At 31.9% G+C, this 125,453-nt stretch overlaps 9 protein-coding genes and 3 pseudogenes across 15 annotated transcripts; 4 read left to right on the top strand and 8 right to left on the bottom strand.

Moving 5' to 3' along the window:
* Window positions 1-7,731: 7,731 nt before the first annotated feature.
* Window positions 7,732-11,402, top strand: LOC114386725 (vicianin hydrolase-like). Its single transcript, XM_028346763.1, has 13 exons — window positions 7,732-7,933; window positions 8,294-8,363; window positions 8,851-8,909; window positions 8,998-9,073; window positions 9,159-9,230; window positions 9,317-9,404; window positions 9,498-9,750; window positions 9,883-9,998; window positions 10,112-10,326; window positions 10,419-10,450; window positions 10,618-10,720; window positions 10,846-10,954; window positions 11,054-11,402. Exons 1-13 carry the CDS (start codon window positions 7,763-7,765, stop codon window positions 11,220-11,222), a joined length of 1,533 nt encoding a protein of 510 aa, XP_028202564.1. The 5' UTR covers window positions 7,732-7,762; the 3' UTR covers window positions 11,223-11,402.
* An 8,417-nt stretch (window positions 11,403-19,819) lies between these two features.
* LOC114387751 lies at window positions 19,820-21,595 on the bottom strand (annotated as a pseudogene).
* A 92-nt stretch (window positions 21,596-21,687) lies between these two features.
* LOC114386278 lies at window positions 21,688-22,610 on the bottom strand (annotated as a pseudogene).
* A 1,324-nt stretch (window positions 22,611-23,934) lies between these two features.
* Window positions 23,935-25,105, bottom strand: LOC114386279 (serine/threonine/tyrosine-protein kinase HT1-like). The gene has a single exon (XM_028346238.1). The coding sequence runs from the start codon at window positions 25,103-25,105 to the stop codon at window positions 24,119-24,121; it is 987 nt and encodes a 328-aa protein (XP_028202039.1). The 3' UTR covers window positions 23,935-24,118.
* Window positions 25,106-28,164: 3,059 nt separating this feature from the next.
* Window positions 28,165-32,678, bottom strand: LOC114388575 (30S ribosomal protein 2, chloroplastic-like). The gene is made up of 4 exons (XM_028349125.1): window positions 32,259-32,678; window positions 30,386-30,487; window positions 29,974-30,273; window positions 28,165-28,528 (listed from the first exon to the last, which is right to left on the bottom strand). The coding sequence occupies exons 1-4, from the start codon at window positions 32,556-32,558 to the stop codon at window positions 28,490-28,492; spliced, it is 741 nt and encodes a 246-aa protein (XP_028204926.1). The 5' UTR covers window positions 32,559-32,678; the 3' UTR covers window positions 28,165-28,489.
* A 4,544-nt stretch (window positions 32,679-37,222) lies between these two features.
* LOC114388363 (60S ribosomal protein L6-like) lies at window positions 37,223-39,561 on the top strand. Its single transcript, XM_028348799.1, has 4 exons — window positions 37,223-37,539; window positions 38,328-38,434; window positions 38,912-39,093; window positions 39,186-39,561. Exons 1-4 carry the CDS (start codon window positions 37,286-37,288, stop codon window positions 39,339-39,341), a joined length of 699 nt encoding a protein of 232 aa, XP_028204600.1. The 5' UTR covers window positions 37,223-37,285; the 3' UTR covers window positions 39,342-39,561.
* Window positions 39,562-41,169: 1,608 nt separating this feature from the next.
* Window positions 41,170-45,089, bottom strand: LOC114387394 (FT-interacting protein 1-like). The gene has a single exon (XM_028347576.1). It carries the CDS (start codon window positions 43,876-43,878, stop codon window positions 41,446-41,448), a length of 2,433 nt encoding a protein of 810 aa, XP_028203377.1. The 5' UTR covers window positions 43,879-45,089; the 3' UTR covers window positions 41,170-41,445.
* A 5,676-nt stretch (window positions 45,090-50,765) lies between these two features.
* On the top strand, window positions 50,766-57,625 carry LOC114385793 (chaperone protein dnaJ GFA2, mitochondrial-like). Its single transcript, XM_028345859.1, has 18 exons — window positions 50,766-50,984; window positions 51,148-51,238; window positions 51,466-51,552; window positions 51,826-51,908; window positions 52,320-52,403; window positions 52,521-52,559; window positions 52,888-52,980; window positions 53,468-53,518; window positions 53,601-53,688; window positions 53,815-53,879; window positions 53,965-54,039; window positions 54,215-54,287; window positions 54,691-54,782; window positions 54,891-54,962; window positions 56,456-56,512; window positions 56,592-56,640; window positions 56,801-56,867; window positions 57,153-57,625. Exons 1-18 carry the CDS (start codon window positions 50,913-50,915, stop codon window positions 57,247-57,249), a joined length of 1,335 nt encoding a protein of 444 aa, XP_028201660.1. The 5' UTR covers window positions 50,766-50,912; the 3' UTR covers window positions 57,250-57,625.
* A 10,407-nt stretch (window positions 57,626-68,032) lies between these two features.
* Window positions 68,033-69,631, bottom strand: LOC114388664 (thioredoxin-like protein Clot). The gene is made up of 2 exons (XM_028349274.1): window positions 69,384-69,631; window positions 68,033-68,642 (listed from the first exon to the last, which is right to left on the bottom strand). Exons 1-2 carry the CDS (start codon window positions 69,526-69,528, stop codon window positions 68,389-68,391), a joined length of 399 nt encoding a protein of 132 aa, XP_028205075.1. The 5' UTR covers window positions 69,529-69,631; the 3' UTR covers window positions 68,033-68,388.
* Window positions 69,632-70,973: 1,342 nt separating this feature from the next.
* On the top strand, window positions 70,974-89,433 carry LOC114388579 (clustered mitochondria protein-like). Of its 3 annotated transcripts, none has more exons than XM_028349130.1 (29): window positions 70,974-71,142; window positions 71,740-71,971; window positions 73,765-73,826; window positions 74,065-74,254; window positions 74,462-74,602; window positions 74,715-74,871; window positions 74,962-75,155; window positions 75,250-75,351; window positions 78,785-78,923; window positions 79,052-79,180; window positions 79,493-79,880; window positions 80,532-80,636; window positions 80,905-81,023; window positions 81,389-81,497; window positions 81,578-81,715; window positions 82,320-82,454; window positions 82,579-82,749; window positions 82,905-82,991; window positions 83,852-83,986; window positions 84,190-84,345; window positions 84,805-84,873; window positions 85,297-85,455; window positions 85,891-85,947; window positions 86,024-86,064; window positions 86,250-86,369; window positions 87,145-87,454; window positions 87,529-87,636; window positions 88,203-88,274; window positions 88,556-89,433. In XM_028349130.1, the coding sequence occupies exons 2-29, from the start codon at window positions 71,749-71,751 to the stop codon at window positions 89,042-89,044; spliced, it is 4,305 nt and encodes a 1,434-aa protein (XP_028204931.1). In that variant the 5' UTR covers window positions 70,974-71,142; window positions 71,740-71,748; the 3' UTR covers window positions 89,045-89,433. The 3 variants fall into 3 exon arrangements, with proteins under 3 accessions (XP_028204931.1, XP_028204932.1, XP_028204933.1); XM_028349131.1 differs by having other exon boundaries at window positions 78,788-78,923; window positions 88,556-89,044; XM_028349132.1 differs by having other exon boundaries at window positions 74,462-74,587; window positions 88,556-89,044.
* A 2,425-nt stretch (window positions 89,434-91,858) lies between these two features.
* On the bottom strand, window positions 91,859-94,943 carry LOC114385765 (annotated as a pseudogene).
* A 12,483-nt stretch (window positions 94,944-107,426) lies between these two features.
* On the bottom strand, window positions 107,427-114,315 carry LOC114386413 (SURP and G-patch domain-containing protein 1-like protein). Of its 5 annotated transcripts, XM_028346423.1 has the most exons (10): window positions 114,181-114,315; window positions 112,817-112,979; window positions 112,537-112,729; window positions 110,886-111,024; window positions 110,692-110,798; window positions 109,491-109,646; window positions 109,099-109,233; window positions 108,797-108,970; window positions 107,930-108,108; window positions 107,427-107,821 (listed from the first exon to the last, which is right to left on the bottom strand). In XM_028346423.1, the coding sequence occupies exons 2-10, from the start codon at window positions 112,940-112,942 to the stop codon at window positions 107,795-107,797; spliced, it is 1,236 nt and encodes a 411-aa protein (XP_028202224.1). In that variant the 5' UTR covers window positions 112,943-112,979; window positions 114,181-114,315; the 3' UTR covers window positions 107,427-107,794. The 5 variants fall into 5 exon arrangements, with proteins under 5 accessions (XP_028202224.1, XP_028202223.1, XP_028202222.1 ...); XM_028346422.1 differs by having other exon boundaries at window positions 110,886-111,012; window positions 112,537-112,979; XM_028346421.1 differs by having other exon boundaries at window positions 109,099-109,230; window positions 112,537-112,979.
* Window positions 114,316-125,453: the final 11,138 nt, after the last annotated feature.

Raw genomic sequence — 125,453 nt, forward strand, 5'->3', positions numbered from 1 at the left:
TGTCTTTCTACGACCTCTCTTCCTCTTGCACACAATGAGATATAATTTCATTAATGGACCATTTGTCCTTTTGAGTGTTATAGTTCACTTTGAATTGCCAAAAATATCCAGGAAGTGAGATCAAAACTAAATGCACGAACAGATCTTCATCAAGCTCTCGCTTAAGACAGTTTTGATGCCAAGTTAGAAATTTTCATTATGTACTCTCCTATATAACTTTTTCCCTTTTTTAACCAAACAAATAAATAAAATAAAACAAAAAACTGCACACCCAAAAAACTTCCTTATATATATTATGAACAGTAGCCATGAAGAGAAGTCGTTCACAAAACCAAATAATGATGCCCAAAAATAAAATACACCTGAATTTAAATCAAATATCAAATTTACCAACAATTAATATGTGTTGTTCCAAAAAAAATTGGGTTCATATAACCAAAGAAATCTAGGTATAATTGGAATCAAATAACTTTAAATCCCAATAGTCTAACAGTAATGGCGGCTGTGATATCACTTGTTGGAATTTTAAGGGATCCTTATAAAATACCATTAACCACCAAAAACACATTACGTTAGATTATCAGGAAGAGTTTTAGGAATACCTGAATCCATAATGATTAATCAAACAAACACAATGGAAACTGAATCCATATGTGATTTCTGATCTATGTAGTCTTCTTAGAATTTGTTACAGAACGCATAACCGGCTAACATCGTAATCAGTGGCTTCATGATTCTTCCTCAACCAGAATCTCTTTATTCCTTAACAAGACATTCGTAACTCTTCATATGGGGAGAAGAGAAACTATATGTGGCAGCTCGGTATATTGGGAACCATAGTCTTCTTATAGCGTATTAACTTAATAGAGTTTTCATTATTCCCTAATGGGTCAACATTGACATCTGCTCATTTAATTTCATATCATCTAATTTGGTTGTCTAACGGGCTTACCTAATTTGATCACATAAAATAAAACTCACTAATGATAAATAACTAATATAAGTGTTTTATAATATTAGCCCATATTAATTATTGGAATAGAAAATTCCAACACACCATTCATGATGTAGCACATAATTTTTTATATATGTTAAAAAAAACATTATTGCCATACTCTACTAAAATTAATGAAGCAAAATCTTTTGGTTGTGCATACTCCTTTGATTATTAATTATATAATAATTATCTTGAAAATTATATCTAACATTTTTGGTTATCATATTATTAGTACAGAATATCCATTGATTTTACAGAAGACTAATCTCCATCACAAAATTTGGCTAATCACCTTTGGTGGAGTTCACCTCTCAACCACATTTTTTTCATGCGCAATTAATGGATTATCATTTTGAAAATATTAGGTTCATAATATGTCAAAATAAAATTCATTTACTTTATCTCAAGAAAAATACTATAAACATAATATAGATACAAAATTATTTTTAGAATCTATTTAATAAGAACATAGACCTTTCTCATGGCATGTGTCTTGAGCAAACATTGCATTGTCTAGGTACCATGATTGAACTATCCTTGGTGTTGGCAAACATGTCTCCAACAATGTGACTCTTAGGTATCTAAATGGACTTAGTTCTACTTTTGTTAGAGCAAGAGGTACTAGACGCTCCTCTTTTAGGCAAGTGTGTGCATTTAGACTTACATGTCCAAGTTTTCCACAGAAGTAACAAACATCTACACACTCATCATAAACAGATTTTTTTCCTTTGCATGTATGACAAATTTCTTTCCTTTGCATGTATGACCAGATTTGTCATTAGGACTTATGTGATATCTTAGAAGTTTATCCAAGTTCTCATATCCTCCAACAAATTTGAATAGATTCCTCTTTAAAATATCAATTTCTTTATGAAGTTTTTCAACATTATGTGCTTCCAATTTCAACAACTTATCATTCAAGCTCTCAGCTTGCTTTTTATGTGTCTCATTCTCCCAGCAAAGTCTATTTTCTTGTCCTTTCAAGGCTATAATAGTAATTTTGGTGATTTAATTTGATTGTTATGTAACTAAATATAAACTAATTATGCAAAAGGAAATTTTATTTTTAATTGGACAAAAATATTTAGTAAAAAAATTTATCCTTGTGAATTCAATGTAAATCTTCCTACTTATTTTTATATATAAAAAAAAAGTTCATCCGTGTGTTATAGTTTATAAATCTAACATGATAAGTCAAAAGTATAATTTTCTCATCATATTTTCATGAAAAATATTCACCCCTGTAGTTTTTTTATACTTTTTAAGTTTGTAAAATGAAACATTCAATAATTTATTTAAGTTAAGAAATAGAAAACCATAAAAAGTAAATTTCAATGAAAATTATTATAGTAAAAAAATATGATTTCACCACTATAATTTAGATAATATATTTTTGAGTAAATCATTCATTGTAACACCCAAAAAGATATTATATTTTGTCGGCTCATATTATACTAAATTTTGAAAACTTAAAATATAACAATATCAAAGATAACTATGTAGAAATTAAAACTTAATGATAAATAACATGAATAAAACTTTAACAATTCTTTTTGACACTTATGTTCCTTCCATGAACCTAAATTAACTCTCATACATTGGGAGTTACAAAATTATATCAATCCTCTTCCAAGCAAGTAAATCCATGCTCAAGCTCTTTCTATGAGGCTTCCCCCGGCTTATCTTGGAAAAATAAAACGAAACCAAGAGGAATCATGCATGATGTCTCAGTAAGTGCTCTAATGATTATAAGTAATTAACTCTTTATTTTAGAGATCCTTTTTTTAACTCTCGTGTCTTCTCCTTTTCTTTTCTTAAGCACTTTATCTCATAATTATTATCCCATCTCATTATCATTTCTATCTCCTTGGACCACACCTTAATTTTGACTTAGACACCTAGAGTTGACCACCTTGACCATCTCTAGGTGACTAGTCATCTTTAATAAGGTCTCTTCTTTTAACCATATTTTTTCATCCACAACATAAGACCATGCTTAAGGAGACTGAACCCAGTACAATGATGAGCCTTTGTTTGATCTTATTTTATTTTATTTGAGGTTTGGTTACTTTGGAATTCATTTAAGTTTATCATACATAAAATATTTTACACACATTATAAGTATTAAATATTCTAATAGACCACTAAGTGTGTGGATCAACTGTTGTGAGAGTATGTAATTGCGTTAAATACTTGAAGGGAGATTCAAGCTAGGGAAATGGTTGAATTTGTCAGTGGTGTGAAAGGAATAGCATTGAATCTTGAGAATGAGAATGTCAAAATTATTGTCTTTGATAGTAATACACTGCTATTAAAGAAGGAGATCTTGTCAAACAAACTAGTGGTCGATCGATCTTAGACCCAATCCATGAAGGACGACCCAACCCAACCCTAATGGCTAAGATTCAATTCTATTTTATTTTATCTATAATCATAAGGAATCTAATCATAACTACATATCAATTATATCTAATCATATCATAACGTTATATCTAATCACATCTTATATCATCTATAATGTATAATTGTTTAAATAGATTGCTTATCTTTTAAATTTGTGAACCCTATAATATCACATAGATTTAAGAACTTTATACAAAATTTAAATTAAATGCTAAAGTTGCTAGAGTGAATACTTAACGTGAGTCATATTAAATTTTGGATTAAAAAAATTGTTTTTTTTTTCTGTAGTAATCAATTAAGCAACAGTTGTCTATATAAAACAACTCACTTAAGTAACACACTATCAAATTATTAACTCCAATGAAAAATTTGTTAAGAAATATTACTTAACTTTAAGCAACTCATTTACCGAAATATATTTTATCTCCCTACATTAAGGAGATAAGATATGTCTGAATCTTATCATAATTAGAAAACTCTAAGGCAATGAATTATTATGAGTCAGGATTACATGTTGTCTAATTAAGTATTACATAACATATAGTTAAGTATTATTTTTTCTGATAAATTAAAAATATATATATATACTCCCTTAGGACTTTATTACAAGGAGAAAAAAGGTTTGGTTGACTTAAACGTGGATAGGTTAAATTACATTGGTGTAACTTTGACCAACAATTACATTATTCAATAACCTTCAATTAGATAATGTTTTCTTTAAATCGACCGTTAGATTGAAAGTTCCTTTCACACAAATCATATATACAATATTTCATATTCATCCAAAATTATTTACTACCTCATTCATAAAAATTATAATCAACATAAAATAAACTTTTCAAAATATACTAAAATATGAATAATTTGATTACATTCTTATTGTTATTCAATTTTGATAAAATTTGACACATACTATCTTGATAATATATAGATATAATTCAATGGTTAGATCAATAAAATCTCATTTTATATAAAATTTATTAAATGGTGTAATAAATATTTAAGTTACATCGGTATAATTTGATCCATCTTCGACTTAAATATATATAAAAAAAACTAGCCTAGTGCTCGGTGCTTTGCACGGGCATTAAATTCATATTTTATATCTTATAAGATTAGTTTTTCTAATATTTAAAATTTTAATATATTATTAATTATTTAGTTTCAATTTTAATCAATATATATTAGTAAATATGCCAATATATTTTTATATACACATGTTCCAAAAATATTATTATTGAAAGTGTTGTCCTAGGTTAGATGTTTTCACTCAGGTGATGTTAATTTGGATGTTCATTTTTTACTCTTTTTTTAAAAATAGTTAATTTATTTATTTTTTAAATATTTTTGTGTGATTTTCATACTTCATTTGGGATTAAAAAAAGATTGAAATTGTTTAATTACAATACAACTTCTTTTTATTTAATTTATATTTTTAAGCTTTAAATGTCAAATAAAAATGTTTTAACCGTAAAAGAAATGTTATTATGAAGGAAATAAATATAAGACTGTGAGGTAACATCATCTCATATTACAAAATCTACTTTATGTCTATATATATATATATATATATATTAGATAGTAGATTAATTACAGCCTATTTAATGAAATTATTCTAAAATTATCTTTTCATCAATTGAAAATAAATAGCTTTTAATTTACATAAAAATTATTTGATTGTGTTTATATATTAATTTGAAGGAAGTTTCATGTAAATCTTAATTTTGTTGATGACCCATCTGACTTGATGTATGCAGTGTTAAGAATCCAAACCAGGAATTAATGTGGGGCATCAACATTCAACATCTTTGCACAAAACAAATAAAAAGGTATGATAACTGTACAATTGGAAAATCTTGTCAATAATGAAATTTGGATCATTGTCTTTTGGCATTGATTACTGCATGAGCGGGTCTGACAAGTCTTTTCCCTCGCTCAATTATAATAGGAAAAGCTTACAGCCACGTTAACTTGTCTATGTTGTGGAATGGATAATCATGTCTATTTTGAGAAAAGCAAATCCAGTTTCTTATAATTGTTTTTTCCCTTATTACATCTGTCAAGTGCAATTTAGGAAAGTTTCTATATATACCAAGTGTGCTATAAAGATATTTTAGTAACTATTATATATATTCCTAGAAAAAATGTCAAACAAACACATATCTTAATTATTTTTAGGCGTATGAAAAATATTTTTGGCCATTTTTAATAGTTAATCAAACACATTTGTATAATGATATTTTCATATTTTATTCCCAAAAATAATATTCTTGGGAACTAAAAACATTTTCTGTGAAATAAACTCTTCCTTAAAATTGTTAATTTTATAAAAATTATTTTAAAAATTAAATTTAATATTTTTTATTATCATCTTATTAGTATGAGTATTTTCGAACTTTATTAACAATTAATTTTCATTAAAAAAACTTGACTTATTATCTTTGGTAAAATTCTCCTCCATCCACGATAAATAAATTATCATTTTAAAAACCATAATATAGATATAAAATTAATCATGATTTTTCTATCCACAATAAATAGATTATCGTTTTAAAAATATTACATCAATATGTCAAAATTAAATTGATTTACTTTATCCCAAGAAAAGTGCTATAAACATAATATAGACATAAAATTCTTTGTTAATAACAACATAGATCTTCATGCCATGTGTCGATCTTGAGAAAACACTCTCTAGATACCATGATTGAAGTATCCTTCATGTTGTCAAACATGTCTGCAACAGGAACAATGTGACCTTTTCCACATTTGTTAGAGCAAGAGGTATTGGACAATCCTCTTTTAGGTAAGTGTGTGCATTTAGACTTACATGTCCAAGTTTTCCTCAAAATTAACAAACATCTACACACTCATCATTGTCATTAGGATTTATATGATATCTTAGAAGTTTATCTAAGTTCTCATATCCTCCAACAAATTTGAACATATGCTTCTTTAAAATGTCAATTTCTTCATGAGGTTTTTCAACATTATGTGATTGACCATTTAAAGAAGAAGGATCTGCTTCCAATTTCAACAACTTATCATTCAACCCCCCCCGCAGTGTTATTTTTTTTTATACTTTTTTCCGTTGATATGTATTGATTATTCAAAAAATCTTACATATAATTGTTGTGATTTGAAACGGAGTGCAAGAGTGTAGGACCCATGTTGTTGCTGTTTTAGAAGACTGAGACAAAGATGATAAGATATGTATTGATTATATACAGGAGTCAATTATTAAAATTAGAAAAAAGCCAGAATAACAACTTATCATTCACCCCGTGTTATTTTTTTTTTTATACTTTTTATGTTTGTGAAATAAAACATTCAATACATTATTTAAGTCAGGAAAAAGAAAACCATAAAAAGTAAATTTCAATGAAACTTATTATAATAAAAAAATTGATTTTACGATAATAATTTAGATATTAACATATTTTTTAGTAAATCATTAATTGTAACACCCTGAAAAATATTACATTTTATCGGCTTATATTACTAAATTTTGAAAAGTTAAAATATAAGAATATCATATATAACTATGTAGAAATTAAAACTTAATGATGCATAACTTGAATAAAACTTAAACAAATTTTTTTGATACTTCTGTGCCTTCCATGAACATAAACTAACTCTCATACATTGGGAGTACAAAATTATACTAATCCTCTTCCAAGCAAGCAAATCTATGCCAAAAAAAACATGAAACCAAAAGGAATGATACATGATCTCAATAAGGATTCTAGGTAATTGACTATCTATTTTAGAGATGCTTTTATTTTTAACTCTCATGTCTTCTCCTTTTCTTATCTTAAGCACTTTATCTCGCCACTCCAATTGCTTTTGGAACCTCGAAGCATTAATATTTGGTAACATTTATTGTGCTTAGACGAATTAAGTTGAATTCCCAAGAGAGTCATGTTGTTCTCTATCTGTTCAATATTAGATATCCCTTAATTTATATTAAGGAAAAGAAGGTACTTTGTGGTCTCTTTATATATTTTAAATAAAAATAAATAATAGAATAAAAGAAAAGAAAAGGTTTAAAAGATAAAAATTAAATATATAAGACTAGAAGAAAAGAAGAAAAGAAAACTCACAGAACTGAGGGATAGTTATTAAAAGAAAATAATGAAAGTTCAAAAACTGACGTAATAATAAATTGTTTAAAAATTCTGTACACCAAAAATGGATATTTACTTTATCATTAATAAAGATGAATATAGGTTATTAGTAAAGATATCACAAAAATAGAACGTGTGAAATGCAGGATAGGGAAATTGGGTGTGGCAGTAGTACTCCTCTTTGGTGTATAAATAGATCGCATTGGCCTGAGATTTTTGGATACCAAAAGCAGCAATGAAAGCAATAAGTCCCTCCTTCCTCTGCCTTATAATTCTTGTGACCCTTTTGGCTGGTAGCATTGAAAGTGCACCAGCAAACGTGAAGCCAAGCCATTATGCTGCACCCTTCAATAGGAGTGTTTTTCCTTCTGGTTTTCTATTTGGAATAGGCTCTGCAGCTTACCAGGTTCTAGTCACCACACAACAATGCATTCTGTTAATAAATATAATATACATTTCGGTGTGTGACAAAGTTTGTTGTTTTGGTCCCTTAAAATGATCATTATAAAGTTTGGTATGAAAGTTTCAACTTGGTCAACTTGTAATAACTTCATCTTTCAAGTTTCAAAGGTGTAATTCTAAAGTTATGGTTAGTTGTACTTCTAATGATCAATCAAATTGTATATTAATTTTTTTGTGGTTTCTTTGGTTAGTACATATCAGGGGTTTAACTTATAAATTAATTTTTTTACAAACTGTGGAGATCTCTTCTCTTAACTCACTGATCTGTAAGAAGCAATCGTGATTTCCTTTTGTTAATTCTCAGATAGAAGGAGCAGCAGCTATAGATGGCAGAGGACCAAGTATATGGGACACCTATACTAAACAGCAACCAGGTTAACCCTATGACTAAACAAAAGAGTTGGTTGGTTTTTTTGTCCAAAATTCTTGTTATCCCTAATATATTTAATTTTGTTTTTACTATCTAAATTTAACTCTTTTTTTTAGTACTTGAATTTTTTTTATATTTTATTCTAGTATCTACTGTCAGTCTGACGTAATCCAATTTTAATCTAATACATCATTACTTAATCAATAATTGGACACTATACTAGCCTAAATCTACCTTCTTTTTTATTTTTTGTTCCAAGAAATGGATTGAATGGTGCCAAAGCACTGTCTGAATTAAAAAATATACTATGGCTAAGTGTTATATTGTTGTTGCCAAGTGTGATGGTTTTCAACTTATATTTTTTTAACTCTACTTTATACTAAAAATATATTATAATAATATTTTTTTAGTGGGTAGGATCTCATCCATGAAAAATGTCACTGGATAGCTACCATACCCTTCTAACAAGGTTTTTCATCTGTATTGAGCAGGGAAGATTTGGGATCATAGTGATGGAAGTCTAGCAATTGATTTTTATCACCGGTACAAGGTAAACTTACTGGCAAGATTAATTAATTATTAGTCCTCTATATATGTCGAATTAGAGAATTAAACTGCATGCCCGTACAATTTCACAGAGCGACATAAAGATGGTGAAAGAAGTTGGGTTGGATTCATACAGATTTTCCATCTCATGGTCCAGAATATTCCCCAGTAAGATAATTCTATGTTTAATTACCCAAAGCAAATATTAAGTCATGTTAAAAACGATATTTAAGCATTCAATTATTTGGTGCAGAGGGCAAGGGAGCAGTTAACACCTTGGGGGTCAAGTTCTACAACGATCTCATTAATGAGATTATAGCAAATGGTAAACATGAATTGATATTTACCCATGCATTCATTTATTTTCAACCTTTTCGTTGATAACTTTGTTTTGGATTTTATTTGGGGCAGGCTTAAAGCCATTTGTCACGCTGTTTCATTGGGACCTCCCACAAGCTCTTGAAGATGAATATGGGGGATTTCTCAAACCTGAAATAGTGTAAATAAATACTCAATTATATATGATTCACTATAGTATTTTTAAATAATGAAAAAGAAAATATAGTAATTGTTTATGGAAAAATAAAAATAGGGAGGACTTCCGTAACTATGCTGACTTTTGCTTCAAGACATTTGGTGATCGGGTGAAGCACTGGGTAACCCTAAATGAACCATATGGCTACAGCGTGAATGGCTACAGTGGTGGAAATTTTGCACCAGGTAGATGTTCTAACTACGTTGGAAAATGCCCTGCTGGTGATTCTTCCACCGAGCCCTACATTGTTAACCACCACTTAATACTTGCTCATGGAGCAGCAGTCAATTGCTACAAGAACAAATACCAGGTCATGCATATACTAATTAACCAATTAAATTTCTTATTCATTACTAAACATTATTATTTTAACATCACACAAGTTTTGTAAAATATTTGCTTTATTTGTTGTATATTAAATGTACCATATATATATATATAGGCTCATCAGAAAGGACAAATTGGAGTCACCATAGTGACTTTCTTCTTTGAACCAAAATCTAATAGTGATGCTGATCGCAAGGCAGCAAGGCGAGCTCTGGACTTTATGTTTGGCTGGTATGTATTTCTCCTATTAATTAAAGATACAACTTTGATCTATTGGATTATCCAATAAATTTTAATTCATAAGCAATTGATGGTTGAACTTAATTATATATTTATTTTTTCAGGTTTGCTAATCCCATTACATATGGTGACTATCCTGAGAGTATGAGATCTTTAGTTGGTTCTAGACTCCCCACATTCACCAAAGCTCAATCTGAAAGTCTCAAAGGTTCATATGATTTTCTTGGTATAAATTATTACACCTCAAATTTCGTGGAATATGCTCCACCAACCACCACTAACAAGACCTATTTCACTGATATGCTAGCCAAACTTTCTTGTAAGTTCATATGGAAACACTCAATTAAAATCTTCTGTGATTAATATATTGGATTTTAACATTATGAATCATCAATTTTCTCTTCATTGCAGCGACCAGGAATGGTGTACCCATTGGCACACCGGTATAATTCTTTCTCCATGCTTCCTATCGTGCTTTATTTTTTTAATTTTTAGTCTAGCCATTGTACACCATTGATCATGTAGCACATAATTTTTTTATCTATGTTAAAAAAAACATTTTTGCAATATTCTACTCAAATTAATGAAGCAAAATCTTTTTGTTGTGCAGACTCCTCTGAGCTGGCTCTTTATCTATCCGGAGGGAATTTATAAGCTCATGACATACATAAGGGACAACTACAATAATCCACCAGTGTACATTACCGAAAATGGTATATACTATTTTTTTTATGTTAATAGAGAGGGAAAAATTATATTAAAACAATCCTTACATATATGAAACATTTTACTATATTTTCTACTTAACATAACATTATTATTATTATTTTGTTCTCAGGCGTTGCGGAATCAAAGAATGACTCACTTGCAATCAATGAAGCCCAAAAGGATGGTATTCGAATTAGATACCATGATGGCCATCTCAAATCCCTGCTTCATGCGATCAAGTAAAAGGGTTTCTCTCTGGTTTAATAGAAAATTAATTTAAGCATAATTAAATATATAATATGTTGATGATTTTTGGTTATTCCTTCTTTATCTTGCAGAGATAGAGTTAATGTGAAGGGCTACTATATATGGTCATTTTCAGATAGCTTTGAATGGGATGCTGGTTACACAGCTCGATTTGGCATCATATATGTGGATTACAAGAACAATTTGAGTAGATACCCTAAGTCCTCTGCGTTTTGGCTGAAAAAATTCCTTCTCAAGTGATCTAAATCTATTGTTCCTTTGGCATGCATGCCCAGTTTTTCTTCTTGTTTGTTTCCTGGATATCACAGACATGCAGTGTGTATCACTTGCTCTTCGATTCGGATCAATGTAATCAAGTCATCGTTGATATCAAATAAATAATGGCATGCCAGAGAATGGAATAAATTATCTTTTCAACAATGTGTTCGAGTTGTTGCATCAATGCTATTATATATTTAATAATTAAAAAAATTATCACTATATTTTTTCTATACCAATGTGCATAAAGAATATTAGATTAATGTGTTATTTAGAATATTCGATGGGATTAAATTCGTTCTTTTTAATATTGAATGGATTGTTAGCAACGACCAACCGGAATACTAAAGATAAAATCACACACATGCAAACAATGATTTATCGACCTTCGACAAGTGTATGTTGGAATTACATTCCTGCTTTTTAATATTGATATTTTTATAAGTAAGTCTTTAAAAATAATAGGCACTATTATTAAAAGAATCATTATCATCAATATGATTATTTGAATGAGATCGTTAGCAACGGCAATCGAAATATTAAAGATAAAATCACACACACATAAATATCAATTTAATGAGTTTTGGTAAGTGTACTCACGTCCTCAAGAATAGAGCTATGATTTCATTTTTTCTAATCCATAATAAGATTATTTCGTTTGTATAATAATAAATCTTTGATACATTATTACCAAATCACCCTTGTATCGTATTGTAAGGCTTTACCCTCACACCCTCAACACAGATTGTAACCCAATAACATGTGACCTAAGTCCAAAGGGCATATGCTCTATTGTGTTCGGCTCCCCTGCACTCCATCATTTGTCCACCCATAGAATACGAGTCATGCACAATAATTGTTGGAATATAAGTGTGAAGGTGAAATTTCACATTGGATAAAAATAGTAAAGTTGAATAACATATATTTAGAAAAATCCATAAACCTGATGTCTTAAAGTTTTAAATTAAAGTGTGGTGTTAAGTTCATTTATGTGGTTTGCTCGAGATTTATTAGTGAAAATCTCTTTGGTGTATCCTTCTTGGATTTTCCAATAATTGATATTAATTTAAAGTTTAATGGTTTAACCATGATTGAATCGATAATAATAAAATAATTTTTTTTAGTATAGTATAGAAAATAATTCCAATTTTAAAAATTAAATAATATTCACCAGTTTCATACTAATTAAAATTAAACTTCTTTTAAAAATATGATAAGTCATCATAAAGCCAAATCAAATATGACACCAAATTCAAGTTTAACATACTAAATAAAATTCATAGGAACTTGAACTAAATAATTTAGTAATCCATTATAGAGTTGTGAATCACAAACAAAACAAAAATTAGTACAACATTAAAATTTAAAATAGTAAAATAAGATTTGAAAAAGAAAAGAAATAATTGAATAAGACAAGCAAACGGCTAACTTCGCCTTTGCAAATGGATTATTGCAACTTTTACTTAATATATTAAGAATGTCCTTGCGCAAACACAAGAAGTGGGAAGAAGGGTCAAGAAATTGCATACCATATAGCATACCTAATAGTATCATTATAGTCACAACTTGTTCTTTGCATGTAAAGTATGCATGACTTATATTAACGATGAGTTCTTTTGCTTTATGAGATATCATAATTGTTGGGTTTTCTTTTTTAAGTACAAATCACAAGTTATGAATGCTTTTTTTATTCAATCATTTCTACTCATTAATAAAGAAATTACTTTTAACAATGCTAGTTTGACGTGGGTTCTCCTAAAATTGTTGTTGCTTTTAAAGTGGTGACATTTTTGTAAATACAAGTAACATTTCAATGACGACTTTTGCGAAAACGTCATTAAAACTGTAAAACGACGACGGTTTTTAGGAAAATTTTCATAGAAATTCAGTATTCAAAGACGTTTTTCCAAAATCATCTTTGAATGAGACTAATTTTTGTTTTTGATTTGGACTTGCACCATAGCCCTCCTCACTCCATCTAGCTCACTCCGCCTTGATCTCTTTGCGCCTCTCAGTGTCACCGCCGTAGTGTTTCCTGCACTGTCACTCTCTTACCATTGAAGTTGTCATCGTCGTCATGGGGGTCGTGATGGCATAATGGTGTTGCTGCATCTAGTACGTGTCTCATTCAATTGAATTTGTTTTATCTTTTTTATTCTACTATAATTCATGTGAGCTGATATATAGGATTAGATTTTTTAACGCCTTTTCTTTGAGCCCTTAAGACTTATTATTAGCTGTTGTAGCACTCTAGAGAACCAATTAAGATGGTTGTAGTTGATGAATTTGGTGTTTCTTTATTGGCATGCCTTGTACGTGTGGTATCAAGTGGCACATTCTTGAGATTATCGAAGAAAAGGATGAAAAAACTTCAATCCGTGTTGTGACATATAACTCAAGCTTTTATAATAGTTTTGTTTATCATATACATTATATTGATTTTTCAATAATAAAAAAGTTTTCATAGACTATATCGTTTTAATTATTGCATTGATTAAATGTAAACTAAATGGTAGGATTGGGAGTAATTTTTTTGATTGATGAATTTGTTTCTTGCTTTCCAAATACACCAGTACCACAACATAAGGGACATTATAGAATGTACTTTATTAATCTTTGACACAAAATAAAAATAGCATTTTATTTGTGTCCTAAATCAAACTAGTTAAGTTTAGGGATAGACTAATAGAGTATGTTGATTTGTCTCTTGCACCAGATGGGACAACATACATAGTACATAGGCGCAGCCATGCTTCATAGCAAAAATGTTTGTTATGATCGAAAAAGCATTATGGAAGACCTTCCCTAGGAAATGTCTAATCTTATATGGGGTCCCTTAATTATGAAGAGGAGCTCATTGATCTTCTCACTTCACATGATATTTGTTTAGCAACATGATAGTGTCTCTTAACTAAACAATCCGAACTTAGAATGGAGTAAAGTGGTTGTTATTCATCTACTATAATTTAATATTTACCTTATTCTCGTTTATTATGGTCCAATGATCCTACTTAGCAAACTCCTTGCCTTGAAGAATACTCTATCAAACCCGTAAAAAAAAAAATGAAGTTGAGTCTCTATTAGCCTGCCAATTATTGCAATACAAGTGTCAATGTGAAGTCTAATATTTGATAGAAATAGGCAAGTTGAATAAATATATGTGGAAAGACCAATAAACCTAATGCTTAAGGTCTTGAGTTAAAGTGTGGTGTCAAATTTACTTGTCAAGTTGGCCAGTCTTAACCCATTTGACCTTGGCCCATGTGGATTAGGGCAAATATGGTCCAAAAGGACAAATGAGCCACATATATAAATGGCCCATAAGGCCAAAAAGGCCACGAAGTCTTGTAGGCTAGGGTCCGTCTATGGGCTAAAAAAGTTAGACCTTTTTTTAATTCTCATCTTTCAAATAAATATTTTATTATAATATTTTTTATTTTGTATAAAAGAGTGTGTAAAAAATTGTATAAAAGAGGTTGACCAAAATTGGAAAAAATTAATCCTGGTCAAGGTTGACCAAAAATAATCCCAGCCAAAATTAATCCTAGTTAAGGTTGGCTGAAAATAACTTTGGCCAGAATCAGCAAAAGATAACTCTAATCGAGGTTAACCAAAATTAACTGCAGACGAGGTTGGCTAAAAATAGCCTTGGGCAAGATCAACCAAAATTAATGCTAGTCAAGGTTGGTAGAAAATAGTCTTAGCTAAGGTCGACAAAAAATAATCCTAGCCAATGTTGGTCGCAAATAACCTTAGTTCGGTCAACCAAAAAGAACCTTGTCAAAGTCGATAAAAAACAACCTTGAATGAGGTCAGGCGAAAAAAGCCCTACTGAGGTCAACCAAAAACAACCTCGACTAAGGTCAACCAAAAATAGACTTGGACAAGGTTGATATAGAACATAACCCTGTTCGAGGTTGAAAGAAAACAACTTTAGCCGAAATTGGTAAAAAAATAAACCTGGGTAATAATGGTCAAACATAAACCTTATCAAGGTCATCCAAAAACTATCCCGACCGAGGTAGGTTGAAAATAGTCATGGCCGAGATTGGCCGAAAATAGATCTGAATAAGTTTAGCCAAAAACAGCCTTGGTTGAAGTCGAAAGAAAACAAGCTTGGTCGAAGTTGGTAAAAGAATAACCTAGCTAATGTTGGCCAAACATAACCCTAGTCGAGGTCAGCCAAAAACTACCATCACCGTGGTAGGCTGAAAATAGTCATGGCCAAGGTTGGCTGAAAACAACCTTGACAAAGGTCAGTGAAAAACATCCTTGGTCAAGGTTGACCTAAAATAGTCCTAAAAGAGGTTGACCAAAAATAGTCCCAATCGAGGTTGACCAAAAATAGTCCAAGCAAGGTCAACCAAAAACTATGTTGACAAAGGTCGATCAGAAATGCTCTGGCTAAGGTTAACAAAAAACAATCTAGTAGATGTAGGGAAAAAACTCTCCATTGAGATCGTCCAAAAGTTATACATAAGTCTTTAAAAATAGTAGGCGCTATTATTAAAAGAAAGATTATCAACATGACTATTTGAATGAGATTGTTAACAACGACAACCGAAATATTAAAGATAAAATCACACGTGCGCGCGTACACACACACGTAAATAACAATTTAATGAGGTTCGATAAGTGTGCTCACATCCTCAAGAGCATAGCAATAGTTTCTTTTCTTTTTAATCCATAATAGGATTACTTCATTTGTATGATAATAAATCTATGATTCGTTATTACCAAATCACCCTTGTACCGTATCATGAGGCTTTACCCCCGCACCTTCAACCCAAATTGTAACCCAACAACAAGTGACCCAAGTCCAAAGGGCATATGCTCTATTGTGTTCAACTCCATTACACTCCATCATCTGTCCACCCATAGAATATGAGCCATGCACAATAATTGTTGGAATACAAGTGTGAATGTGAAATCTCTCATTGCACAATAATTGTTGGAATACAAGTGTGAATGTGAAATCTCTCATTGGATAGAAATAGACAAGTTGAGAACCCATGAAAGCATTGGTTCGAGGTTTAATGGTCTAACCATGATTGAATCAATAATAATAAAATAATGTTTTTATTATAGTATACAAAATAATACCAAATTTTAAAATTACATAATATTTACAACTTTCATAATATTTAAAATTAAACTTCTTTTAAAAATATCACAAGTCATAGCAAAGCCAAATCAAATATGACATCAAATTTAAGTTTAACATTATTCCTATGCGGTCCTCCTCGGGACACTTCGGCTTCTTTCCTAAGGCAAAAACCCTAATTTGCAAGGAGTTTGAACAAGATCAAAGCATGCATAGAAATAAATAGCTAACAGAGAGGAATTAGAAAGAGAAAGTGAATGAGGAGGAACGCAGGAGACGAATTGAAAGAGAAGCAGCATACCCGTGAAACGTCGATCAAAACCTAATTGGTGGATGGATTCCGATAGAGGTTGAAAAGAGGGGTTGAAGAGAGAAGGTTGGTCTGTTAGGGATTGGTTGAGGGACTGCTTCGGTAGGAGGATGAAGTGGCTAGAGGAGGCGATAGAGAGAGAGAGGCAGGGGAGGAGTTTGGTTCTCTTGGTGTGTTCACGAGAGAGAGAGAGGTTTTTGAGATTTTGAAGGGAGGTGAGAAGCCAAACCAAGGAATGAGAGTGCAATGAAGCAAAAACACCCAAAAAAACAACTAAGAAATTATCTAGTGTGGTCGGGAGTATCTATGCTTTTTTTTTTTAATACCTACTTCCTCTTGATAAACTAGTAATGTGTGAAGTTTTTCTTTAAGGATTAAAAAAAATTACTATAATATTTAAAAAAATATAAATGCATTATTTATACATTGTAATTATTAAGTGATTAATGATCGTGCTTAAAAATTTGTATAAATTATTTGGAGTAATTTTGGGGAAAAAAAGTTTTAATATCTCATTGAAAACTAAAGCAATAGGTAATATTAAAAAATACAAGTAGTAGGTATTTCATCAAAGATTAACCACAAAATTAGGTGAAATTTGATTTGAGTGTTTTCTATTTTTATTTTTAAAGAAAACAGAACATAAGATTAAAAATACGTTTATTTAAAATTTGAAAAATATTTTCAGAAAGACAGACCAAAAATTTAAAAAAAAATCAATGTTTTCAGTATTTTTTGAATGAGTAAAAACACAATGACACCTTAAATTAATTTTTTTCCTGAGACATGTTTTCTAAATCTTAAAATTTTAAAAATAAAATTATTTTCAAAAAATAGAAAATAAACACTTAAACCAAGCAATGTAATTTTTCTCAAAATACAATCTAACATTAAAAATATAAGCATCTTTCAATAAGCATTTGAACCAATTTATCATGTCATGAGAAACTAACTTCAACTAAATTCAATTTCCATTTGTGAACAAATGCATGTTTTTTCTTGGAGTGTATAAGGTTTTATTTTATTAATTAGTTAAAAAAAATTAGTATGATTTTTAATATAATTATTATAAAAATTTAAAATTTATTATATAGTGATTTGTTATTAAACAACCGTGTATAAAATATTTACATGATCAAATAGATATATTGTCAAACACTATCAAATGTTTTTTCTTTTTAGTGTCCGTCCTCTTTATTATTTCTTTAGATAAAATCCTTCAAAATCAATTAATTATGTCATGCAAATAATTATCAACCGCATGCACAGGTGGTTTCGTTCGGAAGAATAATAGAAGAGATACAACTTAGATATGCTCAAACACTTGCGTAAAAATTTGACACTCTTGTTAGACTACTATGCACAACAAGATTTGCTCTTTTTTTTTTTTGTCTCATATTACAGAAAAAATAATTGTTCACATTAAATATCATGAAAATTGTGTCTTTGTTTATACAATATCCTTAAATTATTTTGCTTTAAAAGATTATGCTTATTTAAAATTTTGAAATAAAGAATTTATCTTTAAATGCGGTCATTTGTTGATGCCATTTTTAATGAATGATAACGCTGTAAACATAATCATAAAAAAGAAAAAGTAAATCATGTGATTATTAAATTTTAAAATGAGTTTTTATTTTATCTTATACATACATATATTTAAATAATTAAATATATTTGAATTGATATTTTCACATTAAAATAATTTGACCAAATTTTTTATAAATAGTTTGGTCAGATACATCAATTGAAACTATTACTTAAATTATATTTTAAATATTAGTCTATTAAATAAAACTAAAATCATATTTAATGTTAAACATTAAAAATCCATGCAACGTAGGGTCACCTAATTAGTTAGTTAGAAGGCAGAGTTTGTCAACAAAATATGCCGGACCCATTTTTCTGCATCACATATTTTGGTGACTCGAGAAAAGGAAATGCACTTGGTTGGTGCATGTTTCTTGGTTCTGCACTTATTTCTTGTAAAAGCAAAATACAAGCCCGGGTCTCTAAGTCTTCCACTGAGTCTGAATATCGGGCTATGTTTCTAGTCTGTTTTGAAATTATTTGGTGCGTTCATGAAAGACTGGATTGGCAACAATCTGAATGGCGCTAATATTGTCTGCATAGAGAGGTGTAGCCTCGATTCCACATTCACCTAGCTGTTGTCCGACATATCATTCGTTACTTGAAAGGTATTTCTCATAGGGGGCTATTCTTTCCTATTGGGACGTCTCTTTATTTGGTGGGTTATAGTGATGCTGATTAGGCAGGTTGTCCAGATACTCAAAGATCTGTCACAGGTTGGTGCATGTTTCTTGGTTCTACACTTATTTCTTGGAAAAACAAAAAGCAAGCTCGAGTCTCTAAGTCTTCCACTGAGTCTGAATATCGGGTTATGTCTCTAGTCTATTCTGAAATTATTTGGCTTCATGGTCTTTTAGCTGAGCTTGGTTTCCCTCAAACCGAGGCTACACCTCTCTATGCTGACAATACTAGCGCCATTCAAATTGTTGCCAATTCAGTCTTCCATGAACGCACCAAACATATTGAAGTGGATTGTCATTCCATTCGTGAGGCTCTTGATAATCGTATTGTCTCTCTTCCCCACATTACCTTGCAACTTCAGCTTGCACATATATTTACCAAGGTTGTTCCTCGTCTTCGGCATGAGTTTCTCAATAACAAATTGATGCTCCTTGACCACCCGCATCAATTTGAGGGGTAATGTTAGAAAAGGAATTCGCTGGACCATTATTATCTTCCTAAAAATCAGCTGCTCTGTTATATGTATATTTATTTCCTATTATAAATTAGGAATAGTATTCAGCCTATTAATTAGATATATTTAGGATTCCTAATTTAGGTTGTACAAATCAGGAATTAGGATCAATTGTCATTAAAGTAGTTATAAATGCTATGTATTATATATAGAGATGAATGGAGAGAAGAGGCAGAAAAGCCAAATTTCTAACAGAAACATTCCTTTTGGGCCTGGTAGGTGCTGCTGGTATTGCTATCATTACCCACCTTTGGAAAATCAACCATGTCCTCAAGGTTGTAAAGGATTGCAAGTGTGTCTGCTATGAAGCGATACAGCTCCTCATTACATACCTTATTTGTTTAGGCAGCAACCCAACGAAAATTACCATTCAAATGATACTTTTTCATGAGCTTATGCATCTTCTCAATTTCTACAATTTCTGCTCTATCACTGGACTTCTTTACATTAATATAACCAGCTACTACAACAAGGTTGACCAGTTCCCTCAATATGTTGTTCTTACCAAAGCATTCTACCAATCCAGTTATGCTTTTCACTGTCTAACCTTGCCATGGAGAAAATTATGGGCTTTGACTTGTCTTTCAATGAACCAATGTATTCATTGGTCTGCTCAAGATCAAATAACAGCTTTTCAATTGAACTATGCAGGGATGTAAGCCTAGTATGCTTTTCATAGTAGGGGAAATATGTTGACATATCAGCTCCAGGAGAGACAATATTGAACTTGGGATTAAAAACATCAATGCCATAGACAACCCTATAGAGCCCGGGAAGAGTAAAACCAGTGTGGCTCTCATACTAGCCGACAGTATTTTTTGTTCCTGTAATCTCCTAGTATGTACTGGTGATGATAAAATCAACATTATATCTGGCTATTAGGTTAGCAGAAAATTGGCATGAAAAGTGGGATATATCCTCAAATTTCTTCCAATATAAATCTGAATCTGGATATTTTGTCTTCTCAAGTGCATACATGATTGTGCATTGGGTAACTCCCATTTTATAAGCCGATAAAGATGCAACAAGATTCCCATCACTGTAATTTCCAATGATGGAAGCAGGATGCCCTTGTAACTCAACAACAACTTCACTTGCAACAGCTTCTACATAAGTCTAAGTCCACACATCAAACCTTGAGATCCATTTACTGAGAGTTCCTAACTCTGATCTGAATGGAACTTGCAAAATATGAGTATGGTCAGTACCATTGACTCTTTCTAACCGCTGGTTACATGTTGTCCCCTTTGCATCAGCTATTAACCTGGTAACAATTAGAATTCTAGGAGTGAAATCAAGTCCTTGTTTCTTGATCTGAAGGAGCATCTCATTTTCAAGGGCACGCACTTGACCTAGTATATAAACAACTTGCCCACCAATGTCAGGCAAACCCAAGACATTGGCTTGTCCAAAGTAGCCATGAGGAGATAATATATCAACATTGAATACCATTGGCTCTCTCCCAAGAAAAGTCTCTAGTGTATTATGATCAGGAGCCTGAAGAATATTTAGGGACTAGGAGCATATGCATCATTTCCAATACCCGCTCAGCTATATCACCCCAACCTCTCTCAAAATCCATTCCTTGTAATACATATTCAAACTCTGAATAGAGTGTATCACTAGCAAGCTTAGAAAGATAATCCTCGGCCATGGCTAATGCAGACTAAAGATTGGAAAAGGTTTGTACTCTATCATTTGTCATCAGAGTATGGCCCTTGTATTTGTGAGCTCGGAGGAAATCAAGCAAGGGCCGCAAGGAATCTTTGTTGCGAAACATAATTGGTGAAAGGTGGCGATTAAGAAATTGGACACCATTGCCAATGTATGCGAAGTGGAATGGGCGAGGAAATGTGGCATTAAATGGCTCAAAGTCAAGCTCCAATACAAATTGTCATTAATCTTTCCATCTACAAGTTCTTCCTTGAAGCAAAGATATTCAGAAACGCTTAATTGCTCCACGCTGAGGTCAGAGACATTATTATGGACATATTCCCAAACACCAGGTCTTGGACGAACTGGTATTGCCACAAAAGGAGGCAAAAATATGACATCCTTCAAACAAAACAACAAGTCCCTGGAGTTGAATTCTAAAGAAGTGTCCTCAGGTTTCATTGAGAGTAAAGGAAGAAGATGAATCTCTAGATTCGGTTGAAAACCATCCTGGTTCCATGTGTGGTCGAGGTGAAAGGCCAGTGTAGGAAATGCAGAATCATGAAATGATACAGGATGATGTTGGGGCATTTTGTCAAATACCAATCTAGCAGTGTTGGCATCCCCACATTTCACATACAGAGTTATCAAAACATTAACCACATCGACATCTAACTTCAAGGTGCGCACAAATATGGTGCTATCATCTACCCAACTCCATCCTGCGGGTTCTGTTATTCTCCTTTGTTGCATAAGCCTTCTGACTTCAGCAACTTCATTCCATAAAGCTTTTCTTGCATAGATATGTGCTAGTGTTAAATATGGTGCTGCGTTACTGGGTTCCATCTTAATAAGTTGATCAGCAGCCTCCCTCCCGAGTTCTACATCTCCATAAATCTTACAAGAACTCAAGAAAGAACTCCAAATTACATAATTTGGATCATAAGGCATTTCTTCCATCAAATCCCTTGCCTTACTTAAATTTCCGTTTCTTGCATAAAGATCAAGCAAGCATGTTGATCTATATCAGGAGACAGGCCATAATTTGTTGTCATTTTGTTGAAGTATTCCACCCCTTTGTCAAGAAATCCTGCATGATTACAAGCTGTTAAGACAGCAGTAAAGCAGATATTATGATCAGGAATAAACTCTTGCTTGGTCAATAGACAATCAAAAAGTTCCACAGCCTCTGAACTTCCCCCACATTGAGCATAACCCATGATCATGGATGTCCACAACACATTATTCTTCTTAGAAGTCTGATCTAACACACATTGAGCCTCGTCAATATCACCACCCTTTGAATACATATCAATCAAAGCACTGGCCACAAACACATTCCTTTCTGAACCCATTTTAATAACAACAGACTGCACTTGTCTTCCTTGAAGGAGAACTGCAAGGCTGCTGCAAGCATTTAAAATGGTGCATAAAGTATGATCAGTAGGACTCAATTTTTTTCCCCTCATTTCTACAAATAGTTTCAATGCATCTTCACTGTACAGATTTTGAGAATATCCAGAGATCATAGAATTGTATAACAGTATCCTTCTCACTAGTTTCATCAAATAACAATACAGCATCATCAATTTGTCCCCAATTTACGTAACAATCAATTAATGAGCTGACTACAAAATTGTTAGTATCATAGCCCCACTTGATGACATGAGCATGAAGAGTTGAACAATGTTGAAGTGCCCCATTTTTCCCCACACAGGCACTAATGACACTAGCAAAGGCAAAACAATTGGGCTTAATTTGGGTGCATAACATCTCTTTGAACAAGAAGAAGGAATCTCTTCCTTGTCCATTGATTGAGAATCCAGTAATGAGTGAAGTCCATTAATCCTGGAAATATACAGCAGCAAGCAACTGTCTTGTTTAGATTGTTTGTGGGTTGTGCCACCATATATCTAATTCTGATATTGATTTCAGTATGGTAGAAAAGTATACTAGTGCTGTTGGCTTCTTCTCATGTTATTAAACATTGTTACTCTTACTGTAAGGTTCAACATCACAAACAGAATGAGTGCAAAGGATCTCATAAGGTGAAAACAATGAATTAGAATTCAAACAGCACCAAGGCCAGCTGTATACGAAATTAAAACCAACTGCAATTCAGAATATGTCATAAATCATAATACCAAATTCTCACCATGGGAAGGCTATAAAAAGGGACAATATGTTCATACACGACTATAAAGAGGGATAAAAGGAAACGTGTATAACTAGCAATTTTCTAGCATAGTTAGTATTAACCACATCTTTCAAATTATAATCCAATCATGATTCATGACACATACACAACGTGACACAACAACAGAAGAAGAAGAAATCCTACAAAATGATATGTTCCACCAGCTGGAGGGCAAGAATGGGATCAACAAATCTTTGATCAAATGAATGGATATCAAAATGAACAACTACAAAGCTTGCAATAGAAAATGTTGAACGAGAGTAACTGAGTATATAAGTAATAAATTATCAGTTTTCTACTTCCACTCAATCAGCATTTGCTTAAGCAAGCAAACATTTGAAAAGAGAGTATAGTGAATGATAAACAAAGATGAAAGAATATAAATAGAGAAAGAAATAAAGATTGAAATTAACTGAATAAAAGTGAGCAAAATAAAGTGCTCACTCACACCATCCATTAGCTTTTGATTTTGTACTGTATTATATATATAAACCTTTTGTACATAGACGATCAATTCATGTCTTCTTTTCTAATGAACAATTGACTCCAGAATTCAAACAAAATGAAATAGTTGACATGGTGATAAATATCTAAAACAACTAACTCTTCCTTTCAAAAAACAAAGGAATGGTTGTACTACCAAGTTATAAAAATCAGGCCACTACTTAATGCACATGACCAATTTTATGAATACAAAGAGGAAACTCATTCTAAAGATGATAATGATCCCGGCTACTACACCTTTGCACCATGTTTTGGGTTCCTTCAATGTCAACGACCCCCTTTCATTACCGAAAGGGTAATTCAGAATGTAAAACTACACTCTTGATTACCATTTTCGTAATGAAAGAGGGTGTTGCTTGAGTTTCTTGGGGGGCAAGAAGCTGCAGCCTTGATCTAATTGCTCCAAAACTCGAACAATCTGGCAGAACTCAGGCCTCTTCTCTGGTTTCAATTCCCAACACTGCTTTATCAAACCACTCAAAACATGTGGGCAATGTGAAGGAATAATTGGCCTTGAATTCCTATCTGCAACAGCAACAGCAACCTGGATTGGACTCAAGCCCTCAAATGGTACTGTTCCACTCACCAACTCCCACAAGATAAGCCCAAAACTGTACACATCAACCTTTCTCCCATAGCGTTTGCCTTTGATCATCTCTGGCGCCATCCAACGGTACGTACCCCTCAAGGAGTCACACTTCGAAGCCTCACAAGCAATGCCAAAATCAGCAATTTTGAGGCGAATTTCCCCATCAACAAGTACATTCTCCGGTTTAAGGTCTCTATGAATGATCCCTTGTGCATGTATATACTCCATTCCACGAGCAATATCCAAAGCAAAATCTATCACCCTCTTCAGAGAAATTGGCTTGGACTCTAAGTTGTTCAAATACACCCTTAAAGATCCCTTTTGCTGATACTCCGTGAGAATGCAATAAAAATCAGTGTCTTTGTGTGCGCCTATGAACTTCACAACATTTTGATGGTGGAGACGAGGTAGATGTGTGACTTCTCTTAAAAATTGAGCCTCTAAAAGGGATTTTGGGATTCCCTTTTGATCATTATATCGAACCTTGACGAATTTAACAGCAGCATGTTCCTTTTTGTATATACCATGGTAAATTTGACTATGAGCACCTTGAGAAAACTTGTGCCCAATGAAGAGATTAGAAAAGTCAATACCCCATTCTTGTGTAATTCCAATTGCATCATCTCTTCCACTACCATGCTGAAAACACTTTGTTAATGGCCATGATGATGATTCCTTGCGGTTCTTGCACTTATCGTGCAATTTGATTGATAACTTCCCCATAATAAATTAATAACTCTCTTATGAGAAGAATGGTGTCTGGTTATGATTTCGCTGAAACTAAAAACTCTTGATCGAAACCTGAATGAGTAGTGTTTAGTTCCTAGTTAGTCGGATCTAATCAAAAAGTTTGTTTATATCCTATATCAACTTCCCGCCATAATAATTAACAAATGTCCATTTTCTTAAAGTGTTATGCTAATTCAAATTTTAAAACTAATTAGGCATTTTTTTCTTAACTATCCTATCATTCTGGTTAAAAAAAAAAATCCTATCATTATCATTATATATTATGAAAATAAGGAGCATTTGGGTAAGCTTTGAAAAAACAAATTATAGTAAAATTTAAAAAAAAAATTGAAACTACAATTTTGATTTTTGAAAAAACATTAAATTATTTTTTAAGTTTAAAAAAACATTTTAAACATAAATTTAATCGATTGCTCTTACAAAAAAAAAAATCCATTGCTTTTATTACTAAATCAAATTGGTATATTTTAAAATTAAAAAAAATGGGCAGTTTTAAATCTCAGTAAATGGAAACACAATAAGTATAAAATTTGTTACGCTTCTTTAGTTTTTTTTAAAACAGAGAAAAAATGTTTAAAAACAGTTGTTTGAAAAAACTACTTTTTCAATAAGTTGAAAACAAATTTACTGGATGATAGGAAATTCGTTGTAACAAACTACAAACAGGTGATGATAAGAAAAATAACTTTTAAAACAAAAATTTTAAAAAATTTCTGAAATGAAAACAAATTTTAAAAAATGAGAAACAAATATATCCTTGATTTCAAGGTTACCAATCTCTAGAGTTTACCCAAAAACTCTGAGAATTCTATAAATAATAACAAAATATAATAATAACAAAATATCCATAGACTGGATCCGTATGAGTCTACTTCTTGTGAAAATAATAACAAAAAATATATAAATAACATATTAATTAAACATTTCAACAATATAATAAAACAAAACAATAAATCATAAAGTTCAAAATATCTAAATAAACAAGTCTAGTAATAATACATCAGACAATCAATTATCAATTAACTTGTAGATGTTATAGTAGTTTTCATCGAGAGTTTGATGTTATTAGAGAAAAGGGTTTAATGTTATTAAGATGAAAATGACTTACATTTTTATTTAATTTTTTTAACTTGCTAACTGGTTGACTCGATAGTAAACTTGAGAGTTTGTTGATTTGATTTTCTTTTTTTTTTCAAAAACAAAAAAATCACTCCAGCAACACAAACATAAGGATCAGAAGATGGAAGAAAAAAATAATGAAAGAAAATTTAAAAAAGAAGTGATGATAAGAGAAATAGTTTTTTAAAACCTTTAAAACAAACTATTTTTTAAGAATTTCTAAAAGGAAAACAAACTCAGTGCACAACGGATTCCAATTCACATATATACGAAACCTTAGTGCATACCTAATTCCAATTTACAGACGCGCCAATCTACAAATGCACGTATTATGAATTTTCCACGTCTGGTCTGTAAAGTATAATAACTTCAGTGTAATGATTTTCTCCTAATGACCTTATTGACTGTACACTTTCCCTCGTGGAATTTCTGGAAGGAAAGGATGCTTGGGTTCCTTCTTATGATATATATAAACCGTAACATTTGAATTACATCACATCTTAAATATATAGATACTCATAAGTGAGTGAATATTAATTGAACAACTGGGGGGTTTGATTTCATTAATGGGGATCTATGGATAAAATTATGAGTGAAGAATTTGAAACCTAGACAACTAAAGCAACGCTAGGAGTAAGATCCAATGATGTAGATGTATTCAAAATGTATATCTACCCTGCAAACCAAGTCACCAAAAACATAAAATAACTGCTCCAAATTCACGGGAGAGAGCGCATAATCTAGAGTTTTATAAGTAAAAAGATAAGGTTCATTTAATGTATAGTAAGAATTGAATTTTTATCAGTAAAGTTTAAATGATTTAAATGCAAAATTGAAGATTACATTTTACTAGATAAAACCTATTTGAATGGATGCATCAATACTTGTTTTTGTTTCAATTTCCAACATAACTTATTTATTATAATTAGTTGCAATCTTCACTATAAATAGAGAAGAAAATTAGTGGAGAAGATTCACATGAAAAGAGAATGTGTGAGAAGAGAGATTGTGAAACAAAGTCACTTTGTTGAGAGAAAAGTGTCTTTGTGTGAGAGTGTTATCATTTCTTATAACCATTGAGTGGGGTACTCAGGTTTGTAGAGTGATACACAATTTAGGGAGAGTTACAATCTTGTAATCATTTTTATGATAGTGAAATACTTTTGAGACTGTTTCGTGGACGTAGGCAAGAAGTGCCGAACTACACTAAATTCTTGTGTTCATTATTATTTTTCCTATGGTGCAATCATTTTTGTTGTGTTCTCACGATCCTATGTGAGTGTGGTTAATTTTGTTTGAGGAAGCATTGATTACCCAACAATAGTATCAGAGCTATGGCCGAGAGCATACAAAGGTTTGAGATGTTGTTTGATGGAAGAATAAATTTTATGACCAATTTAAAATCATACTCTCATCCTAGACTAACTGGTCAACTAAAATTGAAAATGTTGAGAATATAGAAAGTTAACAAAAATTATCTTCCCTCTTTAACCTCATTTGGGCATAGAAGGTTGATAAAGTCAAAAAAATTCTTTCCATATTCCATTATAGGCATTGCCAAAAAAACATGTGAATTATGAATATGGTAGATTGATATACTATTTAAAAAAGGTAAGATTTGGTTAAAATTTGTTGGAAAATCAAGGAAGTAAATCTTATGGAGATTTACCCTAATGGGTCATGAACAACCATAAACCTGACACTATACTTTAATCCAAAACCTTAAGACTTAAGTTTATGAGTCTTACATTCTCTTATATAGTGCTCAAACTTTTTATTTTTACACGATGAGACTTTACCTCATACTTGTATTCCAACAAAATTAGTAGTAACATGCTTGATGCAATGACAAACATTTGCATAATGACTCCAAGATTTGCACGTGTACGTTTATTTTAAGTTTGTAACTCAAATTCAGAAAGAAAAAAATGGAATTGAATACATGCATATATCAACAATGGTTGCAACATTGGAGCAAAGTAAAAAGGTGCAACAACATAATCATGAAGAAAAAGTGAGGTCCCAATATCCTGGACTAAAGGTGCAAGAACAACGTCTGCAACAGAAAGCATGAACCACTCCACTATTTTTTGGTAGAACCTTATCAACTGAAAATGATTAGGTTTATGCTATACAAGAGACAAGGAAATTTGTTAGTGGCTTCAACCTCACACAAAGTATACATTGTTCCGGCTAGACTACACGTGGTCAAACATGCTCTGCAAAATTGCTAATTCTCTATGCCTTGTTCACACGGATTGTTTGGCCTTCTAACAACTGCAGTCAATAGGTCATCAGACAAATAACATACCACTTTCAGCATAACATTTAAAACTAAACTAATTACTCGTTAAAAGTCTCATTATTTTCTGTCTACAAAATTCAGTCCTATTAGAAAACCAGATCAAAAACATTAATCAAAGTCACAACTTGCTAAGCATCACCAAAATGGGAGATGGATGAGATTAGATCAGCTATTTGGCCATTTGGATGTGCACTTCTATTTTTTTTTATTTTTTTTTTTATAATGGGGAGGATGTGCACTTCTATGTTTATGAGGGAACTAGATAATGGAAATTAAGTAGACCTTATATTTTTTGTAACTATTGCAATTAGGGCTTTTGACTTTCCAGTGAATCGCAAGGTATCCTCACAATATGGGACTAATCCTTTGTCCGGAACTTGTCACACTTGTTCCTTGCCTCTCCCCAATGATATATTTTGCAGGAATCGTACCCAAGTCTATCTTGACAAACTCAGTCTGTGTTGTCAACATTGGATGATTGAGTAGACTATTGTGGTTGTGCCAACAAACATTAATTCCATTCATTACTTGTATTTAAGAAAAAAAGTTTATGCAAATTGACAGTCATCCTGTGATAAACTTAAGATATGTAATGAACTAAAATATGAAATTAAGTTAGATGCACTCGCTAGATTGTATGCAATATTGCAATATCTATAACATTGCTGACCACAAACTACCCTAGCAAGTATATCAAACCTGAACCACTATTATCCGTGAGCATGATTCGAAAAGGATGGTAAGAACTAGTTCAGATTATGAAAAGAGAACAAAATTGGAATGGAATAAAGGAATTTTTACTGAACTAGATTCTTTCTTCAATCAAAGTTTACCAGAACTCAAATACAAAGAAGATGAACCAGCAAAATGCAATAGGTCTCTCTTTCCCAGGAATATCAAGAGTCCTAGCTCTCCCTCCCCTAAGAGTATTTTTAGGATTTGAAATTTAGGAGGAAAAGGAAGGAAGGACAGATTTTGTATTTTTAAATTAAGAGACATATATTTGTAAAAATAAAGAAGATATTAGGACATTAATTTTATGCTAATCTATCATTTTTTTATTTTAAAAAGTTATCAACATAACAAATATTTATTAAAACAATTACCTACCCTTCCATTTCTCTCCAAAGACCCATTCCCAAACATAACTTTCTGAATACGTTCAATCTGTTTACACCTTACTCTCTCTCTTCCCTTTTTATGCAAGTCTTGCAACTGTCAAATTCTCGACTAATGGGTCCCAAGATGGGCACAAGTGGCCCAATGCTCTCCATATTCTTTCTTCTGATGCATTTTTTTCTAATTGGGGGTCTAACATGGAAATTCATCCTCTAGGTGTTTTATTTAAGGTGCCTTCTATTTGAGGTATATTAGGATGCCTCAATTTGCAAATAAACAAGAGAAGTAAACAACTTACAGAATTGTTGAATGATGAGATTGCAGCTTCTACATCCTCTTCTGATGGAAAAGTAACAAAACCATATCCACTGGATTTTGAGGTACCAGGGACCCGTGAAACCTTGGCACTAAGAACTTTTCCCTTCTCAGAAAAAAAGTTTTTAAGAGTATCAGTTGTTACTGTCTTGGCCAGATTTCCCACATACACCTTGTGGGGACTGTCAATAAATTCAGATTCCTCGGCTTGGAGTAAAGGCAAATCTAGTGTTGATAAAGGTTTTTCAGTTACATTTACTTTGATCTCACGCCCTCCAAGTTCCTATCAGAAAAACATAAGTTCACAAGTCCTTAAAGAAATCTAAAGTCTAAACTGCTAAATGAACATCAGCGATCTTTCTATGGGTTCCTGTAAATTCTGTAATGAAACTTACAGTGCCGTTAAGTTTCTCAATCACAGCAGTTGCGTCCTCAACAGTTTTCATGGTAACGAATGCAAAGCGACGGCTCCTTCCAGAGTATTTGTCATACATTACCTATGATTATGAATCATGCATAAAGAAATGTTAAATAGTATTCATTACTAATACAATATTATGTGGTACGCAGATAAAGGATTCCATATATTATGATAACCATACAAATGAAGTTGTTACATATTTATGACTAATAGAGTAGACAATGAATGCACTTTTCAGTATACTATTTTAGTCATTCCATGCTTATCGATACAAACTATAATCATTCCATTGAGCAGTTTAGCATAAAAAAAGAAATAAGTTTGAGTGAGGTTTCAACATTTTAATTCAAAGTTAGTCACTAGTAGTACTTAAAACACTTGAAAAATTAAGGACCTTACTCATGATTATATAATTAATGCCCATGTAATCAAAATTCTGCTATCTTCGTATTAATGCAATTAACAATGAGAGAAAACAGGACATGCACAATCTTGGCTACATTTAAAAAATTTCCTTATGCAACTTGCCTTACAAACCAGAGAGATAATCAACATTAAACTTAAAACAGCCAAGCTTCATGTATTTTCTACCAAAGCAGGGTTGTTGACAAAAATAGCAGCACAGTACATAGAGTGCTCATACATCTCAATGTTTAAATAAGCAAACACTCAACAAGCCCCATGAAGAATCAACTCGAAAAGCCCCCATTTTCACATTTATTTAAATAAGCAAACACTTGAATTTCCTCAACTTTTTCTTAAAGGTTACCAGCACCAAAATTGGATGTATAGGGGGAAATTTCAAAACTTTGACAGGAATTAGCGCATGTTTGGTATTGTTGTTTTAGAAAAACAAGTTTTTTTTTATCTTTCAAAAACTTTTATTTAGATTTTTCCATAGCACTTTTAAATTAAGAGTTATATATTTTTATAAAAATAAACAAAAATTAGAAGTTAAGTTTATATTAGTCTATCACTTTATTTCTTTTATTTTAAAAAATAGAAAATCTATAACAATATATAAAGGTCATACCAATTTTTCGTGTACAGATTTCCAACTTCTTAGTTCATTTTACTCTTCAACTGCTACTGCACACTCTAATTTCAGTTTCCTTTTCAAAAGCATGCTACTTTATAAAATACTAGCTCTTATTTTCATCATCTTGCCGGGAAAACAAAACACAGATAGATAGGGACGATGTCTTTCCACTAGTCCTTATTAAGAGAGAAGTTTGCTCTCCCCTCCCTTGACTTCCAAAACCCAACACTCAATCTTGGAATCAAATCCATATTCACAAGCTTTTTGATAGATTCTATAAGCTTATGCAAATCCCTTAGTAAAGCACATCATATCCTCAAATTCCAAACAATAATAACAATTTTGAAAGATTCTATAAGCTTTATCCAAATCCCTTAGTAAAACACCCCATTCCTTCAATTCCAAATAATAACAACAACAATAACAAAACACCCCATTTTCAAATTCATTTAATAAACAAAAACCCAAATGCACTTCTTCAATAAATTTTTCTTGACCACCATAATTGGGGCCTTCGGCTCCTTGCTGACACTCCGAGGTATACCATAAGTTTCAGTATTTTGACCGACTATGAAACTAATCTTCGGTTCAAGACTACAACACACTTAAAGCTCTTCACCTCGCCAGCTACCGCTACCCAAAGATGTGCTTAAAATTCAATAAAATTTTAATCAATTGGTTTCTTCCCACAAGCCACACCCATTGGATTCTCCAATAAAATTCAATCCAACACAAGAAAAAACTTCACAACAGCGAATTAGGAAAACAAAAAGCTAAAAAGCTACGAAAGGGTGAAAATATGAAATACCTCAGCTTTCTCAACAGCGCCATGCTCCTGAACAATCTTGGCAAGCTCGTCATTGGTGACAGTGCGGGGAATGTTGCCAACGTAGAGCCTCCTCGCGGCCGCCTCGGTCGCGGTGGCGGCCTGTTCCGCCACCGCGGCAAAGGGTCGTCTCCCGGAACGGCGTCGTGTGGTGAGAAGAAGGGGTCGCAGGTGGGTCGCGGAGGGTCTCGCGGTAAAGAGAATTTGAGTGGAAGAGCTTGATGGGGTTGTGAGGGAAAGGAGATTATATGGTAGAAGGAAAGAAGAGTGAACAGAAGCCATTGTTGTTGTGTGTGATGTGTGAGAGTGACGAGGATATTACAAAGGAACAATGAAGTGAGGTTTTCGTTTTGCAGGAACAGAGTCGGAGGTTTATCTTGTTATCTAAATCGTGTTGGTTGGAGAGTATCCATTTTGGTTTTGGATACGTGGCTTTTATTGGGTCGGGTTGGCCTCTTAATCGGATTCAGACTCGGATAACATTCTTTTTTTTAGAGGGACTTGGATAACATTAGAAAGTAGAAACTAAGGTTAATTTATTTAGGACAAAAATAAAACTTAGAATAAAGTGGAAGGGTGAAAATATAGAGTTTCAATATTTTTTTTTCTGTGGTGGAATTGTTGTTAGTCCAATAAAATTTTACAATTTTACATAGAGAGAATTGAATAAGGATTTACCCACTAAACAAATCATTCTTCACATTAAACACAATAAAATCTTATATCAATGTATCGACCAATTGTATGGGTTATATAAAGTTTAAATATAATGAAGCCTTGATGACCAATCCATTTTACATTAGATTAACAATACATACATATATTAATTTAAATATAAAAATATTATAAAAAAAACTAAATATAAGTGTAATAAAATGTTTAAAATTATAAGATAAGTGTACAAGTAAAATGTGCAAGTAAAATGTGTCACCGTATGAATAACAAAAATGCTTATTTACACTTGTTGAGATTATAGGATGAGCTTAATAGTTATGGATCGATAGTATAAAATATTTTTATACTATCAATTAATTTTAAATCATCATTGATATGATTTTGAAGATGATTATTATAAAAATCAATTATAAAGGAATGGACCTAAACTTAGATAAGAGGGGAGTCAAAATATAAACAATTAAAGTTCATCCATAAATATATATACATCAAATTCATACAAAAATTTGTACTTTTATATTATAAAATGTTAATTGCATCAATAATCTATAAAAAGATCTCGCTTGCATGTCACGAAAATTATCTCATATCTACGTAAACCTTTTTAGCCAAATTCTTTTCTAAAATAAATATTTGTCTTAACAAAAATTAGTATTAATTTTTTTCTACATCACAAGTATCTTCCATCGGAGACAATAATCATGTTTGATCCTTGTAGAACCTTTAACAAAAATGAGTGTAACAAACATTATTGTGATATTTTTTAAAATATTAATAAAATATGAAAACTACCCATACTTCGTATCAAGAAAAACTTGGAATACTACTTGTTTTTACCAAGTTCTAGTATGCCTGAGCTGTTTGCTCTGGTCTTCAATGTCTACTCTGATGTCCTCTACATCTCCTAGTCCAAGCGAGGTGTGGAGTACATGAAAAGATACTTTGATGTCTAAGTCAATAGGTGTTTCAGATGTGTGTATTGTGAACGAATTGATACTTCTCTTCATCTTCTTATATTCCCATGTTTATAAAGCATAGTAGTTACTGACTTGATAATTGTCAAACTCTATCTACTATGGACGTGTAGGAGTAGTGGAGTACTTGATTGAAGATAACTGAGTAGTTAGTGGGTCCTTTACGGTACACTACTCTTTAAGAACTTAAATGACAAAATGATACATTAAGAAAGTCTAGCTCAATTGACTGAGCAGAGTATATGAGTTGTTAAAATGATACAACTAATTTCAAAAGTCCAATAACTCCCTCATTGATAATTAACAAAATTTAGCTTACATATGTTTTTAATTTCTTAAATTAAGGCAAGTTTGTTTTTAGTCCTCTAAATCAAAACTAATCAAGTATGTTTTGTTATCTTTTTGACACATTAAAAAAAATCCGCATAAAGCTAGCTATTAATTAAACAAAAATAAAAAAATAAAACCAATGATTACACATATCCACTCATATTATAACAATTTAATAAAATTAAGTACGTATTTATTGAAACGCACCGTTTAAATAAAAAAAGGAAAGAGAAAGAAATAATAATATAATAATACAAACTCTCCCCCCTCAGCTAAAACTCCCGAGACCCTTCTCCCCCTTCCCGAAACTTCCATTTTCTTTTTGTGCAGCAGCCCATCCCCTCTCAAAGCTAACACTTTTGCCCCGAAATTTAATCTTTCGGTCCTTCACCTATCTCCTCCCATGGTTCCGAAATTTGCAAGCTTTTTACATCTTTGGGTTTTTCCAAGCACGAGGAGGTGACGGGAAAAAGGGGAAAACACTACGCATTTCCTAGGTTTTTCTATTTGATCTCTTTAAGGTAAATGTTTACGACCCATTATGTTAGATGAGTATGTTATAGCACTAATTAGTCATGGGCTGTGAGAAAAAGAGTTAGAAACTATGTATTAGAGATTATTGTGATTTTCTCAAAACTCTAGGTTTGCTAAAATTGGGGGATTTTGTCTAATCCCTTGTTCTATTATTTAAATGCTTAGGTTCTGTGAAAAATACAGTGATTGACCTTTCTAACAGCGGTAGAAGTCAATGATTGCGTTATTTAGGTGAGTAGCTAATATACTTAGCGATTTTCTTAAAGTTCATTTATGGAGAAGCAAGTATACTTTCGAACATATATGTTTTTGGTAAGCTTTGAAATTTATTTTGAGATATTGATAATGTATAAGGATGAATGTTGAACTGTTTGTTTAATTATATTTATGTTGAGTTCATGAATGATATATGTCGTTTTCTACAACGAAGAGATAATGTAGCCTATGAGATAATTTCTCATAGTATAATGATATATGTCGTTTGCTAAAACGAAGAGATAATGTAGCATATGAGTTGAATTCTCATAGTATAATGATATATGTTGTTTGCTACAACGAAGAGATAATATAACCTATGAGTTGAATTCTCCTAGTATAATGATATATGTCGTTTGCTACAACGAAAAGATAATGTAGCCTATGAGTTGAATTCTCATAGTATATTTATATGTTCTGTTCACTGCAACGAAGAGATAATGCAGCCTACGAGCTAAATGTCGTAGTTATATAATTACCGTTCACCACAATGAAGAGATAATGTGGTCTATGTGCACATAGTAGAATAAATGCTTGATTTTTAAAGTAATTATTTTGAATACCAGATTATGAGAAATTCTGAAATGTATATTCTTTGCGTACATGGATTTCTAAAAGCAACTGTATCTTTCGTTCATTATTTATTGAAATGTCATTTTAATATCTTTTGAAATGGAAGGATTCATGTTAAATGGTGCTCTCTTTCATGTCTGCTTAGTATATTATGCTCTCACTAAGTCTTTGTGACTTAACCCTTTATGTTACTTCTTTTCTCAAATACCCAGTAGTGGAGTAATCAATTTCCTGGGATTTGCTGACACACCCAGGAACTTGATTATCTTTTTGGTAGGTCCCCATTGTGTCTGATGGATTTTTTGATTGTAACTCCAGTATAATGCAGCTATAGGGGCCAAGGTAGTAAGAGATTTAGAGAGAATTCTTGTATTTTGGGATGTAAATGCTTCTCTCTTGTAGCTATGATGATGATGAACTTATGATGTTTTGAGACACTTGGTGATTAGTAATTATAATCCACTTTGTTATTAAATGGATGAGATGAGATACCAACATATGGATTTATCTAGATATATATATATATATATATATATATATATATGGTGTGCTTTTACCGGTTATGTTGTATAGGTTAGGCTGGTCAGACTAAGGAAGTCATAGTCTGTGTGCCAGTCATGTCCCAAGAGTGGGTTGTGACATTTATTGTCAAATAATAATATGATAAAGATCATGTTACGTTGTTGCTAACCATAATCTTACACCAAGTGATTGGACACAAATATTAATGTGTTGAAGTTAAGGTTAAATCATTTGCATAATACCGAGTTCGATCATTGACGAAAATAATTATTAATCAAGTTTTTAAGGTTATGATTTGTAAAAAACACTCACCTCCTTTGAAATACTTTTTTTTTAAGGTTATGATTTTTTAAATGATCATTCTCTTAAACATTTTCATTGTATAATTTCAATTGAAATACACACAAAAAGAAAACCAATCTGTATCAGGAGTATTTTTTATTTTTATTAAAATGAAAAGTGAGTAATAAAAATAGGAAAAAAACAGGACTGTAATTCGCATGGGCCTCTTAGGTCCTTCCCCTGCGAGAAAGAAGGGTGTTGTTAGGTGCACCCAGCATTATTGCTAGTGCACCCAACACTTAATGGTAAAAGTAAAAAATGTTCCTATATAAAAGGTTTACGAATCAAGTTGATCCGTATGCTTAAAATATCAACATACGGATCAACTTGATCTATATGCTTAAAATAGCAACATATGAATCAATTTGATCCATAAAAGGCTTACAGATCAACTTGATCCGTAAGCCTTTTACGGATCAACTTGATCCGTATGCTTAAAATATCAACATACGGATCAACTTGATCGGTAAAAGGCTTATGGATCAAGTTGATCCGTAAGGATTTTACGGATCAAGTTGATCCGTATATTTAAAATATCAACATATGGATCAACTTGATCCATAAGTCTTTTACGAACCACCCTCTCACGCACACCCAGCACAAATGAGGGGCAGTTTTGGCATTTTGAAAAAAATGCTGGGTTCACCTAGCAAACCCGAGAACGAACGAGTATTTTCACAAAGCCCGGCCCAACAGAAACAACAACACGGTGCGTTTTCAGGCGCATATATAAACCATTGTTAGGGTTTTGTGTCACCAGCCTCAGCAGAAGCAGAACGAGGAGAAGCAGAAGGAGCAAAAGCAATGGCGCCGAAGAAGCCGAGAACCACGACAAGGAATCCTGATTTGGTTAGGGGGATTGGCAAGTATTCCAGGTCGCAGATGTACCACAAGAGGGGCATCTGGGCCATCAAGGCCAAAAACGGTGGCGTTTTGCCCCGCCACGATCCCAAGCCCAAGCCCGAGGCCCCGGCCCAGAAGCCGCCCAAGTTCTACCCCGCGGACGATGTTAAGAAGCCCCTCGTCAACAAGCACAAGCCCAAACCCGCGAAACTCAGGTGCTTGGTTCGATAGTGTTAGTTGCATTCGTTGTTTTTAAGACTCGTGTGTGTTTGTGTGTTTAAGGATTTGATTTGCTAGCTTTGGTAGGTTTTTTAGTGATCTTATTGAGGGTAGAAAATGTGGAAAAATGATTTTTTTTTTGGAACTTGTTTTTGAGTTGGGGAAGTGGGATGAGGTGCAGATTGAACAAACGTGATTTCAATGTGAAATGTTAACTGGTAAAGTGAGCATTGTGTGTTTTAATATTATGATTTGTTGGCTATGATGGGTTTTTGAACATTCCATTGTAGGAGAATGTTGTAAGAGATTTTATTTGTGACTATTTATTTAAAACCTTGTGGGTGGAGGAAGGAGTTGCAAATTAAAGTTAATATGCCAACGCTAGATATTAACTAGTAAAGTAACACATTTTGTGTGTTTTAATAAATTTGTTATATTTGATTTGTTAGATGTAATGGGTACTGTTTCTGTTTTAGTGGTTTTATAATTAGAATATGTGAAAACTGTTACTTATTTATCGTTTCAAGCTTAGGAGGTGGAATGAGATGCTGATTGGGGTATAGTCAATAAGTCATGTTAATGTCAGTTTTTAGTTGATAAAATTTGAAGTGTGTTTTCTTAATTTGTTTGCTTTTTTCATTTGCTTTATGGGATGTTCCAATGTTTTCGATATTGAATGATAAAATTGACTGTTTTCCAACGAAAATTCCTAATATTTTGAACTGTAATTTGTATGTGTTGTTCCAATAAGTGGGGTTTATATTTGGTTTGCTTTGATATTCAGGGCTAGCATTACTCCAGGGACTGTGTTGATCCTGCTTGCTGGGAGGTTCAAGGGAAAGAGGGTTGTTTTCCTGAAGCAGCTCCCATCTGGATTGCTTCTTGTAACTGGTGTGTGATGTTTGTGATGAGATTAACTTCAATTCATTTAGTTTTTGCCTGATGAGCTTTGTTGGTGGCAAGTTATTTATTTTTTGCGTTTATAATAGTTCATCAAGTTAATCTGATTGCTCTAGTATATGTTCTTATTTTAATCTGGTTGCCAAAAGCTCCCTCTTATGTTTGTTGGCTGTTCTTCAAAATGCTTAGTTCTGTTTTGTAGAACATAATAATGTCTAGGAAACAATTCTTCCTTCTGCTCCCACCAAACTGATACTTGATATTGCCAAGATAGTTTTTCTTTGTGAAAATTCTAGTGATTATGTCTTTGAGTGTGCTTTAGAATGTATTTCTATGGAGTTTTAGATGTGCATTGATGAAGGTAGTTACTAATTTCGAAATGTTACTCATGTGCTATGATGTGATTTGGATTTGTACCTTAACCGAAATGTGGTATTTCTTCCAGTATTGATGTCTTTGTCGTTTTAGGTCCCTTTAAGATCAATGGGGTTCCTCTCAGAAGGGTGAACCAATCGTATGTCATTGGTACATCCACAAAGGTGGACATCTCTGGTGTTAATGTTGATAAATTTGATGACAAGTACTTTGCCAAGGAAGCCAAGAAAAAGAAAACAAAGGGCGAAGGCGAGTTCTTCGAGGCAGAGAAGGAGGTTGGTTTGACAGTTTTGTTTTAATGCTTCCCTTGTTATTTTGAGTTGCTTCTATGATGCTGATTTCTATTATCATTTTTATCCATTTGTAGGAGAAAAATGTGCTTCCCCAAGAAAAGAAAGATGACCAAAAAACCGTGGACACTACTCTGTTAAAGGCCATTGAGAGTGTTCCAGACCTCAAGTCTTACTTGGGTGCTAGGTTTTCTTTGAAGGCCGGAGTGAAGCCCCATGAGCTAGTCTTCTAGAGTGCTAAATTTATTTTCTTCATTCTGTTTTTGTCGAAGCTTGGTCCCAATAGTTGTACTGTTTTTTCATCATGATAATGAACATTGTTCAAGAGTTTTTTATTCCAGTTTTGGTTCTAGTAATTTTATACTTCTATAATTCTACTAAAAATGAAGTAACATTGATATGCCAGTTCCTTATACATTATTGATAATCGAATGTGACGTTATCTGAGTGTTAATATGCGTATCTTTTACATTTGGTGCAGTAGTGCATGTATGTACTTCAAAATGCATTGACACAACAAAAAGAAGGAACGATTTTTCCCTTCGTCTTTAAGTCGCTTCAAACATAAGCTGAAGCCTGAAGGAACTAAATCACTCGGTAACAATCGCTCCATTAAGAACTTCAAATTTTATGTACCTTTTCACTTGTGTATTGATCCAACAAAAATCAAAATTCAGTGATTAAACCATTTAATCCCTTTCTTAAATTTACAGCAAGACTTTTTAATACTTAAATATACAAAATTACTCTTGTTGAAATGGTTGATCCATAACATGTCATTCCATCTCCAATTTCGCTGATAACAATTGCTTTCACTTACTAGTGCACAATGTGTGTATGGATTCTTTTTGAAGTTGATGTTATGGCAGCAATCGAACAAGAAGGAAAGAAATGTAAAATGTAAATGGACTTCACCAATGTTATAAGAAAAATGTTTTTTTAATGTAATTAAGATATTAAATTATTCTTATTTTTACATATTTTTTATTAGATATTTATGTCATTGTATATTTATACATTTTCTTTCCGTCTGCTTTTAGTAATAAAAAAGAGTTTTTTTTTATCTTTCTTTTCTAAACTTAACAAAGCATGAAATCTACTATCAATCAATGTGTTATAAATTTGTGAGTAAAACATGAAAAACTATTATTTATCTCATTCTGTGCAATTCATTTCTTTGTATTTAGTCGTGAATGTTTGGAAAGAGAACATTGATGTAGAGGTAAATCAAATCTTGTTTAGTAGAATTTTATATGTTTCATTAATCAACCTTATCGTGCATCACACTTAAGTTAAGAATTAGAATCAGGTATACATTAATTTTTTTTTCTTTTTTTATTTCCTTCTTCTTCTGCAACTTTTTTCTCTTGTTTCTTTTTCTTCTTATTTTGTTTTACAAATTTCTAATTAAAAGTTTAAAAAATCATATTTCTTTAATTTGATTTTTCTTTATTTGATTTCTACTATTTAAAAATCCAACATTTACAATCTTCAACGTGTGTCTTCCCGTTTTATTCCACAACTCTATATAGTAACTGTCATTTCTTTCAAATTCAACCATACACAAGCCATAACTCAATACACAAACCAAATCTATCTATTGTTTCACTTTCAAATATCACTCACTTCATGTAATTAAAATTACATTTCTACTATGTAATTGATGATCCTAACCTTATTCCGTGTCTTAGTAATATATTTTTTGGATAAGAAGATTACTCGAAAAATTATTAGGTAGTACTAGATTATATGGTTTCTGTTAATCTCTACGTGACACATATTCAAACATTTTTTTTAAATTATAAAAACATAAACACATGTTACCTAAAGATTAGTTAAGACTATAGATATGTGGCGATCTTGAACCCCTAACTAGTTTTCTGATAACTCCGGAGTCTTATCTTTTGTTCTATTGAGATTCACCAGTGAGATGACTACACACCAAAACTATGTTGAGCTTACTACTACCATAGATTGACCTCATGATGTACTACTATCATAGTCCATTTAAAACAAATGATGTTGGACCACGAAAGTGATGGTATGGTTTTCATTAGTATCCTTTAACCGTATGTCAAACTTACAACGAGCAATTTGCATAATTAGATCTGAGTTATCATTGATATTGCCTAGATAAATTTACAGAACTGACAAACTATGATGCATACAACCATTTCAGTTTTGTGCAAAGGATAAACTCTGATGCACAATCTTAATCTGGGGTCTAACATTTATGTCAAGTAACATTGATGAGAAATGCCATTAAGTTACAAGTTTTTTTTAAAGAAAGAACTACACGAACTGAATAAAATCCACACTGAAGCCTTACACTATGCATCACAACATGCTATCTGTTCTAGCTGGAAGCCTCTTGAAGAAGTTGCTGGGCACAGAAGGCAGCTTGCTACGAAACTTGGGATGCCGCAGATAGTACAAGCCTGTTACCATAGCCACCACTTTTGGTGGTGTTGCATAGAGAACCACAGCAGAACAAAGGCTGAACACTACAAAGAAGCTGGTTGCCCTGGGGTCTCTCCAACTCAGTAGAGACTGAAACCTCTCTCCCTGTGTTGCTATGTCCCCAACAACTGTTTGAATCCTTCCCGCAACACTTCGAAGCCTGTCATACCTCATTTTCACCACATCATGTGGTCTAGAAGTTGGGAATGTGTCGAACTCTTCGTCGAGTTCATCGGGGTGAACCACTTCTGCCCATGAGAGTTTTGTGTCCATGTGGGGTGGGTGTCTAGGCCTAAACCTATAGTTCCACAGGCCAATCAAGAACATGTAGAGGAACAAGGTTGGAAGTATCAATTCAGGGTAGCAAATGAGTATGAGGAAGAGAATGTGAACTAGGATTGATGTGATGGGGTTCTTCCAATGGCAAACTTGGCTAAACCATTGCCCCATTGTGATGATGCCAGAGAAAAGTGACATGATGCGGAAGAAGTTGGCTTTGCTTCTTCTCATGCTCCACATATGGGAATCAACATCCAACATGTACTCTACTACCTCCTTCCTGAGGGGAGGTTCAGCTCTTCCAAGCCTCACAGCCACAATGTTCATGGCTTGGTACCTCAAATTCTCTACTTGGTTAACGATGAAAGGGCGCAAGTAATGCTGCTTTGGAAGCAAGGGTTGGCCATAAATGTAAACCATGTTAGCCAGTGAGAGGCTAGTGAACCTCACTGCTAGCTGAAGCTCACCCATTTTCTTGACACCATGTGGGTGCAAAACAAGAAGGGGATGGCTATGAGTGTATATCCTATGAGCTTCAAGTGTTGAGAGCCTAATTCTTACCTTTCCAATTCTTGAATCCCTGGCTGCAGTGCCAGCAGTGGCTTTTTCCCCTCCTCCTAAATGGCAGTTGTCAAAAACACCAAGTGTTATTACAGTGCAAGGATCATAAATCTCCCATGTGTATTGCTCATTCCATTTTGGACTAAAATTGTCAAGAATTGTTCTGGTTCTGACCCATTTTTGGCCATACTTGGCAACACAATATGCATCCGTGGTGCCGCGGCCATCCCTCATCTTCATTGGGAGGAGTCCTTGTGCTCCTAAGATCCCTACTTCAAGCACCCCAATAGGCTGCTTCCATAGCTGTCTAGCTGTTGGTCTTTGGTCACTTGAGTACAAAGTGGACTCATCAAGGACATGGTATCCACCTTCAAGGGAAATTCTTAGGTGAATCCTGCTTGAAAACTTAAGCTCATTTCTCCTATCAGCTTCCATCATTCCAAAACCAAACTTCTCAAGATTGAACCAGCGTGAATGAACTGGCCTGTGGTCTAGCCGCTTCTCAAAGAGGGTCAGTGGCAAGATTATCTTCCCAAGTACTTCATCTCTTGAAGGGTGCACGCGATCCTCCACAGTGATAGTCAACTGCTCCTCAAATGGTTCAGCTGCCACAAATACCAAATCTTCATTCCAAAGTGGTGTGGTTGTCCTAGTTGGACATATCTTGGTCCTCAACACTTGGCTCCCCATCTGAGCCTTGACAAAAACCTCTGGCAGCCGGTTTCTGTCACTCGGTATCACATCTTGTGCTTCAATGGCATTCACCCTGAGATACCACAGTTTTGGTGACACATAAACCTTTGATCTGACATTGAAAACACCCTCTCCAGACACAGTGGCAGCATCAGAATGCCATGCCTCTGAGAAGGCTTCATCAGCTTGAGTTCCCATCCACACTGCAAGCATGATATCACCCCTCACCTTCCCTTCTCCTCGCCGGTCCTCGAGCCTGTACCATTGAGGAGCCAATGGACTGTCTGGGGGAACTCTGGTTGGAACCTCATTGAGATCAAAGGCCACCCTTCCAATATAATCATCTCTTCCAAGCATTTCTTTGTCTTTGACAATGACTTCCAGAACAGAAGATTGAATTCTGTCTTTGGAGAAAGCATACACTTGGTTCCATTCTGGGTTGGTTTTCTTCTCTATGTGCTTTGTTCTTCCTTTGTAGTTCCCCAGCTTCACTTCCACATAAGGATCACAGCTTGAGGTGAGAGTGCTGGGGGAAAGATCTTTGGCTTTCACCACCCTAACATACAGATAGAACATCTGCTCAACAAGGTCATATGTGCTTGAGAATCTTTCACCACCAATCCACCCTCTTCTGGCATTAGGCCACCGGTCACCACCGAGTTGTGGATCAGTCTCCCTCAGATTGTAGTCTTCATCTTGGCTACTAGGATGGACTTCAGGGCCAACCGAGTGCATTGTGACTGGAGCACCTCTTTGTCTTCTCTTTATTGAAATCATTGGCTGCTGGTGAACTTGGTTTTTGTGTAGTTGCTGTGTTATATCTCTTGGATAGGCTTTATGGTTTTGTCTTTTGGATCTTGATCTGTATCATTGGCACTAGACTGAGCTGTTGCAGAGTGGAAATTTGTCACTGCAGCTGAGTTTACTTTCTCAGCTTCTTCTGTGATTGATTTTGGGGTCAGCTTCTGATGTTATGTCAGTAATGTCTATAGTTTCTGTGGTTGGGGTGGACAATGAGGAAGACTAGTATAATTGGATTTGGATTCCGGTACTTTTTGGTGAAGTTGGGGATGAAAGTTTTTCTGATTCTGAAGTAATAATGAAACAACGAGCTTTGGTTTTGGACTGCGATGATGCAATATAAATTTTCAGGCCACTCTCACCCTTGACAGAAAAGAAAAACCACTTCTTCTCTAAAGGGTAAGTGTGATAAATTTCCTCACTTCCTTAACAAGATTAGAGCAAGGAATTCTTACCCTTCGAAGGAAGTTTTGGCCCGGAATAGGTCTCCTCTAGTGGTAGACTGAGACTTCAATAATTTGGTGATGTTAACGTTTGATTGCATCCAAATGGAATAACAGTTTGTGATTCCTAGTGGGGTTGAGGTTCTTTGGAACAATTCTGGTTCTGCTAAGTTGGTTTTCAAAGTCTACTTCAACAAATGCACTTGTTGATCATGAGCATCAATGATCTCCACTACCACCTTTCATATCCTTTTCTTCTTGGTGTTCTATGCCCCGGGAAGCTAAAGCTTATGTGGCTATCCACAAGTAACCCAATATTCGATTCTGAAGCAACCAAATTTTACTTAAGAAGGCAAAAGATGGAAGAAAACGCAGTAATGGTTGTCTCACTTTCCCACACAATAGAAGTGCTCACTACTTCTTTGGTTTAAGAAAGGAATAATTTGATGAAGAAGCTGCATGAACTTTAGTAATCTCAATATGTGAAATTAAAAAAGGAAGGAGGGAAAAAGCTTGAGATTGATCTAACACAAGGATGAGTTATCTTAATGGTTACAAAATATGAGACTAGTTACTTGGTATGAAACATGGAATGCTAAATGGTAAATAATTTAATAATGCAGTTTCAATTTGTTTTTACCAAGGTTTGTGTTAAGGTAATGTAGTTGCTTAATGAGTAGGGTTATTTGCTTAAAGGGAACTAGTTGAAAGGATCAGTTCTTTCTTCTATGTGCAGCAATGCCAAAGTAGAGAAAAAAGTGAGTGAAATAGACGTGAAAGGCAGATTTGAAACAGCAAGAAAGCAAAGGTGGCTTAGCTCCAAGGGCTTGTGTTGTGCGACATTGCCCAAAGATGCTTTCCCTTGTGCTTTATTTTCCTTCTCCTTTTAAGAGTTATGTTATAATTATAATTATAATTTCTCTCTTCTATCTTCAGATTGCTTACATTTTTTATTTTAATTTTTTACCTTGCCAACTCAATAATCCCTGCCAAAAGTTGTCATAAGTGCTTTGGAGTCAATTTTTTAGCTGGGTCAGGTCATTGCTGCAACCCACAAAGGATGGGCAAAGAACAAAAGGTGATGCAGTGACATAATTTTTTTAACTAAAAGTCGGTTCTGGCTAAGATACATAGTGATGCTTTTTGAAGTTGTTCATTACTTCCATGGATGAATATTTGCCTCGAGATTAGAAAGTTTTCCTAGTTACGGAATTTATCACGTGTACAAATGTAATTAGATTGAACTCATTTTTGGAAATGACTTAAAAAATTTAAAATGAATTTTATTGAGACACACCGATAAAGGTTTTAATATTTCCATTTAATAATAAATGATCATATTTCATATTATAATTGAAAATTAATAAATTTTGAATATCATACTATTTTAATATTTTGTTTGGGATCACATATATTATTCATTAGAGACAATTTTATTCCAATAGGTTGAATCATTATATGCAACAATTTTTTTTTCAAATATTTAACACAATTGTGGAACCTTGAACTCGAGATCATTACTTAAGTTAGAATAATCAAGCATTAATTGATTCGCACGCTCAATGATATTTTTGTTTGGATTAACAGAGATGAAAGAAATAAAAAGGATGAAATTCATAAAACAAAAGAATGAAAAATTGTGTTTTTTGGATGGGTAGAAAAAGAAAGTGAAAAATTTCCTCTCCATTTATTTAGATGAGTAGAAAAGAGAATGGATAAATTGTGACGCCCTAAAATCTATTATCAATAAACATGCACTTTTCCTTTAAAGTAAACTCATTACTAATGTAATTGTGTTCATTAATCCAATTGTAGAAATGTTTTACCTTAAGAAAACGTTAGAAATTCTTATTCTTTTTAGTCCTTTATGCATACAAGTCGTGACGGAAATATAAATTGTTCTTTGATACAAGCAAAAGTGTTTTGAATGTAAATCATACATTTTTTTTAATGAAGAGAAGGAGAATTATTATAAACTGAAGTTGTTGAATTATATAATAAAGGACGATTCATTGCGATAAATACTAAATTTGAAGCCGAGGATACATTAGAGTGTGGATATGTCCCAAAATACATAAAATAAAAGTTGATGACCGCAAGTACATACAAAATATTTGGACCTAAGTCTACTCATACATATGCAAAAGAAAGGAGGACACTCAGTCCCAAAGCAATCACCACTGACCCAATCCTAGGAGAGAAATTTTATGCAAAAAGGGGTGAGTCAAGAGTCAACAATTAAGATGTCCTTAACAGTGGGACTCTCTAGATGAGACATCCTACTTATCCTCATCGGGATCCTCCTGACTGCTTTCCTCCACAAGCCAGCCTACTCTTGGGGGAAGCTCCCCACCAACTGTTGTTGCGCCATTCCTCCTCTAACATCTCTAGATCCTCCTTGATCTCATTGTCCTCCTCGGTTGTAACAACTTAAATTCTTTTTCCGAAATTTTTGCTCCAAACACTATTTAAATAATAAATTATGGAATACACATCATTAACTTTTAATTTCTATTTCTAAGTTGGCAAGATATCTCATCAATTTTTTTTTTTGTTTTTTATAAATAAGATAAAATAAAATAAAGTAAAATAAGTGTGTTGCTTGGAAAGCATTAAGTTTTCATGTCGCAATTAAATTCGTAAATAAATGAACAGAGATTTATGATACAAAACCTTGTACATAAATAAAGCAATTAAATAGTGTCACGATAGAAGAAATTTGGATATAACCCAAAGTGTAAAAGTAGTGAAACGATCGATATACATATGTTACATAAAAAAATACATTTACAATGAAGATCCCATCCCTCCAAATGCATCAAATTATCAAAAAGGATCTAGGATTAGAGCATATCACTACCCGACTATAAGTACTGAACTAACGCCTAAGGTATAGACACAGGAAGGTAATCAATCCTTCTCTTCCTCAAACTAAGGCTCTAAGTCTCGTAAAAGCTCATGATACTCTTCCTCCTCATCGCACGTCATATCGATGTGATCTCTTGATCCTCAATGGTGGGACGTATTAACTCGAATCTCCAACTTAGGATATTACCTCTCACATCAAACCTCACTGGGTTACTATGAATTCTTGAGCATAGTAAGGCACCTCCATGCCCAGATAAAAACTGATGTCTTCAAACCACTCAGTTGCTGGCGAGACCTAAATCCCCAAGGAATGAAGCAGTATCGAAAGTGATCGATGGTGATGGGTATGACATCTGGTCTATCTATTGACACCATATGCACTAGAGTGTGACACGTGTTGGTTGTAGGGGTGAGTCCTCCGCTCCTCAAACGCCACAAACAACAAATAAAACCATAGTATACAATTTACGTAACCACTGCATGTGGTTGTCTAAGCAAACAACATTATCGCGTCCTTAGTGCATAACTATTCCACTTGTTTCACAATAGGGCCCAACCACTGCCACCAAGCCTCCTAGGTCATGATGGTCTTATACTTTTATGTGGATGATAGTCGAGAGTGATCGTCATATAAAGATACAATGTACATCGATCCCCAGCTCCCAACTCAAAAGGCATAGTCTTAAAGCCAGCCAAAAATAACAAAGTGAGGCCTGTGAGCTCCGAATACCAAATGAGTGCATCAAATGTCGGGTAGTCACACTCACTAATTCAGTTAGGTCTCGTGAACCTCTTTGTCCACTAAATCTTAATGTATCTCTGACCATCATTCATTTTCTCAACACAACCTCATCATTCACAGATGGCATAGAACCTTTCAGTTCTTTACTCTTCCTTTGGGATAATTTTTTTATTAACACAACTTCAGTATATAATTTATTATTATTAAGCATAATTTTTAAATATTATTAAAAATACTATTTTTTATATGTTAAAATACACAATTTTATTATTATAGTAATTACAACTAACATATATTGTGATATGAATTAGGAAAATTAATTATGATCAATATATATTTTAATTAAAATAATGAAAATTATTTTAAATATATGTAATATGATTATTTTCTATTTCATAATGAATGAAATCTAGTAGAAAATGCTATAACATTGTTTTTATAATATTTTAAACAAAGATGATATGATTACTTTCATTGTTATAACATTGTTTTTTATAATACTTTGGATTTATTGAAATATTATTTTATCATATTATTTAAATTACTTCCTTATCTACCACATAAATAATTTTTTAATACTCTGTTATATTGTATCTTAAAGATTATAGTCTACTAGATATATAATAAACTAATATCTATAATAGATATAAATAATCAATAACTAAAAATTTCATAAAATTATTTAAATTACTATCTTACCTAACAAATAAATTATTTTTTATTACTGTGTTTTATTGTATCTTAAAGATTATAATCTACTAGATATATAATGAACTAATATTTATAATGAATAGAAATAAACAATAATTAAAAATATTATACTTTACAATATATGATCAAAATAAAAAAATAATTGTATATGATTCCTAATATAAATAAAATATTTATATATTTAAAATATTTTATAAAAAATTCATGAATAGCTTTTACCCGTGCATGACATGAGTCATACACTCTAATATCTAATATTGAAATTTAATTCTAAAGTAATACTTTAGGTAATTTAATAATTTATTTAATTTTAATTAGCTTAACCTTTTTATGTATTAGGCATATTTCTTTGATTTTTTTTATAAAGAAAATGGCTATTCTTAGTTGAGGGTTAAATAACTTACTTTAAATTTATTAAAATTCTTTTTGAAAATTTAAACTTTTAGAAAATATTATATGTTTTTTTAAATTGAAAATAGATGGGTTAAATAATTGTTTTTTCAAGATTACTTCAACAAAAATTCAAAGGTTAACATTGTTTCAAGATTAATTCAAGATCAAGCTTTTGTCTCAAAATAAGGTGTTTTCAAGAGATCAAGGCTCTGGTAATCGATTACCAGAAGACAATATTAAAAAATAAATTTTAAAAATGATTTTGAATTTGAATTTTAAATCATGTAATCGAGATTACTAGAAGACAATCTTGAAAAATAACTTTTAAAAATGGTTTTGAATTTGAATTTTGAATCATGTAATCGATTACGAGCAACGACACTTCAGAAAACACTTTAAAAAGTCATGACCGTTCAAAATATAACAGTGTAATCGATTACCAGAAACTTGTTATCGATTACTAGTGAAGAATTTAAAAAAAAAAATTGAAAAGACACATCTTTTCAAACCATTGTGAAAAAGCACGATGGATATATATATATATATATATATATATATATATATATATATATATATGTTTCGGACTTCAAAAAGCAAGAGAGATATTATAAGAGAACTTAATTGTCAAATGCTCCATCAATAACTCTTGGACAAACACTTACAAATCTGTTAAGAATTCATCTAAGAACTTCAAATTATATTATCATTTCTAAAGGAGAGAAATTCCTATAAGATCTTCAATTTGTATCATCCACTTTAAAGGGAGAGGGATCTTTTTGTTCATCTCAGAAAGTCAGTTGTAATTAAGAAACTGATTGTTTCTTGGGTTATGAGAATTGTAATTAAGAGACGGGATGTCTCTTAGAGAATCTTGAACATAAGGGCGAGGATCTCAAGGTGTGTTCAAAGTCTGTAAATTTAGAGAGATAGTGAAAAATCTAAGTGGGTTGCTTGAGGACTAGAAGTAGGCACGGGAAGAGGCCGAACAAGTATAAATCGAGTTTGTAATTCTCATACTTTATCTTATTTATTTTATTGCAATCAATTTTGTTTTGCACTTTTAAAGAACATTATTAAATTGACTATTGATTCTTCTTTTGCACTTTGAGTCTATCATTTAAAAGGGGGTTAAAGTTTGTTAGTGAAAAAATTTTGAAATTTAATTCATCCCTATCTAAGGTCACTTGTCTAACATAATTGAGGTTAAATTAGTAATTATAAATACTTATTATTAATGATTAATTTCTTAAAACAAGATTCATATACTAAATATTTTTAAATCCTATATATAAATTTGTTTTTATATTATTACATGTAAATTAATTTTTTTATTACACCTTACACCAAAATATTTACCCCATGCACTAGTTATTAAATATTCAAATATAGTATTGTAAAGATAAAAGTTATATTTTTAATTGTAATATTTTTTATTTAATTAATTTTAATTTTTTCCGTATAAGTATTTATATTGTCAAATAATTAAAAATTACCTTTGATAGTAATTTTGAAATAGCAGTTAATTTTTTTATTGAGAAGAAAATAGTAGTTATTACGAAGCTATTGATGACAATTTTTTTATAAAATACATTTACAATGTCATTACATTTAAGTTAGATTTTATTTGACTATTTATTCTTATTAATTGATACACAGCATACAATTTATTAGATTTTTAATTATATATATCAAAATAAACACAACATTTCTCTGTCTCTTTCACCGCAACGCAACTAGAACCTTCCAATTGCTATTAGGGTTTTTGGAAGGGGTTTTAGGGTATTTTTTGGCAACCAGAAAACCCCCAATTTTCCTTCCAAAGTTTCCTCATTTCTCTTCTAAAGAGCTCCCAAATGATTCGCTCCAATGGCGTCAGGCTCCTTCGATCGCTGCCCGAAAAACTCCTCCGCCACGCCAACGAACGCGTACTCAACCCTCTTTCTCTATCTTGCGGCTTGATTGATTTGTCATTAATTATTCAACTTCGATTTTTAAGACAATTTCTGTGTCAACCTAGATTGAACACTTTTTTCGGATTTTTGTTTTGTTTTGTTTTGTTTCATTGATTTATTTTGGGGTGAATCTTAGATATACGAAGGAATGTGCCAATGGGGTTATAGGACATTGAGTTCAGGTCTTTGTAATCCATCCAGAGTTATTGGGAACTTATCTCCAAATGGTATGTGTTAAAGTTATTTAGTCAAGTTTCGATTTTTTTTTTCTTTTTTGATTTGGTTATACAATCATATAGAGGAATGAGAACGTATTGAACGGGATAGTTTGACAATTATTGGTCCTATTGTTGTTTTTGTTGTGATGTTATATTGAGTTTTTTATTAAAAAAATGAAGGCTATATTTTTTTGGTGTTGTTTTTGTTGATCTTTTGCCGCCCTATCCAATTGCAGTTGGAAATGGTGGTAATTTGAAGAACTATTTGCTTTTTGGAGCCGCAAATACATATTGGGGGACATCTAGATCCATTCATGGGTCAGGTATAAAATATTGAATTATGCTTCGCGTGGTTGCCTTACCTTTCATTCTTTATGGAGTTATATGGAAATGCATTTGGAAAGCTGCTTTGGTTATTCATGGCTTGCATTTTGTCTACTATTTTGCTTTGGTGAAGAAGTAGAAGTTGCCTGAAGTTAATGCTACTTTTGTTGAATTAGCTATGCATTTTCTATTTTGGTCTTTCCCCTGGATAGATTCTTGTTTATTGCCCCTTGCAGGTGAATGATTACTTTTCTCCCTTAACTCCTTTTCAGCATCATTGGCAAGGGACTATTACGAAGTGCTTGGTGTGAGTAAGAATGCGAGTTCTTCTGAAATAAAGAAAGCATACTATGGGGTAGGTTTTGTTTAACTAGTATCAATATGCATACATTTTTTTTATCAAGAAACAATTTGTTTTTAAATTTTTTTAGGTAAACATCTGACTTATTTCCTGGTAAACATTTTCAATTTCTTATATCTTTTCTGGTTAAAAGGGATCAAATATTCACATTCCCGCATTGTTTTAAATTTCAAGTCTTTCCCATATGCTTAGCAAACTTCCCTTTTTCCTTCTTGTATGAGGATATTGTAATCATTTCCCAAGTGGGGGGAGATTAAAAATAATTGTTTGAATTGGATGAGGAAGAGTTTATTTTATATAATGTTGCTCTTACATATGCAATCACTTATTCCTAAGTGAGTTATTTGTCTGAAATAATTCTTTCTATTTTCCTTTTGTACTGTCTTTTTTCTCCATGTTCTCCAGCTTGCAAAGAAGCTCCATCCAGACACAAACAAAGATGATCCTGAGGCCGAAAAGAAGTTTCAAGAAGTTTCAATGGCATATGAGGTGTACTGTTGTTGTTGTGCTTGTTAATACCTATGGCTCTACTTGAAATTGTTATTTGATGACTGAACTGGCTTCTAGTTTCTTGACTTTTCCCTCATTTGAATAACTGCACTGTAGGTTTTGAAGGATGAGGAAAAACGCCAACAGTATGATCAGGTCTTATGTCTTTCCATATACGTTTTTTGGCTCCTTTGTTGAACATTTTGTTGTTATACTGTATTGGGTTAAATGTATAGAATAGGTAACCGACTCTATGCACTAGAGACCTAAACTATATAGATAATAAGAGCATAACAAAGAAACAATAGTAGGACTTAACCAGAGAACCTCTGTTTTATGGAGATTGAAGAAGAGAAATTGAGAGGAAAGAAAAAGTGGAGGGTAGGGGTTGGAGAACAATGGCACTTTTTTTTGAGTTCATTATTATTTTATCATATTTACCATCAATCTCTTTTATTTGATTTAGTTTAAAATGGGTATGCAGGTTGGCCATGATGCATATGTAAACCAAGAAAGCACCAATGGTTTTGGAGGCAACAGTGGCTTTAATCCATTTGAGCAGATGTTCCGTGATCATGTAACAACTTACTGGTTTCTATATTCTTTTTTATTGGTCGTGCCTAATTGTATATTAGTTGATCCTATTTCGTTTTTTTAATAGTATAGTCTGCATTAGAAATTATATTAGGAATTGCTTAATAATCAACTCTATATATAGTTTTGATGTTAAATGTGTGCAGTTCAAACACTAATCATGCAACTTCATCAATTACTATAGTTCAATCCAAAGGCAGAATGATCTATTTAGTTTTTAATAGTGTACAAATGTGCTTGCTTTCAACAATCATGCAATCAATCAAGCATCTTAATTTGTATATGGTATGTTTGGTTGTGCATTTGTTCTGCTTTTAAATTTTTATTGTAGCAGAAATTATAAATTTTATAAATTATTTGCTCTATTATTTAACATAAATTTGTATGAAATTTGCTTGAGTTGTATGTCCTGTATTAGAAGACTAATATGATTTTTTTTTTTTAATTTTCTGGTATTGGCCTATGATCAGGATTTTGTCAAGAGCTTTTTTCATCAGAATATTGGTGGAGAAGATGTCAAGGTTCTTTCTTTCTTCATATCTTCTGGTCATCTTTAAGTATGCAAGGACTTGTTTGAGGAAATGCATCTTCTGTTTTTCACAGACTTTTATTGAACTATCTTTTATGGAAGCTGTCCGGGGATGCAATAAAACTATTACATTTCAAACAGAAGTGCTTTGTAACACCTGTGGTATGCTCATGACTTAACCATCATTGATATGCTGAATTGTTAGCTGTCTCTACTATATGTAGCTTAGTTTGTAAGGCCTGTGCACCTGAAAGGTGATAAATTCCTTCTCTTGCTTGACTATTGCAGGTGGAAGTGGTGTGCCTCCTGGTACAAGACCTGAAACCTGTAAGCGCTGTAAAGGGTCAGGAGTGGTCAGTATTGTCTTAAATTTATCCTTTACTAATGTATTATTATGATGATGTTGATGTTAAGCTGATTGATTTGTTATATGCCCAGACATATGTACAAACTGGCATATTTAGGATGGAGAGTACTTGTGGTACATGTAAGGGAACTGGCAAAATTGTATCGGTATGATGCAAACAATCAATTTTTTCATATTAATTCTATCATTTTTAGTTTTTTGTACGAGTTTGGATATGTTGGATTTGATGGTGATTCATAACGTAGGTTCATATATGCATGCAGTTATGCATGTTTTTCATACCAATCACTAGTAATTTTGTTCTTTTCTTGTTGGTGCCAGAATTTCTGCAAGTCATGTAAAGGTACAAAGGTTACCAAAGGAACAAAATCGGTCAAATTGGATATTATGGCTGGTAACCATTATTTTTGAAATTTTGTGATCCATTGTTATGTTAATATGGTTTACAAAGAAAAAAAATCAAATGAATGAGCAATTTCCCTGTTGATTTTCCTTATCCTGCTTTTCAGATTAAAATTTGTTTTGGTAGGAACTAGGAAGAGACCAAACACTAAATCTGATTTTTGCCGTTATATATTAGTATTAATATGACAACAAACACAAACAGAAAGAAGCTAAAAATGTTTAGCATCTTAAAAATATTAAAATGATGCTTTTGGTCATTGAATTTTTAATAATTTGGAGCGATGCTGGGTCTTGACTATCTTTCTATTGATAAATTTGATTTAATCAATTATGGGAGAAAAAAATACAAATAGGGTTGACTGATTCTCATTTACATGTATGTACATTTGCAGGGATTGACAACAATGAAACTATAAAGGTTTATAGAAGTGGTGGTGCAGATCCTGATGGAGATAATCCTGGTGATCTTTATGTTACTATCAAGGTAACTCCTCAATAATTTCAATCTCTTCATAGCTTGGTGATCATTCCATTTTTATTGTATATCTTCTCATAAGCCCAATCATTTTTTTTATCATTTTCCTTTGTGCAGGTCAGGGACGATCCTGTCTTCCGTAGAGAAGGATCTAATATTCATGTAGATGCTATCTTAAGTATCACTCAGGTATTGTTCCTTAATGAAAAAGTTTTGAGCCTATGTCTGGTTGGTTATTTTCAGGTATCGATTAACTTTTGCCTGCATTTTGTTAGTAGTATTAGTTTATAATTCTGGGGATGCAAATTGGTGGCCTGCCCTATATAGAGAAAATTTTGTGACCATGTGGGGCATGTGTTTTTCTATATTTGCTGTCAATTTGAAATCATGTGAAATGCTCCATTTAGTCTAACCCTATATGGAGTTGAGACATTCATTGGGGTTGGGAGGGATGACCTTTTCTTTCTACTAAAGTAGTGATACCTTTTGCGTAAATCACCTTCTCCTAGCATTACATATGTGTTTAGTAAGATGGTTACCTCTAGACGCGGATCAGTCAGAAGGAACTCACAGTTACTTTTGTGTCATTTCCTTATTTTTGATGCTCTGAAGAGTAATGTAGATCAGAAACACAAATACAAACATGCTCTAACAGCAGATTTGAATGATACACTGCCAAAGCATAATTTTTTTCCCCGTCAAACAAGATCCCAAACTTTTGTGTGTTCCCCACCATAGCTCTGATAATACTGTTGGGGAAAACACACCAACAGAATTACCCACACAGCCAAAAGATGGAACACACTATAATTAATGTATTAAACTGTCTCAAAAGAGTTTGACTATCTCAAATATGATCACATGAATTGTAACCCATTCCAAATTATGTATCACTCTACAATAAGTACTCCTATTCAAGAGTTTTAAGAAATGATAACATGCTCATTACAAGAGACTCGCGCACTTGCTTTCTTCTCTTGCTTTGGTTGGGATGCTTCATCTTTTTCTCATGACCCCCTTATAGGGACAGATTCATGACTCCATTCATGAATGAGACTCAATGGACAATAATTGTCCTATCTTTCCACCTATCTTTTCATTATAGTAGTGGAGGACTCCAGGTGTCAAAATACATTGCACTACCTCTTTGCTTTTCACCCACTGAATTTATTTAGAAAATTGAATTGTTCTTCCATTATGATGCTAGCTCATTCAAATGACTTTACATTCTAACTCATTCACCCTTTTTCCCTCTTTCAATTACACTAAATATCATTTGGCAAACTAAATGTGCTCATGTGGACTTCAGTTTTTAAATCTAGGGACAAAATCAAGTAGCTCTGCCAATTATAAATCTTAAAGGATTAGGAAAAAAAATATAAAGTGGGTTTGGGAGCATGGTAGTATGTTCCTGATTGACTTAAAGGCTTCGGAGTTCAGATATTTAATTGGATTTGTGGTTGGGGACATAGCAATCATCAACCTTTCTGATTCTGGTATATTTATGGTCTACTTTCTAGATTGGCAGTGGCGGTTGTGGTTTGTGCTATAAATTTTGTTTTTGTGCTATAAATTTTGTTTTTGTGCATGTTTAGGATCTTAAACATCTTGCTAGTTATTTGTGTTGCATTATGGGGGTGCTAAATGTTTCTTGAAAATTATTTAAACGCTTGCTTTTTCAGGCAATTTTGGGTGGAACCATTCAGGTCCCAACTCTTACTGGAGATGTTGTTCTAAAGGTTTGTATTGCAACATAATTTCTCATGGCATTTTGGTTTTAGTAACTGATTAAGTTTGATGATGGGTTCTGTTTGGCAGATTCGTCCTGGCACCCAACCTGGTCAGAAGGTGGTTCTGAAAAAGAAAGGTAAGCTATAGTATTGCTTATGGATAATTTGAGAGTATTTTCCAGAATGCGTTGTTTGAAAATATATTTGAAATTCCATGAACCTGTTGGATGGATTTTTGAAAGTGTTCAGTTTAAGGTGATCTTTTCACCTTTATTAACTTGTTTGTTCTCTTCACAGGGATCAAGACAAAAAATTCTTACACATTTGGGGATCAATACGTTCATTTTAACGTCAGCATTCCAAAGTGAGTGTTACATTTGATATTTGAATATAGTTTATGGGCTACCCAGTGCATGTTTGGATTTCCATTTGGAAAGATCTCCAAACCTTGGTTTGAGTAAAAGTTTGTCTTGTAACTTATGTCCAAAGCATGAACTGGTGACTTCAAATGGGAATTAACTCCTATTTCTCACCCCACAAATAAAAATAGTGTAGGCTTAGGTTTTTAAGGGAACGATACTTCTTTGTGATGATGGTATGATGGATGCTTAGAGTATAAGTGACCTCTTTTTTGTGTGATATTCTGCAGCAATCTGACAGAGAGACAGCGTGAATTGATTGAAGAGTTTGCCAAGGAAGAGCAAGGAGATTTTGATAAACAGAGAGTTGCATCTGCTTCTGGTTGAAAATATTGCAGAGTTATTATCAAATCATATGCTCAACTAGGCAGGTGTTGAAGTTTTGTAGGATTGGTAAAAAAATTTATTCCTTCCACTTTTTCGAGTGTATTTAATATTTATTTCTCATCGCAAGGGATGATCACAATTCAAAATTTTATTGTTAGAACTTAAAGGCAATCCCCTCATGCTTCTCTAGGCTAGTATTCTAGTCAGTGCTGTATATAGTTTCCTTATAACATAAGAAAGGGCGCAAGTCACTAAATGTGATTCTTTTTCCTACTATCACATCACATAAAGAGGAGCCTTTATCACTGGACCATGGGTAAAACTAGAACATAATTTCTGCATAGTATCAACATGAAACAATATATAGTCATCTGTCTGTGGATCTGTGCTATTTGTTCTCTTATTATGCCAGTGATGACTAAAAAAATTATTGGGTCTACAAGGGCAATTTATGGTAAGTTATCGAATTTAACATTATCTTTCTTTAAATCTGTTGTACATTTCTGTACAGGTTGGTTTATTTTTTTATAATAATATGTGAACTAGTTTACTACTTTGGTTTGGAATTCAACTTCACTTTAACATACAATTGATGATTATACTAAATCAAATTTGACCTTAAACCGAAATATGCTGTTTGGTCTCAGTTTTAAATCCTGTTTTTTACTATTTCAAAGTATGCTGATATTTATACTGAAATTTTAAGGTGTTTTATTTTTCAAATGTCTGTTATTTTTGGTCTTGGCAGAAATTGTAAAAGGCATGTGTTTAGTTTTTGAATCTTGATAAAGGGTTAAAGACAAACAACACATTTTTTGGGTTAGATATATGGACTTGGGATATTTGTTTGAAGGTGTAAAATTGTATTGTTGAGAATAACATTTTCAGAAATTTATAATTTTAATACATGAAATGTGTTTAATTAAAAATAAAAAGTAAAAAAAGAAGTGTGAAACAGTGATGTGGAAATAAGTAATTATTGTAGCAAACAACTTTCATTTCCATGGAAAAATGTAGGATACTCTCTTTTCGAAAGCAAGAAAAGTATAAATTTTATATTTTTGGTATCATCTATTCTTGAAAATGTTTTTGTAAAACTTGTATCACATGAAAGTGTGATATTCTTAAGTCGACTTTCTTCGGAAAATCTTGTTGATACCTTGAAAATTGAAACAAATGTTTGCTAAGTAGATATAATATAGTGGAGGACTGCTCCTATGAGATGTTGCCACTTCATTAAAATATTATAAATAATAAATAACAATTAAATTAAACTAAAAAGTAATTGATTCAAATTATTCAATTAATAACAAAAGTCAAGACATTAACAATGTCAAAGATGTTGGAATCTTGCTCCTGAAAAAAATGATATTTTAATTTTACTAGAACGAAAAATGTATTAAAAATTTTATAGGAATTAAAAATGTACATTTCAAATTTTATGAACACAAAACATTTAAGCCACTTTTTTACTCTATAAATCTAGGGAATGGCAAGGACAGTTTAGCTACCTAGCAAAGTACTATAGTTTAAAATAGTTAATTAGAATAGTAATATTTCCAGTTTAGTGACATAAATAGTTATACTCTATTTAAAAGGACAACATAATATTTTTTTAAGTTACTATTTATGTTTTTTTAAGAGAAATGCTTTTTCCTTCCACTAGTAGTAAGCGAGTTATCTTCGGACCCACTTAAAATAGACACCTGTCAATTGATTTGGTTTTAAAATATTTATTTAATTTAACTTTTTTTTTTAAAAAAAATCCTCTTTTCCATACCTACCGTTTTCTCAGACTCTCACAACCCAAAAGAACAAACTCTCACCATCGAACACTCTCATCAGATTTTGTTATGAGCAATGAAACTCACCCACACACAAATTTATTTTTGTGCACACATTTATTTTTGAAGGAATAACTAAATTTGTTCAAAACTTATGTTTTTATTAATATAATTAATAAAAACTAAGCAACATAAATAGTTATTCCTTGAAAAGAAAAAACATACATAGTTATACCTATACCCTATTCAAAAGAACAATGTTTGATAACCATTAAAGTCTTAATTGACGGGAAGCATATATAAAAATTAGTATGGTATCCGCGTGATTGTATGCATAACATTCTAGAAGATATTATCTTTTATCTCCTTATGTAACTAAATATAAAACTTAGCATATAAGAATGCCAAAGCTAACCAGACAGAAGCTACAACTCAAAATATATATTACATGAATAAATCTAGTAGAAATGTCTTGACACTTATGTGTCATAAAAACATAAGAAAGACGCATAAACATAAACTAAATCCAGTACATTGGGATATGCTAAGCTTCCTCCAAGCAGCTCCATGTTCATAGCACATGTTTGAGCACTTACACCTTCATCTGCTTAACATGTAAAAACATAAAATTAAAAGGGATGAGACATTGTTACATTTATGTATGTTAGAAAAGTTTTATTGTATCTAGTAGTATTAGTTCACAGTAGTCTAGGTAGGGACTCTCTTATTCTTTTTTCTATAAACTTGTTTTATATATTAATGCGCCACTTTTTTGTGAGGTTCAGCAAGCCGCGTGTAACCAACGCGTGGCCCTTTGGTGGTTGGAGTTACACCACAGCTCTTCCATTTGTTTGCTTTCTGCAGTTATGTTTGGTCTCTGCTTTAAATCCTGTTGTGTTAGTATTTCCAAGTATGCTGATATTTAATACAGAAGTTTTAAGGCATCTTTGATTTTTTTTTAAATTTATTTATAAAATTTTATTAATTTTTAGTCTTATAAAATTGTAAAAGTCTTGTGTTTCTAGTTTTTGAATCTTGGTAACTGTTGAATGATCAAAACTATTTTTTTGGTTAAATGTATGGACTAAGTGAATAAATATAAATGAAGACTAAAATTATAAGTGTGTTTTTTTCACATATTAAAAGTGTATGTTTAAAAATGCACCCATGAAAAATGTTTGTTACAAGTTTTTAAAAAGTATTCTTAGATATTATTAATTTTTAGGAATATTAGAATTTTTTTAAACACGTTTTTCTTCATTTCTATTCCCATGAAAAGGAATGGATAAGTGATATTTCCGTAAAAATATGAAAAAGTTACTGTCTAATATACAAGTTATTTCCCTTTTTATTTTTTTTATTTAGATTGTTTTTAAATTTTAAAAAACTATTCTTAGGAATACTAAAAAATAACCTAACATTAAAATATCCAAAAATAATATTTTCATGTTATATTCCTAAGAATAACATTCTCGAAAATAAAATAAAAAATGGTGAGACAAACATCTCTTATTAATTTTTAAAACCTAAAAGTATGTTATGTTTTAATGAATATCTTATGATAGTCCAATAATACAATGCCAAAATTAAATATGTATAGTAAATGTTTCTATGCCGATAGGATTTTTTCGTAAATGTTTTGTTGATCTTCTATCAAGTATTTGAAAGCAAAAGAGTAAATAATTAATTTAGTTCTTAAATTCGTATCTCGTTAATTTAGTTTTTGAAACTGATGAAAAATTAGATAAGTTTGAAACTTTTAGGGTTTCATAAGCTTTTTTGAAAGCGGCCTTCTCCTCCTTTATTTCGGTCTCTAGTTTGGAGATTTATGTAATAATAATAACATAAATTTAGAGATGAAAATGAGAAAAATATTAATATTTCAGGGACTTGAACAAAATTCTAGGGATTTGTTTATGTTTTCTTTAATTTCAGACAATAAAATATAAAATGATAACTAGATACAAATTTAGGACTAAATTGGCATTTACTCATAACAAAATTAACCTTTTCCAAATCTATTTATTTATTTTTTTGAACTTTTTAAATCATGCGCAAAATCTTACGATACTAAACACAGTATTTTAATAAACTTGTTAGAATGGTAAAAAAACAACAGATTAAGCTAATAGATCATCTAACACTTATATGAGACACATCATCATTTATATAATGTCTATACAAGAACTAGAACTACGAATATAGGGTGAATAAGTTAAGAAATGAGTGCTAGGAGTATCGAAGTATTTCTTTTTCTTTTGGTGGTCAGGAATACCTAAGTAATTGTGTCAAGAGCAAATTCGTTGCACTCACAAAGGAATCCTATCCGGCATACACTATTAGAAAAATACGTTTTTATGACTCACATTAGAAATCATCTTAAAATAATAATAAACGACATTTTTGTAATTATGATGTATGTAAATGATAAAGGTGAAACAAAATTCGTCTTTAAATAAATTGCTACTATTTAAAGACGGTCCTTAACAGAAAATCGTTTTACAATAGTCGCATTCAAAGATAATTTTTTAAAATCATCTTTGAATACAACCATTTTAAGATGGTTTTGTCTTAAAGACCATCTTAGGATTGCTGCTATTCACAATCGGTTACAAGGAGACTGTTATGAAAAGTCGACACTTTTTACGACGTTACTTTCAAAGACGTCACGACTGTCGTAGAAGGCTTCATATGACCGCCGTATAAGCCTATTTCTGCACTAGTGATAATAATGATCATCATTTGGTGAGATGGAAGCCCCCAGAGGAAGGGAAGATTAAATGCAATTTTGATGCATCTGTGCAAAAAGGTTAAGGCACTGGTTTCGGAGTTATATTCCAGGACCATCAAGGACAGGTTCTTGCTGCTGCTACTTACCTGGACAACCAATGTTATCAGCCTCAAATAGCAGAGAGCTTAGCTTTTAAATGGAGCATTGAAGTGGCACACACCATCTTTTGTTGCAGAATGTTGTGTAAGAAACTGATTGTCAAGATCTTACAAACGCATGGAACAAGTCAAAGAACCAGAACTGCACATACATTGCTGCTGTTTTGCAGGAATGTCGTGATATGTTAGTGAATTCACAGAATTTTTTTGCTAGTTTATACAAAGAGAAAAGCAAATTCTGTTGCACATAGGCTTTCTAGATTAGCTTTTACCAGAGGTGAGAAAGATACTGGGTAGAGAACATGCCATCCCAGTTATTTTTTTATGTTCAGCATGATATTGATCTGTTCTTGGATCCCAGTAGTTGAATGATATGCTATCTTTCACTTCAAAAAAAAAAAAAAGAAAAAAAGAAAACCTAAGTAAGGTGTGAGTATATGATAATGTTATAAGAAATCATATAAATTAAATAAAATGTTAGTAACATTATATTCATGCAAGAATTATTAAATGTTGAGTCTTATTCTTTATTAAATAACAATAAATAACATGATCTAATTGAATACTTTAATATAATTAGAGAATCAAATTAAATATTACACCTATAAAAATTGATATATAGACTACTCTTTTATTTCTCTTATCTTTACAAAAGAAAATGGCTATATTCAATTTAAGGGTATGTTTACATAAAAGGAATTAGAAAAATAAGGGACTAATCATCCGTTACAAAAGAAAATAAAGGACTAAAAAAAGAAAATACAGATAGCAATATTTTTTTTTATTTAATTGAGAATAAAGTAAAAAGAAATAAAGAGAGAAAATTTGTCTTTTAAAAATGAAAATTCATTTTCTTTTCTTTCCCATTCAAGTTTTTTTTCTTCCACTTTTGTTACCCTGTACCAAACATAAGACGTACTACTAGAAAAAAAAAATTCACATCGTTGGATCAATGATAATTTTACCAGAATCGTCTTAAAAAGATGCGTACTAATGTCTTTCTCCTAAAGAATTTTAAATTTCATGCAAAGAAAATACAATTGGATAAATTTCAGGCCAAATAATATGGACCATGTTTTATTACTTTAGCAACTGACTATTGTAACTGAGAACAAACAATCAGAGAGTACAACAGAGATTAAAACTTAATCCCACCGATTACATAGTCTGATCTCATATAACATTATTATGAGAAGCACTACACAAATTACTCCTTAAAAAACATTTATTCCTAATAGCATTCCAGCTTCATGCTGCTCCAACTTCACTTTATCACATGATTTCACCTGCATAAATAAAGAGATAAAGAAGATTAATCCTTTCACTTGCTAAACATAACAAGGCCAAACGACAAGGGAGAGTCACTTCAAGGAGTGTGGAAAATTTTGATTCACACGACTCCTTCCCTTTCCCTTAAACATTATTAATTATACGCATTATTTAATTAACATGCTGATTAATACTAGCTATTAGCTAAACTTCACGAGACTAATCAGATGATAGAGTCTCACTACTTTTTAAAAAGTCATTCATGATATTTTCTTGACAATTGTAATGCTTTATTAGTATTTGACTAAATGATAGACTTTGTACAATGTTAACATTTAAATGAACCATTCGAATTCTAATATATAGCGAGTGAGCGGGGAGAAGGGAGACTATGTTAGATGAGAGATCAGAGTGTAAGAAAAGTGAATCTAAACTTTACAACTAAAATAGATTACTAATTAAAATTAAAATAATCTTAACCATTTGTGTGTATATATTATACGGTCAGGATTTACTCCTTTCACTTTTTGGCAAGAGATGAGTGTAAGAAGAATGAATCTATATCATTAAAATGGATGATTAAAATCAAAATTAATTAAAACCATCTTAATCATATGTGTGCATGCACGATCAAGATTTATTCTTGCTCTCTTCCTATGCAAGAGATGAGTGTAAGAAGAATTTTGTTTGTGTGTGTGTGTTTTCATTGAGAGAGAGAGATCACATGGTTCAAAGTTAGCTGTGCACTTGTCCGGGAGCTGAGAGGCCATATTACGGTCTACCCCAGAAATTGGAGGGCCATTAACAAGGACACACAAACATGGCTGCCCTAGTGCCTTAAGGGCATTACAACAAGAATCACTTGGAGGAATAGGGCTAAAAGGAGCAACTGCTGCCCTACAAGGAATGAGTTGCACAAGTGCAGAGAAGAATGTGCTTGTGCAAGGACTGCTTTGAACTTGTGCCACTAACCCTGCCATGATCAACAAAAACCACAACAATGACACTGCCTTGTAACTAGAAAACTTCATCATTGAATTGCTTCTCATTTTCACTCCCTAATTAATTAAGTGAAACTATTTTTTTTTCTCTTTTGATGTATACTATGTTGGGAACATCACTAAGGTTTTGGGTGTATTTATACATATGATATGATGATATGCTCATGTCATGCATTATACCTGCTCTAACTAAGGGTCGTTCTAGTCATGCTTATTATGTTTTCACTCTCAAAAGAGATAATTGTCAATGCGATTGTGCTGAATGGCTACAGTTAGAAGATTCGAATGACGTGATTTCTCCCATGAAAATTTGTAAAATTGCTTATGTGTACCTTATTTCACGACATTGTGGTGTAAGTGAGATAAATATTTTTCCCAATAGCAGGGGTCAGCAATTAAGATGTTTCATTAATCAGCCTAATCCTTACACGGTTTTACAGGGCATTTATAAAGATACCATTTTCGTGGTGTTTAAGAAAGAGTCACTTGTTTAAGTGATGGACTATTAGCAATTAAAACCATTTTCTTCATGTTGTATTTTTTCCCAGAAGTTAAAATGTGCTAATTCATACTGTGTATAAGTTTCCTTTATGTCCTTTTGCTTCTTCACAGTACTTTTTGCTTATTCATTGTAGTTCTATAGTGTCTGAACATTGCCAGTATTGTTCAAAGTTCACATATGTAATTCCAGGCATGCAGCTGAATATGTGAAAAGACTTTCTCCAATCAGCTTGAATAGCATCTTGGAAGGGAAAACAAGAGAAATTGCTGCTCGCATGTTCTTTGATGTATTGGTGGGTTCATAGTTTCTGAAATATTTCCATATCCATGTATTAGAATCTTAATAATGTCCAGAGAATCTCTTTTTATGTGAGAATGAGAGGAAAAAAATTAACATCAGACCTAACCACAACTGAACAAGATTAAAATTTAAAAGTCAAGTGATATTTTAAACTAATCACATTTGACTATTCATGTATGGTTGTATAGTTAAGATTTAGTCCTCTTGCTCTTGTACAAAAATTGCTTTCTCACTTGATGCAATCCTTATATCTATATCTCTGTCTATCTACCTATTAAGTTTGCATGATTCCGTTTCTTGTGATCAACGTAATTATAGCTTTGAATCCTGCTTACAGATTTAGTTCTGCTAATATTTGGTTGAAAATTTTGTAGTAAATTCGATTTTAAAATTTATTTATTTATTATCATATTTCAATTCAAGTCCTACAAATAATTTTTTCTTCAAAAGCAAGCATCCTTTTAAACAGTTATAGTCCCCCTTCCCCCAACATTTCTTTTTCTGTGACTGATGTGGAAGTTCAATTACAGGTTTTGAAGACTAACAAACTTGTTTGTGTACATCAAGAACAACCTTATGGTGACATCAGCTTGGAGTTGGTCACTACGCTTTCAAATGCTCAAAGTTGATATTTTCATTAAGATCCTTGTAATCGTCTGCTGGTCCTTATGTATATAGGTAAGAGTTCCATACTTTTTATAACTTGAGGCTAATAATAGAAAGTTTTTTTTTTTTTTTTGACTGCGATAATATAAACTAATTGAGTGAGAAAACTCTGAATTTGTGATTAATTTTAATGGTAACTTCTTGATAAATATTTAATTATTCAAGACACCCATAACAAATTTTCTTTATATAAAATGGTATAGCATAAAATAAATTGGTTCTTTGGCATGGCTATCTGAATAAAAGTACCTCTGAAGCATGGGTACTTCATTGCAAGTTGTACCTAGCATGAAAATTATTTGAAGAGGGTATGCTTGGGTGTAACTCTAACTGAGACTAAGTGCAATTTGAGGTATGGCTAGGTATGTCTTGGGTGCTAGTTAGATTTTTCCCCCCCATAAAAGTGATAGTTTTTTTGGTTAAAACTAGGGACTTCCCCCTCCCTCTTTCCCATTTTCATCCTACTTGTTGTTAGATATGAAAACTTTTTTATTGAATGAAATGAAAACTATAAATTTGAATCATACAAGTACAACTATATATATACTCGATATTGGTATTGTACTCATATCCATGCTACATCCACCACAAAGACTTGTGTAATGATTTGGAGCTTGTGTTCTTAATAATATCATGGGTGACTTCTAAATTCTATCAATACAATATTTAAATGAGAAAGTTTAATTTAATCGGTTATAATATCATCATGCACTTGATGAGCCTTGCCCTGCTCCTCCCCAAATCATGTGTTTGTAGATTTTGTGCATGTTGAATTTGCTATGGTGAATATCCATGTTTTCATACAGATTCACGTCAAATTGGCCAAAATAACGTGAAAGCAAGTATTACTTGCTTCAACTTGACGCACTCAATGACAGAGAGAAGTGGTACCAAACACGCAGTTAGCTTTGTTCAAATCTTAGCTTAGGTTTAAAGTCACTTTATTCAATATTCCTGATATTTTTGTGCCTTGTATTGCTTTTCAATTTTGATACTCCATTATCATATTCCTTCTCTGGAGAATTCCGGGGATGAGAGGAAAATGAAAGGATGTAAATAAAAGTTCTCTGTGAAGAATGTGTTTAACTTGAAGCTTCTTTGCTTAGAGGATACACTTACTGTACAACCCAAAATATCGTTTGAAATGTCTCTGTTTGCTGATCCACATGTTAAAAGGTAGTTCTCACAAATTTTCTTTTCTGATTTTGCAGTTGTGTATAGCAGACACAAGGCAAATTATGAGCAGCTTGAAGACATGCTTTTGTCACTTTGTTTTGCATGTATATTAAACTATAATGATTTGACTTTTTTTTATTTAATCCACATATAGTTGGCAAAAAAAGAACATAATTTAGGATTAAGTTTAATTTTTCACCTTTGTAGTTTGGTCTGATTCTTTTATCCAATTAATAAGCAAGTGCGACATATAATTAAGTTGTTTTCAAGCATTTTCCGTAAATGAGGATTTATTTATACTTGTCTTAGACGCATAATTTATGTTAAATATGAATAAAGATCATGTAACAGACACAGTTATACCCTCTAGTAGGGTTGTACACAATACAAAAATTGGAAGATAAAGATGATGCTCCAACAGCCAAGTGCCCTGCCTTTGCTTCTCAATGGGTCTGTGATAGTGTTTTCTTAGGCTCTCGAGGATTTCCATGCAATTCAAAACCATGAATAGTTAGTATAATGTAACTCAAGCTCATCATATGTTGAACATAGCACAAGCATCTTCAATAATCAATCTGATAATATTTTGTTATCTCTAACTCATCAGTTTGTTTGAATTTAACATTTTTTTAGGTTTAAATATATGTCTATTCCTAATAAATATCTTATTTTTTTTAATTTTTTTCTTAATAATTATTTTTTTTTTGAGTCCCTGATAAAACAATAATTTTATTTTTAATCTTTAGCAACTATTTTTAATCTTTGGCAAATTAGTGACCTGATAAAATTTTCCATTTGTTAATAATTTGAACGAAAAAAAAAATTCATTAATTTATTAGAAAACAAATATAAAATTCAGTGATTTATCAAGACTAGAACAAAATATCAAAGACAACAAATAAAAGGTGTTTGTTTTATTAAGAATTCAACGTAAAGTAAAATTTTATTAAGAACAAACACAAAAATCAAGTATTTATTAGGGATCAAAATCATATTTATACTTTTTTTTACCATTGACCCAACTTTCTCTGTCTTGACTCTGGGAGGGTGAAAGGAGTGACTGTACAGTAAAAATGCAGTAGCATGTTTGGCAAAAACATTTTCTGAACAAACAGCCGAAATGTTAAAATTTTACTATCGCACACAGGCTATAAATATGGTTTTTGCTCTCAACTAGGCAGTATCAACTATGAAGGTATAAATTCTGAATCAAAATTCAGTGAAACTATTTTTCAGTCTGCAGAAACACCACAACCACATTGGTATCTGTTGCAAAATTCAAGTTGACTTCGGTTACATACACAGCAAGCTGAACATTATCTAGGATTAGAGAGTAAATATGATGTCCAAAACCACAAACAAACAAAAAAGCACAATGTAAGACCAACCATTGATTTATAGACTTCCCTTGTCACCATTGGTACTCATCATTTATTTTATGTTTCAGCAGCAAAATTATAAGCATGAGAGGGACAAATTGCTGATAAGAGTACAGCATACATTATTTAAACTATATGTATACCAACTATGACATTGCACTGGCAATCATTTGTCACTTGTCAGCAACAAGAGCTTCGATTTTGTTTTCAAGGTGAGCTTCATGATCCTCCAAGCGACCTTTGACTGTGTTGTTCTCCCAACGGATCAACGTTGGCACCCCAGTGAGCTTGAACCTAGGATCCACCCTCCATGGATGCTGGGGATTCCTCCATGTTGGTCTATCTCCAACATAAGCTCTCAATAGTGCAATGTCATCAGGTGAAGCCTCCAGCTTCTTGTATATCACAGGTTCTGCTCTCACACAATCTAAGAAGAAAAATGAAAATATTAAAAAAGAAGGGAAAAAAACATATCATATTCATGGATTCTGATAAACTAGTCATGCTTCTCTAACTGTAACCAAATTCTAACAACTTAATACAAAAAATAAAATGTAATCAATATCAATCTCACCTTTTTGTTTGTACACCAAAAGAAAATAATGCACCCAAAAAATAATCTCACCTTTTTTTTTTTGTCTAATATAATACTTTCATTGGTAATTTACATTCACCACCATAGAATGAAAGAAATATATTAAAATTGTTTTCCCCAATATTGGCATAGAAAAAAAAAAACCTTCCTTTCCCCAAATTTTTGTGCTATGTCAGCAAAGAATTTCAATCGATATTGCCAAATGCTTCATGAAATCTTAAGCATTGCAGTTTTTCCCCTCATAAATTCCAAAATAAAAGAAGAAAAACTGAAAATTCCTTGAAAGATTGAAAATGGATTTGGTGCCGTCACCAAATTCGCGCTCTCACACAGTTATTAAATCAGAACAGTTAGATGAAGAAGAAAAGACTCAGATTTCAATACATGTTTTTAAGTTTCATTTGTCAAGATAAAAATTCCGAGTCGTCTGATTTTTTATCAAATGATTGTCATTTATTTGCTAACTGGGTGAATGCAACAGCAACAAAAAAGTGAAGAGAAATTGATGTGGGTAAGAGCAAAAAGAGGAAAGAGAACAAGAACATAGTTAAAGGGGAAAGAAGAAAAAGAGACCAGGGCACCAGCTGAGAGAGGTAGCCGGGTCATTGTCCGCCAAGAAGAGGATGAGATTGGCCTTGTTTTGTGGAGCCTCTGATCGGAACTTCTCAAAAACCACATCGAAACTCGACACTGTCGCCTCTAACACCTTCAACGGCATCTTTTCTTCTCTCCAACCTAAATATCACACCGCAAAATTGGCAGATTCTTTTCCAAATGAAATTTTAATAGGTTTTCTGGAGTCTATGACCGACCACACCCCCTTACCTTATATATGCTTACTTATAAAAGACTTAAATAATGCAAAAAAAAACATGGATATATATTCATTTTTAACATTTGGTCCTTAATAAAAAATTTCTTTGAATTGAGTTCCTAATATTTTAAAATTTTTTTTGAGGTCCTTGATGTTAGTCGAGATCCGTTATCTACTTACGTGGACGTTAATCGGACACATAAACATGCGATGTGTGGTGCCACGTGTACTCGTTGCCTAAGTGGAATTACACTTAGGGTTTAAAAAAAATTAAATGTCGTGTGTCATTTTTAGAGTTGGAAGTAGGAGGCTTCAAAGGCAGAGACTGCAACAAAGACCGAAGAGATTAGGGCGTGTGTCGTTTCTCTGATCTGAAGTAAGAGTCATGGAAATTCCAAACTCAGGCAACTAAAATCAAAGTAGTCACCTTCTTAGGCGGACTTCGTCCCTTCTTCTTCGGTCGCAAATACAAACCCATAACATCCTTAACCTCCTTAGAACTCCACCCTCCTTCTCTCAGAACCAAACATCATCCCTACATATCCCTCCACCCACTTCGATTTTCAGTGACAGTCGATGGCGACGTCGAGGCTATGTCGAGAGAAGCTGGGGGCGAAGCACTTGTTGGCAGCAGAGGAGTGGTTCTTGGCGATAGATCTTTGCTTCCTAAAAATGGGATCCAAGTCAGAGCGAGCGAACTCAGAAGTGTGACTCAGGTGGAACTGTATTTCTGAGTTGTAGAGGTGGGTTATGAATTTTTTCAAGAGTGCCGAGAATGAGTGACAAAATTGGTAAGAGAAGATGGGTTATGACTCACAAATTATTTCATCTTTATAGTATAATTTAAATGACAAAATTGGTAAGAGAAGATGAAAATATGAGAGACAAAGAATGAAAGTAAGAGAGTATGCTAATGTGTATGCTAATAATTTATATGCATCACAAAGCTTAATTAAAAGTTTGAAAGTATTTTCAGGGACCAAAATGTCAACAAGTAGTTCAATTCAGGACCAAAATGATAACAAATTATTAAGTTTAGAGATCAATTGAAAAATTCACTTTCTAACACGTGACAACCATTAGTTGTCACATCATTACAAGAAATGTCACATAAACATAAACCTTAAAGTTAATGGAGTTGAGTTAACAATAATACTAATATGTCATATTTTTTATACATTTGTTGACAAATTTAAATTTTTTATTTTTGTAAAGATTAATTTATCAATCAATCTCACTCATACACTTTTAAGAAATAAAATAGATATTTTTTCTGTTTTTTTAACGAAGAAAATGAAAAAAAAGTGTAAAGGGCCCAAGCCCATTAGTTCCAAATTATTACATTCGCTCCATTTGCTTGTTCCTCTCGCGCAAGGGAGAAGCCGCCTCAGCCAGCCACTGCTTCTCGCTCTGTGAAACCTCAAAACCTTCTAAAACCCCTTTTCCTATTTCTATGCATCTTCTCCTTCTTATCTAATCCGTACTTCACCTTTAATTGCTTAAGTCCTATTCTCGCTGGTAACAAACCTTCTATTATAATATTTTTCTTTACCCCCTCACAAAAAAAAAAAAAAATGGAACCTTGAAGTGTCTAATTTTCGGAACTGAGTTTTATGTTTGATGATTTTTTCCATGTGGGTTTTGTGGGAATTAAGGAGATAATGAATGTTGTCGTCGTCGTGGTGGTTGTTATTATTTTGAATTCATATTTTTTTTTTGTTTTTTTACGTGGGTTTTGTGGGAATCAGCTATCGGAAGTGGAAGTAACATGATGTATGGTTTTGTTTGTGGTATAAGTTGAGACCTTTCAATTGGTTTCTCTGATTACGCGTTTTTTTTTCCTCTTTTGTTGGGGATATAAGCTTATTTTGGAAATTCTGTTTTGAATTGTTTGAGTGATGGTTGCTTTAGTTGCATGTGTTATTATGTTTCATTGTCTATGGCGTCATTGAGTTTACATTTATGGTGCTTTGCATACTTTTGAATTAGGTTAATGGTGGTTTTGTGAGATGGGTTATGATTGTTTGCATGTTGGATATGTAAAACGTACCATTTGTGTGCGCTTTATATTATTGTTCCTTTTGTCATATGTTGACATGGTTGTTTGGATTTTAGAAGGAGGAAATGGCTGGAAAATCGGGCAAGGGGAGGAACAGAAAAGGGTCCCATAATGCGTCCAGTGCTTCAGAACCTGCAGTCCATTCCAATGTTCCTGTGAAGGATAATGTGGAAGTCACTTTGGAATCAGCAAAAACTGATGCAGCTGATGCTGCAGGCAACTCTACTGTTGCCAATCCCGAGGTGAAGGAGAATGAAACAACAACTGAAGGGAGCCAACAAAAGCAGGGTAATGGGTTTGAGAAGTACTTGTACTGCTTTTATACATTTGCATTGTCATGTTTAGTAGTTAAGGTAGTTGAAGGTGAAACTGTCTATTGAGGTGCTACATGGTTTTAACCTCTTGATGCAAGAGGTGTTAGTTGCCAAAAAGTGGGTGCCTTACCAATGAGATGCTTGAAAATCAGAAAGTGAAATCAGTAAAACATTGACTATTTTTGCATGAAATCAGTAAAATATTGACTATTTTTGCATGAAATTTACACATAAGAAGTACAAAGAAGTAAAGAACATAACGACAAAATTGCATTAAAGAAAAACAAAAATGTCAGAACATAAAATAAATTATAAACGAATTAAAATAACCACAGATGGTTGTGAAACATATGTAGTTAGAGAAATTACAAAATTCAAATCAACCAAACTCAAATTGATGTGCTGAATGCTTCAAATTGCATGTTGTTGTCACTAGTTGGGTTGCTGTCCCAGCTCACTGCCACTGCTGTGTGCCTTTGTGAATACTACTTGTGAAAACCCTAATCTTGAAAGAAATACAGTGCCATTTATTTGGGGTGGGGGGGGGGGGGGGTAGATGCCCAGCCAACTGGTATGCAGCTGTTTCTAAGCCGCACACTCATTTTTGAAGTGAAAGAAGCCTTTATGTGTATCTTTGAAGAAAAAGCAATCCTATTTTAGTGCATCTTTGATAATGATTTTTAATTGTTTAATCATGGCCAACCTCATTTAAGTTTGCATTGGTGCCTTTGTGTGATATTTTGGGTTGCCTTATTAAAGTTGAAATTGCAACCACAATTATAATTTAAAACCATAGTTTGAGTGTTTTTTTGGGGAAGTCCCAAAATTGAATTCTGATGCCCATTCCGCAATTTAAAGTTGAAATTACAACCACAATTACTACTCCTTGTCCTTGCTTGGTGTTTGTTGATTTACTGCCGTAGAAGCTGCCATGTCATTTGACTAGACTAAATAAAAAAATTAATGGCATGAATCTCCCCTCATAAGTTTTGTGGAAGTAACTGAATATGTCCTATGGTTACTAAAATTCTGTCACGTTTTCATGTTCCAATTGAACACTTTCCTTTTTTATTATTCTCAAAGAAGAATATTTTTCTTTCTTTTTACCAAACATATGTGGATCCAATCATGATCTTCTAATTACATGGTATTATTTTCATATCATTTTCTAAATGACTGCAGAGAATAATTTATGCATTTTTTGTAACAGCAATTTCACCTGTGGATAATACTCCCAACTGTTTATTCCAAATTCAAAAGTCAAAGTAAAAAATTCTTGCAAAATTGAGTCTCTTTGAAACTAATTTAGGGTTCGGAATAACTTTGACAGACCATTGCTTACAGGTGCTGTCTGTGAACTAGTCCTATGTTTTCTAGTATATCTATTATTGTTTATGTTTCGTTGTGTTGTTTGTTCTTTTCGTTGACTCTTGTTACTAAATATTTTTTATCCTATGTTTTAAAATTTAAAATTACTAAGTTCATCTATAATGTAATTTTTGCAATTTCTGTTTTTTTTTTTACATGAGAATGTATGCTTTGCCATATATCCTTTGATTTACTAATCATTATGTTTGATAATTTATTGGATTGTGCAAGTTTTCTCATGTTTTGTGCTATGCATTATGTTTGATAATTTATGTTGTTCAAATTTAGTCATGGCGAAAATTGCCAATTTAGTTAAACTGGTTTCATTCTTTTTGGTTATGGATATGCCAGAACTTCACCTACATTTAATGACCAACATTTCCAAACTTGATCATGCAGGTGATCTTCAACTTTACCCTGTTTCTGTTAAAACCCAAACTGGGGAGAAGCTTGAGCTTCAGGTGAGTTAACTTCATTTGTGAAACTTTTGACTGTTATTATTTCACATTGAGAGAAACTGAGGAATCAAGTGGTTACAAGATGATCTTGTCAGAGATCTAACTATTTCCATCATTTATTATTGATGTAAAATTGTTTGAACATTTAACTAATTATCATATCAGTTTATATCTTTTACTATTTCACATGAAGAAAAATTGAGAAATCAAGCTTCTTCTAACTTGTATAATTGATTCACAGTTGAATCCTGGAGACTCTGTCATGGATGTTAGACAGTTCCTCCTTGATGCTCCTGAGACATGTTTTATTACATGCTATGATTTACTTTTGCATACGAAGGATGGATCCACTCATCACCTGGAAGATTATAATGAAATTTCTGAAGTAGCTGATATTACTACTGGTGGCTGCTCCTTGGAAATGGTTCCTGGTATGTTAATGAACTTGCAGTAATATGATGATTAAACATTGGTAGATTATATAATATCATAAATCCTCTTTGGCTACATTAAGTCTGATAATTGGAACCAACTGTTTGGCCTATCCTAACTTTGTACCTCTGGTACTCAGAATTATATATATATTTATCTTTGCTGATAAAAATAAAATAAAATAAATAAATAAATCCTCTTTGCAGCATTTTATGATGATCGATCTATAAGGGCCCATGTTCATCGTACAAGGGAGTTGCTTTCCCTTTCTAACCTCCATGCTTCACTATCGACATCACTTGCCCTACAGAATGAGATAGCACAAAATAAAGGTGCAAATTCAGGAGGTATGGGATAGTTCTCTTTCCCTTTATTGAATTTTGCTGTAATTTGTTGATTTGTTATAATTCAGGAGGTATGGGATAGTTACTAGTTTGCTGCATTTCCTGGATTTATCAGATACCTTGAAACCTGAAGTTCCTGAGCTTGATGGGCTTGGTTATATGGAGGACATCTCTGGTTCATTGGGTAATTTATTATCGTCCCCATTGAAGGATATTAAATGTGTTGAGAGCATAGTGTTTTCATCCTTTAATCCTCCTCCGAGCTATAGAAGGTAACACAATAAGCAATCCCTTTAGTTAATGTAATTTCATTGCCCTGTTTAGTGTATATGCTTCTAACAAGGCCATTTTGCGGTCTGTAGGCTTGTTGGAGATTTAATTTATTTGGATGTGGTCACTCTTGAGGGAAACAAATTTTGCATTACGGGGAGTACAAAAATGTTTTATGTCAACTCAAGCTCAGCAAACAATCTTGACCCAAGGCCAAGTAAAGCTACTTTTGAAGCAACAACTCTTGTTGCTCTCTTACAGAAGATTAGCCCCAAGTTCAAAAAAGGTAATAAAGTGTGATAACTCATTGTTTAGGACTTAAATTTTTCAAAAAATTGCTTCAACATCAAAATTTTATTACCATTTGTTCAATTTTGAAGCTTTCCGTGAAGTATTGGAGGGTAGAGCAGCTGCCCATCCTTTTGAAAATGTGCAATCTTTGTTGCCACCTAATTCTTGGCTTGGATTATACCCTGTTCCTGGTGAGCTTAGCCTCTGTCATTTTGTTTTATCAGCATTTCTTTTCAATTTTTTATGTTGTAATTTCTTTATCTGGACTTGATGATAGTTTTGCCTTTACTTTAGTGATAAATATATATTTTTCATATTTATTTTCTGTAGGAGTACATTAATTAAACATCTACGGTTTCGTCTAGTTAGCTTGGTAGTCTTCATGCATTGTTGTTATCATTTACTTCATCAGAAGCAAGGAAGTTATTCAGCCATTTTTGGCACAGGGTGCTACTGTCATATTTGCTTGATGAATAAATTTCAAGAACTATTTTGTTATAACAATGAGTCAAAACAGAATAACAGATGAAATAAACTTTGAAGTTTTCATTTGTGTAAATGGTCCTACATTGTAACTTGTTATGGATCTGAAAATTTATTGTTGATTAAGGATGATCGGGAAACTAAGATTGCTTTGTGTTAGTGTGTGATTATTAATGCTAACAACAGCTTAAGCTGAGTGTTGCTGAGATGAGAATTTCATGAATGATTTTCATACAAGCATAGATAATCTGAAATGAATTTGTTAAAGAAAAAGTTGGAGTAGTAACTGTTGACGAAAGCAATGTAGAACTGTTTCTAAGATGATTTGATCATGTAAGAACAAGACCAAAAAGGCGGCAAAAAAGTATTCAGCAGATGAGGAATAACTCAACAGTGAAGGTTTGAAGGAGTTCAAGAAAAAGTTAAATTATTATCAAGGATAAGTAGAACCTTTGGAGACTTGCTTTTTGATAGAACATTTTTTTTTTGATTGGCGAAAGTAGATATATTATATAAATTAATGAAAGCAGTACAAGCGGTACTGATTTACAAACAGCCTAGCATCAACGAGAGCAGACCTATGGTTAGCTAATACAATATACAAAATAAGTATTAGAGAACCAAAGATCTGGCTATTAGCTAGGTAACCACCCACCCTCAAAACTGTACATTTTATATACTATTCCCCCCCCCCCCCCTCCGAGTACAAAAAACATCCCTAATACTGCTAGACCACGAGTGAAATGGGATATCAAATCCTCTTTCCAGGTTTTTAAACCAGGTCCAGCAGAAGAATAATGCATCCTCCATCAATTTATGACCATTAGAGCTTTCCAATTAGGAATACAATCCTATTCCTATGATGCCAAGTACACCAAGTGAGTGCGATCCACCAACTCTGCCATTGTTGACCCCCAAAACCATCAGAATTACAATTAGAAAATTGAAGGAAATGGTTTTTCGGAGTTTCTGAAAATTTTCGGACTCCCACCACAACGACAAGACTTTATCACAACTGAAAAATAAATGAGATGCATCCTCCTCATGACTTCTGCAAAAAGGGCAGCTAGCATCATTGATTTCCATGCCTCATCTTAAATTATCCCTTGTAGGCAATCTATCTCGAATTAATCTCCAAGCAAAGATTGAGGCTTTACTTAGGATTTTTAATTTCCATATTGCTTTAAACACTTCATCCTGAGTCATAGATGAGAAGGTTCTATTGAGAAGTATATAAGCATTTCCCACTGAATACTTCCCACTTGAATCCCCTCCCCAAGTCCAAGTGTCTTGTTGCTGCGTTTGTACTACTGAACCCTGTATATCATCCATAAAATTTGCAGCTGAAACTATTTCTCCCTCCGGAAAAACCTCCTCCACTACAGTTGCCATTCCCAACCCGTATTTGTTGTTATCCCCATTTGCTGAACATGTTGTTGTAAAGGTCAGCAGGTGGAAGTGTTGGTGGCTAGCGTTGACATGGTCTATTTGGCAGCAGCGGAACAACATTATCTTTTCTAACAACATATTCAATGCTAACAAAATCATGGATGATGCATTATTTTTATTATGGACTTGGCTTCGTAACTTAGAGAAGGATTTTGAGACAAGCTTTACCCATTGGTCGACCAATATTCGGTTAGCTTTTAGGAGTTAGAGTAGGAGTATCATGTTACAGTTGTGTTCAAATTATGTAATTCTGATTTCAGGCTTGGGTTCCTATCAAGACTGCAGCAAGTCTGATCTGGAACCTAGTGCTTGATATCAATATTTGTAAGCTTAGTACCTCTGGTACTCATTTAATACTACTTATACTTTTGCTGAGCAAAAAAAAAAAAAATGTTGTTGTTGAGAAATCTGGTACAGTCTTGGATACTTCACCTTCAGCGACACTCCCTCCTCCTTCCAAGCATCTTTCCAAAACAACACTTTTGAACCAGAACCTATTTTCCATTTTATGTCGCTATTAAACCAGCTCCCTTCCTCCGCTTGATTGCAAATGAAGCTCAGGTCCCTCCACCATATAGATTCTTTGTTAGATCTTCTTGTCTCATCCAAATTTTGCCAACCTTCGTATTTTGAATTCAAAACTTGTGCCCACAACTCACCTTGATGGTGAAACAAGTTCCAACTCCATTTCCCAAGTAAAGCATAGTTGAACTTCCTCAAATCCTGCCAACCTTCATATTTGGCATGCATATTGTTCCCCAGCTCACCCTGGTGATCTGCTGATCTGGGTTTCCTCCCCACAAGAACCACCTCTGTAGCTTTACCAACCTGTCTGCCACCTTCTTCGACACCCTGAAAAAAAAAAGACTAGAAAATTGGGATTGAGTTCAAGACTGACTTTATCAAAGTCAATCTTTCCCCGTTTGACAATTTTCTCTCACATTTTTTAACTACTGCATCCAATGTCTCACTATGCCCTGGGTTTGCCCCAATAGGGATACCCAAATAAGAAAAGGGTGCTTGCAACCTTCTGCAATTCAAGTAGCTGGCAGCATTGTTAATCCACTTTTCTGTCGTCCCAAACGCCCCAAAACTACTTTTAGCAAACTTGATCTTCAATCCCAACACTAATTCAAAACATCTCAGCATCACCTTGATTGCTTTGACATTCTCCATCGATGTTGTCCCAAAGAACACTGTGTCATCTGCATATTATAATATACTGATGTCTACATTATTACTCCCAACTTTAAAGCCTTCAAATATATTCCTTTATTGTGCTTTCCTCATCAAACCAGTTAGTCCCTCAGCAACAATGTTGAACAGAAAAGGGGCTAGTGGGTCCCCTTGCCTGAGACCTTACTGAAGAGTGAACTCAGCTGTTGGGCTCCCATTGACCAGAATAGAAATAGAAGCTGATTTCAGGCATTTTTCGATCCATGTAATCCACTTAGGACAGAAACCCATCCTCATCATATACAAGAGAAACTCCCAGCATACTGAGTCATTTGACCCATGTAGCTATTACCTTGAAGGAAAAAAAAGACTTTGTTTTGTTTGTTTGTTGTTGTTTTATGATTTAGAAGCTACCTTTATAATGACATGGACTTATAGGGGAACCTTGTAATCAGGTTTCTAACATGTGAATTTCAGACTGACTTGATGTATTCTTAATTTGGTTTCATGTGTTAGCAGACCACAGACGTGATGCAGCCAGGGCTGAGAATGCTTTGACTCTTCTTTATGGCAATGAGCCAATTGGCATGCAAAGAGACTGGAATGAAGAGCTGCAGTCTTGTAGAGAATTTCCTCATACATCTCCTCAGGAGAGGTGCCTTTATTTTCTCTCATTCGTATAAATGGATTTGGAACTAGGTCTGTTCTGTAGTTTGGTTCGTCGGCAATAACTTATTATCATTGATTATCTTTGTTTCTTGTGTGATTTATTCATTGCTGTAGGATTTTGCGGGATAGGGCACTTTATAAAGTGACATCAGACTTTGTTGATGCAGCTATTAATGGTGCTATTGGAGTGATCAGTGGTTGCATTCCTCCGATAAACCCAACTGACCCTGAATGCTTTCACATGTTAGTAGGTCTTTTAAATCCTGAAACTTTATTTTCTTGAAATTCTAAATAGTTATTCCTGCATTTTACTAGTATATTATTTTAAAATGTTGAAAAGTAATGTCTAGAGGAAGTTGCATGTTAAATTTTTCTTTGGGGTAGGGGGTAGGGAAATAGGGAACTGAAGATAATTATTCCTTGGCGCAGAAATATTACTAGTGAAAAGCATGTTCATATACTTTGTTTGTATCTTTGATATTGCCTCTTTACCCACATGAGTTTTCCTTTGTAGTTGGAATGCCTTTTGGCTCATTGCTGTAATTTATGTGATAGGTATGTGCACAACAATATATTCTTTAGTTTTGCTATTGATGCTGACCTTGAGAAGCTGCCAAAGAAACGTTTGGATGCTAATTCAAAATCTTGGAGCTCCAGCACTTTGCAAAGTTCTTCTGATAAAGATTCCATTCCACTTCATGGAGAAAGTCAGGTTCCTAATGGGGGTAAAGATGACAGTTCAAGTTCAGAAGATCTTAATGGCACAGAAATTACTCAAGATGTTTCTCCAGAAGCTCAGCTGGCTGAGAATGAGCAAGCCACATATGCTTCTGCAAACAATGATTTGAAGGGCACAAAGGCTTACCAAGAAGCTGATGTTCCTGGACTTTATAATCTTGCTATGGCTATAATTGACTACAGGGGTCATAGAGTGGTAGCTCAGGTGTGTAGTGAAGCACAAATTTACCTATTGCTGACTTCATCTTTTTTTTAATGAAAGTTTGGTTATAGTTCATAACATCAATTTGTCTAAGAAGCATAGACATGGCTTTTTGGTGTTTTAACTAATCCTTTATCCTTTTGAAGTTATTTGCTCCAAAATTATTTTGAATTGCAACTGAATGGATTAGAACTTGTCAAAACAGCTTCACAATGGTGAGAAAAAAGAATTAGGACATTCTGAAATGTATTAAGTTGGTTTTAAAACATGGAAAATCATTTGAATTTCTTATTTCTATTAGCTTATAGGATGAACATATGTTGTAGATTATTTTTCTTCAGTTATTTTCTTTATTATTATATGAACTGATTTTATATTCATTTTGGTACATAAATATATTTTCAATATCTTTTATAAGTGCTCCTTTATATTGTCTGATTATTGTTAACTGTGCAGGATAAATGTTTGTGATGTACCAAATTGCTTTCTATTAATAATTCTAGATTGGTTATGAAGTCTATAGAAGTTTATGTTGTTTCGCTTTAGTTATGTGCTGGATTTGTACTTAAAATTCCTTAGTTTTGTAATTTGAAATCTCGTGAAATTCTCAATTTAAATTGTTGTTTTGATTTCAAATTGTATATTCTACTGTAGAGTGTCTTACCAGGCATTCTTCAAGGGGACAAGTCAGACTCTCTCTTGTATGGCTCTGTTGACAATGGAAAGAAAATTTGCTGGAATGAAGATTTTCATTCTAAGGTAAGGAAGAAGGGTGTGGCAGTTTAACATTGTCTGATTTGAGTTTTAAGCATTTTACTGAATACTTACTGTGGGTTAATTTGAATTGTAAGAAAATTTGTTGCTAGGGTAAAGAAAATAAGTATGTTTTAAATTGCATTATCTGTAAAGTGTAACTACGTTTTTTTTTTTGCCGTGTTCTTTATCAATTGGTATTTTTTCTGTATCTCATGCGTTCCATATCAGATGGATTTTATTTTATGTCTGCTAAGCTTGTTTGTGTTATTAGGTGTCAGAGGCTGCCAAATGCCTTCATTTGAAGGAACATTTAGTCCTTGATGGATCTGGAAATTTTTTCAAATTAGCTGCACCAGTGGAATGCAAGGGCATTGTTGGTGGTGATGACCGGTAATTATTTTTGAGTTAGTTGGTTATTTACAGTTTGTGTTTTGTTGGTGACATGCTACATGCTCTCTGCCGATTTCCTAATGCATCATTTGAAAGGCATAATTTCCAATTACAGGAAGATTTTGATTTTAACATCTCTAATCTATTTGTTTCTTTTATGTATTAACTCCATTCTGGCTATTTTTTTGCATGTTATTTATTGTTGAATATGTGCTGTTCAATGCTAGTACATTTGAAGTTAATTCAAGTTGTTATCTGTTGCAATGTTCTTAGTTTAGTTTATAATATCTATTTTTTCCGGTAGCCTATTGCCTGTTGTGCTACTTTTATGCTCTGATGCTTTGCCCTTTTTGTAACCAAATCAGACATTATCTTCTTGATTTGTTGAGAGTAACTCCTCGTGATGCCAACTATACTGGACCTGGTTCCCGATTTTGTATCTTGAGACCAGAATTAATTACTGCCTATTGCCAGGTAAGTACACTATGATGTTAAGAGTATTTGGGTTTTCTTTGTATTTTCAATTTTCAACAGCTGGCTCTTTGTGGGAACAGGCCCAAGCAGCAGAGGCATTGAAATCTAAGGAGAAGAATTTTCAAGAGGCAAACAGTTTGGCCACTGAATCCCAAAATGCTGCTGAAGCTGACCAGCTGGTAAATGATTCCCAAAATGCTACTGATGCTGACAAGCTGGTAAGTGTTATAGCAGTGTTAACATATGTTTGTCCTTTTCTAATTTATGTTTATCTGAAACTAATGTTTTTATCCAGCTCTTCCTGCATTTATCTGATACCAAGTTGAAAACAAATTTGTTGAATTGCTTAATTGAAAATGCTTGTACATTTGTTTGAATGTTACTGCATGATACCATACTGCATACACTTTATCTATCCAGGTTCTGTGGGATCAAAAGTATGTAAAAGATATTTAGTAACTTGGGTGTTCAGTTGATGTATTCACATGAAGAATTACTGCTGGAATGGAAAAGCAGAAGCATTTATTTGAGTATTCTTGTTTGCTTGCCTTTTATGTTTATTTTTTCTTTATATTTTTCTATTTTTTTAAAATGGCTATCTTAACTGTATGATCCAACCTTTGGCTCTGATTAAAGATGGTTGTGCTTTTATGCTTGACTAGTTGTCTGGTTGAACAACCAAAAGTAATGCTGGTAAGGGTATTGTGTTTTCTGTATTTGACTGATTATTACTTTATGTCTGGTAGGAATATTGTCTTTGTGATTAAGTTCCTACAATTGCATGTGTAGACTGTAACTAAGTCTTTTACTTGCTTTTTGCAGGATTCAACAAAGGAAGAAAAAGCTGAGGATGTTAAAGAGCTTGCTTCTGTGATTGCCAAAGCCTCTGATGGTTGTGAGGATATTGTTTTTAATCCTAATGTCTTCACTGAATTCAAACTTGCTGGGAGTCCAGAGGTTTTTCTCCCCCTTCTTTTGCCTTTTTTTTACATCTAACTATAACTTTACTTTTTCTCTCTATGTAAACATTTGCCTCTTAGCACAATATTCTTACATTACTGCTTTTGATCACATTCACCAGGAAATAGCAGCTGATGAAGATAATGTTAGAAAAGTTAGTCAATATCTTACAGATGTGGTACTTCCAAAGTTTATACAAGACCTATGTACACTTGAAGTTTCGCCAATGGATGGCCAGACATTAACTGAAGCATTGCATGCTCATGGAATTAATGTTCGTTATATTGGCAGAGTAAGCACTGTGTATTTTGGTCAATTAAAGTACTGTTGTAATTATTCTTTTCGATGCTGATCAAGTGAATTACACTCCGTTTAATATATGTTGGTTTGCTTGCATACTTTTGATAATTCTTATATTACTTCTGATATGCCCACTTTTCTGTAAAGGTGGCTGGGGGGACTAAACATCTACCTCATCTGTGGGATCTTTGTAATAGTGAGATTGTTGTCAGATCTGCTAAGCATATTATCAAGGTGAGAAAAGCTCTTGTACATTAAGCACTACATTTACTCTTGATCTGCTGAACATAATATGAATCTTGATTTAATTCATGCAATTCAGTCCAATTCAGCAAGCTTTCTGATAAAATCACAGAGCAAAAGCCCGACACTCAAAACTAGTATTTTCTTTTATTTAAAAAAAGCAATGTTCTTCTGAATGTTTTTAAATATGCAAGGAAATAGTGATGTGGTATCTTTATGTTTTTTGGAGGGGCTGAACCATACAGTCACTATCATGCCCTGAAATTTAATTTTGCCTTTTTGACTTCAATATTGTTTGAAGAAGGTTTATATTTGTTATGTAATGCGTTGTTTGACTTAAAAATGCTATCATCTAAATGTTTGTAATGTCCTATTATGTGAAAAATACATTTTATGCTATTTCTAATTATTGATCATGAATCTTATGATTAATGATCAATGATTACGAAATAGGCTTCCAATTCATGATTTGACTCCGGATTTGATAACCATGTTTTGTATAACTTGTGAGTGCTTGAGACTTAGTTTGCTAGTTGCCTAGTTCTATATTTTTTGGCCATTTGACTCATTATTTGATAACCATGTTTTGTATTGTGAGTGCTTGAGACTTTAGTTTGCTAGTTCTATATTTTTTGTCCTTATCGACTATGCATATATCTTATTCATGTTTTAGCTGATAAATGATAATTTTGTTTAACTGCTATAAGGTACTACTTGAGCATGAGAAACATGATATATTTTGATGTTGACATGATGAATCATTCAGAGTAGACAACATACTCTGAAAATAACTTTCTTAATCCACTTGCATCGAGAACATGATTGATATTTAAGATTGTGTTTCTGATCAGGATTTATTGAGAGAGACAGAGGACCATGATCTTGCACCAGCAGTATCTCATTTCTTAAATTGCCTATTTGGAAGTTGTCAAGCTCCCAGTGGAAAAGTTCCTGCTAATAGCACGCAGTCCAACACTCCTAAAAAGGCATGTCCTTTATGGCTGTCTATGAAGATAGCTGCAACTTAATTTGCTTGTTCTTTTGTGCTATGATTACTTCAATCAATCTGTGAACTTTTCCTTCTCCTTTTATTTGGGCTAGTACGGAACACATTCTGTTTTCTTGTCTAATTTTATAAGCGTTTAAGTTCCAGTTAATCAATCTATGGTCCTGTCTTTTTTATTTACAGGAACATGCAGGGCAACGGTCTCCAGGGAAACATTCCAAAGGGCTAGCTCGGTGGAAAGGCAGGGCATCTTTAAGAAAGACTCAACCTTTGTATGCAAGTATCAGCTCGGAAGCTCTTTGGTTAGACATTCAAGAATTTGCAATGGTTAAATATAAGGTATCAGCTATTACCTAACCTGAATATATAATATTAACCGGGACATTGAGGTTGGGTTTTTCTCATCCATTTAAAATAAGTCTGAAAGTATGTAAATTTTGTTATTTTAACTGTTTTTGGTTGAATGAGGGCTTACCTTGGCACAATAGTAAGGATGTAGGATTATATGTTGTGACCTAGAGGTCCTGTGCTCAAATCCTGGAAACAACCTCTGTGCATGCAGGTGTAAGGCAGTGCACATCTACCCTTCTCAGACCCCACTAGCAGGGGCATAGCTATGTGTTCTTTGAAGTCCCCAATTTCTTTATTCTCTTACATTTCACATGTAATTTCTTTTAGAAAATATGTATTTTTTTAACTAGAATATTTACAGCAATGTCTTTTTTATGCTTTGTATTTCTATCTTTTACACCCTAACTCTTTTGCTATACATTTGAACTTCAAATCAATTTGTTTCAGTTTGAATTGCCAGCAGATGCTAGGTCGCGTGTCAAGAAAATTTCTCTTATACGTAATCTCTGTCTGAAGGTAAGCACAAGACTGTTTACAATTTAGTCAGTGCACATTTGAATGTTTGTGATGTAAATAATTTTTATGGATTTTTCGTGTTCAGACTTTTCTAATCTTTAAAGAGTTCCAATAGCATGAAGCTCTTGAAAAATACCAACTTGGTGATCTTTTATATCATGTAAAATGTTATGGTTATCATGCAAACACAGTGATATTGTCTAAATTTATAATACATTCGGTATTTTAATCTCTCCAACTTTGCTCATCTGTTCAATGCATGCTTGCACTTGCTGTTGGCAAATATTTTTAAAATTTATTGGTCATGGTATGAATTATTGGAACTCTTATGTTGAATATAGTGCTTTTACCATGTTTCCATTAACCCATTCAATTTTGTAGCTGCTAAACTTGTGAGTGGGTTTTGCCATACTTGGTTTTCAGGTTGGTATAACTGTTGCAGCTCGTAAATATGATCTTAGTTCTGCAACTCCCTTCCAAACATCAGATGTCTTAGATCTCCGTCCGGTTGTCAAGCATTCAGTTCCTGCCTGTTCAGAAGCCAAGGAACTTGTGGAAACTGGAAAACTTCAATTGGCTGAGGTATTTACCATGCCTTGTGGTTTGGGTATTTTGTAGCAGCAGATCATAGGCACTAACCTCTATGTTGCCATTGTAACAAACAACAAAAAAGGATTGAATACAATACACATTTATGTACCTATTTTAGGCTACGATGTTATTGGTACCTGTGGTATTCTTTTTTGGGTGTTAAATGTGATTCTACTTTTTGGGTGAAGTAGTGTAACTTTAACAGAAATCAAGATTTTGTTACTAGTGGGCTATCTTCTTGAAGTTGCACAAGAGTTGGTATAACTTCACTAGAGTTGAAGTAATTATGCTTCATAAGACAGAACTCTTAAATGTGTTCAATACTGTGATGTGATATAAATTTATAAATTATGGAGGCTTGATTTTATTTATTTATTTCATTTTTCTGACTGAATGTGTTAATGTGTAATTTATTGTTTGTTGCAGGGCATGCTCAGTGAAGCCTACACTTTATTCTCCGAGGCATTCTCGATTCTACAACAGGCATGAAATTCTGATCTTGTTTTGTTTTTTTTTGGATGACTTGTGCATAAAATAATTATTGTTACATGGGCTGCAGGTGACTGGTCCCATGCATCGGGAGGTTGCTAATTGCTGTCGGTATGTCAATATACCTGGATAATGAATGTGAATTGAATCTCATCGTTTTCAGTTGCCATTCCTTGTAAAATTGAAGATTTATTGCCAACATCTGTGTTCTTTGTTATAAAGTCTTGCTTGTCAAGTTTCAGTTGACATATTTGTATGTGGTATATTTAATCCCTATTGAAAATATTGTATTTCAGGTATCTTGCCATGGTTTTGTATCATGCTGGAGATATGGCTGGGGCTATTATGCAACAACACAAGGAGCTAATTATAAATGAACGTTGTCTTGGTCTAGATCATCCTGACACTGCTCACAGGCATTCCCTGTTCTATTGATCTTCTTGGTTCTTTCCCATAATATCTAGGGGTTGTATTGGAATCTTACGAATTAAAATGGGCCAAAAATATAAATTGGATAATCAAGTTACAGAAAAATTGGGATGTATGCATGGTTTTAAAAACTAGACTAGATTGGGAACATAACTGCCTGTTCAGATTTCTATAACCGAGATTAAAAGCCAGTGTCAAATCTATTTTTGAACCATTTGATCATTGTTTAACAAGTTCATTTTTTTTAATGTTTTGAACCTATTTTGAATTCATTTGGTTTTTTGGTCTTTTCCTTTTCCTGGTTGATTAAAGTTGTTAATTTCATTCTTAACTCAAAGTTTTTGAATTGCTGCTTTTCATGATTTTATGCTTGGTATTGTGTACATCTTTAAAGTTTTGGCTTACTAGGTGTGTCATGAAGCAATTTGATCATGTATGAGATAAATTTCAGTTTTTGTGAATGATTTACTTATTTACTCACTCTTGCCATATATATATATATAGTTATATTATTTTTTTGAATGGTTTACTTATTTACTCACTCTTGCCATATATATATTTATATTATTTTTGTGAATGATTTACTTATATTCTCACTCTTACCATGTATATTCACAAACCTAGTTCTACCCTTGGTTGACCACAATCTTGAATCTCTCCTGTAATCAGTTCAAGGACCGGTCCGGTCTTCAAAACATTAAGTGTATGTTATAAAAAAGTATGGTCTAGAACAGTTTGTGATATTTAATACTGTTGTTGCAGTTATGGAAATATGGCTCTGTTCTACCATGGCCTTAACCAGACAGAACTTGCACTTCGCCATATGTCCCGTGCTTTTCTATTATTAAGTTTGTCATCGGGGCCAGATCATCCTGATGTTGCAGCAACATTTATCAATGTTGCAATGATGTATCAGGATATAGGAAAGATGAACACAGCTCTTCGTTATCTGCAAGAAGCTTTAAAGAAGAATGAAAGGCTTCTTGGCGAGGAACATATTCAAACTGCTGTTTGTTATCATGCTCTGGCTATTGCATTTAATTGTATGGGTGCTTTCAAGCTCTCTCACCAGGTAAACGTGGTGGTAAAGTTGATTCCTGATAGTAGCAATACGTGGTTAATTGATTTTGGCATTTGGTTTGACAGCATGAGAAGAAAACATATGATATACTTGTCAAACAACTTGGTGAAGATGATTCAAGGACACGGGATTCGCAGAATTGGATGAACACATTTAAGATGCGTGAGCTGCAGGTATGTGTACACTCCCATAACTCACAGAATTATACATTCTTATATGGCATCAATTTACTGGCAGTACTTAAAATGTATTTCTCGAGAGACTTGGAAATTTTAAGAGATTAATATTGTAATAAGGGGAATTAGGCAATTATCACATCAAATCAGGTAACTAACACTGGAGGGAAGAGGAAGATAGTGTTTTGGGTGTAAGTGAGATAGAGATATTTTACGAAATGACAATGAAGATATGGCAGGAGGCTCAGTGTCCAAGAGGGAGAAGAGTGGGCTTCTAGGTTAGCTGGTTAGGTGGGTTTGGGCGTTATACTTTTATGAAGGCTATCAAACATATCAATATGTATTCCTCAGCATTCCTATATTTTGTGAGCATTTGCAGACAGGTTGAATTACCTGACATTGTCTTAGGTAATTTTCATGTTAGTAAAATGCGGATGTTTTGGATTACAGACTTTTTTTTATATTTTTTATTTTCTGTGAATTATAAATGACATTGAAAATGAACGTCTTTCATTGTAGTCATGTAGTATTGACTATTGACATTTCACAACTTGTTTTGGCAGATGAATGCTCAAAAGCAAAAGGGTCAAACTCTGAATGCAGCTTCAGCTCAGAAGGCTATTGATATCTTGAAGGTACCCTATATTTTTTTGGTCTAGTTTATTTTTTGGTCAAAACTTCTCTACTATCTCATTGGTTCCATTTTTTTTTCTAACATTTCATAGGTTTGCAACACTCTCAGTGTATTTTCTTTTTCTTAGAATTTTATTTCCTCGAAAAAAAAAACAAAAAACAAAACATATGACTATAGAAGCTTCCTAACATGCTAGAGATTATTACATTTTGTTCCAATTCTATATTTTGTCATTTCTTTGGTATTTTAATTCCTACTGAAAAAATTCATTTTATATTACAGGCTCATCCCGATTTGATGCATGCATTCCAAGCTGCCGCAATTGCTGGAGGATCTGGAAGTTCAGGTGCATCTGCTAACAAATCCCTCAATGCTGCAGTAATGGGTGAGGCACTTTCCAGAGGAAGGGGAATTGATGAAAGAGCTGCACGTGCAGCTGCCGAAGTCAGGAAAAAGGCTGCAGCAAGGGGCCTGTCGGTTCGTCCCCACAGTGTACCAGTCCAATCCTTGCCACCCCTTACCCAACTTCTGAATATTATAAATTCAGGTGTGACTCCAGATGCGGTGGACAATGGGAATGCAGACGGAGCAAAGAAGGAAGCAAATGACATTCCTCCAAGTGATTCAATTGATGCCAAGAAAGGCCAAACAATGCCTGTGCAAGAACAGGAACATGCTCCAGTTGGATCACATTCTCCGGTTGGACTAGGCAAGGGCTTGTCATCATTGGATGCTAAGAAACAAAAATCGAAACCAAAGGCTGGGGCTTGAAATTTTGAACTGTAAGCTCTGGTAGTTGGCAATGGTAGATTTATTTGAGATCAAATATTCTTTGTGAGATGGTTGGATTGACCAGTACTTTGCTCAGTTTTTTTTTTTGAAGAGTGTTGTAGCGATCAGAAATAATTTTGGCGCCTTTTTTTGTCCTTTCTCTGTAGATTTGGTAGATTTAAATATCCACATGGAATGCAAGTGACAGTGATCAAGTGCATTTTTTGTCTGGTCAATTACTGATAATCTTTCAGTAAATTATATATTTGGGGATGTAGGGTAACGACGATCATTTTGATAACGAACCCTTGCATCTGTAACAAATTTAATTGATGCTGAATTGAGGCAAATTCAATGCATAATCTATCCTGTAGAATTTTTTGCTGCAATTTTTGTATGACATTATTATCATTAATAAAATGTTGGTATTGTCTGTGAATTGTTTGATCTTGAATATATAAGCTTTTCAGCACGGGTTTGGTGCCTATATTTATCTAGTTCTAGTGTTAAATTACTTAAAAATATTTCACAAGTGACTTGTTTGAGTTTTGTTGGGGTAAACATGTTTTGAAATGAGCTTGATTTGTGTGTATGATGACGTTGTATCAACAATATACTGATTATTTATTCCTGTATAGTAAGATTTGAAGTTATTTGAGAATGAGATTATCCTATTCAAATTGATAGATATTGTATCGAATTGTATGAATTGAATAGGGAATTTTAAGATTCTAACAAGTCATTTGTCAGCTTTTTGTGTTTTTGTTCGTGGCGATATGTTTCCCATGGTTATTGTATATGAGAAAGTGGTTGAATAATTGAATAGATTGTTAATTTGGTCCCTAATTGATAATCGTTTGTTAAGTTGCTTTAAATGGCTAAACATATAATTTAGTCTCTCTATATGTTTTAGATTTTCAATTTGTTTCTTATATGTAAAAGTTTATTAAATTTGTCCTTGTATGCATAACCGTTATCGGTTTGGTACCAACTTCCATCAACATCCTCATGCCTTGTTAATTTGGTCCTTATAAATGTGACATTCTTAATTTAGTCTCTGGATATAATAGCACATTCTTAATTTGGTTCCTAATTGAAAATTTGCTATTAAAAATGTTTTATACGTATATTTAAGGGAATTAACGGTTAATGTATGATGACAAAGACCAAATTGATAACATTTACTTGTTGGGACTAATTTAATATGTTAGTTTTACATATAGGAACCAAATATATAGATTAAATTACATGTTTAACCTAATAAAATTAATTATGTTTACGTGATTGATATTGTTCGACTTAAAATGTATGGGTTTTTATCGTTTGCTGTTAGATATTGAGACTAGTTTGAAATTTTATATGATAACCTTAATCTGGTGCATATTTTTGTTTCCAATCAAATACTTACACATCAGATTCGTCACTTTTTGCACTTACATTTTAATTTCGTACTAAATATCTTTTCTCAATCTTAAATCATGTAAAGCAGAAACCTAACTAAATGGTCTGTCATTTTTCCTATCATTTGATGCCTGTGAAGAGACATGAGAAAACTGTTTAATATTTGTTCTTCATGTCTTATTTTGTTGCCTGAAAAATAAGATAATGATGGAAAAAACAAGACACAAGTTCACAATGTTACAAGCATCATGCATGTCCCAATTCACATGATGTTGGTCTTAGTTATTGTAATGTTTCTTTACTATCTCTATTTGGATCTTTCTTCTTTCTTTTCTGCTATAAGTTTAATTAACAAATCAATTTTTGTAGTTAGTTTCTGACTATCAGAATTCATTTTGCGTTGGTCATTCCGTGATAAAAAAATTCAAGAAATTTAATTAGAATAAATTAACAGTATAAATATTTCTTTATATTATGTTTAGTCATGAATTGTCATGTAGGATAAAATTGATAATTTTTATAATAATTAGTTTAAAAATTTATTTATATATATATATATTTAATTTGTTGACAGTGTAGAATTTTTACACTGACAGTCTTGTTATAATGATACAAATAGTAAAAATACTTTTAACATTAAGCCATATATTAGTCCAAAATTTGAATTCTTGAAAATAATTTCAGATTTAATTCTGTTTTTTAAGGGACTAGTTTCAACTTATACAAAACTATGTTTCTTTAAGGTGGCTCTTTCCAATGACAATTATGTTTGAAATGAAGAATTTAATTTTAATATTTTTTATATTTACGATCAATTACATATTATTATGTATGATAAGATCGATGATTTCTATAATAATTATTTGAAAAGTATATTTATGATTATTTCTAATTAGTTGATAAAATATATATTTTTTATATTGGGTAAAGTTAAACCCTTGTAATGAATTAGTGGTTTTTCAAGCTTGATAGAAAAATTGAAATACTTATGATTCCTTTAACAAGAGATCATATAAGATTGTATTCTAACCGGTTATAAACATTATTTTAAGTCATTTGGATATTTTTTATCCATAAGAATCAAAATAGATTCTAAGAATTTACAACGATTCACACATTGAATCAATTGAACTAGATTTTCTTACTAACAATTTTTCCAGGTATTGATAACATAATTAACTAGTTGTTATTAAGTTCAAAAATCAAAGAAAGTAAAAGTTGAAATAATAATTAAAAGGTGAATGAATCACGGTCCAAACTGCGTACGTTTCAGTTAAAAACGTGAAAGTTACATATACTTACTTTATGCCTAGTGAAAAATCACATCGTATATCTCCACGTGGGACAGAACATGCTAGAATTTGTGAAAATTGTGTATAGATGTGAACGTCAAAGCTGACTGAAAGATCATAATTTTTAGTTTCAAAAGCAATCTCTATAAATTTCAGTATTGAACATTGTATTGAAGTTTGTTTCAGATAATTCTTTAACCCAACAAAACTTCTCATATGAAAAAAAATGAAAAGCTACATGACTCCTGCTAAACATGCTAGGACTTTATGGTCCTTAGATCAAACTATGAAGAAAGAAAAAGGGAAATAAATGAAAAAAAAAAATCACCTCTTCCTAAACTCACATCAGACAAGTGTCAGCATTATTTTATATAATTACAATTGCTTACTTTGGCACACTAAAAAATCTTCCATCCTTTTGCTATCTACATGTAAATAAATCAGGCACAAGTTCTAGTGTAATGCTTCTCATTCCTGGTACATTTGCACTTTGCCTTACGATCGGAGAGTATCTGCATGAGGTGAAAGAAATTTAGTTAGACTATATGACTTTGGTGGAGTTTAATGCGTTTATTCTCTTCAGAAATTATGGGAAGATTTATACTTCTCTTGTACCTGAACTTGTTGTTGCAGGTCCTTAATGTGCTCAACTGCCAAATCTAACATATCTGCTGTGCTTGTTGGCTGCCAAGGGAGGAATTATCAAGTTATCATCAAATTTCAAAGTGCAAGTGGAATTTCAATGAAAATCAAATTTCAATCAATGTTCAATTACCTTTTCTGATCTTGGAAAAAGGTCTTGCAGTTTCTTGATTCTTCCACTAATTCTTGTTCTTCTCTCCTGGTGATCATAAATAAAAAAAACAGTTGAGTTGCATGGTCTTGTTAGAATGGAATTTGACTAACTGGCTACTATAGATTTATAATTGCTAAATGTGATAGAACTTTACCCTCTCTGCAATGCTTCTTGGGTGAGTGGCAAAGCCTCTTTTGGCTCGAATTTATAAGGAACAGAACCTTGAGTTTGAAGAAACATCTCTATGGATGACATCTTAGTAGAAGAGCTAGGTAGACTCAAATGGTGAGTCAAACCATGATTTTGATAGCTGAAATCTGTTTCCTGATGATGATAACAACAACAATTTTCAGTGATCAACAGTGAAAAAAGTTCAATTGGTCAATTGGTTGAATGTGCATTCATAAAATTTGTTACGTACCTGAGATTCCAAACCATTTGAAGTGGAAAACATGATTTCATCTTCATTTTCTGTTTTGGGGGCATTGAATGCAGAACTTTCCCAGAATTCATTGGTGAAGCTAGGTATGTAACATTTTGAGCTACCGTTGTCATTTACTAGGTTTCTACTTTGATCATAATTTTCTTCTAGGCTTTCATTTCCATTTTCAGCTATTTGTGGTGGCATCTGTTTCAAGCATGAAGATGATCTCGATGAGAAAGTAAGAGAACTATGCAACCCACTAGTTGATGCGGTGGCTTGTCCATTTGAAACATCATTGTCTTTAAAGCTTCCTACTTCTCTCAATGCCGCAAGATCTATAATAAATAGAAAAGTTTTCATTAGTCATAACATCAAAACTAATGTCTTTTTTATTATTATGTGCAATTGGGTATGCATACACATGTATAGAGCCATATAGTGAACATATTTAATGAGAGATAAGAGAAGTCAATTTTGATAATACAACCCTCACAATGATCTACTCAAATCTGATTTTGACTATTTAATTTGATTCTTTAATTAAGATTAACAACTCTCATACTCTTGCCGTTTTACCTCTCACCTAAATATGCTTCCCATTCTCTGCAAGAATAATATGAAAAACTAACTCCCAATTACTGTACTCTAATTGCATCACAACAGAAAATAGGGATGTGATTTGATTTAACAATAAGTATCTTGCAAGGTGTAGTTAATTCTGAATATTTCAACAATATATGGTGTTGATTTTGAGACTGATTAGATAGAGCATACATGTTTCATTTTTCACAAGACTGTGAAAGGAAAACCATAGGAAAGAAGACTAAAAAAAATAGCTAGCAAGCAAGACAAAAAGCATACCATTTTCAATGGAGAAAAATCCAGCAGGGGAGCTCTTTTGCCTAAAGAGATTGGAGCAATTCCTGACACCCATTTTAGATTGAATGGAGTCCTCTGAAGCCATGGAGTTCACCGCACCAAAAGAGCCATCAAAAGCACTGATAGAAGCAATGGAAGAACCATTTGGCAAGCCTTGAATTTGCTGAGATTGGTAAATTAACTGAGAGCCACCATAAGAATAACCATTCTGCTTTGGTGGTCCTTGTGGAACAAATTGCCCTATTTCCTGCTTCACAGGCTTGCCTCCAAATTCTTGCAAAGGTTCTGAGTTACTCCATCCAATGTTGGATGGTGGCATTTTGGACAACATGGTCTCCATTTCTGAACTCGTGGATGGAAGATAATGCTGCTGCTGCTGCTGATTCTCACTTGTGAATGGTTCCTCATTGACACAGCCATGAATGGTGTTGTCAATAAGGCTTGCCAGCATTGAGCTTGGAGCAGAACAGTACCTCAATAGTCCAGAATTGGATTGGTGACAGTGTTGTTGTGGATGTCCAATACTTGAATCCATGTCTTGGTTTTTCCATAGCTGATACTCCACATCTGAGTAATTGAGAACAGGACTATACATAACACTCATCTTTGCAATTACCTGAAAAAATCATCATTGTAATTGTAAATTATAATTCCTCTATATAATAGCTAGCTAAGTAAATGGTAGTATATTAGTATTGCCTTGGTGAGGTTACTATGCATGATATATCTCAAAAAATTATGCTTCCAAAGGAAAATTCAAACTATATGCTCAACCTTTTTTTTCCGAGTGCAAACATCTTTCAAGTGTTAAAAAAAAAAACATGTTATTTCATTGATGACAAAACAACATTTCAGATGAGAATTTTTCTTGAATTCTGTGCCTACTGCAATTAAACTAGTTTTGGGGACTAGAAAGCTCAGAAAACCTTGAAAGGCACAAAGGGCATACGTGTAACTCAAATCTTGGCTGATTCAAATCCAAGTTTCTTCTTGTCTTTCAGCTCCTTGAGTCTGTCCCTGAACTCAAAAGCATACACACGAACACAGTTGAGATAGAGGAAGAAAATAAAGAGTTGTGAGAGTAGAAAGCAGAGATTATTATTTTGTCTTGCACCTTTGACATATTTATGCAGTTTCATGTTCAGTAACAACCCTTGTGATTCCACAAAAATAACGATTATACCTTGACGACACAAGGGGGGTCCATTTGCCGTTGACCACTAAAGTCATTGAATTAGAAATAATCAAAATCTTAGTCTTGGGATCAAATTTGGCTTTGCATATGGAATGGTGAAAGTGGATAACAACATATTTTTTTTTTTATTATTAGACTTTCTAATTTCATAAGATTAAAGTATAAAATAACGACATAGATGTACTAATTTAGAAAAGCAGGCAGTGTCACGTCATTTTTATGTAAGTTAATAACTTGTTGAAACTATATAAAAATATTTATATAATAGTTAAAATAAATATACACACATTGAGATACTAATAAGTACTTGCTAGCTTTTTTATTCTTTTGGCCAAGAGTATTAACTTAGAATCAATATTAATTCTTTCCAGATAATTAAAATAACTTTTTGCTTTTCTAACCAAGTTTCTTCAATATACACGATTAAGATTTAAATCCCTTTTATGTTCAAGAGACTCAATTATATGAAAATTGCATTTCACTTTGCTGGTACATAACTTGCTAATAGTAGGAACAATGACTTTGCTTATGGATCAAGCGACCTTTGTCTATGCATTAGGGATGATTGTGGTGTAGGGAAATTGTATGGTTGGTGTTCTTTGGTTGCAGCAAAGGACACCAACTTTTACTTTTCTTGATTGTTATGTTCATGCATTATCCCTAACGAGCGATTCTATTATTTTATTTAACATTGTCCTTTTCTTCAAGAAGGGATTTGTAGGTTACCACAGAAAGGTACTTTTCGAAGAGGTTGGTTATCCTTAAAAGGATATTATTCTATGAATTGGGAAAATAATTATTTGGGCGATATTTGGAACTGTATGGTTGATTTGGATAAGAAAAAAAATGTTCATTGAACTTACTAGTCAAAGGTGGAAAAAAGAGTACAATTCTTAGGATGAGTTACAAAAAACTGGCAGGTTTTTTGTTTTCTAAGAAACTATGGATGGTTATGGTATAGTAGCTTGTATTGGTATTCAGATTGCGGATATTGTTATTATTATATTTTTGTAAATATGGACAAAGAAACAAGAGCTGTCTATTACATCCCAGAACGTGGAAGCAAAGGAAACAAGAGCTGTCTATTACTTTTTGCCTCATTAGAGTTTAATATTAGTGTATAATTTTACACATACCATATTATATTAAATTTAAGATGCGGTAAAATAGTCCAATTTTATTAGATAATTGTATAAAAATTATGAGCAAAATATCTTTAAAGTCTTTTAGTTTTTGTATTTGTGAATTTCATTTCTGTTTATAGTACTAGGACGAGGGACAAAATTCACCTATTATAAGAAAAATACATGACTAAAATCATCATTTTTGAATATAGAGATTAAGACTAATTTTGTTCGAAATTTGAGAAATCCAAAACATATTTTAGTTACAAATATTTTTACATTGAGAATGTATATCAATTAATTTTCCTCGTTATTTCAGTTAAAACATTTAACTTGTACACTGTAACCAGGGTGGCTGGTATTTATTTAAATGTCAACAAGGACATTTTAAATTAAAATAAAGTCTGATGTCAGAATGCCCCAATTAAGTTAGGACCACAGAGTTTCACCAGCCATTAATGCTCAATGAAGACAAATAAGTCTCGGTCAAGGTGTTCTTAAGCATGCATCCAAGTTCCAGCTGAGTTACCCCTTTCACAATAAACTATTCTACAAAACTCAGAGAACTAATCCCTTGGTGGCAGTAAGATATATTTGTGGTCATAAATAAGAGAACATAAGTAAAATTAGTACCAAAGTATTAACATATATACTTTAATAAAGAAATATACTCAATTTTCCTGCAAATCTAATAATTATATATATATATATATATATATATATATATATATATATATATATATAATATTTTGTTCAGAGGAATGTCAGATGATAGTTTCATATTCAATTCTTTTAAAATAATAAATATAATTAATACCATTTTATTTTTTATTCATTAACAATAGCTATCTTTTAAATAGTTACTTTAATTATAATATATTTATTTCTGTCAAATTAATAAAAAATACTTTGTAACTAAATTTTTACACTAACTATTATGCAAATTTAATTTTTATTTTATTTTCTTATATAAGTTTTATCTGCTGTATATTTTAGTTCCAAAATAATATGACAATATTACTATTTATTTAATAATATTTTTTACTATTAATAAAAATTATACAAGATTTTATTATTGATGAAAATATATTCCTCTGTGAATATTTGACTGAAATTTAATCACAGGAAAAATATTTATTTATTTATTTTATTAAATTTTCATTTCATATGATATTATTCATGAAAAATATTTAATGAATTATTTTAAAATAATTATACAAAATTATTCAATTAATAACATTTTTTACCATACTAAAATTTAGACATTGCAAATGAAAATTATACATTTTATCATTGATGCAAATATATTCCTCCGTAAATATTTGATTGAAATTTAATGATAAAATAAATATTTATTTATTTTAATAAAATTGCATTTCTTATGACATTTATTCAAAAAAATATTTAATGAACAAATTATTCTTAGAACTAATTTATTTAAAATAGAAGTAACCATAATAAAACTAAAGTAAATGACTTAATAAAACTAATTTAAGTTAAAAATAAATATATCATAATGTAAATATATTTGAAATTACTTTAGGTGTGACTTTTCCTATAATTATTATAAAAAATAATAAAATTATTAAATATCATAATTTATGATTGGATTAAAATATTGAACCCTTTCTTAAAAAAAATAATATTAAACCCCTTTAAATTGTTATTTAAATTAAATTTTAAAACAGTTGAAGTTTTAAAATATAAGTTATCGTCAATTTTACATAAAATATTAAATATATTAATTATTTTTTACAATTGTATAAATTATTTTGTATAACTCGACTAATGTTTTCTCTTAATTTATCAAGATGTTGTGTGATATGATTAATAAATAATCTTGTTTTTTAAGTATTTAATTTCGATCAACAATTGATCTGTGTATATGGAAAAATATTAGAAAATATTAATCCTTAGATGGATATGAAAATATTAGTCACTTTCTACCTAATAATGCCCCAGATTAAATAAATTGTTTTCTCTTGATTTAAAATACTTTTTTTTAATAATAGAATCCCTCGTCCTCTAACCAGTTACTTAAAACCAAGGGATATGTAATTAATTAGTTGTCTTAGTTTGACTGAACCTATCTCCCTATTTTTTCTGAAGAGGATTGAACCTAACTCATTCTCGATTGATATTAATTGCACGCATTTCTCGTGTTGCAAGGCACTATAAAAAACTCAAGATATTATAATTAGTGAAGTACGATTCAATGTGAACTCCTTGATAAAAAAAAGACAAAATAAATGGATATATAAGAGCATACACCTTTCCTTGTGAAAGGTTCAAATTAAGACACAGAAGTCTTCAAAAACTTCAATTCGTTGCCCCTGCAGAAAGCAATGCAGTGGCATGGATAAGAACGAAGTTTAAGGAGCAACTTGGGTCTCCAAACAAAAATACAAAACACCAACATCAAAAAACTAATTTGTAGTAGCTAGCAGTGTTTTATCCTTTTTTTTAAAATATTTTATAGAAATATTTGAAAAGGGTATAATCTAATATCTTAAAATATAGTCTTATTTAATGAATAAAAAATTAATACAAATGTTGTAGAAAAAAAAGATAAAATTACTCTTTTAATTAATATTTTGTATAACTAAAGTGTGATTGACCCATTAGTTCCTCTTGAACATCTGATACATTGGCAACTATTAAAAATTTATATATATGCCCATCCCCGTAAGCTAACCTACGTTACTAAAGTTAATAAAAACGAGTAAAAATCTTTTCTTTTTTTCTCTTGTAAAATCTTTCCGTATGATAAGTAAGTTTAAAAATATATTATTTTAAAAAATAATTAATTAAAAAAATCTCTCAAAATTGTGATAAATATAAATAACTAATTCTTTAAAATAAACTAAATAACTCACTAGGATTGACTTAGTGAGGGAGTTTGGGTAATATGCATTAGAAATTTTAATATTTTTATTATTATTACTAGTGAAAACACAGACATGATAACACTTGTATGTATATTTACATTTCTATTGTGCTATTGTATTTTTTATATTAAAATTATTGTATTTTTTTTCATTATCGTATTTGTGTGTATTATTGTAGTAGTTGTTATATAAGCTATGATCATTATAGAGTAAGTAAACCATCAATTTCATCTATAACGTATTACACTTTCTCTTAAGTGGTCCCTAAAGTAAAATAAAAACACTTAGTCTTATAAGTATTAGTAAAAATCATACTAAATAGTTATCCAAATATTAAAAAACAACACTCAAACTGTTCTATGAACTTTACTAATATTCAATACTTTCAAAAGTTAATTACTTAATAAATAGTCTTATTGTTTTATGGAATATTTAGGAGAGAGGGAAATATTTGGGGACAAAGTTGGTGGTTTAATATTCGCAAATCATTCCTCTGAAATCTTCAATGCACGAATTATGACAGTAATATTATACACTACACTACATGACATATATTGAAAAGGAACCAATGAGATGGAAGAAGAGTAAATAGTATTACCTATGATTATAAGGGAGCAAAAGGCAACCAGGTAGAAGAGAATGGAGGAAGTTCTTGCCATTGTTTGAGCTCAACGAATTGAATAGCAACACAGTTCAAGAGGTTTTGCTACTACCTATATAGGCATAAGTGACTATGTGTGTGTGTTGCTTCCAAGTTCCAAATATTTCACCCTCAAGTATAGGTCGTGCCAAGTGCTATCTTTTTAATATACAAAACAAAATGGTTTTGTAACTTCCCACTGTCACCCTTCATATTAAGCTTTTGCCTTTATTTTTCTCTGCTCATTTGCTAGTTGTTCATATTATATGTATGTAATATTTAATATTCTTAAGGGTAAAACGGTCTTAAAAAGTGGCGAAAAAAGCAGTTAATACAAATTATATTTCCTTTATTTATTATTATAAATTATTATATATTTTAACATTTTTTAGTAAATCAAAGAATAATATCTATGTTACACTCAATTTGTTCAACCTCCACATCCTCTAATTATGATAAGTTTATGTTGACAAATTATAAAACTACCATTAAAATAACGTACATATAAAATGTAGAGAAAGTGCAAATAACATTATGTATGCCCTGCTACAAAACCCTAGGAGCCGTCAGAGTTCTTGTGAATGTCATTGATCTTTGCACCCAGTTTTTTCATAAACATTATCTCAAGGATCTTCCTTGGATTTATCAATATGCATGTCCTTTCTGGATAACGATATACAATCTGCCATTGGGTATGCGAACAAAAGGAGTAAATCATTACATGTGAAAGTCAATTTGAATGTGAAGAAACCTCTCAGACAATTTATGAAAGTGAGGAATGGAGAGAAAGAACCCATTAGGGTTACGTTTAAATATGAAAGACTGTGCAACTTTTGTTATATTTGGTCCTGGTCGAAGGGCATCTCCAAATAAAAGAATGTTACCACACAACTTATCCCAAGTGCTCAGCTTCACTAAAAAAAAGCTTTGAATTTGTTGATAATTGCTGGATAGAGGAGGTTCTCTTTCAGGTGCACCAAATCCTTCTCAACAATGTAATTTCTTTGAACATTGTTGATCAATAAAATCCAATAATTTTGTCATAAAAAAACATTATGTATGATGATGTACTTTCTTTTTAAAATGGAAAAGTATAATACTATTAAAATATTTCCTTTAAAAATAAATGAAAATATATTAATTTAATCAATTATTTATAGTTTTAATATATGTATTTTACCAAATTACAACTTAAATATTTAATAAAAAATGTTCCAATAATGAAATTATTTATAACAAAATTGTAAAAAAAAAAATGAAAACACACTAGCTAACAACCTCTCAACCGTTAATTTGATAATAAAAAAAAGTCCAGTGTTTCTTTCATACCAAAAAATGCGCCCAGGTCAATTTTTTTTCCAAATTTGTTGGGATACTCAATAAGTAAACAGTTTATTTTCCCTATTCATATTAGTCATATCAAACTAGCCATTGTACAGAACTTGCAGTTCCCATGGCCGACATTATCTGCAATTTCTCTTTAAGGATTTGAAAAACTTAGACCCAAATATTACGTATATTTGTTTGTTGCCATTCATACTTTCTACCCCAACTTGGGTCCCTTTTGAAGACTTGGACTTTGGCCTTTGTCTTTTTAAATCCTCAATTTTGTCCCAAAAAATAGGTGATTTTTCACATGAGAAGGGGATAAAAACATCCTATAGTGTCTTATATTTATATAACTTCTGTTCTTGCATTATGAGTGTTTCATCCAAATTAAAATATGGTAATCTCAGCGTTACATAAATATTTATATAACTTCTGTTCTTGCATTATGAGTGTTTCAACCTAGTCGTATTATTTCGTAATCTATATTGCACAAATTTTCTTTTCTTTTTTTCAAGTAAAACATATCATATTTAAGTGAAGGGTCGTTAGAAGTATTTATGTTGAGCACATTAAAATGTATTGGTGCAGCATTTTTTAACCTTATTTTAATATGTTTTTGTTAGCTTTTATTTTAAGTGAAGGGCTGTTGTTTTGTTTCGGAGAGACATCCTTATTAATCTTTCTTATTTTTATATTATATTTTTGTTTAATTAGTTTAACTTGACATAGAATGAAATTTTAGAGTCGAATAAGTAGAAAAAACTTAAGACATACATATAATAATACTAGCCTATTCTAATAAGAGAGATACTTTGTGTATGGCATGTGTATAAAAGAATAAGCCAAATTTAGTTTATTCTATTTAATATTTTTATAAAAAAAAATAATTAATCTAATCACTAATCAATAGATTATGTCTATAAAATTTCATATGATTTAAAAAATGTTTTATGTTATATCAATAAGCTTTATTTTAATGTATATTAATTTCTAAGATATAAATAAATGTTGATTATAAAACTACATATATTTATAAATTTTTAATTTATTTAAAATTGAAAACTTATGATTATTAACATGACATCACATAATTCAATGATTAGATTTATGAAATTTTTATTTTAGAAAAACTTATTCTTCTCGCACAAAACTCAGAAGAAAAGATAGAAACTCATATATAAGTGTGAAAATACTCATTTTTTCTTTCTCAGAATCTTGCTCCAAAACACAACCATGAATTTATTAAAGTAGATTTTTGTCTTTAAAGATGCCCCACAAATTAATATAACATTTGGGACAATACAAACCGTTGAGATTCAGATACTCTTGATGGCCTTCAATTAGTCAAAGCGTGTGAACTGCAACCAAATTTAAAGATTCAAGTTTGATTCACTTGGAAATTGGAAGGGTCGTGTATGAAGGCTTAATAAGCAAAATCTGCAAATAAATAAATAAATAAATAAAAACAAAACAAGAATATAATATATTTGACATTCTGCAACTTGTCGACATAAGACCGAAAACAATAATTAACTCAAAAAGGCTATGAAAGGGACAACAAAACTGGAGAAGGAAAATGAAAACCACGAAGGTTTTAGTTTTAAGATCGCTGGTTCAATAAGCAGTTTTCTTAGATGTCCCTTGTTATAAGTAAGGGCCACAACTTCAACTATAAAAACTTATCTTTTTTTCTTATTATTATATCATCTAAGCGTTACGGATATAATAAAATTAAAATATAAAACGTGTTCACTTATTTTCAAGTTATAATTTACAAATATTACTCCTCTCTGTCTTTCTTGTAAAAAATAAGTTACAGTGTTGATGAGATGGGGTAAAATTGGTCAATGACAACGACTATTTTAGCTTACAAAGGAGATAGGGGTAAAATTGGCAAAATCAATTGGGCAATACTCATTATTTGGAGCATGTAACAGCCTAAGGTACGTGGGAGGTAACGTATAAAATGGATAGGTGGTTGAAAACATGTAAACCATCATCTCCTAAATTTTATGGTAGTGGTTAGGAGTTGAATATGATATGTAATCGTTTTTATCCCTATAAATCAAATTCACTTTTCTTGCTATGTTTTACGATTCCCTTTAGTGTTCTTATTGCATATAAATCACATTTCTCTACTTTTAAGCACTTTACTTTAGATGTTTATAACATTCCTTTATTGTCAAATTCACTTACGAGTAATTTAACATAGAAAACTTAGAAATATAATTAATATACACTCTGATGTCATGGAAAATCTCAGGTTATTTTTAATGACTTCACCTGATCCTATTTTAGGTACAGAATCATAGTATCATTTAGGATACACCAAAACGACAAATCTTGTTGTTGCCTTTTTGTTTCTTTCCTCACTTCAACTAATAAATTGCATTTTACACCAATCACCAATTCAGCGTTTAGACTTTTACAGCGTGCACTTGTCACTTTAAGTCTCCAATATAATGAAGGCCTAGAAGATAAGATTAGGTTTGCAGACGAAAAGCAGTATAAGGATATCACTGGAATCTCGTTCTCTTGCAATCATATATTATTAGATAGGTTCCTTGTTCCGAAATTCTAGAGGTTGCATGCGAGAATATGCCACATTATAAGACCAAAAGAGAATATAGAAATGAAGTACAACTATTTTATTTTTATTCCAATGTCTGAGATAAGCTGCACAAGCACTGTGTTCCCCACTTCTTTTTTGCATCCCTATCCTTAACAAAAGGCAAGATTTCATAAGATCGATCCCCCTCTTGCGCTTTAGCTGTAATCCATATGGAAAAGAAATATTGAAATTGAGCAAAAATAAAAATTGTTGGATGTTGGGTAGCATGCATGCAGAGAGGTACCTTAACCACAAAATAATAGTTAGTGATTGGCATCAAAAGGTTTTCATCTTGTTATCTTTATCCATATTAGAGGGATTGATCAATAAATTATTAATTTGAGTAATACTGAACTTGATTTCATTAAGCAGGATCTCAAGTTTAAGTTTTTTGGATGAAAAAAATATATATGATTAGGAGGGAGAATCTGACTTAGGGGATGTTTGGTAGGAGAAAAGTTTTTAATTTCCCTGGAATTATAGGTTGAAAATTTTAATTTTTCATGTTTGGTAAGTATTTTTGAAAAATAATATATGTTCCTGAAAAGGGATGTTTCCCAAAATGGTTTTTAATTAGTTTAACTTTTTCTTACTTTCTCGCATTTAATTTTTCTTTTACTCAATAAAAATGTTATGTTATTCTTTATTAAATTATATAATGTGATAAATAATTAAAATAATCGATAAAAATATGTGTAACTCTTTAATTTGATAAAAACTTATCTAAAAATTTTCAATGACCAATCAAATCAATTTTATTCATTCCTAGAAAATATGATTCTTAAGAATCATGAAAAAAACATATTCCCTATCAAACATCCCTAAAGGGAGTAGTTAGTCATATTTTCTTATAAAAATTAATCATCAGCAAAATTTGTGAATATTTTGTACCAATAACATGATAAAAAAATATTTGAGGGATTAAATAACTTGTACAAATAAATATAACAAGACTTGTGTAAAAAAAATACAATAAGACTTAAATGTGATTTTATTCTATTTAATATACTTTTTTTTATGGTTTTACTCTTTATAATTTTTTGATCGGATTTGGTCTTTTACAAAATTTTGTTTTACAGCTTTATTCCCTTTCAATATTTACTAATAATGTAAAAATCATATAGTAGGCAACAGGCCTCATGTTTCTTTTAAATAACATGGACTAAATGAATGTCTTCCTACATGAGATGAATCTATACGTTTACAATTTCATAAAGATTAAAAATATAAATATCAAAAACTAAAATTGTGAAACGAAATTTTATAATTATATTATAGTACAAATGGTTTTTAATTAGTTTAACTTTTTCTTACTTTCTCGCATTTAATTTTTCTTTTACTCAATAAAAATGTTATGTTATTCTTTATTAAATTATATAATATGATAAATAATTAAAATAATTGATAAAAATATATGTAACTCTTTAATTTGATAAAAACTTATTTAAAAGTTTTCAATGACCAATCAAATTAATTTTATTCATTCCTAGAAAATATGATTCTTAAGAATCATGATTTTTGAACATGAAAAAACATATTCCCTATCAAACACCCCTAAAGGGAGTAGTTAGTCATATTTTCTTATAAAAATTAATCATCAGCAAAATTTGTGAATATTTCGTATTAATAATATGATAAAAAAATATTTGAGGGATTAAATAACTTGTACAAATAAATATGACAAGACTTGTGTAAAAAAAATACAATAAGACTTAAATGTGATTTTACTCTGTTTAATATACTTTTTATGGTTTTACTCTTTATAATTTTTTGATCGGATTTGGTCTTTTACAAAATTTTGTTTTACAGCTTTATTCCCTTTCAATATTTACTAATAATGTAAAAATTATATAGTAGGCAACAGGCCTCATGTTTCTTTTAAATAACATGGACTAAATGAATGTCTTCCTACATGAGATGAATCTATACGTTTACAATTTCATAAAGATTAAAAATATAATATCAAAAACTAAAATCGTGAAACGAAATTTTACAGACAAAAAAGGAAAAAGGATAGGAACTAAAACTATAAATCAGATATATTTATGTAAATCAGAACATATTTAAATCTATTTTTCTGGATATGTTAGGACTTAGGAGTGCCCATACAACATTTGAATTGAACTAGGAGAGTATAAGGATCACTTTTGAGTTGAATTTGGTCAAACTAATAAGTCAATTCAATTAAATTTAAACGTGTTAGTTTGAATTGATTTTTCAAGAAAAAATTGAAAATCTAATCCAAATCAAGGTTATATCAATGTATCAAAATATTTAAATTTATCTATTATTTTCTGTAATTTAATATTTTTTATAAGTTAAATTTTTATTAAATAAAATATCAAATACATTATTTATAATTGTTACCTATAGTCAACCAGTAAAAAAAAATATCAAGGAAAGAATCATATTATTATTACCATTATCACATAGGCTAACATACTATATTAAACATGATTTAAAAATTGAAATATAATAAACAAGCACAACACATACGAAGCTAAAAATGTCCAAAAACTAAAACTACTATAATATAATTTCACAATCCAATGATTTTAAATAGTCAAATGAGTAGTGTCAACTAAAACATCAACTAAATCTAAAATAGTTTGAAACATTAAAACAGATTTGAATCACAAAATTTGAAGCATAATAGTAATTGATTTTTTAAAATTTAAAAATATGTTATATATAAAAATAAATAATAATTATTTGATATAAATTAGCAGGTTAATGGATCGAGTCAACAGGTTCAGATATTAAAATCTGACTCCAAAATTTAACAGATTTAAATGGATTGAGTTGAATTTGACCTAACAAAAAAAATATCAACCCAAACTATTTGAATTAATTTACACCAATTTAAATTTGCAGGTGATTCGTATGCATGAAGACCCTTGATTTGAACTGCATAATTGGACAAAGATTCCTACTTGGCATGTCGGCTGACATGTTTCAGTGGAATACATTATTGTTGGAGATTCCATTCACATTTTGGAGCATGGCCTTTATTTGAAATAGACTATATTTACATTATTGGGCCTTATATCTAGATTTAGGAATTAGAATTGGGAAGTGATAATAAAATTTGACTCAAGCACGCAGATAATAAAATGTGGGTTAATACCACAGTTTATGTCTGACTGACTATTCATTTTGCTGCATAAGCTTGGATCTACTGATCCTAATTGATTTGATTTCCTCTTTATAACATGGTTTCCTTTAGCTTTTAAAACTATTTGTAGCTTTCGAAGTTTTTAGCAATTGAAAGTCATTTTGGAAACGTGTCTAAACACGTGCATACTAGTGCATCTGATCATAGGTTGATTTTATCATCTTTCATTACTGTTCTTTCGCATTATTTGTTTGTCAGGCAGTGGTATAGGAGAAGGTGTTAACTAAAGAGAGTTAACTACTAGTATCATTTTTGTTTTGTCATCCCTCTCGTTCCCCCAATTAACTTTATGTACCTCTCCAACTATTATACAAAATTATAAATTGGAAATTTAAGTTTCAAACTTATTTGTTTAGTGTCCTGTACATCAATTAATCCATCTTCAACACTAATTAATAGAAGACCCTTTTAACTTATCAAGTAATCTCCAATTCAAATCTTAGAAATTCAACAGCGTTTTAATGCTGTAGACTTTTGCCACACTCAATAATCATATTCCACTTAAATCAAAACACCTGTTGCAGTTTCTCCCGAAAGGCCTTCCTAAATTGCCTAGTCACTTGTTTTTTTATTTATCATCTTGTATTACATTTGATAAAACATCTTAATCATAATCGTCAAATAATCATAATCGTCAAACAATAAAGCCAAGTTCCCCATTTATTATCAATATCCAAGACTAGGTTTCCCGGATTAAACAAACCATATACACCATAATATCCCTGTACCACTTCATAATATGCTTGCGATACAAAAAACATGTTCCAAAAGCTCTGACAAGTAAAAATAACCAAAAACCCATTATTCTTTGGCGGATAAAAATGCGATTGAAGTGAACATTACCCCTTCCCCCTCTTTTCTCCCCCAAATCTTAGTTTCAAAAGACTACAAGCACTGCAGCACACAATAAAAACCCTACTATCAACACACCAGTTCATCCCACTTTGTAAAAGTTAACTTTTCCTGAAGAGTTGCACAAAGCACCCAATGTCAAGTTCAGTAATAAGCCTTGCGAGGATTGTTCTGCAGAAACAAAAAAACAAGGCTTATCAAAACTAAGAAACCATGAAAGTCATCAAAACTCCAACATGATTTTAAAAAAAAAAAAACATTATAAACATCATTGTTTACCAGGGGATTGGGTCTGTAACGGTAGCCAAGCATCATCCGCTTTTTGTACTGCTCATATATGTCATCCTCAGCACTCACCTCTCCAGGTTCCTGAGCCCCAACCCCCAAGTTATTCTTCTTAACATTACCGGCCATGATAGGATCCGCAATACCCTTCCTGGATCCACCCAGACCCTCACCTGGGAACCAATGATTTGTTAGCACAAGGAATAATAATGTAAATTTAATATATAAATGTAATATTAAACAAAACTCTCCCAACATTAAATTTAGAAACAATTATGGTACTCAGACAAGACAAAAACTTGCAGCAGATTCCTAGTATTCATATGTTTTACATTGCACATCAAAGAAAACAACTAAAGCTCGAGGCTTGACTCAAATCCTTCAAGGCATGTTCAGGAAACCAGAAGAGACCGGCTGCTCAAAACAGAAAACTGGTATAGTAGTTTAAATAAACCACAAAACTAGCTTGGAGAAAAAACTGGTTCATGGCAAATAAATAAAAATTGTTTGATATAACATTTTGAATTTTTCAATAAAAAATAAAAAAAAGTAACCTAAAGCATTGTTGTGTATTTTTTAAACTTAGACCTACGTATTATGACATTTGGTTTAAACTTTTTGCATGTACTTTGAATGTTAAAAGCCTATAACCATGTTTTATTTCTAGTATTATAAAATTATGATATTATGTTTTTCTAATATAAACTCTATGAATTATTTAATTATTATTATTATTACTTTATTAATACTAGTTCGACTAGATTGAACCTTAAACCAGTTGCCTTGACTAGTTAAATGACCAGTCCGGTTTTTAAAAACAGCAAGAGCTTGAAAACAAGACTGGGAAAAAGCACAAAGCACCTTCTTTCCAACCCATTTTTGACAGGAGCCTGTGGCCTACATTATCAGCCTGAATCTTAGCCCTCTCTGCGGCCTCAATAGCAGCTTTCTGCGCTGCAGCATCATTACAGGTAGCCAAGAACTTTTCAAGTTCTTCTGGAGGAATGAAATCACCCATGTGATGGCCTTTTTTGCCTGGCAATGTGTCACCCAAAAGGAAGGAATCAAAATATTATTCCATTATGGGAGAAATGTATAAAAGGAACAGTTTTAACAAAATGAATATTATAACCAAGAAACAGCCAGTAAAAATCAATTTTAACCTAGAAGAGAAGCAGGAGGGGGCATCTCATCTTTTGAATGCTTAGGTTGTTTATACTTCTCTTCCCGTGCAGCTTTTTTCATGTAGAACTCCATTAGTGCCAAAGAATCAGCATTTGATGAACCACTGGGCTCTTCTGCAGCAGAAATACACAAAGCAAACAACAACAAAAAATGGTTGCACACGCAGTCCATGAGAAGAGCTAATAATAAATGATAGTTAATGTGTAGCTCAGATAGCTTATCTCCCCATTTTAGGAGTCAATGAAATACAATGGAAAAAAATTATGATTTGCTTCAAACACCTTGAACTTTATCAAATTCACAGACAAATGGAGATCAAACAGACAAACTGTGAAAACAATAAACATAGATACAACAATATAACAATTACCACTGCTTCCTACTGATGATGTTTGAATTGAAAATCCAGAAGCTCTTGGATTGTCAGCACTTTCATATAAAGCAGATGCAGGAATTTGGTATGTATGCTGCTGAGATGATCTCTGATGACCATTAGTCTGTTTGGAAGATGAAGTGCTTGTACCCCCTGAATAAAACCATCACATGCAAATTAAAATATAAAATAGGAGGTAGATGAGAAGGCATATTCCACACATCAGAGTGAACAAAACTTCTCCAATCCACAGGCTGGTTGATGAACTAAGCAACATTACTAAGAGACATATCACATATATGATTAATGCTTCAAACATCTATCATATAGATAAAATGCAAATCAAAATCAACATATATACTCCCAAAACCATTGCAGATATGGGTCTTTATCAGTTATCACGTGACCTCCAAAGAATTTAAAACTAATCTTAAGATATCATCCGCTACATCAATAACATCAATCAAATGACCCATAATTTACTGGGACCCACTATTAGATTGACTTTATAACAGACTGTTTAATCACTTATGGGTTGTAGTAAACAGGGAAAGCCAACAAATGTAACTCTGAAAGACTAGTTGTTTAGCCTCTCACTGCAGTGTAAAATACTTCTGAAAACATGGTTATCAGTCTTGTTGGCAACAAATAGTATTTTTCAAGCAACAGTGAGATTTCTTACCCATAATGAAACACAAATGCATGAAAAATATAATTCTTAAACCTTAACACTTTTCAGGGATGAATAACTTTATAAAATGGGAACACAATATAAAAATCCCACCCACTTATTAATCAATTACCTTTTTCCTTAACCATTATCAAAAGCAAAATCAATACCAAAACATTGAACTAAAAACAAACATATGCAAGGTAACTTAACATCAACTACAATGAACGTAACCAAAAACTTGAAATGGATTAAAACTTTGAATAAAAAAAAGAAACAGGGTATACAACTTCTAGACCAATAAAGCAGCTAAAACACCAAAAGAACTTGGTTTAAAAACATGCAAATATATTGAGATACGTTGAATACTTGAAAATATAACAATGAACATTAACCAAAAACTTGTATTTAAATGGATAAAAACTTCAGATGAATAAAACCAGGGTTTACAACTTCCAGACCAAAAAAGAAGCTAAAACACCTAAAAGAACTAGGTTTAAAACTATGAAAATATATTGAAATACTAACCATTACGAGGCACCTGTGATTCCCTTGATTGCACAAGAGCATTTTCTTCTTGAGCAAGCCGATATTCATAATACTTGTATTCAGCACATCTCTCATCAAACAAAAATCTGCAAGTTAAACATCCACCACATATAATCATAAATTGGGAAGTACGAACAAAGGATCAATAGACAAGGAGTTGACTCCATACTTACTTGAAAGGTGTATCCCCAGGATTTTTTTGACGTGTTACATCCTCAAATTGCCTTCCATTTTTAGCCACAAAACTTGCCAATTTGTCAGCAACTTTCTTCACTGTAGGATCACTTGGGGAATGAGGTGCTGCATATATCACTTATAAAACTGATTAATACCGAGAGCATGAACAAGGGAATGCAAAATAGTCTTGTAGCAGGCCTGCCAATACACCATTTCTTGATAGGTACTTGGGGAATAAGCTGCATTCATGAGACAAAAATATTCAAGACATTTTCTACTCTTGGCTGCATGCCACTTTAATGAGCAAAGGTATACACCGAGATGACCTCTTCAACAATGAAACCACACGTAATGTAGAGGATGACTCTATTTTCATGTGAAGGAAAAAAGGAAGGGGGAAATGGTGTAATCGCAACTGTATGCCAAAACTGGCATTTTCCTTCACCTAAATATCTGCAGGGGAAGTTCTGAACATACACACAAAGAAACCTGAGCTTAAACCATTCTTCCTTCTCCATTACTTCCTTTGTGTGACCCAAAGGATGAGTAAAAATGAAATGGTAAGTTCGAATTTCAATGCTATTAAATTATGTCCCCCTTTGTTCCATTCCCAAGAGAAGAGAATAAGGGCCTGTAGTTTATTTATGCTTTTAAAAAGCTGATTTTAAGAATGTATTGTATAAAATAGTGATTTTGTCTTTTATAAATCTTATGAAAAGCCAAAGATTATTACGTTTGGTTAAAATTATAAAAGCATTCTTTTATTTTAAAGGTTGTTATTATAATTTCAGTGTTTTTCTAGAAGCTACTCAAAAATAGTAAAAAAAAAAATGGACTTGGATTCTTTTTCAAAGGCTTAGACAAACACACTAAAAAAAAATTAAGTGATTTTTCATGAAAAAAGCTGAAACAACCTGGCTAAGTCACATTGAAAAAAGAGTTTATCAAAGTCATAAAAAATTAAGAAATTCTTAATGATGCAAACAATGTTGCATTCTTATTAAAGGCAGGAAAATAAATATTTAGTTTTCAGAGTTGAAAAACAGCAATGGAACTGTCAATAACCAACTCTCCTAAAAGCATGGGTAATGCTATAATGTTTTTTATATCTAATTCCCCCTCCAACAAGCCCTTGGGACCTGGTGATGAACAATGCAAAGGCCCACCTTACCATGTGTTGAAATGGAACTTTTAATTAGAATTGGCAAGAACTGATCTCGCAATCACTCGATTACTCTGATACAATGCCAAGGACCATAACTCCCAAAAGCTCAAGCTTCTAGGTAAAGCCTCATGAGTTGTTTTTGTATCTAATAGAAAGTTGTCATAATTTGGACACAGAACAAAATAACAAGAAATGTAGAGAAGGAAAGAGAATCAGAAGACAGGTTAGCATTATGACATACTAACATACATATATGCATTAATGAACTAAATTTTTTTATTAAGGAAATAATAAAGATAAAATAAGATCTTAACGAAAAATTAGCATGACATGTAAAGGCATGGCATAATATCACATGCTGAACATAAAAGAATTAATTATGCTACTACTTGATTACTCCGACTTAAAAGCTGTAATCAGCAAGAATAACAATCATGAGACAACACTGTCAGTAGAAACTAGAAAGTTTAAGAAGTAATTACCAACATCAAGTTGTCTTGATGATTGGTCAATGCCTTCCTCCTGGCCTAACTTTTGCCGTTTTAGTGGTGCATCGTTTGAAACATACCCAGCTTCTGTTTCTTCTTCATCCTCATCAGCACTCAACTTAACAGGGGGTGGCACCAGCTTTGACTTTTGTTTTAAACTGAAAGCTAGCTTTCCACTGGAACCACCCTGGGATATTTTCCTTGTGTCATTAACCTTCAAGTCCACAGGCGTTTTGGTAAAGGAAGGATTGGGAGACAAAGACCCTGAAATAACCTTAATTGGTTTAGAATCCTCCAATTTGACATTCTTCCCTTTATCCTGCTCTTGTTGAAGTTGCTTGAACCTCTCCATGAAAGAACCATCATTGACGAAGAGGCTAGGAGGCACCCCCTTGTCCATTAGCTAATGGCCAAATAATGCACTTTACAGCAATCCACTGTTTGACAAGCAAGCTTTAAAGCCTTTTAGATGATGCAGTTGACTTTTAAATCTGACTTTGTTATTTTTAATACATGGGATAATTCAAGAACATGTTTGGTTCAATTTATTTTAGAAAACTAATTACTTTCTTTTGTCAGCTTCCAAAGAGAGCTTTTGAATAATAAGCCATTTTTTTCCTCACAAAAAAGCTGTACCCAGCCATACTATAAATCAATAAAAGATTAATTTTAAATTCAATGTCAAACCTGATATCGTCAACAATAACACAACCATAAATCATTCAAAACAAGACAGACAAGCCCATAGAATGGCAAGGCAAGTAGCAGGTTTTACTGAATGTATAACAATAACAAATATATTCCATCAACCCCCAAACAAAACAAAGAGGGGCCCTTCCAATGAAAAACATTTGTTCATAAGAAAGAAAAAATACTGACCCACAACTTATCAATATTCCCTTTCAACAACATTCTTAACATCCTACATTTTTCAAATGTTCATTGACCTGAAGAACTGGCACAGATGACGAACCAGATGAAAGATGAGTGCGTGAGAGAAGCAAATCTCAACAATATAATTAAAAAGGATGGCTAAGATAAAAAAAAAAAAAACCTTGACCATCCATCCATATACAATTATATGACCAAGATTTACTCTCCTCTTCATCTTACACTCTCACCATAATAGCTTCTCTCTTACATATGTTGAAATTTTTTGCAGAGTTTTCAGCATTTAACTAGGGTGACTAAAAGTGTGGACAGAACATATGAATCCCTATAACATAACAGAAGCAAAACCACTGCCACACCAATTACACAGTTGCCACCATATATGATCCACAGCAAACCTAAACTAAATCTCACATAACAGACTCGGGGAGAAAATAACAAAAATTTTTGGGGTCCATTACATGTGAAAGACAAAAACGACGACGCAATGACACCATAATATAGAGGGGATCGATTTGATCGAAAACAATTCACGACAAGGAAAACGCACCGAATAAAAAAAGCCAACAACTCCGCCTAACAGAGTCGATTCACACGAGACGATCCAAAAACACAAACCCTAATTTTGAGTCCAATTCCCGCAAACAACCCCCCTCAATCCTTTCAAATCGAACCGCATCTATTGAAGAGAATAACAATTCAGGAAAAGGAAACCCTAGATTGGATGCAGAAGCATAGAAGACTGACCAAATCACGTTGTTCTCTGTTGAAATTGATGCAAATCTGAAAAGGCTGAACTTTCGCCCCAAACCAAAAGATGTACAAACCTACGAAATTGATAGGTGTCTGTCCCCTGACTCGCTTCGTTTATATATGAGAGAAAAAAAAGGCTACAGAGGACGAGTGGCGAATAAATATTAAGTAGTAAACTTATTTGTTTATTATAATAAATAAATACTTTTTTATTTAATAATTTCTTTAGTTAAAATTTTAACCTGACATTGTGATGAACATTTGGATATATAATTTAGCATTTGCACCTGTTTTAAGTATTTTTAATAATTTCGAAAAGGAGTAACTCTGTGATAGGACAAATTTAATTTTAAATAAAAAATAAATATTATTTGTACAAATTTGGGGTTTGGGAATTTTTATGATGTGACCGATATGATTTGAACCTTATCATAAAATTTGGCAATTCAATAAGTTAATTTAATATTTATGAAACCATTTGTTGATTAAATATGTTCTATTTAATGTTAATGATTGGTATGACCTTAAATGTAATTATTGTATTGTATCATAAATATTCTTAGATAATGAAATTCAATTCAAAAGAGTCGACACTTGTCATTATGATGTGACAACAATATCATATTCATATTCCTAATTATAATATTTTTACCTAGGTATATTTAACTATCATCTAAGACTTAGAGAGTGAAACTCTAGGTATTGGATTCTATGTGTATGATCAATTAATTGTTTTGATTGATAGTGTGGGGGAACGAGAATCTAAAACTCATGGGTGCAAATAAACTTCATGAGAAAGACATTTGCATTTATTAGTAATAATGAGAAGGACATTTGTATTTATTATTAATAATCAATTGTTGAATTCATTGTGAAAGTAGTGAATCCACTAATTAAATAGAGTGAGAACCTTAGAATAATAATTTGGCTTAATTAATGAAGATGCTTAAGGAAAGATACATGGACTTAGAGACTTATTAGGACCTACGCAATGATTAACGAACTTTTACATCATTGAACTTAAAACTTGAGCATTATAAGAATTGCATAAAACGAATAAAATGTGTAGTCACAAAGTGGGTTTGTTATGGGAAGTGTGCTAGAAGGCACTCATGTTTGTGGATGTTTGTGTTATCATACCTTTTGATTGTAAGAATAAGGAAAGGGAAACCTTCTGTGATGGGATTACACGTGATCTGAAAAGATGAACAATGTTGATACGATGAAGCATGTCGATCGAGGATCAAGGCATGTGCGACGTGTGATCACAAAGATGACGTGAATCATGTGGGATGTTTGACTGTATTCTTTACTTTGTGAGAGACTTGTTTGTGATGGGGAAATTGTACTTGTGATTGGATAAGAGATTGTCATAAAAGGATCCTATAATATGTCGAGGCATTATCTCGTATTGTGGCAACAAAATATCATTGATCCATGGGACAATTCAAATAGGGTGTTGTCAGTCCTTAGAGTAAGGATAACCATAGCGTGGTACCTGGGAGATGATTGCATGGCTTGATCGTCCTGGGAGTGTGGTGTTGAGTCATGATGTTACATCACATAAGCCAACTCATCAACCCTTACATAGTATTCGAACCATCATCAGTAGGTGAGAGTCTGTCATATATCATGGCAAGGGTGTACTCCCAACCATCATTCAACTTAAAATAATGTAAGTCCACTAAATTTTGGAAGTTCTAGTGGCAGCAGGCCCGAGTATTAAAAGCATTTGAATTGGATTGAGTTATGATGAGGGTAACGAGTGGGACTGAGAAAGTGTCTCAACTACCACTTGGGGGACACATGATGTTGTACCTCATCCCTTCTCACATATATAAATTAATTAGTATTTGAGGTTATTCATTAATAATGTTAGACTTTTATAATTAATTTTTTAATAAATGAACGTTTTTAAACATATAAATTATATTATAAATTTCAGATAAATAATTAATATTGTACTATAATATTATTTTTAATTGCTGAAAATTTATTTTAATTTTTTTTATTGAAATTCAATTAAAACTAAAGCTGATAAAGATAAATTGAAAGAAATAAGTTGTTGAGAAATTTAATTCTATTTTAAAAAGTAATTGTGAAACTATTTTCCTTTTACTTTTATCTATATACTTATTTTTTTTAATTGTTTAACTGTTTTAATTTAAATTTTTTATGTTTACTTTTAAGTTGAGTTTTAATAATTTCAATAATTTTTATAATAATTTGTTAATACTTAAAAATAATATGATATCACAATATAGATTATTTATTGTAAATAATATTATTTACATGTTTAAAATATTTATTATAAATTTTAATTATAACATAACTTATATTTTTAATAATATTCATTTATCTCCTTAAAAAATAATATTTATGTATGATAAATATATAATTTATACACACACATATGCTAACAAGAAAGTAATCCTACCAAATAGTATCAACTTCAAAGTTACATAGCATTTTGGATATAATTCTAACTCTTAATCCTATCCATTTAATATAGATTTAAAGGTTCATAATAGGTTGATTCGAAAGGGCTGAAGCAAGGTTATTAAACTTGAGAGTTTACACAAACTCGTGAGAGTTTCATAGACTCGACTCGTAAACTTGTAAGAGTCTACTTCATATAAAAATAATAACAAAATATCTATAAATAACATACTAATTAAATATTTCAACAATATAATAAAGCAAAACAGTAAATCATAGAGTTTATAATATTTAAATAACCAAGTCTAGTAATAATACATCGCCACTAGACAATAACTTGTAAAGATTATAATAGTGGTAAATCATTCAAAAGATTATAATAATGGTAAATCATTCTCATCAAGAATTTGATGTTATTAGACAACAAGGGTTTGATATTATTAAAGATGAGAATTTTGTATTTGAGAATAACACACTAAATGATTGTATTTTGAATGCTAAACAAACAAAAAAGAATAAAAAATGACTTATATTTTGTTCTAATTTTTTTAACTCGCTAACTCGTTGACTCGGTGTTAAACTTAAGAGTCTACTGAGTTTACTTAGAATTTATAGAGTTTATCCAAAATCTACTAAAAAAAATAGTTTACTCAAGAGTCAATTCGTAGAAGACAAATGAACTCGTAAATTCATAAGAGTTAGTGAATTAACTCGAGAATTTGATCATCATGGATAGAAGTATCGATATCTCTCTTAAAAATAGAATGCACCATTGCCCCCACTATAGTGCATTTCTGCATGCCTTTACTCTTTCTGCATGCCTTTACTCTACCAAGACATACCCTAAATTGGGTCCAATCATTTCCAAGAAGAAAAAAAAAAAAAAGGAATTCTTGGACCCCACCTTTCCCTTCCCCTTCCCCACCCCACCCCTACTCTATGCATGTGAATTGATCCTGCACTTTCCAATGCCTGACCGATTGATTGAGGACAAGCCTATTAAGTAAGGATGATGATCCAATCAGCGTAAGCAATTACAACCATCCTCACTACCCACGCCAATGTTTACTAATGTTATTCCCCTTATACTATGTGTGCTTGGTTTTACGATTAAAAATTAATTTTAAAGAAATGTTTACATGTTTCATGTTAGAAAAGAGTTTGAAATTAATTAAAGGTTTAAAATTGATGTTAAATTAAAGTAACTTTAAATAATAATTTTTGTGTTAAATCTAAAATGTTATATTAAATTTTATATTAAAAACATTCTATATAAATCGTATTCAAAATTAATTTTACAACACTCATCTAAATATAGTTATATATGTGCTTTTTGTAAGAGGATAAGGGTGAAGCCGAGCAATAACACTGCGTTGTTTGAAATGCGATGGACATATATGCTACCTCTATTTAAATTAATAAAATTATGTTATTCTTTTTTTTTTTTACCATTAGTACAACATGTTAATAATTTTGTTCAAGACTAATTTTTTGAGTGGAAAATTTGGCAGGTATCTCTAAGTAGAATCTCCTTTGTGGAATCTCCTAATCTTGTTTAATGTTACTCTTTATGAGAAGATTAGGGTGAACATAAAATGTATAAAGGAGAAGGAAAGGATTTTGCAATATATATGATACACGATATAGAATTGCAGCAGCCCCCTGCCCCATGGATACCTTTTACCAAAAAAAAAAAACAATTAAAGGTAGTACAAAATAGTCTTTACACAAAGTTAGCACAAATCTACTTGTTTAAATATGACTGGACAGATATTAAACTAAGAAAAACAATAATGAAAATTAGAGCTTTGACAGAAGCTAAAAAAACTAGGAATTGTTTTGGTATAGTTATTTAATTTCGTCCAACACGAATTCACACAGACAAGCATTTTTGAAGATAATATTGAAGTCTATTCTAGATCCATTAAAGGATCACCCACTATATTATTCACGTACCAAACTCAAAAGTGTTGGGTCTAAGAGTGTGTATTAAAAAAAATTCATGTCCCAAATCAACCAGAGGTAAGACAAAGATAAAATATATAAGTGTAAGACAACTATCTTTCTATAGATAAGACCAAACTCACATTCTAACATGGAGTCTTTAAGTATTTTAGATTCTTATATTTTATATTCAAATGTTCAAGTGAACCACCAAACATGCTTATTAGTTTTCTTAGAGTCACTATAATTCAAGTGACTTGTTTGATTTTTAGGTTCTAAACTTTTTAGTTTCATATAAAGTAGTTACACTTTGATGCATGGGAAGATCATCTATCAAAATGACCTTCAAAATCGGTGTGCCAAAGAACATGTCAAAAACTGGTTGAACTGATCAAGAACTTAGATTTGACTAGAGGGATTGGTTTGGCTATATAAACATCACTTTTTTCCTTTTTTTTAAAAATAAATTACAATTCTTTTGACTCAAATGGTATGCGGTTGTGCAAAGTCTATGGATACGGGAGATTGAGTTTGAGTGAACAATTTTGAATTTTTGACACATATTAGATATAAATATATAATAGTTAAAGTAACATTGTTTAGTTTAATGTCCCACAATTAAATGAATGGGAGAAGTAATGGCAAATGAAAAATAACTCAAAATAATTTAGTTATGATATTTTAAGTTAAGTTTAACTTCTAATATTTTGAAGATTTCAATATTATATTATTTTTTTAATATTATACTTAAAATAAAATAAAAATTATTTAATTATTACCGGTTCAATCACAATTAAATTATTAAACCTTAAATTAAAGTACCTTTTCTGGTTCAATGACTAAGCTAGTTTTAAAAATATTGGATTTTTCAACGAAAGAGTGGGTATATTTTTCTAAGGATTAGAGGGATGTTTTTCCTATTTTAAAAACTAGAAGGTACTTATTAAACCAGAAAAAATTATTTTAAAAATTATTTAATCATTATCGGTTCAATCACAATTAAATTATTAAACCTTAAATTAAACTACCTTTTCTGGTTCAATGACTAAGCTAGTTTTAAAAATATTGGATTTTTCAACGAAAGAGTGGGTATATTTTTCTAAGGATTAGAGGGATGTTTTTCCTATTTTAAGAACTAGAAGGTGCTTATTAAAAATTTGAATGTGAAGAAAATCAACCATCTTAGAAATAAGAATAAATCACAATTGTCAATTTATAATTCTACGAAAATAAAGTAATAGTAAGACATTGTTGGATGTTCTATAAGAGCATCTACAGTTGAGTACTTGCATGAAGTATTTAATTTTATGTAATGTTGTTTAATTTTTTTTCCATTTAAATACATGACATAAAAAATAACTATTGTTTAAAACATTTATTGTATAAATAATATATTTTTTAAGTATTATACGACCTATAAAAATAAAATTAGTCACTCATTTTAACATTCTTAATATTAGAGTGAGTTTTTGTGTAAAATATTTAAATTTATGTAAAATTATAAGACCAATAAAATTAAATGCTAAAGCGAGTTATCTTTTTATACATTTCCTTAACTATTTTAATTATCATATAACTTTAGTCTATCTTTATCCCCATTTTCTTAACTATTTGATTATCTTATTCGATATTAATTATGTCAGTATATATTGAATCAATTAATCATATTACTAATGTATAGTGTGAGATGTTAGACTTATTAATGTACAGAAAAGTAAAATAATATATAAAATGCCTTTTAATATCCTCGGAATCGAATTGTACATAAGTACTACACTTGAGATACAGTGTGATTTATACGTAAAATATAATACAGTAAAATAAACAAAATGAGAGTCAAAGCTTGAGGCCCATATGATTTATTGTAACATTTCAGCTGGGATCAAAGTAACATCAAAAGTTATTAGTTACCGCATGCTTTATTTTCCATTTGTTGGGGTCAGAAGCATGTCACCAAATTAAAGCAACAAAGAGTTCATTTATAACGTGAAAATCTCGGTTGAAACGTGGATCAGAAATTAAGGAGAATCCAAACACACACATAACTGTCTACACCTGACACTTAGAAATTAGTGATGTGATGACCAGGTCCAAGTCCAGGTCCTCGGTTATGCAACGGTGAAGGAGGTGGACTTGGCACGCCACCCAATTTTCTCATTCTCGAATCTGCAATTTAAAATGACAAGATGTTAAATGTTACTTGTTCAAGATGTACATGTTTCTACATTTATGGATGTTTAATTTTTATACCTGATGACAATGGGACACGATGGATACTACGTTTTTAGATTTTGATTTCTCAACATATATATTCGTACTTGTCTTTCAACAGGTTAAAATTTATTTTTCCTTTCACATCCCATGTTTAAATTTGTACAAAATTTTTTTAAAAAAATTATATTAAAAATTTGATTTAAAATAAATGATTGTTACATATTTCTTTTTAACTACCTGTATTTGTAATACATTTGTTTATAAAAATCAATAAAAAATATATTAAATTATATAAAAATTATAAATAAAAAATTAATAAGTAATTAATGAAAATTTAATAATTTCATCAGTGAGACGGATACATGAATAGTATGTATGGTGACATCCCTATTTCCAATTAAAAAAAGTAAATTAATCTCCAAACTCGAATTTATACTTAGTCAACAATATTTTTCATCAAAATTGGGATGAATTTGAGCAAATCATAAACTTTCAAAAGAAACTAACATAATATGTTAATTATTAATATTTATTGATAAAAAAAAAGATTTAAAAAACTGCATATTAAACCCTACATGGACTAAACCAAATAATAAATATAAGGGAGTGGAACTTCGAATAGTGATTGTGATTCTACAATTCTACACACATGCTTTTGTACATATTTGAATGAGATAGATCACAAACCTGCACTAACTGGAGCAAGCTGTGCAAAGAAAGTAAAGGCAAATATCAGCAAAATAAGAAAAGGTATTGATATAGAAGAAAGACTAGTCCGAGCCATCTCTTAAAGCAGAAACTGAAAGCCTCAAATCAAAATAATATACATGCATGCCCTGATTCATAGTCACCGAAATTAAATTTATAATGTCCCAAAAGCAATGGAGTCAATGTTAGTTTTATTTGAGCTTTCAGTGAAATTTCCCAAAGAAAATGACGCCATATACTATCAAAAAACAAAAAGAAAAAAAAAATCAGGTGTGAAATAAAATCCAGCTATTAATTGGAAAAGTAATCTACTAGCTAATATGTACATATGACTAAGCAAACTTGTTTGAAAGATTTTGTGTAGGAACGTAAAATGGATAAGAAAAGAACTAAAAAATTCAGAAAAAATATCAAGTCATAAGTGTGAACCCCTAATCTCAGTATGGGTTGTTTGACGGGAATCCTCATATGAATTAGTCATTACTTAGATATTATATAAAAATAAAGAAATTAAAAAAGAAAAATATAAATAATTATTTTGATCTTTAAGTATGTAAAAAAATGATAATTTAATTTTTAAAAGAATAAAATTTTTAATCTAACCCTTAAACATGTAAAATAATGATAATTTAATTTAAGATGGTGCTTTCAGACACGTTGAAATTTGTAATCTTCGATGACATCACATTCTAAGACGGACAAAAAACATCATTGTATCTCACTTTGGACCATCGTTAAAGCCATTTTTTTATAGTAGTGACGATATATAATTGCAGCAGCCCCCTGCCCCATGGATAACTTTTACCAAAAAAAAAACAATTAAAGGTAGTATAAAATAGTCTTTACACAAAGTTAGTACATATCTACTTGTTTAAATATCACTATGCACAGATATTAAACTAAGAAAAATGATAATGAAAATTAGAGCTTTGACAGAAGCTAAAAAAACTAGGAATTATTTTGGTATAGTTATTTAATTTCGTCCAACACGAATTCAAACACACAATGCAAAAAATTTTGAAGATGGTATTAAAGTCTATTCTAGATTCATTAAAGGGTTACCCACTACATTATTCACGCGCCAAACCCAAAAGTGTTGAACATAAGGGTGTGTATTGAAAAAAAATTAAGCCCCAAATTAGCTAGAGGTAAGATAAAGATAGAATATATAAATGTGTGACAACTCTCACCCTATAAATAAGACCAAACTCACATTCTAACATGGAGTCTTAAGCATTTTAGATTCTTGTATCTTATATTCAAATGTTCAAGTGGACGACCAAACATGCTTATTAGCTTTCTTAGAGTCGGTATAATTCAAGTGACTTGTTTGGTTCATAGGTTCTAAACTTTTTAGTTTCATATCAAGTAGCTACACTTTGATGCATGGGATGACCATCCATCAGGATGACCTTCAAAATTGGTGTGCCAAAGAACAGGTCCAAAACTGGTTGAACCGATCAAGAACTTAGATTTGACTAGAGGGATTGGTTCAGCTATATAAACATCATTTTTTTTCTTTTTTTTTATAAAAAAAATTACAATTCTTTTGACTCAATTGGTATATGTCTGTGCGAACTCTATGGATAGGAGAGATTAGTTTGAATGAACAATTTTGACTAGAGAACTTAGATTTGACTAATTAGTATATGTCAGTGCCAAAGAACATGTCAAAAACTAGTTGAACCGATCAAGAACTTAGATTTGACTAGAGAAATTGGTTTGGCTATATAAACATCACTTTTTCCCTTTATTTCTTTTTTTTTTTTTAATTACAATTCTTTTGACTCAATTGGTATGTGGTCGTGCAAACTCTATGGATACGAGAGATTGAGTTTGACTAAACAATTTTGAATCTTTGACACATATTAGATATAAATATATAATAGTTAGACTAACATTGTTTATACTACCCCACAATTAAATGAATGAGAGAAGTCATGGAAAATGAAAAATAACTCAAAATAATTTAGTTATGATATTTGAAGTTAAGTTTAACTTCTAATATTTTGAAGATTTCAATATTATATTATTTTTTAATATTATACTTAAAATAAAATAAAAATTATTTAATCATTAGCAGTTCAATCACAATTAAATTATTAAACCTTAAATTAAAGTACCTTTTCTGGTTCAATGACTAAGCTAGTTTTAAAAATATTGGATTTTTCAACGAAAGAGTGGGTATATTTTTCTAAGGATTAGAGGGATGTTTTTCCTATTTTAAGAACTAGAAGGTGCTTATTAAAAATTTGACTGAAGAAAATCAACCGTCTTAGAAATAAGAATAAATCACAATTGTCAATTTATAATTCTACGAAAATAAAGTAATAGTAAGACATTGTTGGATGTTCTATAAGAGCATCTACAGTTGAGTACTTACATGAATTATTTAATTTTATGTAATGTTGTTTAATTTTTTTTCCATTTAAATACATGACATAAAAAATAACTATTGTTTAAAACATTTATTGTATAAATAATATATTTTTTAAGTATTATACGACCTATAAAAATAAAATTAATCACTCATTTTAACATTCTTAATATTAGAGTGAATTTTTGTATAAAATATTTAAATTTATGTAAAATTATAAGATCAATAAAATTAAATGCTAAAGCGAGTTATCTTTTTATACATTTCCTTAACTATTTAATTATCATATAACTTTAGTCTATTTTTATCCCCATTTTCTTAACTATTTGATTATCTTATTCGATATTAATTATGTCAGGATATATTGAATTAATTAATCATATTACTAATGTATAGTGTGAGATGTTAGAGTTATTAATGTACAGAAAAGTAAAATAATAAATAAAAAGCCTTTTAATATCCTCGGAATCAAATTGTACATAAGTACTACACTTGGAATACAGTGCGATTTATACGTAAAATATAATACAGTAAAATAAACAAAATGAGAGTCAAAGCTTGAGGCCCATATGATTTATTGTAACATTTCAGCTGGGATCAAAGTAACATCAAAAGTTATTAGTTACCGCATGTTTTATTTCCCGTTTGTTGGGGTCAGAAGCACGTCACCAAATTAAAGCAACAAATAGTTCATTTATAACATGAAAATCTCGGTTAAAACGTGGATCAGAAATTAAGGAGAATCCAAACACACACATAACTGTCTACACCTGACAGTTAGAAATTAGTTAAAATGGGTGGGGGTGAAGGAACATTTAGAACACCAGGGGTATTTCGAACATCAGGGGTACGCGCTCTGGTACGCGATGGGTTATGCCCTGGTGGAGGAGGTGGACTTGGCCTGGGACCCAATTTTCTCATTCTCGGATCTGCAATTTAAAATGACAAGATGTTGAATGTTACCACTTACCTGTTCAAGATGTACATGTTTCTACATTCATGAATGTTTAATTTTTATATACGGGGAGTTTTCAATCTTGGTTTCCAAACATATATTTGCACCGGTGTCCCTGTCTAACCGGTTAAAATTTGTTATTCTATTCTTGTACTTGTTGGATATCGGGTGTTGTTTCCCGTCTTTATAGATTTGTACACAAGTTTTTTTTTTTATTTACAAAAATTATATTAAAAATCTGATTAAAAAAATAATTATTACACATTTATTTTTAACTACTTTATTCGTCGTGTATCTGTCTAAAAAAATCATGAAAAAAAGAATATTAAATTATGTAAAAATTATAAAAAAAATTAACAAATAATTAATAAAATTTTGATGATTTCACCATTGGAGCAGACAGAGAATGGGTATGAAACAAGTAGTGACATCCCTGTCTCCAACCCCGATTAAAAAAGTCGGATAATACCTTAACCCGTACCTAATCAACTTGAATATTTTCCATCAAAATCGAAACGAATTTAAGCAAATACTTAAGTACCGGTTTGATTACCATGCCTAGAGTCTTAAGCTTTCAAAAGAAACTAACATAATATATTAATTATTAATATTTATTGATAAAAAAGATAT

This window comes from Glycine soja, chromosome 15, assembly GCF_004193775.1.
Source record: "Glycine soja cultivar W05 chromosome 15, ASM419377v2, whole genome shotgun sequence".
Taxonomy (NCBI): Eukaryota; Viridiplantae; Streptophyta; class Magnoliopsida; order Fabales; family Fabaceae; genus Glycine; species Glycine soja.

Bases quoted from the DNA above. Each gene is read 5' to 3' on its own strand.
- LOC114386413 (XM_028346418.1), bottom strand. From the start codon at position 112,942: ATGGACAAGGGGGTGCCTCCTAGCCTCTTCGTCAATGATGGTTCTTTC. The intron at 111,025-112,536 runs GTAATTACTTCT...CAGTTTTATAAG, and splicing joins ATCAAGACAACTTGATGTTG to TGATATATGCAGCACCTCAT. The intron at 109,647-110,691 runs GTTAGTATTTCA...GGTTTTATTCAG, and splicing joins ATCACAGGTGCCTCGTAATG to GGGGTACAAGCACTTCATCT.
- LOC114385793 (XM_028345859.1), top strand. From the start codon at position 50,913: ATGATTCGCTCCAATGGCGTCAGGCTCCTTCGATCGCTGCCCGAAAAA. The intron at 52,404-52,520 runs GTGTACTGTTGT...ACTGCACTGTAG, and splicing joins AAGTTTCAATGGCATATGAG to GTTTTGAAGGATGAGGAAAA. The intron at 53,689-53,814 runs GTATGCTCATGA...TGACTATTGCAG, and splicing joins AGTGCTTTGTAACACCTGTG to GTGGAAGTGGTGTGCCTCCT.
- LOC114388575 (XM_028349125.1), bottom strand. From the start codon at position 32,558: ATGGCTTCTGTTCACTCTTCTTTCCTTCTACCATATAATCTCCTTTCC. The intron at 30,488-32,258 runs GTATTTCATATT...TCATAATCATAG, and splicing joins GCGCTGTTGAGAAAGCTGAG to GTAATGTATGACAAATACTC. The intron at 28,529-29,973 runs GTAAGTTGTTTA...TATTGACTGCAG, and splicing joins TCTCATCATTCAACAATTCT to TTGTTAGAAGGCCAAACAAT.
- LOC114388579 (XM_028349130.1), top strand. From the start codon at position 71,749: ATGGCTGGAAAATCGGGCAAGGGGAGGAACAGAAAAGGGTCCCATAAT. The intron at 81,024-81,388 runs GTAATTATTTTT...TAACCAAATCAG, and splicing joins ATTGTTGGTGGTGATGACCG to ACATTATCTTCTTGATTTGT. The intron at 86,370-87,144 runs GCATTCCCTGTT...CTGTTGTTGCAG, and splicing joins CATCCTGACACTGCTCACAG to TTATGGAAATATGGCTCTGT.
- LOC114386725 (XM_028346763.1), top strand. From the start codon at position 7,763: ATGAAAGCAATAAGTCCCTCCTTCCTCTGCCTTATAATTCTTGTGACC. The intron at 9,231-9,316 runs GTAAACATGAAT...TATTTGGGGCAG, and splicing joins TAATGAGATTATAGCAAATG to GCTTAAAGCCATTTGTCACG. The intron at 9,999-10,111 runs GTATGTATTTCT...TTATTTTTTCAG, and splicing joins CTGGACTTTATGTTTGGCTG to GTTTGCTAATCCCATTACAT.
- LOC114388664 (XM_028349274.1), bottom strand. From the start codon at position 69,528: ATGCCGTTGAAGGTGTTAGAGGCGACAGTGTCGAGTTTCGATGTGGTT. The intron at 68,643-69,383 runs GTCTCTTTTTCT...TTTTCTTCTTAG, and splicing joins CTCTCTCAGCTGGTGCCCTG to ATTGTGTGAGAGCAGAACCT.
- LOC114388363 (XM_028348799.1), top strand. From the start codon at position 37,286: ATGGCGCCGAAGAAGCCGAGAACCACGACAAGGAATCCTGATTTGGTT. The intron at 38,435-38,911 runs GTGTGTGATGTT...TTGTCGTTTTAG, and splicing joins TGGATTGCTTCTTGTAACTG to GTCCCTTTAAGATCAATGGG. The intron at 39,094-39,185 runs GTTGGTTTGACA...ATCCATTTGTAG, and splicing joins TCTTCGAGGCAGAGAAGGAG to GAGAAAAATGTGCTTCCCCA.
- LOC114387394 (XM_028347576.1), bottom strand. From the start codon at position 43,878: ATGATTTCAATAAAGAGAAGACAAAGAGGTGCTCCAGTCACAATGCAC.
- LOC114386279 (XM_028346238.1), bottom strand. From the start codon at position 25,105: ATGGGGAAGTTATCAATCAAATTGCACGATAAGTGCAAGAACCGCAAG.